We start from the raw sequence: 121896 nt of genomic DNA on the forward strand, positions 1-121896 counted from the left end.
GATCAATTCCTACTCCCACGCACTCAACTATCCGTTGCATCCTTTTCCTCCTTTAACTGTCCCTCTCTCCATCCCTCCCTCTCTCCCTCTCTCCCTCTCCATCTGGCTGTGTGTGTATCGCTCCTGGGCTCCCTAGACCAACAGCAGTTAATCACCTCTGGAGAAGAACGTTCCCACGAGAGACAATGCTCCAAAAGTCTTTACTTTACCACCACTCCTCCCAGTTATTCCTCAAGCCATCCCTCCTCCTCCATCTCTCCTCCTCCTCCTCCTCCTCCTCCTCCTCCCCTTTTTACATACCGATTAACATCCTGCAGTAAAGCGAGAGAGAACATCAACCAAGTGTTTAAAGCCAGCCTCGAATTTGTAATTTGTGTTTTCAGAGCCACAAGTAACATGGTGATGGCTTGCTAAGTAGGCAGAGTAGAAGACTGGGTCACTACAGTTCTTCTGTTTTAATGAGCTAATCAAATCACATTTTATTTGTCACATACATGGGTTTAGCAGATGTTATTGCGGGTGTAGCAAAATGCTTGTGTTCTTAGCTCCAACAGTGCAGTAATATCTAACAAGTACTAACTAACAATTTTACAACAATACACGCAATACACACAAATCTAAAGTAAAGGAATGGAATTAAGAATATATAAATATTTTGATTCTCAATGTCAGAGCGGCATAGACTAAGAGGATAGAATTCAGTATATACATACGAGCTGTGTAATGCAAAAGATGTAAACATTATTAAAGTGACTAGTGTTCCATTATTAAAGTGGCCAGTGATTTCAGGTCTATGTACTGTACATAGGGCAGTAGTCTCTAATGTGCTAGTGATGGCTATTTAACAGTCTGATGGCCTTGAGATAGAAGCAGTTTTTCAGTCTCTCGGTCCCAGCTTTGATGCACCTGAACTGACCTCTCCTTCTGGATGATAGTGGGCTGAACAGGCAGTGGCTCAGGTGGTTGTTGTCCTTGATGATCTTTTTGGCCTTCCTGTGACATCGGGCACTGTAGGTGTCCTGGAGGGTAGGTAGTTTGCCCCTGGTGATGCGTTGGGCAGACCGCACCACCCTCCGTAGAGCCCTGCTTTTGCGGGCGGTGCAGTTGCCGTACCAGGCGGTGATACAGCCTGACAGGATGCTCTCAATTCTGTAAACGTTTGTGAGGTTTTTAGGTGCCAAGCCAAATTTCTTCAGCCTCCTGAGGTTGAAGAGGCGCTGTTGCACCTTCTTCACCACACTGTCTGTGTAGGTGGACCATTTCAGTTTGTCAGTGATGTGTACACCGAGAAACTTGAAGCTTTCCACCTTCTCCACTGCGGTCCCGTTGATGTGGATAGGGGGTTGCTCCCTCTGCTGAGGACGTGGCTAGGAATGCCGTCTGGGCTGGCAGCCTTGCGAGGGTTAACACGCTTACTCACGTCGGCCACAGAGAAGGAGAGCCCACAGTCCGTGGTAGTGGGCCACGTCAGAGGCACTATGTTATCCTCAAAGCGGGCGAAGAAGGTGTTTAGCTTGGCTGGGTGCAAGACGTCGGTGTCTGCGACGTGGCTGGTTTTCCCTTTGTAGTCCGTAATTGTCTCTGCCACATACATCTCGTGTCTGAGCCGTTGAATTGCAACTCCACTTTGTCTCTATACTGACGTTTTGCCTGTTTGATTGCCTTATGGAGGGCATAACTACACTTTTTGTATTCGGCCATATTCCCAGTCACCTTGACATGGTTAAATGCGATGGACTGTCTGTTTGAATGAATGACTGAATCATTGGTTTTAAGTGGTTGGTGGTGTGTGGAATTGGAGAAGTGGTTGGTTATGGATCTATGTTATAAGAGTGGGTGTCTGGGTGAGAGAGACTTGTCAATAAGTCATATTTAACAAAGTCCAAATCAAGTCTCAGTAGGATGTGTCTCAAGTGAGTTTCAGTCAAGTCATCGGTGTGTCAGGTCTCGCTCTCCTCCCTTAGCTCATTCTGGTGCAGAGCCAGAGCTGCATGTCATGTTGCCATGACAATGCAGCTTGATGTGAAAGGACTAAACTACCCCGGAATGGCAGATTTAACTCTTCAAAAAATGAGTCATTCATAACGGAAACATTCTCGTTTCGGCAATGACTTCTTTCAGAACATTTTATGCCATCATGCACCAGTACAGTGGAGTTCATGTCCCAGTTGTTGATGCAATTCTACGTTTCTGGGTTGAAGGACTATGAAATTGGCAATATGTCCTATGTTTAGCCTGGTAGAATTTGTAGTACAGTATGTGCTATATGTAAGCTTGTGTGTTAGAGAGATGTTGTAGAATGCCAGAGAGTAGAAACAGTGGACCGTGAGAGTGGTGTGAATTGCAAATAGACACAAATAAACAGACAATCCCTCATGCAGAAAATCAGTAGACGGCCTGCACGCATGTACGCACGCACGCACACACGCACACACACACACCCACACAGAACAAAGTGCGATGTGAGGTATTCATGATTCACTACCCTAGACATCATCTCAGTTCCTCTCATCTTTCATTACCAACAGTCCTCATCTTCACAGACTACTCTCAGCGTGGGAAATGAGGGTCCTAGATCATGTGTTTATGCGTGTGTGTGTGTGGGGGGGGGGTGCGCGTGTGTGTGTGTGTGTGTGATTAACATCTACAGCAGGACGTACTGGTATGTTCATGTCTGTGTATTAGTGCCTAACAACAGTGACTGCAGACAGTGTGCAGTATAAAACACTTTTTATTTACTGAGGAAGAGGTATAAATTGTCATTTTTTTCCCACTACACAGATAGTCTCATAAGTGATGTAGACACGTCCATTAAAATCTATAAAGCAAGCATTCCTATGGTACGGCTCTGTAATAAATGTATTATTCTCCTGTCACTACCCTGGCTAAGTAGAGAAAGGTACAATTCTGTGAGAGTGGCCGAGAGGGAGAATCCCAATATCACCCACTCACTGAAGCTGCATCACTGCAAATGGACGTAGAGATCTGATCAATAGTGAGAAAATGGATCTCTCTCGCCTCGCTGCCATGTTTCCTCAATGGTCTGGTTTCTCCTCTTGGCCAGATGGTAAATGCTGCCATTGTACTTATCAGTTCACTTCATAAACAATAAAAATGGAAGCCTGCTCGCCAAAAAGTATTAGGTATTTTTCTTACCTTTGTTTGAATGCCGTTATCTTTTTTGGTAAACTTGTATCAGCAATGAGAGTCTTGTTTTGCGATAATAACCACATCTATTATCTGTGTGGCATGATGGATGGCAGAGAGGAGGAAAGCAACGCATGCAGCATTATGAATTAAAGGGCTTTTGGCTGCAGAGCAAGATTCACTTTCTGGCACTGACTCTCTCTCTCTCTCTCTTTCTTTCTCTTGCTCTCTCTCACCCCCATCACCTCTCTGAAAAGCAAACTGCTATTCTGCACAGTTAGAAAAACGATCATGCAGAGATACATTCACACATCCTAATAGTTATTGGCTTTGAGCAGTGTGTGCAGTCCGTGGCTGATAGCAATAACACTGTGAATAATACCCCTGTCACTAAAACAGGTTGTGGGAAATTGTCGTTTTAATTATCAACAACTATTCTCACACTGGTGCCTTTAATCCCAGGCAGCCCTGAGGCTAACTGAGGAGTGTGTGTTCAAACTTCATGTTTAAACCTGCAGCAAAACGTTTAATCCATAGGTTTGAAATGAAAAGTGCACAAGTGAGCATATGGTATGCTAAAATCTATAGCAGGTCGGGTAACATAATATAACCCACTAAAACAATCATGTTTGTGTTATTATATAGCTTCTATGAGAAGCTGAAAGGCCAACAGCACAGCAGGCGTCCGAGCATTCATTAGCTGTGATAACAGTAAGAGGGTCGGTGACCCAGTCTGTTCTGAGATCAGGGCCATGACCACAACACAGCAGATAAACATCTGAGAAATCAGCATATGCCCCGAAACAACACACACGGTGAGGGGTCAATACACACCCAGAGAGAGAAAGAGAGAGAGGGGGGAGAAACAGAGAGAGAACAAAATATCAGAAGATAGGGACTTTTTTATCCCAGCTGGATGTCCCCGCAGCTTCAGTTTGTCATCCTCTCTACCTGAGATGAAAGCCTGCTCCAAGCATATATCCTCCTCTCCTCTCTGCTCCTCTTACCCCCGCTGTGTCCCTGTTTGACACCCCTAAAGCCTCTTCTAGCTCTGCACCCTTCTTTTCCTCTCTGAAAACAGCCCCACTGACTTCTACCCATCTTGATGTTCTGTGTTGCCTCCCTACTCTTTTCAGCAGAGAAAAGAGAACTTTGTGATACCATTCACGTCCTCTCTGGCCTGTTCCACTGCCCATCTTCTGACCTTCACTACCGTGTTAGGCTATATGACAGTTACTCATTATTTCTTATTATCATTCGGGCTAACCCTTTGTCCTGTTAGTCAGGAGAGGGAGTCAGGGAGTGCAATAGTTCATCCTCCATTCCTCCTCCCCTGCCTCTCTCGCTCATCTCTTCTGTGGGGTGAGAAATGATGTTCTGATTGACAAGCAGAGTCAGTGACATATGGAAGTCTGGTCGTGAGCAGCAGGAGCGTGTGTCTGTGTGTGTGTGTGTGTGTGTGTGTGTGTGTGTGTGTGTGTGTGTGTGTGTGTGTGTGTGTGTGTGTGTGTTCAAATGGCAGTGCCCCAGGCACAGGGGAAGTGATTAATCTGAATCAGGAGTAGCTATTTTGGCCTTCCCAAACATCAGTCTGCTATCTGGGCTGGCTAACAGGTCCCACAGGGTCCAGAACGCCGGAACACAAACCCAGCGCTGAGGCCACGGCAACAGTCATCAGGGGCGACCGCAGACTGACAGCGACATCATTACAGCTTGTACTGATGTCGCTGTATCTATTAGTACTTTTATTATTACGTGTATTATTACATTTTACTTTCCTATAAATTCTCTCTGCATTGTGGGAAAGGGCCCGAATGTCAGCATTTCACTGTGCGCACACACACACACACACACACACACACACACACACACACACACACACACACAAAGTACTACACTGACACAAACACACAGCAGTGTGTGAACGGACCTTCTCTCAACAAAGAAAAATTAAAACAGATGCCAAGCTCAGAAACACAGAGGCCACAGAGGACAGAAACAATACGGTGAATGTTCTCTGTGATGTTCAGCTTGCCTCAGGCTGGTTTGGGTGTACAGTATGTAAGCAGATTACTCTCTGAAATCCTCTCGGTTGACATGAAGATTTATAGGAAGGAAGGGAGATCATGAAATCCCAAAATGTTTTGGCAAGTGGTGCGTTGCAATTTTTAAACTCCCTGTCACATGCCATTCTACTATATGACTCAACTGGCCACTGCCTCCTTATTCACTCCTGGCTTTCAACGCCTGCACCCAGCCACTGCTTGTAAACATTCAGATTCTGCAAGTCATATGAGATGTCAACTATCCCTCCTATCCTCCTCAACCATGGAATAAAAATGGAATCCAAGTGTGCTTCATCTCTGCGTCCCAGAAACGGTCTGAAGTGGGATTGGTTTCCTCGTTTTGGATTAGAGGGAGTTTTAGCATGAAGGAGGCATTGAATATTTCATGGGCTCAACTCTGCAGCGGTCATGCTATTCTCTTCTCACTACTAATGATCACTCTGAGCTGGGCTGGCTGGGGGGGGAGGGCATGGCAGGGAGGGAGAGAGAGAGGAGGAGGGAGAATAAGACAGAGAATACCGGTGTGAGAGAGAAAGAGTGACATATTGCGAGAGTTAACTCCAGCACTTGTTGAAGGCAAGATGATACAGACCTTTTTCTTTGACATATATTGTCTGTTCGTATTAGTCACAGGAAGAGAGGTATTAACAAATATATATTAGTAATATGTACCATTTAGCAGACACTTTCATCCAAAGCGACTTACAGACATGTCTGCATTCATTTTTCGTATTAGTTGGCCCCAGCGGGAATCAAACCCACGTTACTTGGCATTGTAAAGTCCAAGCACTACCAACTGAAAAGTACACAGGACCACAAGCATCACATTAGCAGTGACAGAACAAGTTGGTCCTCCTTTGAGATGCTATAGTACCAGAGTGTGTATTTGAGTCTGTATGAATCTTTAACCAGGAGAAACATCAAATCCTCTCCCAGCGCTGGAACAAACACCTTGATCGATACATCACGTTTCATATTGCAGAAGCGTTCCGTTTATCATAGGGAGAGAAAAATAAGGAAGCGAAATGAGATTTCAGTGCACTGCTCAGAGGCACACTGAATTCATGCAACAGTGGTGGTCTGGCAGTGTTGTTGTTGTTGTTGTTGTTGTGATTTGAGAAGACACATCAGAGAAACAACAGATAACGGACAGACCAGACTGAGGGATCACAAATGTCCAGGCTCTGGGCAGGCAAGGACCATGGCTGGAAAGCCTGACACCACAGAGAAATCACAGAGGAGGACAGGAGGGAGAAGAAGGAAAGGCAGAAAGAGGAAAAGAAAACAGACAAGAGAAGTGAAATAGGGAGGGAGAGAAAGAGAGAGGGGGTTTGAGAATAATCAGGGGTGAACGCTATCGTAGAATACCCAGGGACCTGCCACCGAAGACAAGGCAATCTCCCACAAACGTGTGTGTGTGTGTGTGTGTGTGTGTGTGTGTGTGTGTGTGTGTGTGTGTGTGTGTGTGTGTGTGTGTGTGTGTGTGTACTACTGCCTACACACACACACACACTGACTGACAGGGAGAAAAGGTAAACCATCCACAGCAGCAACAGCCATGTGAAATCCCAAAAGAAATTCACTGGGCCCACTACATCTATCTCTCTCAATCTCCTAGTGCATGTATGGAATTGGTGGTAGGCATCAGAATTAAGGAAAGATCATTGCCTACGCTAACAAAGTCATGGACAAATGGACAACGGCTGTGTGTGGGAGAGAGAAAAAGAGGAGAGAGAGAGAGAGGAATAAAAAAGGAGAGAAGTGGGAGGCTGCAGTAGTATTGAACCTAAGAGTCCGTTTAAATGGACAAAATAGGAAAGTTTGCCTTTTTCTGTGTGCAGGAGATTTGTTTTAGCTCATTAGCACGTTTGTGACCACTTTCTTCCCTTCCATAATCCGCTGGAGGAAGTTTCCTTGGTTAAATGGAAAAAATACAGCCTGGCAGTGTGTGCGGGTGAGTGAGGGCCCGGGGGACATAGGCACAGGCTTAAATGGAAGTGTCACACGCCTCCCTGCTCCGCCGTGACATGGAACGAATATCAATAAACTCCCCAACCTTCCTGACAGCAAATATGTAAGCATTTCCCACAGGAAGTCTTCAGAGACATGAAAGTGCCGTCTAACGGTAGCCAGAGGTGTAATACCTGTTCTACTGTCAACAACGTCAACTCAATCTTTAATATTACATTCTCCATTACGTTCCTGCGGTCTTTGCCTTTCCTGCAAGTCTGTATTTGTCTTTACTTTCCCAGCGTATAACTGCTTTGAGGCTTTCACTCACCGTCCACTCACCTCCTCCAGTCTGTCAGCACAGTGCCAGCAAGTAAGCGGCCTCAAAGCGCACTTAAAATGCAGTTTTATCTCTGACGCGGTGCTGTGGTAATGTTTTTATTTCCATAACAAATGGTGCGTTTGACGTACCGCTTGGCAGCCCGATCGCAGCCAGGGCTAATGGACTAGTTGGGGATCTGGAACTCTCTGCTCTGTCCACTCAACCATTAGCAGTACAGCCAACACTGCAGGCTAGAGCTACCCACTTCAATGGACAACTCCACTACCTTCTGTTTAGACATTATACCCCGTCTGTGTCTGTCTTCTGTCTGTCTGTCTGTCTGTCTGTCTGTCTGTCTGTCTGTCTGTCTGTCTGTCTGTCTGTCTGTCTGTCTGTCTTTCTTTTTTTTTTTGTGATTCTCTGCTCTCAGTCCAATGCTTAGATTTTTGAGAAATCTCCTCGCCTGTAAACCTTTTGGCCTTTCAGAAGACGAGAGACGTATATTTAATCATTCATTGATTTTTTTCCGAGAGCGGTGTTGAGGGCCGTGAGAACGCTGACAGCCCTGATTCATGACCTGAGAACCTCCCCTAAAACCCAGCCGGCCAAACATTTCATCCTACTCCTACCACCAACTTCAGCCCGGCTATGTGGACTCTATGTTTTGGCTGGAAAAAGGGGTGATGAAAGTGGGAGATACTGTACATTTATGTACTGTATATCTCTCAGTGTATTGTCAGACTGATGTTAGATGTCTCTGAACTCATGTCGCTGAACTGTTTCTGTGTGTCAATGCTACTGTGCTGTTGGATCCTCCATGCATGTAGAATCTGCACCAGCAAGCACACCACTAAGACACTACATAGCCCACTCCTTGAGTCCTTGAATCAACACTACTTGGCATGGTACTCAGTATCTAGAGATGGGGTAGGGCCCTCATATGCCCGTTGGTGCTACGTGTTATGTTCGTCACAAATTTTGGACACATTTTGCAGAGAGTTGTTACTTATGCTAGTTTGCAACATTGCAGAAAATGTAAGAAAACCTGGAGGAAAAACTGAATTCTGTTTTGCCAGAAGTGTGCCGTATACACAAAATCAATACACAGTACCAATCAAAAGTTGGGACACACCTACTCATATGGAATCATGTAGCAACCAAAAAAGTGTTAAACAAAACAAAATATATTTTAGATTCTTCAATGTAGCCACCATTTGCCTTGCTGACAGCTGTCATGACTGTCCTGTGAGGATCCAAATAGGTCAGATCAGGTTTGCAATGAATAACTTCAACCAGACCCCCTCTCACCCGCAGGGGGAACTGGTGGTGGTTAGCAACTTACACCCTGTTGTAAATCAAGGAGACAATATTCAGGTCTCCCTCTCCAACGTTCACCAGAGGAATGAGCCTTTGTTTCACAGACCTTTCCAGCCGAAACTCTAACACGTTCTAAAGCGAACTACTGGAACAACATTTCTCACATAGAACGTGGGGAACGGTCAGAGGTGATCTAAAGAACACTAATGACGTTTTGTTTGTTATTTTGTGATTAAATGTTATAAAGGAAATACTGTAACTTGGAAAGTATACCCACTACATGTGTGGAGAGTCCATACTATGCGTTGTGCATGAAATATGAAAAATGATGAAAGTGTTTTTGTTAGGAGAGGGATGTGATTTGAGAAACTATAAGAGAAAATTGTTTCTATAACTGTTCAAAGTAAGTAGTTACCGACCCCTTGAGTGAGGTCAGAGAGCGTGTCAGCCTGATGGAACAGCACCTTAATAAGAAACTGTAGAGAGACGTAAGAGCTGCAGCTCACATTTAAAGTGGTTTGAACTCTGAATCTCAACACAAGGTAGAGACATTAAACTCACCTCCAGAACAATCACTGGTATGGCTGATTCAAGTAAAGTATCTAGAAAAGCGAATTTAAGTGGGACCATTCTACTACTCTTTTCTAACGATCGTTTTATGCTACTCTCATCACCCCACTGGGAACCATCGACACGGCCGGCTAGTCTATCTTCCAAGAAACATCTTTCAGGAGCGAATGGAAGGAAAATCAACTGTAGTTCTGTTCAGGATTACACGACAAGTCACCGGATACCGGACAACTACAAAGAAGGACAACAGTATGAGACTTGTCGGAACCATTTTGGCAAATCAGAGCCTTACAAAGCGTGCCGCAAAAAGACCCAACTCCCTTTCTAAGGCAGCCCGGTTACGAGAGAGAAATATGGCCTTTCACGTAAATACATTCATGATTTCTTGCTCCAAGCAGGTGGCGGTTCGTGTGCAAATTATTGGAATACCATAACTGAGAATAGTTTCTAAATGTAACAATGTTAAGTGTCTCTGTCCCTCTCTCTATGTCTTTTGTAACAAGCAGCCATATTTTTGTCAGTCTGCTAGGGACCTGTTTTTAACATATTAAGTGTACATGTTTATCCTGTGTTACCATTTAGTTAGCTAGTAAATAAATAATTAAACCAATTTGTGTAGTACTGAATCATAAGTAAGGCTCGGGTTTTGTAGATACAAGGATGTTACGACTGTTCAGAATGATGATATTATACAAGGTTAAGATTAACAAGTTGACTGTTTATAGATGTAGTAGGTAAAGGATTCGGGAGATGGTAACTCTCTCAAACCGCTCTTGTGGTGCCCCAGATCCTAATGAGTTAATTGTTACATGATTAAATCGGGTAACAATTAAACATAGTTAGTTGATTAGATAACCTCTCTAGGGTAGGGGGCAGTATTTACACGGCCGGATAAAAAACGTACCCGATTTAATCTGGTTATTACTACTGCCCGGAAACTAGAATATGCATATAATTATTGGCTTTGGATAGAAAACACCCTAAAGTTTCTAAAACTGTTTGAATGGTGTCTGTGAGTATAACAGAACTCATATGGCAGGCAAAAACCTGAGAAGATTCCTTACAGGAAGTGCCCTCTCTGACCATTTCTTGGGCTTCTACACTCTCTTTATTGAAAACTGAGGATCTCTGCTGTAACGTGACACTTCCTACGGCTCCCATAGGCTCTCAGAAGGCGGCAAACCGGTGAATGAAACGCGTCGGGCGCGTCACCCTTCGTCACCCTTCGGATAGTGTCTTGAACGCACGAACAAAACAGAGGATATTTGAACATAACTATGGATTATTTTGAACCACACCAACATTTGTTATTGAAGTAGAAGTCCTGGGAGTGCATTCTGACGAAGAACAGCAAAGGTAATCACATTTTTCTAATAGTAAATCGGAGTTTGGTGAGGGCCAAACTTGGTGGGTGTCAAATTAGCTAGCCGTGATGGCTGGGCTATCTACTCAGAATATTGCAAAATGTGCTTTTGCCGAAAAGCTATTTTAAAATCGGACATAGCGATTGCATAAAGGAGTTCTGTATCTATAATTCTTAAAATAATTGTTATGTATTTTGTGAACGTTTATCATGAGTAATTTAGTAAATTCACCGGAAGTTTGCTAGTTCTGCTATGCTAGTTCTGAACGTCACATGCTAATGTAAAAAGCTGGTTTTTGAAATAAATATGAACTTGATTGAACAAAACATGCATGTATTGTATAACATAATGTCCTCGGATTGTCATCTGATGAAGATCATCAAAGGTTAGTGCTGCATTTAGCTGTGGTTTGGGTTTATGTGACATTATATGCTAGCTTGAAAAATGGGTGTCTGATTATTTCTGGCTGGGTACTCTGCTGGCATAATCTAATGTTTTGCTTTCGTTGTAAAGCCTTTTTGAAATCGGACAGTGTGGTTAGATTAACGAGAGTCTTGTCTTTAAAATGGTGTAAAATAGTAATATGTTTGAGAAATTGAAGTAATAGCATTTCTAAGGTATTTGAATAACGCGCCACGGGATTCCACTGGCTGTTGAGTAGGTGGGACGATTTCGTCCCACATACCCTAGAGAGGATAAATAACAGTCTTCAGATTCATGTTAAAAGTCAAGTGACAACACAGCTTTGCATACTCTTGGCATTCTCTCAACCAGCTTCACCTGGAATGCTTTTCCAACAGTCTAGAAGGAGTTCCCACATATGCTGAGCACTTGTTGGCTGCTTTTCCTTCACTCTACATTCCATCCCAAACAATCTCAATTGGGTTGAGGTCGGGTGATTGTGGAGGCCAGGTCATCTGATGCAGCACTACATCACTCTCCTTCTTGGTCAAATAGCCCTTACACAGCCTGGAGGTGTGTTGGGTCATTGTCCTGTTGAAAAACAAATGATAGTCCCACAAAGCGCAAACTAGATGGGATGGTGTATCGCTGCAGAATGCTGTGGTAGCCATGCTGGTTAAGTGTTCCTTAAATGTGAAATATATCACCTACAGTGTCAACAGCAAAGCACCCCCAACCATCACACCTCCTCCTCCATGCTTCACAGTGGGAACCACACATGCAGAGATCATCCGTTCTACTACTCTGCGTCTCACAAAGACATGGTGGTTGGAACCAAAAATCTAAAATTTGGACTCATCAGACCAAAGGACAGAATTGCACCGGTCTAATGTCCATTGCTTGTGTTTCTTGGCCCAAGCAAGTCTCTTCTTCTTATTGGTATCCTTTAGTAGTGGTTTCTTTGTAGCAATTCAACCATGAAGGCCTGATTTACACTGTCTCCTCTGAACAGTTGATGTTGAGATGTGTCTGTTACTTGAACTCTGTGAAGCATTTATTTGGGCTGCAATTTCTGAGGCTGGTAAATCTAATGAACTTATCCTCTTGCAGCAGAGGTAACTCTGGGTCTTCCTTTGCTGTGGTGGTCCTCATGAGAGCTAGTTTCATCTTAGCACTTGATGGTTTTTGCGACAACACGTTCAAAGTTCTTTAAATTTTCCGTACTGACTGACCTTCATATCTTAAAGTAATGATGGACTGTCGTTTCTCTTTGCTTTTTTGAGCTGTTCTTGCTATAATATGGACTTGGTCTTTTACCAAATAGGGCTATCTTCTGTACACCACCCCTACCTTGTCACAACACAACTGATTGGCTCAAACACATTAAAAAGGAAAGAAATTCCACAAATGTATTTTTACGAAGGCACACCTTTTAATTGAAATGCATTCCAGGTGACTACCTCATGAAGCTGGTTGAGAGAATGCCAAGAGTGTGCAAAGCTGTCATCAAGGTAAAGGGTTGCTACTTTGAAGAATCTCAAATATAAAATATATTTTTTGGTTAGTACATGATTCCATATGTGTTATTTCATAGTTTTGATGTCTTCACTATCATTCTACAATGTGGAAAATAGTAAAAAATTAAGAAAAACCCTTGAATGAGTAGGTGTGTCCAAACTTTTGACTGGTACTGTACATCAAGATATTTTGAAGGGGTTTTAATCAGCGATTTCCCGGACATCCTCACCCACTGTTGCACCTACGACACTAACACGTAATCCAAACCGGCTGCGCTCGTGCGCCATCGTGCGCCATCGTGCATACATTTATTTTGTCCCCCTACACCAAACGCTATCATGACACGTAGGTTAAAATATCAAAACAAACTCAACCAATTACATTAATTTGGGGACAGGTCGAAAAGCATTAAACATGCATGGGGAAGGATGTTCATTAGCTAGCTAGCTAATTTGTCCTATTTAGCTAGCTTGCTGTTGCTAGCTAATTTGTCCTGGGATATAAACACTGAGTTATTATTTTACCTGAAATGCACAAGGTCCTCTACTCCGACAATTAATCCACACATAAAACGGTCAACCGAATTGTTTCTAGTCATCTCTCCTCCATCCAGGCTTTTCATCTTTGAACTTATATGGTGATTGGCATCTAAACTTTCATAGTATTACCACGACGACCGGCAAAATAGTTCAATCTTTCAATCACCCACGTGGGTATAACCAATGAGGAGATGGCACGTGGGTACCTGCTTCTATAAACCAATGAGGAGATGGAAGAGGCAGGACTTGCAGTGCGATCTGCGTCAGAAATAGGAATGACTTCTATTTTAGCCCTTGGCAATGCAGACTCTCGTTGGCGCGCGCGAGCAGTGTGGGTGCAATAATTGAATAACATGGATTTCAAAATGTATTTTGCAACGCTCGCGCACGCGACGTGTCCGGTCCGGTCAGCATGTTAGGCGGAAGGTGGAGTTTAAGGACAGGAGCTAAGGAAGTAGACACCCAGGACCCTTTTTCCTGCCATTAGTGATCTGTCTGTATGGACTAATATTGAGTTGCACCCTCTTTTCCCCTCAGAACAGCCTCAATTCATCGGGGCATTGACTCTACAAGGTGTCGAAAGTGTTCCGAAGAGATGTTGGCCCATGTTGACTCCAATGCTTCCCACAGTTGTGTCAAGTTGGCTGGACGTCCTTTGGATGGTGGACCATTCAAGGAAACCGTTGAGCATGGAAAAACCCAGCAGTGTTGCAGTTCTTGACACTCAAACCGGTGCGCCTGGCACATACTACCAAAGCCTGTTTAAAGGCACTTAAATATTTTGTCATGCCCATTCACCCTCTGAATGGCACACATAGAAAAATCCATGTCTCATTTGTCTCAAGGCTTAAAAATCCTTCTTTAACCTGTCCACCCCCCTTTCATCTACACTGATTGAAGTGGATTTAACAGATGACATCAATAAGGGATCATAGCTTTCACTTGGATTCACTTGGTCAGTGTATCATGGAAAGAGCAGGTGCTCCTAATGTTTTGTACACTCAGTGTATTTTAACGTTTACACAGAAAGAGGAGTTCAGTCACTCCATCTGTCATTTCAGAGTTTTCTGCTAAATCACAATTATAATTGTACCTTAGCCTTATGATCAAGTGCCATGTATACAAACCAGATCCAATTTGCCTTAAGCCAGAGAGGCCTTGAAGTGTACAGTAAAGCATGCTTGGACAGTATGTGTGTGTGTCTTTCAACCCAACAGGACCTTGAGTCTCCTGCCTCCCTGTCCTTGGAACCTGACATCAAGGCTTAGAGTTGAATTCCTCCATGGATGAGCACTGAGATCTCTTATATATTTATGCATTTAGAGTTGAAGTCGGAAGTTTACATACACTTAGGTTGGAGTCATTAAAACTCGTTTTTCAACCACTCCACAAATTTCTTGTTAACAAACTATAGTTTTGGCAAGTCGGTTAGGACATCTATTTTGTGCATGACACAAGTCATTTTTCCAACAATTGTTTACAGACAGATTATTTCACTTATAATTCACTGTATCACACTTCCAGTGGGTCAGAAGTTTACATACACTAAGTTGACTGTGCCTTTAAACAGCTTGGAAAATTCCAGAAAATGACGCCATGGCTTTAGAAGCTTCTGATTGGCTAATTGACATCATATGAGTCAATTGGAGGTTTACCTGTGGATGTATTTCAAGGCATACCTTCAAACTCACTGCCTCTTTGCTTGACATCATGGGAAAATGAAAATAAATCAGCCAAGACCTCAGAAAAAAAATGTAGACCACCACAAGTCGGGCTTGGAGAGAGAGGGGAAGGGAGGAAAGAGTAAAATAAGCAGGGGTCGGAATAAATCTAAGTAGGAGAAAACAGTCTTTTATTTCCTAAAAAATTGTTGTATGTTATTATGCAGCAGGCTATCCTGCTGGGCTGAGGGTGGGGTGCTGGGACTAGGAAAGTGGACACAGTGTGGGGGAGCCTAGGCCTGGGGCTGGAGGCTGGGGAGCTAGTGGCTGGGAGTGTGATGGAGATATAATGAGGAGAGAGAAAAGAGTGAGGTTCGGTGTTACCATGCAGACATAGATTGTGTAGGGAGAATAGGTCGTATGGCTTATATGAACCCTAGGTCCACACCCACACTGTTCCCGTAGACCCACTTCTGAAATATTGAGTGACGTTGTGGCCTGCTGAGTCCTCTGGACCCTGAGCTTTTTGGAGGCCCTGAGAAATAATTGGCTCGATTTTTCAGATGAGCGTCCTTCCCCTTTCTTTTTCCCTCCATCCATCCTTCCATCCGTCCCTCTCTTACTGACTGTTATCTCCTTGCCTTTGCCTTGCTAACTGTGGCCTTGCTCTGTCTACAGTTGCCTTTTTAGAATCTCCCCAGTCACATTAAACAATATTTACCTTGAACACAGGGGTTCCCAAACTGTTTTACTTCGTGACCCAGCAATTGAGGTGTTTTTTGAGTCGCGACCCACCATAAGGTTTGAGCGGTAATAAAACGAACACAGACCAAAGAATAAGACCAGGCACGACTCCAACACCATCATCAAGTTTGCCGATGACACAACAGTGGTAGGCCTGATCACCGACAACGATGAGACAGCCTATAGGGAGGAGGTCAGAGACCTGGCTGAATGGTGCCAGGACAACAACCTCTCCCTCAACGTGATCAAGACAAAGGGGATGATTGTGGACTACAGGAAAAGGAGGACCAAGCAGGCCCCCATTCTCATCAACGGGGCTGTAGTGGAACAAGTTGAGAGCTTCAAGTTCCTTGGTGTCCACATCACCAACAAACTATCATGGTCCAAACACACTAAGACAGTCGTGAAGAGGGCACGACAAAGCCTATTCCCCCTATTCCCCCAGGAGACTGAAAAAATGTGGCATGGGTCCTCAGAGCAAGTCTCTCTTCCTTTAGTAGTGGTTTCTTTGCAGCAATTCAACCATGAAGGTCTGCTTCACGCAGTCTCCTCTGAACAGTTGACGTTGTGTCTGTTACTTGAACTCTGTGAAGCATTTATTTGGGCTGCAATCTGAGGTGCAGTTAAATCTAATGAACTTGGGCCTTCCTTTCATGTGGCGGTCCTCATGAGAGCCAGTTTCATCATATCGCTTGATGGTTTTTGCGACTGCACTTGAAGAAACTTTCAAAGTTCTTGAAATTTTCCAGATTGACTGACCTTCATGTCCTAAAGTAATGATGGACTGTCGTTTCTCTTTGCTTATTTGAGCTGTTCTTGCCATAATATGGATTTGGTCTTTTACCAAATAGGGCTATCATCTGTATACCACCCCTACCTTGTCACAACACAACTGATTGGCTCAAATGCAAATTAACTTTTAACAAGGCACAGCTATTAATTGAAATGCATTCCAGGTGACTACCTCATGAAGCTGGTTGAGAGAATGCCAAGAGTGTGCAAAGCTGTCATCAAGGCAAAGGGCGGCTACTTTGAAGAATCTGTTTGTTTAACATTTGTTCGTTACTACATGATTCCATATGTGTTATTTCATAGTTTTGATGTCTTCACTATTATTCTACAATGTAGAAAATAGTAAAAATAAAGAAAAACCCTGGAATGAGTAGGTGTGTCCAAACGTTTGATTGGTACTGTACATTTTTACACAAAGAAAATGTAATCCAGCGACCCACCTGAACCCCTGCCAAGATCCACAAGTGGTTCCCGACCCATCGTTTGGGAATCATTGCCCTAAGAGACAGGCTTACTCATTGGAGTGGAGTCTGCAGATCAGTTTCAGAAACAGAAAAATACTCCAGAACTGATTATGTTAACTGCTTGTCATACCTGTAAACAAAGAGCATGCATGTACGTGTGTGCGCATGCACGGGCGTGCACACAAACATCCACGTACACGGTTAACTACCAAAACAAGCAAGTGAGGTAGTGAACAGGGAAATTAGTATCATAATGCAAAATGTATTAATTTATAATGACATAAAACAGACGGAAATCACCCCTGCTGTGAAATAAACTCTTGCGGTGGAGAGACAGACAGAATGGCACGGCTTCATTAGCATGGAGCTCCCATTCGGCAGGCCATTAAATGTGCAAATTAAGAGTAAGCACAGAAACAAATGCTATTTTACATACATCAGGGGCAATAAAAGTGAAGTTATTCAAATCCGAACTGTGTATTTCACATAACAGATGGCAAAACAGCATAATTTCTTCAAGCTCGGATGGAGAATATACTTGTGCATTCCAGCTCAAAGACGTCTCCTGTTAAGCACTCCTATAAGACACATTCTCATCCTTTGTTTTATGCAGAATTTGGCTCTCTCAAATACAATCCTGGACCTCTTCCACAGCATCTCTAACATTTTATATCATCTCATAGCAACTAATATTTCCCAGTTGAGAGATAACAAACGCATCTGTCACTGTTTTGGCACACATCACCTGCCATTCCACAAAGTCAGAAGCATAGCATCAGTAACATCACCAAAGCAATGGGTTCCTGCACATTCAATATTTTACCTTGAACATACCCTCGAGTCAACAAGACGAGATTTGGAAGGATAACTCAGCACATTTCAATTGAGATAACCCATGGACCAATTCAGGTCTTGGATTGATACACACTGTGAGAGTCTGCTTTTGTCTGTTATGACTCTCCACTTCCAGGAAAGGTAAGAAACCCCTCTCCTGTAGATAAGAGCCCATCATAAAGAATATTTCCTTGACAAACATGGAGACCACTCCACTTACCTGCTCTACTGAAGAGAACTGATTGGTCTTTTGAGCAAGTGCAAGTGTTTCAGAGCTTGATCAAGACTACAGGAAGGATAATTGGTATAGACCAAGAATCACAAAACTCATCCTCCAAAAATGTGACTCGTTTCAGGAACCTCTGATTATGTCGGGCGTCACTACTTCACAGGAGTGCCATTTGAACTGAAACTTAAAAAATTAAAAAAGAATGCGTTTTTGGGCAGAAATGCCTTTTGGAACATGTGAACTTTCATGTGCCTTAATAACACACTTGTATGCCATCTGTAAATACGAATACAATTGTTAAATTACGAGCCTAGTTGGTTTAGTCATGGAAAAAGTCAGCAACCTTCCCACTACTCATGATTGGCTGAGATAATGAGTGGGCTGGACATGCCGAGAGATGAGTTCAGATTGGTCTGCCATGTAGCTCGCTTCTGTCTATAATATGAGCTGGTCAGTATGTGTAGGTAATCCTTTCTAACACAGGTTTTTTGAATGATATCACGTAGTAGAACTGCATAAGTGTTGCTCTCCACTTTCTGGAGGACGTGTTTTGAAATCAGTGGAATTAGGGTATTATAGCTAAGGAGATGGAGAAAATTCTGGCGTTTGATTGCAAATATGCAGACTAACATCTTACACATCTCTAATTGTCAGAAAGTTGTTTTCATTGCAAGTTAAAGTGTACTGTTAGCTAGCTAGCTAAAGTTAGCAGGCTGGCTAGCTAGCTAATGTTATGTGTATGATCTTTGTAGTAATATTATTCATATCTCAGAGCCATTTGCATTGGTAGTTATAGCCTAATGTTAGCTAGCTAAGAATGAACCTGGTTGGTTAGCTAGCTAGCTAAAGTTAGCAGGCTGGCTAGCTAGCTAATGTTATGTGTATGATCTTTGTAGTAATATTATTCATATCTCAGAGCCATTTGCATTGGTAGTTATAGCCTAATATTAGCTAGCTAACAATGAACCTGGTTGGTTAGCTATCTGCAGATTCATGCAGGGTAGTAACGTTATGAGTTGGGATTATGGTTCATTGTTTAGCTAGCTAGTTACATGTCGAAACAAAAGACTCCACTCGATAGACGTAGCTGGTATTCGCTCTGGCTATCTACTCAGATTTCAGAGCACTCTTGTCTGAGTGTATGAGAGCGCAGAATAACTGACGAATTTACGAAGGCTCAACACCCATTGAATAGTATGATAAAAAATAAAACATATTTAACCTTTATTTAACTAGGCAAGTCAGTTAAGAACAAATTCTTATTTACAATGACGGCCTAGGAACAGGGGTTTAACTGCCTTGTTCAGGGGCAGAATGTCACGTCCTGACCAGTAATAGGGGTTATTTGTTATTATAGTTTGGTCAGGACGTGGCAGAGGGTATTTGTTTTATGTGGTTTGGGCTATGTATTTAGGTAGAGGGGTGTTTGGTTTATGTGGTCCGGGGTTTGTTAGTCTATGTTCTATGTTAGTATATTTTCTATGTTCTATCTAGTCTTTTGTATTTCTATGTGTAGTTAATTGGGGTTGGACCTTCAATTGGAGGCAGCTGGCTATTGTTGCCTCTGATTGAGGGTCCTATAATTAGGAGTTTGTTTTCATGGGTTTTTTGTGGGAGATTGTGCTTGTTTAGCTGTGTGCCTGACAAGACTGTCCAGTTCGTTTGTGTCTTGTATACATTTATTGTGTTTTTCCTTCTTCACCAAATAAAAAGAAGATGAGTATACATTTTCACGCTGCGTCTTGGTCTTTACCCTACGACACCCGTGACACAGAATGACAGATTTTTACCTTGTCAGCTCGGGGATTCAATCTAGCAACCTTTCAGTTACTGGCCCAACGCTCTAACCACTAGGCTACTTGCTGCCCAAAATATGGCCGGTGTCAGTAAACATTTGCAAAAAAAAGCGTAATTAAATTGTTGCCAGCAGCATTGTTGCAGTTACTAACGCTCTAGATAACATAAAAACAGCCTAACCAGCTATGCTAGGGTGAGTAAAATGGTCAGAATGAGCTGTTCTCTCATTTGTGTCTGGAAGTAGCTAGCAAGTTAGCCAACGTTAGCCAGTTAGCTTTGGTCCTTGACTGCTGTTGTTAGGTCAGAAAGCTTGGATCAACCCTACTTTTCGGCCAGAGCGTCCAGTGTGCGCTCTGAATTTACCAGCGGCCAATCTGACAACACTCTGAGTTTACGAGCGCCCACCCAAAGCACACTCTGACACTCCAGATTAAATTCACGAACACACCCGTAGTATAAACCAAAAATCTTTGGTTGTTTAGTACATAGACTCATGTGAATCCTTAAAGAGATGGGTGGGGCTAAAGCTTAAAAGGGTGTGAACGATGTTGAATGGGTGAAGACAAGGAAGAGCTCTCCAGTAGGTACCAAAACATTCAAGGGCCATTTTCTCAAAACTGAGGTTACAAGTTAATCAACTTTCAAAGCAGAATTACTTTCCCATTGTTCCTAAACTTTAGTGGATGCTGTACAATTTTCTAGCTCTGAGTCTCTACTTTTATCCAATGTAAAAAACACAATTTCAAATTTTGCTACATACAGTGGTTCCTCCTTTAAAAGTTGCAAACTTACACCGCGGGACTTAGAGGTACCCAGCGTCACGGCTTCATTGCTCCAGACCACCACAAGGGGGAGTTAGAGCACACACTATGCATTTTGGGTCCCAAGGTTTGTATATGACCAATCATATCGAGTGTTTCCAATGACAAATTTCACTCGAGCCACCCGTCCCTGGTGACTTTCTTCAGCAAAGATGGCTGACAAAACATTACGGGGAAGCAAATGTAAGTAGTTATTATGGCATAATGAGTCACGCAAAAAAATGTACAATTGAGAGAAATATGTTAGTTAGACAAACGATTGTGCATATTTGTTGTCATAAAGTTAATATACGAAAATCGCTATTTAGCATGTTTTTTTCAGTCATATCCAATACCCGGTGTATCAAACTCCATTCTTTGAATGATGCTGTGTCTGCATGTATATATTACAATTATACACTTCAACAGTGTTTACCAATCTTGGTCCTGGGACATCAATGGTTACACATTGTAACTATGCAATAGACCAGAAACATGATTTAAGTAAAGGCTGATTTGTAATTCATATATACAGAATAAAAAACAGTACATCCTGCCATCACGCCCACATGCGTGCTGAATGACGCATGGAAGAGAGAGAGGAACGAGATGGGAGTAACAATCCAGGCTATTTGCTCTGAGACCGGCATAATAATGTAATGAAACAAGCAGGGAGCAGGTTTCAAAACCTCAACATTCTAGCCCGAATTCCGGCACGCTATTGACTGTGCCCAAATGTATTAACTGAGGTTGGGGCCGATTGTGGCTAAAAACACTTTATCAATTGGAATGTTTAACATGTGGAAAAGGGAAAAAGGTTGTTTTTTCCCCAGAACATTAACCGTGTGTAGGTAGATATGTGTGTTGGTAGATGTGGAAAGATACAATTTATTTGTTGCAAGTTGGGGGGGGGGTTACACCTAGCTCAAGTTGGGGAGGGTGTGGTTCACACCTAGATCGGCTATTAGAGAATATATATATATATATATATATATATATATATATATATATATATATATATATTGGTCATGGATCCCAAGTGGCAGAGCGGTCTAAGGCACTGCATCTCGGTGCAAGAGGCTTTATTACAGTCCCTGGTTTGAATTCAGGCTCTATCACATCCGACCGTGATTGGGAGTGCCATAGGGCGGCGCACAATTGGCCCAGCATTGGCCGGGGTAGACCTTGATTGTAAATAAGAATTTGTTCTTACCTGACTTGCCTAGTTAATAAAGGTTCAATTTAAAAAACAACTGGAGGCAACCGCAGCGCAATCAGTAGCAGTAAATAGTGGCTAGTGCTGAAAATATAGCTAACTTGTTAAGCAAGTGTTTCACACCAACAGATGGAGAAAACCTACACCAGTCGAGCAATTCATTTCAACAATAATCTTCATTTTAATTTGACTTTACAAACAACAAGAGGGATTAATTGGAGTCTACTTCTTCGGAGCCTAGACCTATATAAAATAACTTAACTGGCTGAGGTAGGCTATCAGGCTTTTATTAGGCCTACTTACAATTGCAAATGGTCAAAAATGTAGCATCCTACATAAAACAATAATTTAAAGAAAAAAAGTCTGCACATTCGAACTAAAACAATGTAACTAATAATTAAAAGCGCACATTTCTAAATGCCAAACTCTAAAAGTAATTGGAAAGGTAGACACAAATTATGTGTGACATTGTGGTTACAATAACGAATGTAGCCCATCATGCATATTAGCAGGACAATATACTTTTTATAGCCTGGCTACTGTTGTGAAAATCCCTCAAACTTGCAATGTATTTGATGCTTAAGTACTCTAAAGTGTTACATTTCTAACTCAAACCTGTGAGCTCTGGAACTCTGACAGGCAGAGTCAACATACTGTACGTCACAGGTTTGTCAGGTCTTCGGTTCACCCTGGCATTTCCATTCCTCTTCTGACAACAGAAATTGACCAACTGCTCACCAGGCACGGCAAGGGCCGCCCGGACCGTTATGCTGTTCTGCTATTCCAAGGATGTGTAACCGAAGAGAGATACCACGAGTGGGCACAGAATACATAACCTTCCCGCTGTGGGCATCTATTTCAGCAACGTTTCGTGCTGCTCTGAGATAAGCATGGCGAAATCAAAATGTTAAAATATTCCATGATATTCTTAAGATATGTGTTGACTGAATATAAGCAAGTGATGTCTGCTAAATAATCAAGTTAGGTTTCTCCAGAAATAAATAATTCTAAATAACAAACTGGCTTTATTTACAAATTAGTGAGAATGGCTAACCCCATGTCCAAGAATAGGCCTTTTTCTCGCTCACTCTAGGTTAAATGAAAACGAAATCTCCAAAATATTGTACATTTTTAAACAAAGCGATTATTATTATTATTAATTTAGAATTATATAAAAGCCCCTTAGGATATGTGAGAATCTAAATGTAATTATTGTTGGAGAGTCACGTCATTGAAAACATTTTTTTCCAATATACTGTAGGCCTACCATAGGTGAAATGAGTCTCACCAGTGTTGAGTAATGTGCTGTTAAAAATGGTGTAGGTCTTATTCATTTAAAGAGCATATAAAAGCCTACAATTATTTTAGCACTGTTTTGTGCTGCTCTGAGGCAAGCATGGGGACTGGTCTTCATAAATCAATGAGATTTTATTTTCACTTAATCTCCATTTGTGTATTGGTTAGACAAGAATTAGAAAATTAGGGTGCAGAAATGTTATGCTCTTAGTGTAACCTTTATTTGACTAGGCCAGTCAGTTAAGAACAAATTCTTATTTACAAGGACAGCTGACTCCTTCCTCGTGCCCTGCGGGGATTCTTTAGCTAAATAGCCCAGTACTGTACTGCCCACCGTCACATTGTACAGCGCCATATTTTCCTTTCCATCCCAATGGAAACCCAGAGGATTTTTTGTTTTTCTTGGAATAGAAAAAACATAATATTAATCAAATGAATTAAGTAAGTACCAGTCAAAAGTTTGGACGCACCTACTCATTCCAGGATTTTTCTTTATTTTTACTATTTTTGACATTGTAGAATAATAGTGAAGACATCACAACTATGAAATAACACCGGTCTCCCGTGTGCCCTGCATTCTGTAGTACAGACATGGCCTGCTCTCCCTTAAGTAAGGAATTAGGCACTTTCCCATGTTTACTACAGTATGTATTGTAGACTGCACAGTAGCCTAATAAACAAATAAACATATTTCGTTAATAAAATAATGATGAAAAATACTCTTTCAAAATGCAGATGTTGATTTAGTTATGGATCCATAACGAATTAATATGGGAATAAATATCACTGATTGACAGAAATATTGGAACAAGGTTGTCTAATGAAGGAAAACAACTTAGAATCCTCCAATCCTGTAGCCTACTCCTGACCGTCACGTTGCACAGCGTCATATTTCCCATTCCATCCAAACAGAAACTCTGAGGGTTTCGTTTTTCATTTTTCTCTGAATAGAAACACCATAATATTAATGAAATTAATTAAGCCAAATTTCTTAAAATCAATCCCATATACTATGTTATTACAAAAAAGGTTTTAAATTCTCTGGTAATGCTAATACGGAATACTATCAAATGCTTCTCAAAGATGCCCTCTGGTGGTCAAACTAGCAATAACTTGCAGTAACAGAAAAAATGGCTGACAATTAAATGACGTGCCACAGAATGCTGCAGCAGCACTCAAGGTGTGCCGCAGTATGACGCAACTTCTTAGGGATCAAATCCCTTTAGTGGGATCGATTTGACAACATCCGGTGAAATGGCAGAGCGCCAAATTCAAATTAAATTACTATAAATATGAAACTTTCATGAAATCACACATGCAATACACCAAATTAAAGCTACACTTGTTGTTAATCCAGGCAATGTGTCAGATTTCAAAAAGGCTTTACAGCGAAAGCAAACCATGTGATTATCTGAGGATAGCACCCCACCAAACAAACACAGACAATCATAATTCAACCCGCCATGCGCGACACGAAACTCAGAAATAAAGATATAATTCATGCCTTACCTTTGACGAGCTTCTTCTGTTGGCACTCCAATATGTCCCATAAACATCACAAATGGTCCTTTTGTTCGATTAATTCCGTCGGTATATATCCAAAATGTCCATTTATTTCGCGCGTTTGATCCAGAAAAACACCGGTTCCAACTCGCGCAACATGACTACAAATTATCTCATAAGTTGCCTGTAATCTTTGTCCAAACATATCAAACAACTTTCCTAATACAACATTAGGTATTTTTTTACGTAAATAATCAATCAAATTTAAGACGGGATAAACTGTGTTCAATACTGGAGGAAAACAAAGTGGAGCCTGCTTTCAGGTCATGCGCCTCAACCACAACAATACACTTCACTCGACCCTCGTTCTGAACAGGGCTACTTCTTCATTACACAAAGGAAAAACATCAACCAATTTCTAAAGACTGTTGACATCCAGTGGAAGCGATAGGAACTGCAAGCAACTGCCTTAGAATTCTAGATTCCCATTGAAAACCCATTGAAAAGAGAGTGATCTCAAATGTTTTATTTCCTGGATGGTTTGTCCTCGAGGTTTCGCCTGCCAAATAAGTTCTGTTATACTCACAGACATCATTCAAACAGTTTTAGAAACTTCAGAGTGTTTTTTATCCAAATCTACTAATAATATGCATATCCTAGCTTCTGGCCCTGAGCAGCAGGCCTTTTACTTTGGGCACGCTTTTCATCCGGACGTGAAAATACCGCCCCCTAGCCTAGAGAGGTTAAAGGAGGAACCACTGTAAGACCGAATTGAGCTGGTCAGTCACAAATATGAAAGCATTTTACAGGACAGTACCCGTCCCCTTCATTCAAAACTTAGTCATAGCAGCAGCCGGACAAGGGGAAAGAGACATCTTCAAAAGAATATCAGAACGGGGACGGGGACTCTTTTATTCCAACGGCCATTGGGCTGTACAATGGATAGTCTATTGGTCAGCATATTGCACTTTATTGCACTTTCACTGTGAATATGTAGGCTATTGCACTTTCAAATTAATTTTTACTGTGTATTATTCTGTGTTTTTATGTTTTGTGTACTGTATTTTTAAGCACATGACCAAATTAACTTCCTTCTGGTGGGATAATAAAGTTGATCTGTACTGAAGTGCTCAACACAACACTTGGTCACGCTATTATTTGAGTGTGTGCACACAACTTGTCATTGTGTGCTCCCTCTCCGGCCTCTAGGTCACCAGGCTCCTGATAATTGCTCACCATCGTCACGCGCACCTGGACCCCATCACCTCCTTGATTACCTTCCCTATATCTGTCACTCCCCTTGGTTCTTTCCTCAGGTGTAATTGACTCTGTTTCATGTGAGTGCGTTGTTTGTGTTTGTTGTTTTATGCACCGTTTATTTATTAAACACTCATTCCCTGTTCTTGCTTCCCAACTCTCAGTGTACATCATTACAGAAAAACACCTCACCTAAGGGAAGCATCAGGGAGTGTATTTGTTTTTGTGTATGAGTTGGAAGGTATGTCAGGTCCGGGTGTCATTTACAGGAGCTACCAGGGAGGCCTCAGCCCGCTTGTCAGGCTCTCACGCCTCAGCTGGCTCGTCGGGCTCTCAAACCTCAGCCGTCTCGTCGGGCTCCTACGCCTCAGCTGGCTCGTCGGGCTCTCAAACCTCAGCCGTCTCGTTGGGCTCCTACGCCTCAGCTGTCTCGTCCGGCTGTCACGCCTCAGCCGTCTCGTCGGGCTCCTACGCCTCAGCCATCTCGTCGGGCTCCTACGCCTCAGCCGTCTCGTCCGGCTGTCACGCCTCAGTCGTCTCGTCGGGCTCCTACGCCTCAGCCGTCTCGTCGGGCTCCTACGCCTCAGCCGTCTCGTCGGGCTCCTACTCCTCAGCCGTCTCGTCGGGCTCCTACGCCTCAGCCGTCTCGTCAGGCTCTCACGCCTCAGCCATCTCGTCGGGCTCTCACTCCTCAGCCGTCTCGTCGGGCTCCTACTCCTCAGCCGTCTCGTCGGGCTCCTACGCCACAGCCATCTCGCCGGGCTCTCACGCCTCAGCCGTCTCGCCGGGCTCTCACGCCACAGCCGTCTCGCCGGGCTCCTACACCTAGGCCGGTTCGTCGGACTCTCACACGTCACCTCCTTGATTATCTTCCCTATATCTGTCACTCCCCTTGGTTCTTTCCTCAGGTGTTATTGACTCTGTTTCATGTCAGTGCGTTGTTTGTGTTTCTTGTTTTATGTACCGTTTATTTATTAAACCCTCAAACCCTGGAGGAATAAGAGGATGAGGGTCTGTAGAGTAGACATGAGACAAGAACAGTCAGCTCCTAACATCATGAAACAAACACCAGTACCCAACAATTGGTGGAGCTTGGACTGTATGTGTCTATCACTGAACTCCAACAGAGCATGCCGTCTGAACCTTACCTGCTCTCTTGGTGTGGAGGAAAAAGAACATCAGGCCGCAGTACACCCAGACAGTCTGGACACAGCAACCTGTTTATAAGCCACTTAGACAGTGAGACACAATAAGTAATCTAACATGAACCTTGACAGGCCCTTCAACAGCCCTCAGTTTCACAGCGGAGGTTGTGACCGACCGCAATACACTGTACACTGTACCTTTGTTCATTGGAAACTGAACTCACATCAACTCCATTACCACACGCTGCTTCTGAACTCTCAATAGGAGGAGAGGAGGGTGGAGGGGATGAGGAGGGGTGAGGAGGGGGGTGTTGGGTGTACACTATGACAGCCTGTGTTGTCTCTGCTCTGTGTCTGTGAGCACAGCGACATGGGGAGTAATAGACGGGTAGAACGGAGTCAGGTGACAGGACCTGTAATTACTGTCACTGAGACCAGGCACTCTGTCTTCTTCTCCTCTCTCAGGGAGAACAAAAAGCAGCTGAGCGCTCTCCTCTCACATGCTCTGTGTCGTCACATGACTCACGGAAGTGTAGCCAGTCTGCCCGCTATTGTTCCAGGGGAGAGGAGAGCCAGAGGGGCAGGTGGGCAGCAGGGAGAAATGCTTTGTGCCCCTTAATCCTCCTAACACAGCTCTAGGTGTGGCCAAACTGGGTCACTATAAAAAAGGATTTTAGTATTGCGAGTATTTTCAAGTATTGTTTCAAGTACACTCTTGGTCCCCATAGGATAACACTTTTTGGCTCCAGGTAGAACCCTTTGGTGGTGAAAAAGGTTATCCGTAGAACCTTTTTGTGGTGAAAGGGTTCCACATAGAACATTGTATGAGTAAAAGGGTTACTACTTGGAACCAAAAATAGTTATTTTCAGAGGGTTCTCCAAGGGTGACAATTGAAGAACCCTTTATGGTTTTATGTAGCACCTCTTTTTCTAAGAGTGTAGTGGAAGTCTGCAAATCTTAATCAGGTAACTGTAGCCACCCTAAGTGCTATAAACCAATGAGACAGACCTAAGATAGTCTCACAAAGCCCGTATCCACAAAGCATCTCAGAGTTGGAGTGCGAATCTAGCATTCAGTTTTGACTTTGAGATCATAATGAATAGGATTGTATGGACAGATCCTAGATCAGCACTCGTACTCTGAGACGCTTTGTGGATATGGGCCCAGGACTCACTGTGCACTGGATACAGGAGACTCAGCTTCTACTCTTTCTGTTTAACAGAGAAAACTGTAGACCAGAATGTCTGTTTTTAAAAAAACACAAATAGCCCCTTGTTGACAGAAATACTATGTGACACAGCGCAAGCACAACTGATTTGTGTCTCTTACCCAGAGGTAAGGAACGCAGTGACAGTCGGTCTAAAGGCAGGTTGAGCCCTGAAAATATACAGAAGTGGAAGTGTACATAGTTTCCTGTCAACCATAATGTATCAGCACCACACATGTATCAAATGACAGTTGATAAGGTAAAATCGTTGATACCACTACTACTAGTATTAGTAAAGTGCCAAGTACTCAGTACTTCAGCAGAAAATAGAGCTATTAATTTTCAAGAGTGTTTTGGGATATGTAGTACATGGCATGAGGGCCATGTGACACAGCGTATCTGAGAGAAAACAAAAAGACGTGGAGAAATGAAATCTGCTCTGTGAGAAATCCCAGATGGAATGTCTTTCTGTTGGATATGTCTGTGCTGAGACAGAGCTTTGCGACGCTTGGAAGGGAAGCCAAGAACATGACGAGAAAAACGCGGCGGGACTTTGATGTACGACAAGCACATTAGAGGCAAAGTAACATTTCTTTATGAAAGGAAAAGGGATGGAGTCTATTGTTGCCAGTGAGGCAATAGTGTCTATTTTTCCTTTATTTCCTGTCTGTTACATTCTGGAATCCAGTACACTCTTTTTTCACTCTGACAGCAAAGTGAGGACTTTTTTTATTCTCATTTTCTTGTTCCTTTCTTTAGAAATCCCAACTGATTGTCCCGTCACCATTTCCTAGCTGCCTCCTCACTCTGTGGGGACAGATCCCTCACAAAATGGAATAAGAAATGACATATCTAAACTCACTAGATTGCCCCAGTTTTATTAGAAGATTAGAATTTAAAGCTATCAAATGAAATTTGGGATAAAGAAGCTCCATTTATGTTTTCTCCATGCCTTTGCACTTACTGTAGTAGCCTTGTGATGATAACACATTACGAACTGCATCATCACAGCTTTGAAGTATTGATAGAATCCTGTTCAAAATGATCACCTCAACCAATCCTTATACTGTTTTACCCCTCTTTGACCCTTAACTAGCTCCCTGTTCTCAACAGTTCTCAACAGTATGTGAGATGTCCAGTATATTCTCGCACAGATGGACGGCCAGTGTCAAATTCTCTAATTTTACAACATCCGCCATAATCCATCAGCCAGTAAAGACAATATTTTTAAGAGGCCTGAACTCTGGATTAGCTCCATCTCCTTCGCACAGCCAAATTGCCATTTGTGCCTCTAGCAAGTGGGGTAATAGATTAAAGAAGACACATTAAAAAAGTCAAACCTCTCAGTTTCATTATTCATTCATGAAATCCAGGAGAAACAACTGCCCTGTTGACAATGTCTAAATTACAAATTACCTTTCAATCACGTCCAAGTTATGAAATGAACTTCTGGCCACCAGCCAACTCCAACAACGTGTGTTGAGGATACAGTATGTTGATCTCACCTGTCAGTCTCACAGTCTCAATGGCAAGTACCAGCCCTACAAGAGTCAAAATACTGGATCGTGTGTGTGTGTGTGTGTGTGTGTGTGTGTGTGTGTGTGTGTGTGTGTGTGTGTGTGTGTGTGTGTGTGTGTGTGTGTGTGTGTGTGTGTGTGTGTGTGTGTGCCCCTAACAGTGGGCATCTGGATGTCACCTGGAGAAATGTAGCTCCAGCTGTAAAATCATCACCCCATCAGAACACGGCTGACACACATGTAACAGCCTGTTAAAAACATAATGAAACAATGAAATAGAACAGGAAGGAAACGAACATGTAGAAGAGAAAATGAGGGCACGTGTAGGCCAGTTGCTAGTTGCGCAGCAAAAGTGAATGACACAGGCTATTTAAACATTGAAAGTCAAAAATCCTCACATCACAACGGAAAATAAAAACTATAAAATGTGAATGTTTGTGCACATGGCTTGGAGCAGAATAACTAAAATATACATGCACATACTATACTGTACATAATGTCCTTCACACACACACACACACACACACACACACACACACACACACACACACACACACACACACACACACACACACACACACACACACACACACAGGCATGTGCTCTCACACGTCCGGAGATGAAAGTGAATATCTGCTAGTCCCCAAGCATAATTATGCTCAGATCAATTTAATCTGCTCCTTTCCTGCCTCAAACCCATTAGCTTCATAATGAGAAAGGCTGAGAGATTACACAATGGACTAAATGAACATAATGAACTATGGTCTGGACTACAAACACTGACAGCTCCACAACGCAACACAGCACAGGTCTGTAGGGGGGGGGGACCCAATGTGCAGAATACACAGGCCTATTGTGAAATACCAAGACAAATCAAATCAAATTTTATTGGTCACATACACATGGTTAGCAGATGTTAATGCGAGTGTAGCGAAATTCTTGTGCTTCTAGTTCCGACAGTGCAGTCATATCTAACAAGTAATCTGACATTTCCACTACAACTACCTAATACACATAAATAGGAATATGTACAGTACATATACATGGAATAGAAATGTACATATAAATATATGGATGAGCGATGGCCAAGCGACATAGGCAAAATGCAATAGATGGTATAAAATACAGTATATACATATGAGATGAGTAATGTAAGATATGTAAACATTATTAAAGTGGCATTTAAAGTGACTAGTGATCCATGTATTAAAGTGGCCAATGACTTGAGTCTGTATGTAGGCAGCAGCCTCACTGTATTAGTGATGGCTGTTTAACAGTCTGATGGCCTTGAGATAGAAGCTGTTTTTCAGTCTCTCGGTCCCAGCTTTGATGCACCTGTACTGACCTCGCCATCTGGATGGTAGCGGGGTGAACAGGCAGTGGCTCGGGTGGTTGTTGTCCTTGATGATCTCTTTGGCCTTCCTGTGACATCGGTTGCTGTATGTGTCCTGGAGGGCAGGTAGTTTGCCCCCGGTGATGCGTTGTGCAGACCGCACCACCCTCTGGAGAGCCTTGCGGTTGAGGGCGGTGCAGTTGCCGTACCAGGCGGTGATACAGCCCGACAGGATGCTCTCAATTGTCCATCTGTAGAAGTTGTGAAGGTTTTAGGTGACAAGCCAAATTTCTTCAGCCTCCTGAGGTTGAAGAGGCGCTGTTGCGCCTTCTTCACCACACTGTCTGTGTGGGTGGACCATTTCAGTTTGTCTGTGATGTGTACGCCGAGGAACTTAAAACTTTCCACCTTCTCCACTGCTGTCCCGTCGATGTGGATAGGGGGGTGCTCCCTCTGCTGTTTCCTGAAGTCCACGATCATCTCTTTTGTTTTGTTGACGTTGAGTAAGAGGTTGCACTTCATGATGACAAAAGTGAGTGCTATGGGGCAATAGTCATTTAGTTCAGTTATCTTTGCCTTCTTGGGTACAGGAACAATGGTGGCCATCTTGAAGCATGAGGGGACAGCAGACTAGGATAGGGAGTGATTGAATATGTCAGTAAGCACACCAGCCAGCTGGTCTGCGCATACTCTTGAGGACGCGGATAGGGATGCCGTCTGGGCCGGCATCCTTGCAAGGGTTAACACGTTTAAATGTCTTATTCACGTCGGCCACGGAGAAGGAGAGGCCCACATTCCTTGGTAGCGAGCCGCGTCAGTGGCACTGTATTATCCTGAAAGCGGGCAAAGAAGGTGTTTAGTTCGTCTGGAAGCAAGACGTCGGTGTCCGTGACGTGGCTGTTTTTCTTTTTGTACTCCGTAATTGCCTGTAGAAAATATGGAGAGTGATACTCAGTAATGTGTTGCATTGGATTTGCCCTAAACATAACACTTTGTATTCAGGACAAAAAGTTAATTGCTTTGCCACATTTTTTGCAGTATTACTTTAGTGCCTTGTTGCAAACAGGATGCATGTTTTTGAATATTTGTATTCTGTAAAGGTTTCCTTCTTTTCACTTGGTCAATTAGGTTAGTAATGATATTGATCCATCCTCAGTTTTCTCCAATCACAGCCATTAAACTCTGTAAATGTTTTAAAGTCCCCATTGGCCTCATGGTGAAATCCCTGAACGGTTACCTTCCTCTCCTGAAAATGTGTTAGGAAGGACACCTGTAGCTTTGTAGTGACTGGGTGTATTGATACACCATCTAAAGTGTAACTAATAACTTCACCATGCTCAAAGAGATATTCAATGTCAGCTTTTTTTTTTACCCATCTACCAATAGGTGCCTTTCTTTGCGAGTAATTTGAAAACTTCCCTGGTCTTTGTGGTTGCATCTGTGTTTCACATTCACTGCTTAACTGAGGGACTTTACACATAATAAATAGTATGTGTGGGGTACAGAGATGAGATAATCATTCAAAAATCATGTTAAACACTATTATTGCACACAGAGTGTCCATGCAACTTATTATGTGACTTGTTAAACAAATGTTTACTCCTGAACTTATTTAGGCTTGCCATACCAAAGGGTTTGAATACTTATTAACTCAACCTTTCATTTTTTCATTTGTAATACAACTTCTTTTTTTTCTTTTTTTTTAAACAAAATTCCAGTTTGACGTTATGGGGTATTATGTGCAGGCCGGTGACAATAAAATCTACATTTGACACATTTTCAATTCAGGCCGTAACATAACAAAATGTGGAAAAACTCACAGTTCAGTGTTACATGGTTGTAGCATCCATGCTCACCCCACACAGTTATTACTTTCCTCTTCCACTGACAAACACCCATGGGAGCGAGCTGAGAGCGCACATTTCATTACCTGTTGTTAGCAGATTGTGTGCGTGGGTGTGTTGTATGTGAAACTATGTGGATATGCCTATCTGTCAATAAACCATTCCATAGTTATGTTACGTGTGTATAATGTACACTGAGCAAACCAAACATTAGGAACACTTTCCTAATATTGAGTTGCACCACCTCCCTCAGAACAGCCTCAATTCGTCAGGGCATGGACTCTACAAGGTGTGGAAAGCGGCCCATGTTGACTCCAATGCTTCCCACAGTTGTGTCAAGTTGGCTGGATGGTGGACCATTTGGACCATTCAGGTAGTGGAACCTTTTTTGATAAACAAGGGAAACTGTTGAGCGTGGAAAACCCAGCAACGTTGCAGTTCATGACACAAATTTGTGCGCCTGGCACCTACTACCATACCCTGTTCAAAGGTAATTACTGTAAATGTTTTGTCGTGCCCATTCACCCTCTGAATGCCACACATACACAATCCATGTCTCGATTGCCTCAAGGCTTAAACATCCTTCTTTAACCTGTCTCCTCCCCTTCATCCACACTGATTGAAGTGGATTTAACAAGTGACATCAATAAGGGATCATAGCTTTCACCTGGTCAGGCCATGTGATGGAAAGGTGTTCCTAATGTGTTGCATACTCAGTGTGTATTGGACTGAGGTGGGAATAGACACGAGGAAGAAGAGATTCCATAGTGTTTTTCAACACAATATTCAATCCCATTTTAGTGCAACCAACTGAAGTGAACAGCACGTCAATAGGAGCAAGACAGCGGTGTACTCATACATTAGGGAGTGATGTTTTGCCGTTGGAAGCAGACCAGGGACTGGTGTGGGAGCAGAAGGGTTCATCTATAACCAGATGGGCATCAGTAGCATGCAGCAGTGGGTAGGTAGGAGGAGAAACACTAGGTTGGACACATTGGTTGGGTGGTCAGACTGAGAATCAGAGATCGACTTGAAGTTACGAAGAACATTCCCTCTATAAACACTCTCTAGTCGTACAACCTGGTATCAGTTTAGATTTGCAATGTCATCATACTGAAGAACATTCAAATACAGTCAGGGCACAGTGCCACGTCAGTCTATCCCACTGCACTGTACTTCCACAATTCTACCATCCATTTTGTACTTTTTCTCCTGTGGCGGTGGTGTTGAGGGTGTCTGCTGAACAAGGACAGTGTGGGAGAAGAGAGAAGGGAGAGTAGAGTGAGTCCCAGAGACAGATGCAGTCAGAGCGGCCCACAATGGTGTGGTACCATGCCAGTCCTCCCAGTTGAGGGAACATCGTGGCTGTTCTCCAAACAACAGCGCAGCATATTAACAGATACATTCTGTACAGTTTCCAGTTTAAATAAACACGCACGTGCACACACACACACACACACACACACACAAATACATTCACTCACTCTCTTTCATTCTTCATACACACCGGCTCACCCTTGCTACACACATGCACACATAGGGACTAACGCAACAAATAGCATTCCAAGCTCCATCAAAAGGAGGAAATAGTATTTGAGGCTGATCTGTGATTTAGTCCTTCAACCTACATGGAACTTAATCAGAGTAGTATAACATATTAATTAAGCTTTCCTGTCTGAGGGGGTTCATATCACACACTATAATTACTGTCATGTCTGCCAGAGGAGAGCCAAAGCACACCATAGCCTAGTATTGTTGGCTCTGAGCTAAAAGATAGGCAGTTACCATTGGTCTGTCTCAATCTCATTAAAGTTCACCCAAGCGTGAGTGAGTGTGTAGGAGAGAGAGCGAGAGAGAGAGAGATACAGAGAGTGCACATGTATTGTACAAGCATAGATTCCTATAGAATTCATATTGGGATTACAATAACATGGATTTGGGCCTACATTATTTCTTACAGTATTTTTACAGTACAAGCCATACAGTAATGTGGAAAACTATTAGTGTGTGCCGGTAAAGCCTCTGAAAAAGTACGTGCAGGTCCTGCTTCAGTTGAAGAGGACAGACAAAACCCAGCGTCAGCTTTGGTAACACTCAAGTAGGCATGGTGCAGCGAGAGCAGAGACAGAGAGGAGACTTCAACAAAGACAGAGGAACAGAGGAGGAGGAAAGATAAGTGTTGTTTCTCTCTCTGCGGTGTAATCTGGGTCCTCTTCCTGCTGTCGTTCATGCTAATGGTCTCTGACTGGGAGGGAAGCCACACAGCAGAGCAGAGCAGAGAATAGCAGAGCTGGGACTCTGACTGACGCAGGGACTGAGTGACTGGGGCCTCCTCAGTAATGACCCAGCAACCAATGGGCCTGAACAGAACCTGATGCAGCATGAATCTCACACAGCCCCAGACACACTGTGTGCTTAGAGATAGAACACAACACACAGACTCAGACCCATACAATTGCACTCGCATGAATGTGACCACACAAACGTATACAACATAGCCTGGGCATAGAATTAGGCAGAAGCAAAAAAAAAAGTATGTTCTGCTCACTAACTGACACCAAAGCCCAACCTGCAAATGGTTGGTATTGATAAACAGTCTATAGCTTGGAATTTTCCCAGCCTAATTCCAATGGTCTGATCAAAGCTGTTAGACAGAACTCTCCCCTTCTCATCCTTTTCAGTCTGTTTGCTTCTATCTCTCCCTCTGTCCTTATGCACTGGGCTTAATGAGCTGTAATGAATTGTCTTCGGTACACTGGACATCAGAGAGCCATCCCAGAGCCCTGGTCACATGAGAGAGGACAGAGCTAAGGCAGAGAGGAGAAGACCGAGAGGAGAAGAGAGAGAAGAGAGGTCAGAGAGGAGAGGGCAGAGAGGAGAGGGCGGAGAAAAGAGGCCAGAGAGGATAGGCCAGAGAGATGAGGGCAGAGAGAAGAAGACAGAGAGGAGAGGAGAGAGAAGAGAGGACAGAGAAGAGAGGGCGGAGAAAAGAGGAAAGAGAGAAGAGGGCAGAGAAGAGAGGACAGAAAGGAGAGGACAGAAAGGAGAGAACAGAGTGAAAAGGTCAAAGCGGAGAGAAGCAGAGGTCTGCACTGTCAGAGATATCCAGCCATATCTGCACTCAACCTCATGACCAATACCTCAGTGTCAGCCATCAAAACATGAACAACCATATAGGTTTGAGGAAGAGGTGATTGTACAAAACATTAGGAACACCTTCCTAATTTTGAGTTGCATTCTCTTTTGCTCTCAGAACAGCCTCAATTTGTTGGGGTATGGCCTCTACAAGGTGTCAAAAGCATTCCACAGGGATGCTGAACCTTGTTGACTCCAATGCTTCCCACAGTTGTGTCAAGTTAGCTGGAAGTTCTTCGGCTAGTGGACCATTCTTGATGCACACAGAAAAGGGTTGAGTGTGGAAAACCCAGCAGCGTTGCAGTTCTTGACACACTCAAACAGGTGTGCCTGGCACCTACTACCATACCCCGTTCAAAGGCACTTCAATCTTTTGTCTTGCCCATTCACCTTCTGAATGGCACACATCCACAATCCATGTCTCAATTGTCTCAAGGCTTAAAAATCCTTCTTTAACTTGTCTCCTCCCCTTCATCTACACTGATTGAAGTGGATTTAACAAGTGACATCAAAAAGGGATCATAGCTTTCACCTGGATTCACCTGGTCAGTCTATGTCATGGAAAGAGCAGGTGTTCCTAATGGTTTGTACACTCAGTGTACAATCCTATCATATGACTCATTACAGAGTTAGGTGAATGTCACTTTATGTTACAGTACAACAGCCAAAGGATGTTCAAGTCAATGCACTGGCACAAATATAACAATGACAACAAATGCGTCCCATGTTACTCTGTCCTACGTTGTCTGTGTGTGGTGGAGTAGAGTTGACCGTGTAAAGCAGATGAGAGAGTCTAACCCTCCTGAAGCACTGGTGGCTTGTTTTGGTCTCTGAAGAGGGGGATTACATTACCAATGCCTGGCAAACCTCCCACTGTGACTGTACTGCATCATTATTCATCACCTAGAGGCAGAGGGAAGGAGGGAGATAAAACCAGGCTTTAAAGTTTAATGTGGGAGAACACAAGAGTCCTGAGGAGGACGACAAGACCATGGGAGGAACAGCTCCTGTTTGGGAAGCTTCCTGTGTGATACCATCCTGCTGACAGAGGGCTGGGAGAGGAGAGCCGTAAGACCCAGACCTCTAACAGACTAGACGTCGTAAGACTGATGGGCAATACCTTGTCTGTTGAGCAGTTTCCCAAATCATTAACACAAGGACCTAAACAACATCAATGGCGTTTCTCTTCTACCCCGAGCCGTGAATGTCACGTCCTGACCAGCAGAGGGCGTAATTGTGTTAGTTTTGGTCAGGATGTGGCAGGGGGTTTGTGTGTGTTTAATGTTGTGTGTGTGATTGGACTCCCAATTGAAGGCAGGTGTGTTGAGTTGCCTTTGATTGGGAGTCCTATATAGTAGTGTGTGTTTTTCTTTGGGGTTGTGGGTAGTTGTTTTTGCACTGCGTGTTGTGTGCCTGCAAAACTGTTCCTGTCTTCGTGAGTACCGTTTATTGTTTTCCCTGTGGATGCTTTACTTGTGTTTGGAATTAAACTATGAGTATCCACATTCCCGCTGCGCCTTGGTCCATTTTTGACGACGATTGCTACAGAACTACCCACCACAAAAAGACCAAGCAGCGGAAGAGGAGGAAGCCACAGGAGAACAGCGTGGATGGATGGACTTGGCAGGATGAGCGAAGATTCTGGGAGGACAAGTTAAGGGAGCTAAGGGAACCCGAGAGGCAGCCCCAATAATTTATTTGGGGGGCACAAAGGCTGTTTGGCGGGGCGAGATGGGAGCCCCAGGCCAGCTCCCCGTACCCTTGTAGGGCAGAGACAGACTGGACAGGTCCCGTGCTTTGGGGTTTGGGCTGTGGTGAGGCCTGGGATTTTCAGGCCGGTAGGCACAGTACCAGCACCCCGCATGTGCCAGGGCGAGGTGAGCATCGAGCCGGAAGGGGTGATGCCAACCCTGCGCTCAAGACCGCCAATGCGCCTCTACGGTCCGGTGTTTCCCGCTATACGCACTAGCATGGAGGTGCGTGTCTCCAGGCTGGCACGTCCAGTACCAGCCCCACGCATCAGGCGTCTAGTGCGTCAGCCCAGCCTCGCCAGTCAAGAGTCGCCAGAGCTGCCCACCAGTCAAGAGTCGCCAGAGCTGCCCGCCAGTCAAGAGTCGCCAGAGCTGCCCGCCAGTCAAGAGTCGCCAGAGCTGCCCGCCAGTCTAGAGTCGCCAGAGCTGCCCGCCAGTCTAGAGTCGCCAGAGCTGCCCGCCAGTCTAGAGTCGCCAGAGCTGCCCGCCAGTCTAGAGTCGCCAGAGCTGCCCGCCAGTCAAGAGTCGCCAGAGCCGCCCGAGCGGCCCGACTGCCCGGAGCCGCCAGAGCGGCCCGACTGCCCGGAGCCGCCAGAGCGGCCCGACTGCCCGGAGCCGCCAGAGCGGCCCGACTGCCCGGAGCCGCCAGAGCGGCCCGCCTGCCCGGATCCGCCAGGGTGCCCCGCCTGTCCTCCGGCCCAGCCCGAGTGGCCCTCCTGTCCTCCGGCCCAGCCCGAGTGGCCCTCCTGTCCTCCGGCCCAGCCCGAGTGGCCCGCCTGTCCTCCGGCCCAGCCCGAGTGGCCCGCCTGTCCTCCGGCCCAGCCCGAGTGGCCCGCCTGTCCTCCGGTCCAGCCCGAGTGGCCCGCCTGTCCTCCGGCCCAGCCCGAGTGGCCCGCCTGTCCTCCGGCCCAGCCCGAGTGGCCCGCATGTCTTCCGGCCCAGCCAGAGTGGTCCGTCTGCCAGGATCAGCCCGAGTGGCCCGTCTGCCCGGCGCAGCTATCGGCGCCACCGAAGTGGGCGACGCCGAAGGTGGAGCGAGGTCCACATCCTGCACCTGAGCCACCTCCAGGATAGGTGGGTTGGGGAGGGAGGGTGTAGCACAGTGCCGTCGGTGACGGCAGCCACCCTCCCTTCCCTCCCTTATTGTTTAGGGGGATATTTTTTGTTGTTTGGGGGTTTGTTTTCTTTTAGGTGCATTCCGGGGTCTGCACCTTGAGGGGGGGGGGTACTGTCACGTCCTGACCAGCAGAGGGCGTAATTGTGTTAGTTTTGGTCAGGATGTGGCAGGGGGTTTGTGTGTTTAATGTTGTGTGGGTGATTGGACTCCCAATTGAAGGCAGGTGTGTTGAGTTGCCTTTGATTGGGAGTCCTATATAGTAGTGTGTGTTTTTCTTTGGGGTTGTGGGTAGTTGTTTTTGCACTGCGTGTTGTGTGCCTGCAAAACTGTTCCTGTCTTCGTGAGTACCGTTTACTGTTTTCCCTGTGGATGCTTTACTTGTGTTTGGAATTAAACTATGAGTATCCACATTCCCGCTGCGCCTTGGTCCATTTTTGAAGACAGTTGTTACAGTGAAGATATCACATCCCGAAATAGACGTGTCTTGTTTTTGAGGGAAACACATCAGGCTGTCTTTCACTTCATGATTCACCTCCACCTTGGACCGTAGGTAATACTGGGCTTCTTTCATGGCACAATAGGCTTTCAAACGCTGACCCCCCCTCATGAAAAGACACAAACAAAGCAAGGTTTACATGTACACTTATAACATTTATAGAGCTAGATACAAAAAAACACTGTGGTTTACAGATCAATTATCAAAAACAACAACATAAATAATTGGCATGACCATGACAAATAACTTGGTCCCTGTAGTAGCAGATGAGTAAGCGGGAGTGATAGCCGATGTCTTATTGCTTTCAGAATGAACAGAACAGAAAGGCCTGCGCACTGAATACGCTCCCAATTACCACATCATTGGCAACGTTTCCATCCACGAGGATCTCGGCCTGACGAAGACCCTTCCGGATCAAAACCGTGCAGTGTGCAGGCCCTTTCTGTGCTTCTCTAGGACACACTTAATCAGCCCAGGCACCTACGTTTTCTTTAAGGATGTGTGTATTGACCACCAACGTTTCTTTCAGAATGAACAACCCGCTATGTCGAGAAGGTAATACTGTAGGTCTAACGAACCCATCCTCTACATAAGCACCTTGTCCCTTAGTGGTTATGGTGAGGGGACATAGCGGTGGAGGGCCCTTATTGTCCCTTCATATCCAGTCCCAGTCTCTCCCAAGAATACTACCTGTCCCTCATACTGGGAGAATTTCGCTGTCTTGAGGCTGAGCCCAAAACACTGATGAACTAATGATGACCCCAGGTGCCAGGCGCCGAGCACACACCCATAGCACAGTGACCTGAGGGCTAAACACATTCACTGTACTGAACTGTGTGTACAGCTAACGATACGAATCCAAACGCATTACGTAACATTACCAGAACACTGCTGGAACATCACAGCTAGGTCACATCACATCCCTTTCTTGAGTGTTTTGATACATCGTGAAGGATACTGTACAACATTCACTGGGTGAAGGAACTCAGGACGCAAAGAGAAAGAGAAGGAAGGGTGAAAGAGGAGGTATGAGTTTCAGACTGAGGATTGGGTAGCAGTGTGATTGCGAGAGTGTTTCACCACTGAGGGTGTTGTAGATATTGGAGTGATGGTAATGATGGTTGGGATCTAGAGGGCTGTAGGCTCAGGCTGTAGTGGCTTGTAACTGTAGTGCACTGTGGGTGTGGTAGTGTGGTAGTGTAGTGTATTGTCAGTTGTCGTGTAGTGAGGGCTCTCTCTGGACCCCTGCTGGTAGCTCTGTAGTTCACCGGTACAGGTGGCGACGGGTTCCATGGCAACCTTGCCCATGACAACCATGTGCCAGTGTTTGTCTCTAACAGGATGAGCCAGGTCAATGGAGATCACAGCTGTCTAACTATGAGTCTGTCTGTCTATGGGACACACACGGTGTGAAATGAAGAGCCCTAAGTCAGAGTCCGTGTGTCCTTCCTTTGTTCATGGGATCTGGATCTGTAGCTCCTCCTCCTCTTCGTCTGGGTCGCTGGGCGGTCCGTCTGGGTTCTCCGGGCTGAACCGAGCTGACATCATCTTCCCAAACAGGCCCGGGCTCTTCTGCCGCCGCAGTCTAGAACAGAGGAACACAGAGGAGAGGAAGAGTGAGTGGACTTGAGTGAGAAGGCTACTTCAGGTTTTAATCTCCATTTTTCACAACTGGCACTTATTTTTTAAATATTTTTATTTCACATTTATTTAACCAGGTAGGCAAGTTTAGAACAAGTTCTCATTTACAATTGCGACCTGGCCAAGATAAAGCAAAGCAGTTCGACAACATACAACAACACAGAGTTACACATGGAGTAAAACAAACATACAGTCAATAATATAGTAGAAAAATAAGTCTATATACAAAGTGAGCAAAAGAGGTGAGATAAGGGAGGTAAAGGCAAAAAAGGCCATGGTGGCGAAGTAAATACAATATAGCAAGTAAAACACTGGAATAGTAGATTTGCAGTGGAGGAAAGTGCAAAGTAGAAATAGAAATAACGGGGTGCAAAGGAGCAAAATAAATAAATAAATACAGTAGGGGAAGAGGTAGTTGTTTGGGCTAAATTATAGATGGGGTATGTACAGGTGCAGTAATCTGTGAGCTGCTCTGACAGCTGGTGCTTAAAGCTATTGAGGGAGATAAATGTTTCCAGTTTCAGAGATTTTTGTAGTTCGTTTCAGTCATTGGCAGCAGAGAACTGGAAGGCGGCCGAAGGAGGAATTGGCTTTGGGGGTGACCAGAGAGATATACCTGCTGGAGTGCGTGCTACAGGTGGGTGCTGCTATGGTGACCAGCGAGCTGAGATAAGGGGGAACTTTACCTAGCAGGGTCTTGTAGATGACCTGGAGCCAGTGTGTTTGGCGACGAGTATGAAGCGAGGGGCAGCCAACGAGAGCATACAGGTCGCAGTGGTGGGTAGTATATGGGGCTTTGGTGACTAAACGGATTGCACTGTGATAGACTGCATCCAATTTATTGAGTAGGGTATTGGAGGCTATTTTGTAAATGACATCGCCGAAGTCGTCGATCGGTAGGATGGTTTTACGAGGGTATGTTTGGCAGTATGAGTGAAAGCTGCTTTGTTGCGAAATAGGAAGCCAATTCTAGATTTAACTTTGGATTGGAGATGTTTGATGTGAGTCTGGAAGGAGAGTTTACAGTCTAACCAGACACCTAGGTATTTGTAGTTGTCCACATATTCTAAGTCAGAACCGTACAGAGTAGTGATGCTGGACGGGCGGGCAGGTGCAGGCAGCGATCGGTTGAAGAGCATGCATTTAGTTTTACTTGTATTTAAGAGCAGTTGGAGGCCACGGAAGGAGAGTTGTATGGCATTGAAGCTCGTCTGGAGGGTTGTTAACACAGTGTCCAAAGAAGGGCCAGAAGTATACAGAATGCTGCCGTCTGCGTAGAGGTGGATCAGAGAATCACCAGCAGCAAGAGCGACATCATTGATGTATACAGAGAAAAGAGTCGGCCCGAGAATTGAACCCTGTGGCACCCCCATAGAGACTTCCAGAGGCCCGGACAACAGGCCCTCCGATTTGACACACTGAACTCTATCAGAGAAGTAGTTGGTGAACCAGGCGAGGCAATCATTTGAGAAACCAAGGCTATTGAGTCTGCCGATGAGGATGTGGTGATTGACAGAGTCGAAAGCCTTGGCCAGGTCAATGAAAACGGCTGCACAGTATTGTTTCTTGTCGATGGCGGTTAAGATATCGTTTAGGACCTCGAGCGTGGCTGAGGTGCACCCATGACCAGCTCTGAAACCAGATTGCATAGCGGAGAAAGTGCGGTGGGATTCGAAATGCCCAGTGTTGTCAAAATTCTGTTTCTCCTGTAAAAGTCTGATTATTCCCCCAACAACTAAGGTAAAGTTCTTCCAGAAAATCACTGTGGAGATCTCAACAGTGAGCGAGTAAACAAAGGCATATTTCAGGACTCTGCGTCAGATAAACAAACAATGCCTAATTCACCATCGCCTAAAAGCCCAGCACAATGGAGCTGCTTCCGTTGCCAGGTAACACTCAGTTAGCCAGAAATGACCAGTTACTGAGCCAAGGCTGCTATATTGGTGGTCATACCACATGGACAACAGTGAAATACTAACATTATCTCTACAGAGGTAGAGCGGGGGGACAGGAAGAGAGAGGGAGAGAGGAATAGAGAGAGAGAAAGAGAGAGAAGGCTGAGGTCTGCGCTTTACAACCCAGGTACATTTTTTGAAATTCAGCAGAAGGTTCCCATCAGGCCTAGCTGTAATGAATCCCTCTGAGGCTCAGAGAAAAGCTTAAATTATTTATCAACAAGCCGTTTGCCGAATTGATCTTAATTTTGAGATGATTCATCACCTTGACTTGGGCCCAAAATCCTACCTGCGTGTTTGCAGTCGGCTCGGTCTGCGCCATAATGACAAAGACAAACAGGTACAAAAGAAAAGCAGACGCAGTTAATTCCTTAAACCAACACGCTCTCTCTTTCCTGTCTGTTTCGCTGTCTCTTTACCTTCTCGAGCTCCCTCCTACTCTCTCTTCTACTTTCTCCAACTCCTTTCTTCCTCTGTGTCGTAGCAAGTTCAGTGTATCTGTTGTCACGCTTTATTAGGACACAACAGCTTAACCGTCAGGAAACTTGTTTTGAAGACAATGCCTGGCGTCTGAGGCTGGTCTGGGTAAATGGTCCGGCTATCCAGGTAAATAGAGGATTCATTAGAGAGGAGGAGCCCAGCCAAGCCCCCAGACCAGCCCAGCTCCCAGTTACACAGCTGATCAACTAGTCTAGACAGTAGCCCTCATGAACCTACGATAGCTAACAACACTAGGCCAGCCACCACTGCCTGCCTGGGACTGACTGGCGACTGACTGACTCACTGACTCACTGACTGACTAAAGGACTTACTGACTGACTGACTCACTGACTGACTGACTCACTGATTGACTGGCTGAAGGACTCACTGACTGACTGAAGGACTCACTGACTGACTGACTCACTGACTGAAGGACTCACTGCCTGACGGACTGACTGAAGGACTCACTGACTGACTGACTGACGGACTGACTGAAGGACTCACTGACTGACTCACTGACTGAAGGACTCACTGACTGACTGACTGACTCACTGACTGAAGGACTCACTGACTGACTGACTGACTCACTCACTGAAGGACTCACTGACTGACTGACTCATACTGGAGAGCAGGGAATATGAGGGTGAGTGAGCTGGCTGGAAATGCACAGATAGTGAGATTTACATTATGAGCTGTCCAAGTTCATGAGTAATCAATGTGAGCTGGTGGCGCTAATCAGTCAGTAATGATACTGTGGGACCCATAGTAATATTAGGCATAAGAGATAGCCACCCTCCTTTTTAATATCATTATTATGGGTAATATCTTTAGACAATCAAATGGTACTGTAAAGCAGACTAGTATTTTAGGATATAAGATGGTTATTGTGGTTATTACTGACTAATGCTCAATATCAGCCACAGTTAGGCCAGCTAAGAGATCTCAGAGGTCTTAGGGCTCTTAGATTACTGACCATCAGTAGAACGAGACCTAGTGATGATAGAGGCAGCATGTCTGATGTGCCGTGTACACAAACGTTTGGGGTCACTTAGAAATGTCCTTGTTTTTGAAAGAAAAGCACATTTTCTGTCCATTAAAATAACATAAAATTGATCAGAAATACAGTGTTGACATTGTTAATGTTGTAGATGACTATTGTAGCTGGAAACGGCAGATTTTTTAAGGAATATCTACATAGGCGTAGAGGCCCATTATCAGCAACCATCACTCCTGTGTTCCAATGGCACGTTGTGTTAGCTAATCCAAGTTTATCATTTTAAAAGGCTAAATGATCATTAGAAACCCTTTTGCATTTATGTTAGCACAAATGAAAATTGTTGTTCTGATTAAAGAAGCAATAAAACTGGCCTTCTTTAGACTAGTTGAGTATCTGGAACATCAGCATGTGTGGGTTCGATTACAGGCTCAAAATGGCCAGAAACAAAACACTTTCTTCTGAAACTCGTCAGTCTATTCTTGTTCTGAGAAATGTAGGCTATTCCATGCGAGAAATTGCCAAGAAACTGAAGAACGCTGTGTACTACTCCCTTCACAGAACAGCGCAAACTGGCTCTAACCAGAATAGAAAGAGGAGTGGGAGGCACCAGTGCACAACTGAGCAAGAGGACAAGTACATTAGTGTCTTGTTTTAAAGTTCTCCAGATACAGAGAAATACACCTACTGTGTTGTATACTAACCGAGTGTCTAGCTAGCCAACTGGCAAGGTGGTGAGTCACAGTGAGATATGACATATTCTGTAACCTCGAATATGAGTGGAAATGTGAATGTGCCCATAGTATCACTTCTTCACTGTTTTATAATGTAAAGGTGTTCAGTACAAGTTTATATCCTTTTTAAGAGAATGATAATTGACATATTTGTGATACAGAGACTAATGATCATAGTCAGAAGGAGACCTAGTGATGATATAGGCAGCATGTCTGATGTGCCCTGTCTGTCTTGTGATTTAAAAAAAAAAGAAAAGTAAACATTCGAAACTTCTACACACTTGAAAGTCGGTGACATTATTCAAGTGGGCAACAATACCAGCAATAGAGGAGTGAGTGTGTTCAGTGTGTGTTTAGTGAGTGTTCAGTGTGAGTGTTCAGTGTGTGTTTAATGAAAGTTCAGTGTGTGTTCAGTGTGTGTTCAGTGTGTGTTTAGTGAACATTCAGTGTGTGTTCAGTGTGAGTGCTCATTGTGTGTTCAGTGATTGTTCAGTGTGAGTGTTCAGTGTTTGTTCAGGGTGTTCAGTATGAGTGTTCAGTGTGTGTTTAGTGAACATTCAGTGTGTGTTCAGTGTGAGTGCTCATTGTGTGTTCAGCGTGAGTGTTCAGTGTTTGTTCAGTGTGTTCAGTATGAGTGTTCAGTGTGTGTTCAGTAATTGTTCAGTGTGAGTGTTGAGCTGTGTGTTCAGTGATTGTTCAGTGTGAGTGTTCAGTGTGAGTTCAGTGATTGTTCAGTGTGAGTGCTCATTGTGTGTTCAGTGTGAGTGTTCAGTGTTCAGTATGAGTGTTCAGTGTGTGTTCAGTGATTGTTCAGTGTGAGTGTTGAGCTGTGTGTTCAGTGATTGTTCAGTGTGAGTGTTCAGTGTTTGTTCAGTGTGCTCACTATGAGTGTTCAGTGTGTGAGTGTTCAGTGTGTGTTTAGTGTTCACTGTTTTTATTTGTTTAGTGAGTGTGTGTTCAGTGTGTGTGTTCAGTGTGTGGTCAGTATGAGTGTTCAGTGTGTGTTCAATGATTGTTCAGTGTGAGTGTTGAGCTGTGTGTTCAGTGATTGTTCAGTGTGAGTGTTCAGTGATTGTTCAGTGTGAGTGTTCAGTGTGAGTTCAGTGATTGTTCAGTGTGTGTTCAGTGATTGTTCAGTGTGAGTGTTGAGCTGTGTGTTCAGTGATTGTTCAGTGTGAGTGTTCAGTGATTGTTCAGTGTGAGTGTTCAGTGTGAGTTCAGTGATTGTTCAGTGTGTGTTCAGTGATTGTTCAGTGTGAGTGTTGAGCTGTGTGTTCAGTGATTGTTCAGTGTGAGTGTTCAGTGTGTGTTCAGTGTGAGTGTTCAGTGATTGTTCAGTGCGAGTGTTCAGTGTGTGTTCAGTGTGAGTTCAGTGATTGTTCAGTGATTGTTCAGTGTGTGTTCAGTGTGAGTGTTCAGTGATTGTTCAGTGAGTGTTCAGTGATTGTTCAGTGAGTGTTCAGTGATTGTTCAGTGATTGTTCAGTGATTGTTCCGTGTGAGTGTTCAGTGATTGTTCCGTGTGAGTGTTCAGTGATTGTTCAGTGAGTGTTCAGTGTGTGTTCAGTGATTGTTCAGTGTGAGTGTTGAGCTGTGTGTTCAGTGATTGTTCAGTGTGAGTGTTCAGTGATTGTTCAGTGTGTGTACAGTGTGAGTGTTCAGTGATTGTTCCGTGTGAGTGTTCAGTGATTGTTCAGTGCGAGTGTTGAGCTGTGCCCCATGCAGCATCCCTTTGGGAGACAAAGCGACACTAATGTGACACGGTGGCTCTGTGGGGCCATCTCACCCGCAGGCTTCAGCACCTCACTCTGCACATCAAAGACCCAACACAGCTTCACATAATGAATCCACTCCCTCCTCAATTATAGATGACCCTGGTCTGAGCTGCAGCTCAACCAGCAAAGGAAACACAATCCTTATTAAAACTACACAACCACTCATGTTATTATGATGTGAGAGTTGAACTATTTCTAGAAATGTGCAGGATAGATTGGCGTGCCAGTTCGCAGTGGACCTGCAGTAGTGTGCGCGGCTGTGTGTGTTGTGATGACGCACGGCTAGAATGGCTCCAGGGTGAACTGAGCCTCAGTTTAGAAAGAGAAAGAACACAGCCTCCCACACAGCCTGGGATCACTCTGCGTCAAATTAGATTATTCAACCAGGTAGAGAGAATCAGCCTCTACGATATGTCCGCTATAGGGAAAACTAAACCCTGGCAAGTACAGAATATACTATGTTAACTATTTCCAAGAAGCAGTATCTGAGCTGCCACCCCATTTACTGCTCTCTGTTCTCATCCTCTGTGGTGTAATGCTAGCCTGGTTCCAGGTCTGTTTGTGCTGTCCTGTCAATGTCTGTGGTCATTGACTATATACAGGAGTTAGAAAGACAATACCAACAGATGTGGAATCAGGCTAGTATGATGGTGCCAGAGGCCTGGATTGACCCTCTCTGTTTCCCAGGCCATGTTAGTCTACTGGGGGGACTCACTGACAGGAACAGAGATCCTTTTAATGGCGCTAAATTACACATAATAGTGTTTTGACCACAGTCACCCACTAAACGACTAAAAGCTTTTCCATTGCCCAAACACTTAGCAAGGCCATTTTAAGGTGTCAGAGAGTACATCTGAAGGACAAGAGGGGGAGAGAGAGAGAGAGAGAGAGAGAGAGAGAGAGAGAGAGAGAGAAAGATAGAGTGAGAGAGGGAGAGAGAGAGAAAGAGAGAGGGTGAGAGAGAGCGAGGGTGAGAGAGAGAGAGGGCGAGAGAGAGAGAGACAGAGAGAGAGAGAAAGAGGGGGGTGGGGTGGGGGGAGATATAGAAATGATACCCACTGGGCAAAAACTGGTTGAATCAACATTGTTTCCATGTCATTAAAAAACATAAATGTGATTTGTTAAAAAGTCATCAACGTAGGGGAATTTCCCATTTTTCCCACACAACTTTAAACTTAAATCCAATGACATGAAATGGTTTGTTGATTTCACGTTGAATTCACGTTAGTTGACAACTCAACAGAAATGAAATCAAAACTAAACAATTAAAATGCGTCTGTGCCCAGTGGGTAGTCTATATTTTCATGCTGCTACTATAATTAATTTATCAAACTCATGCCCAATTGCTTCCACAACATCTTCCACAACAAAGCCTCCGCTACAAATGCATGAACGCAAATCAATCTAATCTATAAAGCCAACAGCCTTGCTAAACTGCTAATGTGTTATTTCTGTCTGTTCACAGCTGGTACAATATCAAATAGCAATGTGGCACACACTGTGGGAATATACAGTACGAAGGCTATATGTTAGATTGAAAGGAGAGAGAAATCAAGGTTGGAAAGATCTCAAATACCAATACAATTCTAAGCCCTTCATCTTAAATCTATAGACGAAGCCAACGTTATTTTTTTCCCCTCGCTTTCCCTCTCTTTTCTAATCCTCCTCTCCTACTCCCTCTCTTCTGTTATATAACTACCTCTCAGATCACGTTAAACCCACTAACGGCGGCTCCTCGGAAAACATACAAGCCAAGAGGAGAACTTCAAATGGCAGCGCACACAACCTGCTGTCAACATCCACTGCTCTAAATGGAAGCTGTGCGTGTTAAAGCCTCTCACTGTTCAGCCAGAGAGTTTTGCTACTGTCGTTGGTGCTCCACAACCTGCGTCACATTTTGAAGTCTGAATTGGCCCCCTGATTGCGCTAAACAGACAAGCCTGCTACAGTGAAGGGAAATCAAAAGAAAAGAAGAAGCTTCATTTGATCCACTTTCTAATTGCCTTCAGAGTGCCGAGTATTTAGAGAGATCTGAACGTCCTGCCGGTCCACCAGAAATGACACAACACACAGAAAGAAAAACATCCTTTCTTACCACACGCACATGCATTTCCCATCACATGCACACATTATCCTGAAAAGTTCTTGTGGACCATTAAGCTGTCAGTCTTCAGACCAGAGGGGACACTACAAAGCAGGATCAATGAGTTAGCCAGCTAACTTTGATAAACAACCATGAATAACTATTGATTTTATGGTTCATTAAGGAAGTTAAACTTAGATATGTTGTTTTGGATGTTGAATCAATTAGACCATGCCCATTTCAAGCTTATTTTTCAAAGAAATTAAAAGTCATTTCAGAATGCAAGTTAGCTGGCTAAATCATTGATTCTGCTTTGTAGAATAGGCCTACACCTCAGCCATAGAAGTGGCTAGTTGTTTATGTCCAGTGTGACAGATTGGAGCGGCACAGTATCACAAAACGTAAAGGCCAGATCCTGGTGTAAAGATGCCTCACATGACATCACCACCCCTCCGGATCAGGACCGTTCTGTTTTAACAACGTTTTGACAGTGTCATGGCGACACGCCCCCCCATTGTTAGAGACCTTTCTCATGGTGGCTAGCTTTGTCTGTCTGTCTGTCTGTTTGTTTGTATGTCTCTCTGTTGTGTTCATCTCTTATCTCCCTCTCCATTTCTCCCAGGCCATTATATCCACACGCTTCAGCGCCGTCTGCAATTATCTTACCACTGACCCTAGGCCTGTTAACAAACCCGGGGGCCAAAGGTCATGTGTGTATGGCCTATGTGGAGTGTGTGTGTGTGTGTGTGTGTGTGTGTGTGTGTGTGTGTGCGCGCGCGTGTGGCATTGAGCGTGTGTGCACAGGATTAGACGATCCACAGAGGATTGATTGATAAATCGATGTGAAGGATGGACTTTTAACAAGCTACAGTAAAATAAGCATTTGGTAGGCTGGGCCACTAACCACCCCTTCCCCACCACACACACACACACACACACACACACACACACACACACACACACACACACACACACACACACACACACACACACACACACACACACACACACACACAGTACTGGCTGTCCCAGAATGCAACAGAGGTTTTCCCGGATCACCTGGCCTGGTCTGAGGTATTGATTTAGACATTAGCTTTATGATCATAGACTGGGCTGGAGCTGGGAGACCACTAGACTATTTATATCTCAGACAGACAGGCTGGGATGTGGTGGGAACTATTCCCCTGGTTAAAGGGATAGTGAGACATTTTGGCAATTACTTTTTTCTACTTTCCCAGGGTCAGATGAACTCATCAGATGAACTCAGATGAACTCATTATGTCTCTGCGTGCAGTTTGAAGGAAGGTGTAGGTCGTTTCTGGAGCCATTGCTAACTAGCGCTTGCGAAATCACTGAAAGTCTACAGGAACAGCTAGTATGCTAGTTCATCTGACTCTGGGTGAGTAGAAAAAAGGGATTTATTGTCATAATGTCACATTATCCCTTTAAAGAGCCAGAGGAGAGAGATCAAAGAAAGCATTACATATGGCTGGAAAAGATGGGAGAGAAAGAAATGACAGACAGAGAGAGGAGTGATAGGATAGTTTAATACCCATAGGAGAGGTAGTGGACAACCACTAAATCTCAAAATCCTTCTTCCATTAATATTTCATTTTTTAGAAGCATTAATATTCCCACTTCTATCCAGCTACATCCCGTGCATCAGGGTTAATGTGGTTTGAGCGAGTTCATCCACATACAGTACCGTGTCCTACTAGGTACCTGATGGGGCCTGACTCCCTCACTGTTCCAGGTCAGGGCTCCATGAGGCGTTGTGTGTGTGTGTGTGTGTGTGTGTGTGTGTGTGCGTGTGTGTGTGCGTGTGCGTGTGTGTGTGTGTGTGTGTGTTCTTAAAGATGTTTCCATGCCAACACGCCTGTCACCCCTCTGCTAAGCTACAGGGGGCCAGCATCGCTGTGCTGCATGCAGGCTCTGTGTTACTACGGTAAACTATGACTGGGCGGCCCGCGATTGGCTGTCGGAGGGGATGAGCTGGGACACGGGTGGAATGATAAGGGAGAGAGAGAGAGAGAGAGAGAGAGAGAGAGAGCTGGGGGACAGGACGGCTAGCAGACAGACTGGCCTAGTGTAAGCAGGGCTGCCTGACTGACAAACTAAGACACAAGCCTCAGTGGGCTAATATCCTCCAGCTAAGATACCTGGGAGAACTAGAGTTTAGAACACAAGCATGGCAGCCATACCCTGTCTGATTAAACATATTACACTACCAAAGACCGCTGAGAAGGGTATGACATTGGACGTGTGAATGTGTGCTTTTCCTGCATGTAGATAAACATAGGTAGAGCGTATGTGTGAGAGCATATATGAGAGGTGTGTGTGTGTGTGTGAAGAGAGAGAGAGAGAGAGAGAGAGAGAGAGAGAGAGCATATGATAAGTGTGTGTGCGCATCCGTGTGTGTGTGTGTGTCAGAATCAGTCGTACCGGGACTGCAGATGTTCCAGTTGGACCTGGAGGTTCTCCGACTGCTCCACCTGCTCATCCAGAGACCGCTGTAGCTTCCTGGTCTGATTATGGGCCTCATCCAGCTGGGATGGAGGGAGGGAGGGAGGAGGGAGGAGGGAGGGAGGGAGGGAGGGAGGGAGGGAGGGAGAAATCGGTCATTGCAAATCATAGTTACACCAGACTACAAATCCCTGAATCTGTATTCTGATTTGAATACTTTGGATCAAAATCCTAAATACCCAACACAAGCACTTACTGACAGTATGTACAGTACGTGTACAGTATCTACTGTATCTACACTGCCCTCTGTAATTGTTGGGACAGTGAAGCGTTTCTTGTTCTTTTGGCTCTATACTCCAAAAGTTTGGATTTAAAATCAAACAATGACTATGAGGTTAAGGTGCAGATGGTCATATTTAATTTGAGGGTATTTCCATCCATATCGGGTGAACTGCTTAGAAATGACAGCACTTTTTGTACCTATTCCCCCCATTTAAGGGGAGCAAAAGTATTGGGACAAATTCACTTATATTTGTATTAAAGTAGCAAAAAGTGTAGTATTTGGTCCCATATTCATAGCACGCAATGACTACATCAAGCTTGTGACTCTACAAACTCTGTTTGTTTTGGTTGTGTTTCAGATTATTTTGTGCCCAAAAGAAATGAATGGTAAATAATGTATTGTGTCATTTTGGAATCACTTTGATTGTCAATAAGAATAGAAAGTTTCTGAACACCTCTACATGAATGTGGATGCTACCATGAATACAGATAATCCTGAATTAATCTCGAATAACGACGGAGTGAGAAAGTTACAGACGCATAAATATCCCACCCCCAAGAAATGCTAACCATTCACCATTATAGTAACAGGGGAGGTTGTGTGGGTCTATAACCTTCTCACTCATCATTACTCATGATTCATTCAGGATTATCTGTCATCATGGTAGCATCCACGTTCATGTAGAAGTGTAGAAGTGCTATACATATGGGATCAAATACTTCACTTTTTACTACTTGAATACACATAAGTGAATTGATCCCAGTACATTTTCTCCCCTAAAATGGGGGGACTATGTACAAAAGGTGCTGTAATTTCCAAACAGTTCAACGGATATGGATGAAAATACCTTCAAATTAAAGCCGACAGTCTGAACTTTAACCTCAACTTAACCAAATGCTTAATTGTCCCAATAATTACGGAGGGAACTGTATATGTATCCATGTATAAGTGAATGTGGTGTGTGTTGGTGCTCACCTCGTCCTCCGCCTGACCCAGTTCTTTCTTCAGCTCCTCCACCCTCAGCCTCAGCTTCTTCACCTCTGTCTCGTGCTGCTCCACCCGCCGGTTGGCGTGGGCCAGCTCGGCCATCTTGTCCTGGTACTGCTTCTTCACCTTGGAGTGGATGTGGCGCATGTCTGCCAACTCCTGAGGAGCAGAGGGGTCAGGGTCAGTCAGCTAGTCTGTTAGAGTGGATTTAAATCGGGCCTCGGGCCAGTTAAGTACCGTCGCTTATATGTGAATTTCAGTTTCAAGCATGTCAGATGGGTGTCGGATGCCGTTGGGTTCTGCTAGTCATCACTGCTACTGTTCGTTAGAGAATTGAGGACCTGATCAATAAGCAGGAGCACTTCTAACACATTCACGCAATAGAGAAGTACGGACTCCCACTGAAAATAAACATAATGTACCAGGAAAAGCTTGTGCCAAGCTGAACGCTTACAAACCATTACCCATACAGCGAGAATAAAGAACACGAAGAAAACATAAAGGAAACCTTGAAACACTTGAACTGGACTGACCCCCTGGACAGACCCCCTGGACTGACCCCCTGGACTGACCCCCTGGACTGGCCCCCTGGACTGACCCCTGGACAGACCCCCTGGACTGACCCCCTGGACTGACCCCTGGACTGGCCCCCTGGACTGACCCCTGGACTGGCCCCCTGGACTGGCCCCTGGACTGACCCCCTGGACTGGCCCCCTGGACTGACCCCTGACAGACCCCTGACGACCCCCTGGACTGACCCCCTGGACTGACCCCCCTGGACTGGCCCCTGGACTGACCCCTGGACTGGCCCCTGGACTGACCCCCTGGACTGGCCCCCTGGACTGACCCCCTGGACAGACCCCTGGACTGACCCCCTGGACTGGCCCCCTGGACTGACCCCCTGGACTGGCCCCCTGGACTGACCCCTGGACTGGCCCCCTGGACTGGCCCCCTGGACTGACCCCCTGGACTGGCCCCTGGACTGACCCCCTGGACAGACCCCTGACAGACCCCCTGGACTGACCCCTGGACTGACCCCCTGGACTGGCCCCTGGACTGACCCCTGGACTGGCCCCCTGGACTGGCCCCCTGGACTGACCCCTGGACTGGCCCCCTGGACTGGCCCCCTGGACTGACCCCTGGACAGACCCCTGGACTGACCCCCTGGACTGGCCCCTGGACTGACCCCTGGACTGACCCCCTGGACTGGCCCCCTGGACTGACCCCTGGACTGACCCCCTGGACTGGCCCCCTGGACTGACCCCTGGACTGGCCCCCTGGACTGGCCCCTGGACTGACCCCTGGACTGACCCCTGGACAGACCCCTGGACTGGCCCCCTGGACTGGCCCCCTGGACTGACCCCCTGGACAGACCCCCTGGACCCACACATACATTTATGCTACACACACATCACTACTGCTGCTACCAGTCTCTTATTATGATTGCTAAATACTGGACAGTTTAAACACTTGCCCCCCAATCCTCCCCTTCCTCAAAACACGTGTAAATATTGTATTATCCTGTATTATCCTGCCTTCCTGTATTATATTTACCGGTACGCTAAAATGTTTATTCTATTCTACTGAGCCATTTACTTTATGTTCGTATTCTTATCTTTTATTATTTCTTATGGTTGTTGTCAAAAACTAGAAACTTGAAAAGGAAAAGACAACCACAAAGAGAACCATGCTCACAGATCTCTGATGAGTTGAGCGTGTTTCTCATTTCTCTGCTTTGCATTGAACAGTCAGAGTGCAGTCTTGGCTTAACCCTCACATCAGTTGAGTTCTCTTGAGGATTCTCCTGTACGATCAGGGCAGAACAGCATGACCTACTGTTTAATAAGGCCAGAGAAATCAAACAGGAGTGAGGGAGGGAGACAAGAACGGGAAGAAGAGAGTGAGAGAGTGGAGAGAGAGAGAGAGAGAGAGAGTGGAAAGAAAGAGGTGGAGAGAGAGAGGTGGAGAGAGAGAGAGAGAGAGAGAGAGAGAGAGAGAGAGAGAGGTGGAGAGAGAGAGAGAGAGAGAGAGAGAGAGAGAGAGAGAGAGAGAGAGAGAGAGAGAGAGAGAGACAGAGAGAGAGAGAGAGAGAGAGAGAGTGAGAGGAGGAGGGAGGGCATTGGTATTCCCTAGCTGCATAGCCAAGCACTCAAGCAGCCCTGGCTAGATGAGCGGTCCTATTGAAACAGACGGGCCATGGTATTGATTCAGTGCTCTAGCCCTCCACTTAACAGGAAGGGAAAAAATACAACATAAAAAAAAAAACACAACAACAAAGGAAGGAAGTTGAAGTTTGCAGTTGAGGTGATAAACTGTGTAAACAATGCCTCAGTCCGCCACTGGCAGTGTGATATGCCTACTACGTACGCCCAATCGATGTGGGGCCAAGTCAGAAAATAACTTCCCCAAAGTATTCTTTTCTACATCTAAGAATCATTGACACCTTTAAATCAACATGGCAATCCACCACCGACACCTTCATAAACACAAGCCATCACTATCATATTCAAAACCTCACTAATACGGCTGTCCCAATCAACAACAAAAAATAGATTGGTCAAAATTTCAAAACGTGTCTTTTTTCCATATATAGACACATTCTACAGAATGTGTTTTGTTTAAATCAACTATATGCACTGAGCTTGTCTGGTGCTTTAAGAGCACTGTTTGATGAAATAATTAAGACCGCAATTGATTTGATTGTACCGGGCCTGGCTCAGACCTGCTGTGCTGTGTTAAAAAAAAAAGACAGCGAGTGACTTTGTGACTAGCACACGTTGTCTCTCTCTCCTCCCTGCTGCAGCGACCACCACAGAGCATCAACAGTCTTTACATTCCCTATTCCCTCAACCCTTGCTCTCTATATGTGACACATGTATGCATTGCATGCATGTGACCAATAGGGCCTGACCTATAGCATAGCATAATAATCACATTAATCATTTGGTTATATCAAACTCTGAACACCGTAACACGTGACAGCAAAACGGATGCAGATGACGTGACAAATAAACTCGAAACGGGGGGAAGTTTGGTTGCTCAGGAGGTAAAAGGGGAAGTCAGATGTGTGGAATAAATTTGATTAGTTGTGGAAAAATCAGACGTGTCTTTTTTTGCTACTGATCGACTAAAGAAATCTTGGTCAACCAACAGTCTATCGACTAAACAATCGACCAGTCAACGAAATGGGGTCAGCCCTACTCTCTAACCATACCGTCACAGACATATCATATAGATAGAACCAGAGAAGTGGAAGATTGGAATAGTCAGGGAGACCATGGACGAACAACAGGGGAAATACATCCACTGCCACCCCATTGGTCTCAGCGGGCCGATTGAGTCCTTGATTAAAGGTGAATTATTGATGTGTTTCTGTGGCTTTCATGTGTTCTGTCAGGCTGGATATGGCTCCCACAGTGACTGCCACCTGGTCTGTACACTAGCTCACACACAGAGACACTTTCAATAACACACAGACAGGTTAGAGTGACAACAGAGAGAGGCTGTGTTGTGTAAAGGAGAAGAGAGCGAAAGAGAGAGAGAGACAGCGAGAGAGAGAGAGCAAGAGAGAGAGGGAGATATTAGAGGGAGCACATGGTTCATGAATAATTCAATATGATAATCAAGTGTCCACTGTGTGAAAACACATGCATGATGTGGCTTCCACAACTCCCAGTACTGCCAAGACTGGATGAGGGGATACACACACACACACACACACACACACACACACACACACACACACACACACACACACACACACACACACACACACACACACACACACACACACACACACACACACACACAAGCACGTGAACACACACACCTTGAACCCCCAGACCACCTGGAGAGAAATGTTCCTTGATGCTTGACTCTTTGTTTCTAAGTCACATGGTCTACTTCAACAGGCCCGTCTGGGAGTCCCAGTAGAAGATACAGTTAACCCGGGAGCATGACTACCATTGCATGACTCGAGGATGACTCGCTACTGTATGTGTATTTACTTTTTTTACTGATTGTCGTTGCGTTGACAATCTTGATCATTTTTTTTAACGACGTTAATATTGTTAATGAATCATTCCATTTCCAAAGTACGTTTTGGCAATATGTACATTCTTGTCTCATGCTAATTAAGCAAATTGAAATGAAAATGGATTACTATTGTACAGCATGTAGAACAGTCCTATCTGGCCCGGGGACCGTGTGTGTGGTGATAGTGGAGGAGATGATTTACGATACAATATCAAGGTTTTCAAAAATGAACAAAACCACAAACCCTGATCCACAAAACTGCATTTGGTGTACTGTAGCCTAAATAATAATAAAACAATCATTGTATCTCTTATCAAACTAAAAGGATCAGCCTTGTTTGTAGCAGCGGTGGTACAGTGGTAACATTAGCAGTAGATGATGTGCTTTGAGCAGGAAATCCCCGGTTATATATGACCTCATTAAGCAGATAATTGTTTGGTTGATTGATGGTGAGATGTGATAGGGGTTAAGTGGAAGGGGGTCGTAAGGTCTGGATTGATACTATATACATAGAGACACACAACGACAGACAGGGAGAATGCCCTCATCAAGTGCCTAGTTTAGACAAAGGAAGAGAGGGAGGGAAACACAGGGATTTCATCTTTATTTAACCAGGTAGGTCAGTTAAGAACAAGTTCTCATTTACAACTGCGACGTGGCCAAGAAAAAGCAAAACAGTGCGACACAAACAACAACAGAGTTACATATGGAATAAACAAACGTACAGTCAATAACACAATAGAAAAAAGACAGTATACAGTGTGTACAAATGGCGTGAGGAGGTACGGCAATAAACAGGCCATAGTAGCGAAGTAATTACAATTTAGCAAATTAACACTGGAGTGATAGATGTGCCAACGATGATGTGCAAGTAGAAATACTGGTGTGCAAAAGAGCAAAAAAGTAAATAAAAACAATATTGGGATGAGGTGGGTAGATTGGATGGGCTATTTACAGATGGGCTGTGTACATCTGCAGCGATCGGTTAGCTGCTCAGATAGCTGATGTTTAAAGTTAGTGAGGGAGATATAAGTCTCCAACTTCAGCGATTTTTGCAATTCGTTCCAGTCATTCGCAGCAGAGAACTGGAAGGAAAGGCGGCCAAAGCAGGTGTTGGCTTTGGGGATGACCAGTGAGATATACATGCTGGAGCGCGTGCTACGGGTGGGTGTTGTTATCGTGATTAATGAGCTGAGATAAGGCGGAGATTTACCTAGCAAAGACTTATAGATGACCTGGAGCCAGTGGGTCTGGCGACGAATATGTAGCGAGGGCCAGCCGACGAGAGTGTACAGGTTGCAGTGGTGGGTGGTATATGGGGCTTTGGTGACAAAACGGATGGCACTGTGATAGAATGCATCCAGTTTGCTGCGTAGAGTGTTGGAGGCTATTTTGTAAATTACATCGCCGAAGTCGAGGATCGGTAGGACAGTCAGTTTTACAAGGGTACGTTTGGCGGCGTGAGTGAAGGAGGCTTTGTTGCTATACTAGATTTAATTTTGGATTGGAGATGTTTAATATGGGGGTGCCACAGGGTTCAATTCTTGGGCTGACTCTCTTCTCTGTATACATCAATGATGTTGCTCTTGCTGCTGGTGAGTCTCTAATCCACCTCTACGCAGGCGACACCATTCTGTATACTTCTGGCCCTTCTTTGGACACTGTGTTAACAACCCTCCAGACGAATTTCAATGCCATACAACTCTCCTTCCGTGGCCTCCAACTGCTCTTAAATACAAATAAAACTAAATGCATGCTCTTCAACCAATCGCTGCCTGCACCTGCCCGCCTGTCCAGCATCACTACTCTGGATGGTTCTGACTTAGAATATGTGGACAACTACAAATACCTAGGTGTCTGGTTAGACTGTAAACTCTCCTTCCAGACTTAAATCTAGAATTGGCTTCCTATTTCGCAACAAAGCATCCTTCACTCATGCTGCCATACATACCCTCGTAAAACTGACCATCCTATCGATCCTCGACTTCGGCGATGTAATTTACAAAATAGCCTCCAATACCCTACTCAATAAATTGGATGCAGTCTATCACAGTGCTATCCGTTTTGTCACCAAAACCCCATATACTACCCACCACTGCGACCTGTACGCTCTCGTTGGCTGGCCCTCGCTTCATACTCGTCACCAAATCCACTGGCTCCAGGTCATCTACAAGACCCTGCTAGGTAAAGTCCCCCCTTATCTCAGCTCGCTGGTCACCATAGCAGCACCCACCTGTAGCACACGCTCCAGCAGGTATATCTCACTGGTCACCCCAAAGCCAATTCCTCCTTCGGCCGCCTCTCCTTCCAGTTCTCTGCTGCCAATGACTGGAACGAACTACAAAAATCTCTAAAACTGGAAACACTTATCTCCCTCACTAGCTGTAAGCACCAGCTGTCAGAGCAGCACACAGATTACTGCACCTGTACATAGCCCATCTATAATTTAGCCCAAACAACTCCCTCTTCCCCTACTGTATTTATTTATTTTGCTCCTTTTACTTGCTATATTGTATGTACTTCGCCACCATGGCCTTTTTTTGCTTTTACCTCCCTTATCTCACCTCATTTGCTCCCATTGTATATAGACTTATTTTTCTACTGTATTATTGAGTGTAGGTTTGTTTTACTCCATGTGTAACTGTGTTGTTGTATGTGTCAAACTGCTTTGCTTTATCTTGGCCAGGTCGCAATTGTAAATGAGGACTTGTTCTCAACTTGCCTACCTGGTTAAATAAAGGTGAAATAAAAATACAAATACATGAGTCTGGAAGGAGAGTTTGAAGGAGAGTCCATCCATACCCAAATGATGGGTATGGATGGAGAGATGGAAAAAAGAGGGAGGAAAGTGGCACGGGAGGGGTTGCGAGCATGAATAAACAAGACAGAGGTGAGGACTAAGAACAAAGGGGATTTTCCGAAGGAAAAAGCGGCATGAAAAAGAGAAAGAACTGGAAGAAGGAAAAGATGACAGCGTGATATCCAAGAGAAGAAAAAGAGAACGCACTGAGAAATGCATGACGGCACTGCATCACATTATCTGACAAAGAACCACTTTAGAGTTTGGAACTTTGAAGTCAGTGAGATAAAGCGGAATCAGAAAGCATTCTCTACTTTCGGATCGAAAGTTTCACTCAGCTGTAATGTGGGTCTGAGTGTCCTCTGTGAAGGGACTGCTTCGATATAGAGAGGAGGGAGAGTCGCCGGGCTAAGAGCTGAGTCTACATAAAACATGAGGGAGAGACTGATGAATGATCTATGATGATGAAGATACTCACTGGAGGTGAGGTGAGAGATGGAGATTACGCACTCAAACTGATTCACAGACACACTGCTGGGAGTGTGTGTGAATGTCTGCACGCACGCACGCACGCCCACGCACACACACACTGGAAGAATTCTGTCCAGAAAGCACATCAAATGTAACACACAGATGAAGAGCCACGCAATGACACACGCAGGAAACACCCTTACAGCTACATTTTTCACACCAGGCTTGACAGAAACACACACGAGACACCCAGCCAATCAGTAAATAAATAAAGAGAGATTGGAGGGAGCTAGATAAAGAGGGGCGTCACGCAAGACTAGCCGTTTAAATGTTTCTCCGTGACTGGCTCCAAGACCCTGAAATGTGTCATAACATCCGCTTCACTGCACTGAAACAAAGACACACACTACACAAAATACACTACACAAAATACACTACTCACTCTAGTCAAAGTGACCACACACGCTGACATTAACATCTAAGACACGACGCACAAAATGACCCAACACGTAGCGAACAGCCAAGACGGAGAAAGACTAAAAAGCTATATGCACACAGACATTCTTCGCACATGATCTCTTCCACCCACACTCCCGTTTCCCCTCCTACTCTGCCATATTTTCATACACGTATTGACACCCCCACACATACTGTGGTCATGCATACAGCACATGCACACACACAGATGCATAGCCAAGACAGAGATAGACAACGCATAGGCCTACACACACACACGCACGCACGCACGCACACACACAAGAAATCTCGCTTACACACTCCATTTTCCCCTAATAGTTTTAGCAAATGTAATATACTATTCATTTAGACGCACATACTGCACACCCACCCAATCCACACACACAGACACACACAGACACACACAGACACACACAGACACACACCACACACTGGATAGTAGAATTGGGTTGATTATGAGGCTGCCTGAGGGAACGGAGCCTATTGCTATGCCCCAGCACGATTGGTCAGGATTAGATCAAATCTATGGAGATGGGAGAGGGGGAGGGAGGGAGAAGATAGTGACAGAGTGATTCATCAATGGGAAACTGGGGGCACTGGGGTGGCGATGGTTCCACAGTCAGCTAAGGGCTCCATAAGCCTCTCTCTACTGAGAGCCAGTGAGCCAGGTGTGTGGTTCACTGTGGCCCCCTAGAGGAACCAGAGAGCTGCCAGAGGGAACACCTACCCTCCAGTCTCCACCTCCGCCAGACAGCCTGCTCACACAGTTCCCTGGGGTGTGTTCAGCAAGACACAACATTTTGGAGCCGTCAACAATGTTTGGCGACTGAACGTGTCCTTGGGTACTGTCTATACCTGCCATTGTACAGACGGATCCAACTGGGCTGGTTGAATACGGTCTTAAAGGCTAGACAGCTTAAACCAGTCTGCCCTGGACCATACCTAGCACAGTTTAAAATTCAGTTTGCAGGCTGCAATATCCATAATTAAATATCTGTAATATTTTCAAAGCAAACACTTAGTCATAATATAGCTAATGTTCTCCCTCTGCCTAGGATGTAGAGACTCCCTATAGGCGATAATAAACACACACACAGCTCCAAGTAGACCTGGCCCCGACCTGGGTTGCCCCCGTGTAGGATAGAAAAGCCCAACTGCAGTAATTGAGGGAGCAGGTGCATGGCCTTGGGGTCACCACCTGTAACTGCTGGAGTTCATCTCCCCACGCACCCGGCAACGGAGCAAACTCATTACCCTGGCCACGCCCTGCGACACCTGCCCCAGCCGCCCGCTCCTTGGCCTATCCTCACCTTTCTCTCCTGCTTCTCTCTTCCATACCGGTGCTCCTCCTCCCCATCCTCAAAGCTAGTGTTTAACTTCTCTACAATACCACTGCTCTGCTCTGTTCTCTACCACATCCATACCACTATGATTGCCCCCTTCCATATAAACACATTACGTTTCTCTCTAACCTTCATTTCACCTCTCCTTTCCCTCTTGTCCTGTTCCCCTCCTCCCTTTCTCATAAAGATATTTTGCTGACCCTCGCCCTGTAATGTACTTCTCTCACCCTCCTCCTCCTCCTCTCCTCCTCCTCTCCTCCCCTTCTCTCCTCATAGCTGAGAATAAATTTGAGGTTAAAAAAACAGCTCCTCGACGAGGGGAATGAAGGTAGGTCTGTCCTGTCAGAGCACACATCAGGGCCGATTTTCCCCTTTCTCTCTCTTTTGCTCTCTCCCTCTCTCTCTCTCTGTCACACACACACACACACAGACACGTTTTTCTCAGTCCTCCAGCCTGAAAACCATGTTCCCCCAAATGACCTCCGTTTCTGCATGGTATCAGTAAAATCCCTTCCTCTCTGATTCCCTCTCTGATTCCCCTGCTCACATATAGTATAGCAGTTCGTTTTGCCCTTCACACACACAGGAACACATAACACACACACAGACAAACACCCCCCTCTACAATCTCCTGTACCTGTTCTGTGTCCCTTGTCGGACTCAGTGCCACTCCAGCTCTCTCTCTCAGTCTTAATTACATCTCTGGGCTGCCTGGGAACTGCTGCATTACTTACCAGGCTCATAAATAAGCCATTCAGGCAAGCAGTAATGGAGTCATTTACACAGAGCACAGGCCACATGGCCTACCTGCAACTAACAGGCATGTTTAGGCTGAATGGACTTCAGGGGAGAGCTGCATCACACTGACTGATGTCCACTGGTTCTGCTCTGACACACTGGACACACACACAAAAGGTCACGCCCTGTGCACTGTAGCATGTTCTTCCTCTCCGTCACATGCTGTGCAACAGCATGTTCACATTCAGACGCACCTGTCATGCAAGGTTGGGCATGCTACGGGTTAACAATACGCATTCATGGAGTATTAGAGGGAGGAGGAGAGAGAGGAAGGGGAGGATGAGGCGGTGAGAGCGACGGGGATATGAAATAGAAGACTCCCTCACGGAAAGCACAGCAGGTCCAAATGGAAAAGTACTGAGACAGGAGCCCTCAATCTGAGGAACAAGACAAATCATTTCACACTAATTAATCCCAGATGTTATAACCACACACCAGGAGAGCTCATTTACATGCACACGCACATGCACGCACGGAACGACAACAAAACAATGAACGTGGGTACAGGTACACACACACACACGCAAACACTGCAACAAACACACGCATATTAAGCGTATCCGCCACAATGAAACACACACATTGCAAACCCACACAACAGACGCTGTGATGATAATGTAGCTAGCTAACTAATGTAACCTGTTAACCGGCACCAACAGTTTGAGAGAGTCAGTCCCTTATAAAAGCAGAGCAGATCAGTAGTGTGGATGGGCTCATTAATCATGTGCGATTGGTGAGCGCTCAGGTTTTATTCCTGGAGATGGGAGGGGCCTGGGGGGGTGACATCGGCAGGGTAGAGTAGGGGCAGCTGTTTCAGCGGGGGGGGGGGGGGGGTGTATTGGCCCTATAGGCTGCAGCTGCATTGAATGGAGGGAGGGTAGAGAGGTTTGGTTGAGTTTACTTGTGTTTCAGAAAGATAAAGAGAGAAAGACAGAGGCATTGGATCAATGGAATGGAGTCAAACACGTTGTTTCCATGTGTTCGGTACCCTTCCATTGATTCCATTCCAGCCATGACAATGAGCCTGTCCTCCTATAGCTCCTCCCACCAGCCTCCTCTGGTTGACCTGGTGATCTCCTTCTCTCTCTCTCTCTCTCTCTGCCTGTTCTGTCGCCCACACTGCCGCTTCGCACGGTACTAGGAACTGTGCTCCCACATTCATCTTTAACCTAAGATTTGTTCATGCACAGATGTCTGGATCAGTGTATGAAGCTGAAGTAGAATCCTGCTGCGCTCCATATTAAATCTAATTTCTGTACTGGGCATCTGAACATGTGTCACATCGTTTACTAGGGCTTCATAATGTGGAAGAGAGTAGTGCTGGCAGAGAAATGAGAGAAATGTGTGAGTAAGTGTAAGTCTTTGTGTGTGAGAGAGAGAGATCGAGGTTAAACTGTACATGTCTGGTTTGTATGTAAAGTGAATGCAAGGTGAGTTCATACTGTGTGTGCGTGTGTGTGTGTGTGTGTGTGTGTGTGTGTGTGTGTGTGCGTGTGTGTGTGCGTGCGTGTGTGTCACTGAGGGCAGGGGCTTGTCTCTACACATAGGGAGATTCATCTTATTCATCGAGCATCAAAGATGAATCCCGGTGTATAATATTATAACATATAGCCGAGCAGTTCTCCTTGTCACCTTCAGCATATGTCTTGACTGAGTGATGTGGTGGATCATCTACAGAGGCTTCGTGATTAACTACCTGCAACGCAGACACACACACACACACGCACGCAGGCGCACGCACACAGACACACATGCGTAAGCACGCACGCACACACACTCACACATGCACAGATGGTGAGACGGTAGGGTAAGCCAGATCTCAGCAGGGATGCTGGCGATGGTAAAGGGTGTGTGCTTCTTGGCTGGGCCAGAGTTGGCTAGAGGGGCGGCTCATTGTTACAGACTGGCACTAGGAAGAAGGGATTCACCTCCTAAAAAACAGCGTGGATCAAAGTCAACGACAACCAACAAACAGTCAACAACCACTTCTTCAACAAAGTCAACCTACAGTACCGGGACAATTCCAGTTTAAAGGATACTGTGGAGTTACTACTGCTGATAGGCTCACACACACACACACACACACATATTGATACCAAACTGCATTCACACAGACAGACAGACAGACAGACAGACAGACAGACAGACAGACAGACAGACAGACAGACAGACAGACAGACAGACAGACAGACAGACAGACAGACAGACAGACAGAGCGCTATCTCACATAGGGAGAGATCCCCCTGAGTCTTGGCCTTGTACAAGGCCTCTGGGAGGAGAAAGAGAAGAGATGTAGGGAGCACAGGGGTAGTGTGTGTCAGACAGCTTAGACAGCACACTGATAAACCTCTGGCCTGTTCTACAGGATGTGACCGGCACTGTGGCTCTCAGCTCAGCCTCTGATTAAATACATTTATCAAACCTCTCTTTACCCCTCTCTCTGCACTTTACTTTCTTCATTAATAGGCTGCAGTTGAACTTGTCTTCAATGTGACCAATGGAACCAATACACGCACGCACGCACGCACACACACACAGGGGGAACAAACCCACAGTAGCCTACACACCAAGATGGATGACAACACACAGGCACAAACACAGTCCCATTCCCCCTCTCTCTCCTCAGGCCATCTGAATTGTATCGCGACGGAGGACATCAATCTCCTAGCTGGCCGTGAGTTGCTCAGAAAGTCTGGGCTGAGGATGGACATGATTTTGGTATCAATCACACTTTGTTCTTTGTCGGTGAAGCCACAGTGTCTTAATCGCTCTGCGTGTTTCTCTCCCCCTGTCTCGATCGATACCCTGCCTCAACAACACACAGAGTAGGACATCCATCCAGCCACACAGTCTCAGTGTCTCCAGCCTGGCCTATTTGTATACTAGAGACACACACACACACACACACACACACACACACACACACACACACACACACACACACACACACACACACACACACACACACACACACACACACACACACACACACACACACACATCCTATTCCTTATCTGGGTTGATTTACTTGGTGCTTGGCCTCTTCTTTTCAGGTCCTCTACTCTCCACACTCTCACTTACTCCCCGTTGCCCTCTTTCTTTCTCTACCATCCTTCATCCATCCATCTTTTTCCTCCTCCTCCCTCTCGCCACCCCACCCTGGCTGACAGAGAGTGTGTGAGAATGACTGGATGAGAGAGAGAGAGAGAGAGAGAGAGAGAGAAAGAGAATGAATGAGTGAGTGGGTGGGTGGGTGAGAGAGAGAGAGAATGAATGAGTGAGTGGGTGGGTGGGTGGGTGGGTGGGTGGGTGGGTGGGTGGGTGGGTGGGTGGGTGGGTGGGTGGGTGGGTGAGAGAATGAATGAGTGAGTGGGTGGGTGGGTGAGAGAATGAATGAGTGAGTGGGTGGGTGGGTGAGAGAATGAATGAGTGAGTGGGTGAGAGAGCGAGAGCGAGAATGAGTGAGTGAGTGAGTGAGTGAGTGAGTGAGTGAGTGAGTGAGTGAGTGAGTGAGTGAGTGAGTGAGTGAGTGAGTGAGTGAGAGAGCAAGAGAGAGAGAGCGAGAGAGAGAATGAATGAGTGAGTGAGTGAGTGGGTGAGAGAGCGAGAGAGAGAATGAATGAGTGAGTGGGTGAGAGAGCGAGAGAGAGAGAGAATGAATGAGTGAGTGGGTGGGTGAGAGAGTGAGTAAATAAGTTACTAAAGGAGAGTGAGTGTTGAGTGAGAGTGTGGGAGAGAGATAGAGTGAATGAGTGATGGCTGTGGTGCGTATGCAGGGTGCTTAAAAACTTATTATGGCTGGGTGGCAGTATTGAGTAGCTTGGATGAAGAAGGTGCCCAGAGTAAACTGCCTGCTACTCAGGCCCAGAAGCTAAGATAAGCATATTATTAGTAGATTTGAAAACACTCTGAAGTTTCTAAAACTTTTTGAATGATGTCTGTGAGTATAACAGAACTCATATGGCAGGCAAAAACCTGAGAAAAAATCCAACTAGAAAGTGGGAAATCTGAGGTTTGTAGTTTTTCAAGTCTTGGCCTATCCAATATACAGTGTCTGTGGGGTCATATTGCACTTCCTAAGGCTAGATGTCCACAGTCTTTAGAACCTTGTTTGAGGCTTCTACTGTGAAGTGGAGGGGAATAAGAGCTGATTGTATCTGGTGTCTGCCAGATGGGCATGAGCTTCAGCCATGCGCGCGCCCGTGAGAGGTAGCTGAGTTCCATTGCATTTCTAAAGACAAATGGAATTCTCCGGTTGAAATCTTATTGAAGATTTATGATAAAAACATCCTAAAGATTTATTCTATACATCGTTTGACATGTTTCTACCAACTGTAATGGCCTGCGCGTCGTGAATTTGGATTTGTGAACTGAAGGCGCGAACAAAAAGGAGGTATTTGGACATAAAGGATGGACTTTATCGAACAAAACAAACATTTGTGGTGGAACTGGGATTCCTGGGAGTGCATTCTGATATAGATCATCAAAGGTAAGTGAATATTTATAATGCTATTTCTGATTTCTGTTGACTCCAACATGGCGGATATATTTTTGGCTTGTTTTTGTGTCTGAGCGCCGTACTCAGATTATTGCATGGTGTGCTTTTTCGGTAAAGCTTTTTTGAAATCTAACACAGCGGTTGCATTAAGGAGAAGTTTATCAAAAGTTCCATGCATAACACTTGTATTTTCATCAACATTTATGATGAGTATTTCTGTAAATTGATGTGGCTCTCTGCAAAATCACCGGAGGTTTTGGAGGGAAAACATTACTGAACATAACGTGCCAATGTAAACTGAGATTTTTGGATATAAATATGAACTTTATCGAACAAAACATACATGTATTGTGTAACATGAAGTCCTATGAGTGCCATCTGATGAAGATCATCAAAGGTTAGTGATTCATTTTATCTCTATTTCTGCTTTTTTGAAATCAGACACTGTGGTTGGTTTTAAAGTTTATCTTTAAAATGGTGTAAAATACTTGTATGGTTGAGGAATTTTAATTATGAGATTTCTGTTGTTTGAATTTGGCGCTCTGCACTTTCACTGGCTGTTGTCTTATCGATCCCGTTAACGGGATTTCAGCCGTAAGAAGTCTAGGCCCAGTCTATAAATCTGACGGATGGTGCTCATAACGCGCCTACACCGAGTGTTTTTATTCCTCCATAGATTCCTCAAACAGGGCACAGCTGGACCTAGAGATTACACCCAGACAGAGATAGATCGAGAGGGAAGAATGGCGGGAGGGAGGGACAGACGGAGGGAGAGCAACATATCCTCTATTCTCCTCTATTCTCTCCCAGGGGTGACCTGATGTGTTACCCGTGATCAGTTGCCACAGAGTGCGACGCTCTCATTCCACAGCAGCCAGCTAGAGACCATGTCGGATGAACACATGCGTCGTACGTGTCTGATGAAAGGCATATTTCCTACGTGTCCAACAACCAGGCAGAGACCTAACGACTAGAGATTATTCACAGCCGTACAGTGTGTAATGTAATGTGTTAGCACTGGCGGGAGATTGTATGCCATACAGTGCACTGAGCCCTATCCAGCCTAATGCATTCATGTCATCTAGTGCACAAGGACACTACCCAGTCGGAACAGGCCACCTGCTCTTGATGGATAAGGGTGCATAATCTCTGTGACATGGGCAGAATTTATGGACAGCACAGGATAATTGTGTCCTGTGGCAGTGTAGCACTGTGCATGAGGGGGACAGATTTGAACGGAAGATGTCAAGGTCCTTCCATCTCCATTTGTCTGTCTGTGTGCTCCACATTCACTTTCCTTCCCACTCCTCCCTCTGTCTCCCAGTTCATGTGAGACTATTTGGAAATAAGTATCCCTCAGGGCGGAAGGCCTGATGTGTGTTAATCCTAGAGCCTAGAGGGGTAAGCGCGGTGAGCCAGTAACCGAAAGGTCTCTGGTTCGAATCCCCGAGCCGACTAAATGAAAAATCTGTTGATATGCCGTTGCTCCTGTAATTCATTTGGGATAAGAATGTCTGCTAAATGACTCCAATGCAAATGTCCTTGTTACAGGGAGGGCTGGGAATTGCCAGGGATCACATGATATTTTATCACGATGCGGAGGTGATTTGATGTTCTGAACATACAGTATTACTCACTGAGTGCACAAAACATTAGGAACACCTGCTCTTTCCATGACATAGACTGATCCAGGTGAAAGGTATGATCCCTTATTGATGTCACTTGTTAAATCCACTTTAATCAGTGTAGATGAAGGGGAATAGACAGGTTAAAGAAGGATGTTTAAGCCTTGAGACAATTGAGACATGGATTGTGTATGTGTGCCATTCAGAGGGTGAATGGGCTGATAGTATGGTAGTAGGTGCCAGGCGCACCAGTTTGAGTGTCAAGAACCGCAACACTGCTGGGTTTTTCACACTCAACAGTTTTCCGTGTGCATCAAGAATGGTCCACCACCCAAAGGACATCCATCCAACTTGACACAACTGTGGGAAGCATTGGAGTCAACATGGGCCAGCATCACTGCTGAATGCTTCTGACACCTTGTAGTCCATGCCCTGACGAATTGAGGCTCTTCTGAGGGCAAAAGGGGGTGCAATTCAATATTAGGAAGGTGTTCCTAAAGTTTTGTACACAGTGTATGTCTGCTGCAGAGAGACAAGAGGGTGTCGGCTCACTTTTCCTTTTAAAAGGTGGAGAACAAACTATAGGATGAAAATTACCAGAGGTTTGGCGCAGCTACAGCCGACTAGCGTTAGCTAATACTACCTTGAGTTGCTCATTTTTATATATTTACAAATTGATCAAATACAATATTGTCCCAAAATATACTGAACAAAATTATAAATGCAACATGTAAAGTGTTGGTATGAACCTAGGACTAGTCCTAGAGGCATGGAGAGGCAGCCTTTAGTTATTATGCCCCCAGCCTCTGGAATAGCCTGCCAGAGAACCTGAGGGGGACAAAACTGTGGACATATTTAAAAGGGATCTTAAAACACACCTTTTTAACTTTGCTTTTCCTTAGGGTGCTTTTAGTCGTTCAGTTTTTATTGTTATTCTTTCGTTTTTAATCCTTTTATGTTTTTTGTGTAGTTTTTTTCCCCTTTGTTTGTTTTCTTTGAAGCACATTGCATTGCATTCCATGTCTGAAATCTGCTGTATAAATAAAGCTTGATTTGATATGATTTGATGAGCTGAAATCAAAGATCCCAGAAATGTTCCATATCCACAAAAGGCTTTTCTCTTAAAGTTTGTGCACAAATTTGTTTACATCCCTGTTTGTGAGCATTTCTCCTTTGCCAAGATAATTCATCCACCTGACAGGTGTGGCATATCAAGAAGCTGATTAAACAGCATGATCATTACACAGATGCCCATACCCTGATGAAGACAGCTTGCCTGTCGAAAAGTTGGACATTATATTTTTGCATCTGAGCTCTTAGAGTGTGCGGCTCTCCTTTATTTCAAGTTTTCCACTCCGCTAGCCAACACCTCGCCTAAATAAGTGTGCGTTTCTTTTTCCTCTATATTACACAGGTGCACCTTGTGCTGAGGACTATAAAAGGCCACTCTAAAATGTGCAGTTTTGTCACACAACACAATGCCACAGATATCTCAAGTTTTAATGGAGCAAGCATTTTGCATGCTGACTGCAGGAATGTCCACCAGAGCTGTTGCCAGAGAATTGAATTTTCATTTCTCTACCATAAGCTGCCTCCAACATCGTTATAGAGAATTTGGCAGTACATCCAACCGGCCTCATAACCGCAGACCACGAGTAACCACGCCAGCCCAGGACCTCCACGTCCGGCTTCTTCATCTGTGGGATTGTCTGAGTGGGGAGGGGGGTGCTGAGGAGTATTTCTATCTGAAATATAGCCATTTTGTGGGGAAAAACTTATTCTGATTGGCTGGGCCTGGCTCCCCAGGGGGTGGCTGCGCCCTTGCCCAGTCATATGAAATCCATAGACTAGGGACCAATGAATTTATTTAAACTGACTGATTTCCTTACATGTAACTCAGAAAAAAATGTGGCATGTTGCGTTTATATTTATACGTAACTATACATCCCCCCCGTCACAAGTTACAGGGTCCTCAGGTGGAAAAGCCTCAGATGCATGACCCCAGAAGTGTATACTGCAGTAAAGGAAACCCAAGGGCACAGGTATTACACAGGTATTAATGTAACATAGCACATCAAATGCAGCTGACTCAACTCCGCTCCACGGTGAAGGAGGTTTCTGATGAACAACACCAACGGACTGAAGCTGAGACCAGGCGTTGTGGTATTCAGCTCCGGCTACATCGACTCGCCCGACGTCTATAATAATTATATGACGCTTATCTTGTACCGATGTTTGTCCTCTGTAGTTGAGTGCCTTTCTTTGATTGCTGAAATCCGTATTTTTTCAATACATGTTAATCAAATACAATCAGACTGTTTGCTCATTGCTGTTTCTGTAAGATGGCAACTCAGTGCAAATGCACATGCCAATTGAATCTCAACAAGGAAACAGCCTGTGGTTGTATTTGATTCACGTGTATTGAAAGTATGAATTTCAGCAAACAAAGAAAAGGCACGCAACTAGAGGGCAAACATAGGTACAAGGTTAGCGTTTCACCATTTACATTTTATTGACATTGGGCAAATGGATGTAGCTGAATTCCACAAAGCCTGGTCTCTACTCCACTCCCTTGGAGTTCATCAGAAACTCCATTCACCATGAAGTGGAGTTTAGTCAGCTACATAAAATGGTACTTGGGTAAAAGCCTGGGGGTGTATGAAACCACTCCTGGGTAGACCACACTAGTGAACCTCCCATATGTGCCTTAGTCAGAGGTGCACGGAGGGGGGAGTCAGAGGTGCACGGAGGGGGGAGTCAGAGGTGCACGGAGGGGGAGTCAGAGGTGCACGGAGGGGGGAGTCAGAGGTGCACGGAGGGGGGGTTCCTGCTCTCTGCCCTCACCTTATTCCTCTCAAACAACTCAGTCTGAATGGTCTTGAGGTCAGTGTCCAGGGCACTGGCCGCCTGCCGCCGTTTACGGGCCAGCTGTTCCTCCAGGTCCTCCGTCTGCGCCCGCAGCTTCTTGTTGTCTCTCTCAAGCGCCAGCTTCTCGGTCTCCAGACGCTCCCGCCGGCCCCACTCGGCAGCGTTCTCCACCTGCAGCCGCTCCATCTGAGGAGGAGTGGGGGAGGACAGGAGGGAAAACCATGTCAAATCAGAGGGAGAGGACGAGGTCAGAGGGTAAGTTGAATCAACCAATCACTGTACCAGAGAGGAATATTGAGACGCCTCCCTGCAGTCAGTCAGTCAGAGCACCAGTGTCCAGGTCGTGGCAGTAAAGCCCTTTGTAAATGCTCTACAAGTGAAGGGATGCTACATTAGCACTTTATCATACTCTCCTTTCTTTCAGCCTGCCAGCCACCACAGCAAAGCCATTAAACATTCACAGGGTGTATTCCCATGGCTGATACCTGAGCAGCGCAGAGCGGTGAGGATGTTGCTGCTGGGGCAATGAGGAAGAATAGAGGAGGGAGAGAAAAGAGAAGAGAGAGGAGAGGTGTGAGGCACGTGAGGCTGACAGTGGGCTGGTGTCCGGCCCCCGGGGGCCGCTGGGACAACGTGACACGTTCCTCTGAGAAGGGACAGGCGATGGGAGGAGGGCTCTCTAATGAACACCTCAAAGGAGAGGACTCGTTCCACTCCACCATGAGCCACAGGCATGAAATATACTCTCCAAAAATTACAACTTAGTATGTCAGTGACACACTGCCCACCCACCCAGCTCCCACTGCCACCATGTCAACTAGTTCGTCACATGGAGTCAGAGACAAGTGTGCACTTGAGTTCAATTGCTGTTAAATGGGCTGAATCACCCCCATTAAATGTAAAGGGGTTTGAGATCTATAAAACTATAGAAGTGTGTTTCAGCCTCACCTCTGCTCGTAGCTCGGCCAGTTTCTTGTCCATACTGGTGCGTGCTCCCAGCTCATCCTCCAGGTCCTCCGACATACGACCCAACTCATCCTGGTGTACCTCCTTCAACATGTTCAGCTGAGAGAGAGAGAGAGAGAGAGAGAGAGAGAGAGAGAGAGAGAGAGAGAGAGAGAATGAATACAGCCAGACAGCAGGAACTACTACAGGTGTTAAGCTCCTTGGTAAGAATGTGGGCATCCGTTGTCTTAGCATTATTTCTAGCTCCTCCTATAAACTGAGCCACCTTCAAGGATGATACACTCCCATACAACATGACGTTCTCACTCAGCTGTGCAGGCTACAGCGGTTTCTCCCTTCAACCTCGGAGATCCCACCGTGGTCCAGGCACATATTACACACATGCCACATCTCCACCTTCACCTCTCCTTCTCTGCACTCACTGTTCTCATCCCTCTTATCGCTCCTCTCTATCTTCTCCTCTCTCCTCCACCACCTCTTCTCCTCTCCTCTCTGCCCTTCATGATATCCGGAGAGATTTTTCAGTCTTCACTGACTACCCTGCCAGTCCATTCACGGTTTTCCAATGACATCGACGGGCACACACACACACACACACACACACACACACACACACACACACACACACACACACACACACACACACACACACACACACACAGAGCTTGTCTGCTTTGAGCACAGAGTGCCTCCCAGTGGCTGTCTCCTGTAAACACACACCCTCTCTCTGGCTCTTTGAAGCTGCTGTCTCAGCAGGTGTGTCTGTGTGAGGTGGATGTGTGCCAGTCTGCCAGGCTGTATTGACGTAGGTACGGACCATATTCCCAAGGCCAATATGATGACAACCCTTCTAAGACCACCAGGGTGAAAGGGCTGACGTTTGATGCCTTTACCCCGTTTGATGCATGGCCTCTGAGGGCACGTATTCGTCCCCTGGATGGTTGTTGGGGGATTAGAAGGTAAAGGTGACCCTAGAATCTCACCTGTTTCATGGCTTCCTGCTTGGTCTTGTTCTGCTCCTCGTATTTGAGTTTCCATTGGTTGAGCTCTGTTTCCAGCTTTTCTATGCTCTTACTGAGTGCATGCTTATCCCTGGGGAGAGAAGAGAGTTGGTTAAATACTACTCTAGCAACATAGGTAATGACTATTCAACAGAGATAGATAACAAACCTTCAGAGAACAATCTAAAACATGCACAATATTAGTCCTGAATATTTAATACAGGAAAATAGCTGTGCCTATTCAATATGTTTTTGAAGGAAGAGACTTGACAGAACCTGTGTCCCCAAAATACTATGTTACCATGATGCCATCAAAACAGAGTTGGATAGATGTTATGATTTAACTAAAAGTGACAGCTGACTTCAATATTCTGGTTGAATATAAATGTCTTCTCCTGAGGTCAGCAGGGTGCCTATGGCACTGACAGAATGAATGTTCCAGAATAGCCCAACAGAAACCAGTCTTACAGACAGACGGGCTCTGCCAGATTGTTGGACCTGAAGATGCAGACCAATCACCAGCGGAAATCAGCAGCCTCCAGAGAGCTCATAAAACAGTTATGATTCTAATGGAAAAGATAATGGGGCTGATGGTAGTGTTGGCGAGAGTGGGAAGCTGCAGCGGTGCCAGAGCTGAGCTCAGGCCAAAACAGGAGGCTCTGCTTGTAAATTATGAGACTGGCATCTCAGCCAACGATGGAACAGAGAAGAGACAGAGCAATTACTAGTCTACACTTTCTATACACTCAACATTAATGCTAATTTCCATACGAGCCATAATATATCTGAGGAAAGCACCTTCACATAATTGAACAGTCCTCAACCTCTCTAAATATTGCCCTCCTTCAGTCTCCTTTCCTCCTCCCTCGATCCCCTCTCCTTACTCGCGTTCCTTGAGCAGGACCTTCTGTGATTCGTCGAGGCGGAGCTGGAGGGCGTTGATCTTGCCGGGGTCCTCCTCCATGGCAGCGATGTCATCCCAGAGCAGCCGGCTGCGGTCCTGACGACTCAGGGCAGAACGCAGGCTGCTGGCACTACGGGCGTCCCACGAGTCTGGACCTTCCGCCTTGGACCTCAGCACTGACTCCAACAGCTCCAGCTCCTAGGAGAAGGGAGGGATAGAAAGAAAGAAACAAACAATGACAGAGGATCGAGAAAGTGGAAGGGAGGGAGGGAAAGACAGAGGGTGTAGGTAAAAGGGAGAATCCGGAAGAATGACCAGAAAGAAGAGAGGAATGAGGAAGAGGGTTATATGCAATTTCATTCACTGTTAGTCTACACCTGTTGTTTACGAAGCATATGACAAATCAAATTTGATTTGATGAACCATGCAGTGGAGTCCCCCCACTCTGAAACCCTGACGTCAGCCATCACAGCTCCACTCCAAGAGAGAAGGCTGGAGAGCGAAGCAGACTCCGAGACTCAAATATTTACTTTTCTTAATTAAACCCCACCAGGGAGACAGGTTTTTTCCTAACTCAACAGCGCCGGTACAGCAGCTATCATATTACCCCCTATCCCAATTTCCTGTCTGTAAAAATTAAATTCCCAGGACGTTTGAACTTTTTCAACCACATATTCTTTCTTCTCTTCCTTCTCTTCCTGTCTCTGGGAACCACACAGGGCTCCGGACCCTCTGCCAACCTCCTGTTACTGAGAAAGCTGAGCACAAGAGCACAACCATCAGATTGAAGGAAAAACACAGGCTGTTACCAGCGGTGGCCAGCAGGGGGACCTAGAGGTTCATGAATAAGGTGGAGGTGAGCGGGTAGCCGCTGCTCCTCTCACTCAGCCCGCCACATGTGGAAGCACTCAGCGTGTCGGTGTAAGACTGAGGGAGAGAACAATGGAGGGGCAGGAAATGGGATTGTATGTGAGCATCCCCACAATGCCCAGCTCATTTTCATGCTGCTGTTTATCCAACAGTAATTTATTATACATGGCCAGCTGCTTGCCTAGGGAGAGCTCAGTGTATGTGTTGGCCTATGGTGAGCCAATGAGAAAGAATCTGACTGGACATTCTCCTCCAGGTTTGTGTTGTACGTCTTCTCATTATTCACTTATCGTCTGTTTCCCCTTTGGCTCCAGACTGGTAAACGGAGAATGGTTATCGCCATTACCTTTCATGCCTGAAGTGGACCTCCTGTTCTGTATGAGTGTGAAAGTGTGTGTCTGTCAAGAGTGTTTCCATGAAAACAGCAGCCCACCCATGTGTGAGTTGGCTCAAGGTCAAGTCAGATTGCTAATGGCATTGATCTGTATTCACTGCTGCTTGAGCTGCATACAGCTGAACACTCCTTGCCAATATACACATTTCCTAAAAACAGAAACCTCATCTTGTCCAACTCTCAACAACGAGTTATAAATAGGACCTGAATACACATTATGATCCCAGGTAGAATGCTACCCTACTGTAAACCTGATGAGCCAGCTCAGGGAGTCTATTGTGACCTGTGTCTAATTGACAAAGGACATCTGAGGACACCAACAGCTACAATGCCTTCCAATCATGCAAGATGACAGGCTTTTCTGTGACAGGAAGCTTGTTTAATTTCGTGGGTCTAACAGGGAATTTCCCATCCCTCCAAAATGTCTGAGAATATGAGGCTCACAGAGAGGGGACTGGGCTCCAATGATTCAGTACCCAAGCTGTGCCCCCTGGGTAGAAGATAAGGTGGTGCAGGGGGGATTCTATTTTAACAACAAAAGCTACACTTCAGCAGAGCTCCCACTGAGGCACAATGCTGGAGGTTAAGCTCTGAGACATATCTGCTGCTGGCTTTTCATTAACAAGATGAAACGCTGGCCCAAATAAGTGACTGGTGCTCTATCTTCTACCAAGAACTCCGATCAACCTTTCCCCTGGCTCAGATCTGTGCTGGGTTATAGAGTACTGTAGTGTGTCTCTGACATTGTTTGGTTCTAAAGTGTGTGACCATTCTCCCACCTTTTGTCTGTCAGGTTTCTCTGTGTCCACATCTCTCACTGGTTCCTGTTCTGGTGACCCGGGCCCCTCGCCCACCCTGTCCTGCTTGCTGTCCACAAGGGGCTGTGAGGAGGAGGAGGGTGGGGTGGAGGGTGGTGCTGAGGGGGCGTGGGAGGGTGAGGCCTGGTCAGCACGGAGACGCAGTGCTTCCTGTCTGAGTGTCTCGTTCTCGGAGGCCAGTTCCTGGCGCTCCCGACGTGCGCCCATCAGCTCCTTGGTCAGGGTGTCCAGCCTCTGGCGGAGCTGCCGCACCTCGTCCCGTGCCCGGTTCCTCTCGGAGCGCACCTTGCTCCACTTCTCCCTCCAGTTGGCCGTGCAGTCCGACCACCAGCGCATGGTCTTCTCCATCTGGGCAGCTCGCGCCCTGGCCTCCTCCAGCTCCCTCAGACGTAGCTCCTCACGGCTCTCCCAGTCCCCAGACTCGCCCAGGCCAGGGGAGAGCAGCAGGGGAGGGCTGGAGCTGGGGGTGCCTCCCGTGGGGCTGGGCGTGTGGGTCAGGCTATCAGGAGAGCGGACCCTGTCCGGCCCCAGGCCCAGGCCACAGAGCAGGCCCGCCCCGGACTTAGCGGCCTCGGCCATGTGGGGGCTAGGGGTGTGGTTCATCACAGAGCCGATGATGATCCAGGAAAAAGCAGGAAACGAGCGATGCTGTGCACTCAGGAGTGCATGGTCATCTTTACTCAGTTGGCTACCTGCAGATTCAAACACAAAACGGAGACACTGGTTAGCTGAACAGTATTAGGGCTGTTGCAGTGACCATATTACCACCACACCTGCGGTCACAAGTCATGAAGGCAGTCAAATTCCACATGACCGGTTAGTCACGGTAATTAGGCTTCTCCAAGCTCTGATGCTGCTGGTCATTAGTAGCCTACAAAACGTGCTAACTGCCTGGTACTCAGCAGTCCATTGTCCCTCTAATCACTCTGACATCAATGCAAATGTTTTCAAAAATCTAATCAAACACTTCATGGGAGCCCATGAGCTCATGTTGCGCAACATTTCTATAAACTATGCAATTGTGTGAGAAAACAGAGTGATGGCCTCTATTAAAAAGAAGAGGATCCCATCAGCTTTCTATAGGCTAGGCCAACTATATTTATTTCTCAACTTTCCTAATATTAAGCACATTGCTTATATTTACAACAGGACTACAGCCTACCTGGTTGGCATGAAAATAAACCACGAGGAAAAGTGTCCTCCATTCGCTATTTAAGTGCATAGATGACAAGCATTTTTTCCCGCTGCCCGTTTCAATACAGGTGCATGATAATGGTCCGTTCTAAAGCAAAACAAATGTCACACATATATTATTTAGAATATGTGAAAACAAGATTAAATCAAGAATAGTCTGATGGGTGACAATATTAGCCTATCACTTGTGAATTATATATCATCACTTGTGAATGACGCCCAGCATAAGAAACAACGCCTTTTTTCTTCTTTACTTGTTCGAATCATAGTCGCACACCTCATGTAGCCTAGCCCACAGGCCTATATATTTTAATGAGGCTTGTATCACAACTAAAGTGGGAAAATAATAAAAGCATTACATGCATAATTGCATTTGCGGTCACTTTTGATAATGGTGTTTTCTGCTAATGGAACATTCACGCTTATATTCTACAACCTTGTGCGCATTGCTGCGCTCATAATGTGAAGAAATGGCCTAATAGTTTATCAACATTTTAAGTGAAATGTTCTGATCTGTTGCATCAGCCACATTGCATAAAAGGGTTTGTATTAATTTGGGATCTATCGCATCCCACAACTGTCCCAAACTATGATTGGAATATTTATTTATCGCACAGAATAGAATACTTCAACTTTTGTACTATGGGGGATAGTAGATTGACATAGGCTAGTGCGTTTGCTGTTCGTTAGGCCTACTCATCTTGTTGGCTGATGAAAAAATATCTTCAATATGCACCTCGAAATTGGATAAGGAAGTGCGGAGTTGCGTCTCCGATGTGTCTGTATTAACTTGTAGCCTGTGAGAAAGACCTGATCATGTGACCGAGGGCCGTGTGAGGGAGTGACACTACGAGTTGCACATCACACACAGGGAGAAGGGCACAACGCAGCACTGCGGGCCGCAAAAGGCATGAATTTATTTAGGGTGCATTACGGCCACAAAGGGGATGCCGCCTTAAAATTTGTGGCATTATTAAGTGCTTGTCAAATTGTGAATGAGAGACTATTGGAGTGTGTACAGCCTGCGCAAAAAACACTAAAGCAGAGCTCATGCCTTTCAAGCTACTTTTTTCCCCAAATCATCATAAGAGTCTCATCATGCAGCCTTACCATGTACCACATCCAAACATACAGCCCAACGTTTGTAGAACAACTAAATGAAGCGTATAGGAGTACCTAATTCTTTGTTAACCGCTCAACACAGAATAGTTGCATGTGTGCACTCCCCCAAATCGTTTGGAGAAAATATTTATATTTTATTCAGCTTTGTTCAATTGTATTTTATATACTATAAAATAATGCCACGGAATTATAAGCAAATCTTGTCTGCTAAATGAACTAGTGCAGCCCACAGCCATTTGGCATAGCCAACTCAGAGTATGCTATTCTTTTCTGAAATAGACTACATTTTCTACAACATGCTTCTTTAGACCTGTCTAAAATAAATAGTGGATTAATTGTGAAGGTGTAGGCTATATTACATGGATTTATTAGACTTTTTCAAATGGTTTGTAGGCTAAGTGTGGAAGCCAGGAGATGCTAAATGTGTTTATGTTCGTTAACTTGAGGCTGACAGTTATTTGCTTGACAATCACCGACAATCACACGCTCTAGTCTACTCCTATTCTATGATCATTAACCACAACTGCCACAGCAAAACATTCTGGTCGATAAATGAGTAACATAAAGTTCAGTGTCCCTGTGGAGTTCAGAAATACGTTCTCCTGCTAGGTGTGATCTGGGGCCAGTCTGAGTAGGTGAGATACAATGGGCCATCCTCTTCATACTGTTCTGGTGCCAGTTACAGGAGGTGATGAATGGTCACACGTTTGAGATTGCCTAGAGCCAGTACAGCTTGAAGAAAATTGCAAAGGTAATTTGCAAACAGCCCAGGATGAGAAATGAAGCTTCAACTAGCACCATGGCAACCCAGTAAACCCATTGACCTCACGCATGTCCAGACTCAGACTTCGGCTTAACACCATGGCAACTTGCAGTCCCTAGACACCGATGAATCGGTTACCAGAAAGGAATTTATGCAGAAAGATAGAATGAAAATACTCTACAGACAGGTCATCACTAGAGTACCACACACCCAACAGTCCCCGGAAGGCAGATTTGAACAGGTCATAAGACATGGCAAAAATGTTTACAATTATAGGAAATTAGCTGTAAAACTACAAAATTGTCTCTCAGCCTCATTGCAAAATGTGTAGAATAGCATGTAATTAGCTATAAAACTGCACATTTTCTCTCTGCCCTGTGGCAATATGTGTAGAATTGCAAGAAATTTGCTATAAAACGACACATTTTTGCAGGGTCATGGCCCTTGCCAACAACATCAAGAATACATGTGCATTTGCTGACAGTGAGGGATGGGTAGACTTGATGATGAGACCGTTTTAGCTGGTTTCTTGTAAGGGCAGAAACCGAAACTCTGATCATTAATTTCCAATCCCCAGAGGCAGCGACAGCATGGTTTATCTATGTATGAGAATGAGGCGAGTGAAGAGTCTGAGAGGACTTTGGTGTAAAAGGATATGAATTCTCAAATCAACACCCCCAAAACCAACTCTCTGGGGTGTAAAACATGAGATGAGCCGGGAGTCTAGTGCAGAATCCCTCGCCTGATCACCATCAGAGCCTGTATCTGACATGTTTACTGCAACTTAATCACACCAGACCTGTAGCACTGTGTGTGTGAGGGAGACTCATGTAATGGATCAATTGCATGGCTGAGCCATAATTATTTGCTCTGGCTTAAGGGAAGCTGTTTATATGCTGATGAGAGAGACTAAATATAAAAATACACCCACCGTAGGCTACTAGCGTGGCACACCAAACGTACAAAGATGCAAATTGTGGAATAAACATAGCAAGGATTCTGCAGTAACAGACCAACACATTAGTCCTAAACACTGAGCAGCAAACTCACCAGTTCCCTGTGAGTAACAAATGTATGAAGGACGCTCATTCACCATGCGTTCTCTCAAAGATCTTGTCTAAAATACCATCTCTGTCTCTGACTGTTCTCTGCCCGGTCTCTGTACTAGTGGATATCTTGAGGAATCTCAAACACAAAGGAGATTGTGAGCAGTGCCGTCAGAGATGTATTATGTACCTACGTAACGCCTTCACTGCCTGCAGTCTCCTTGTGATCCATATTCTCCATTTCATGTTCATTAAGATTTCAGTGGGGGACGATCTATAACATCTCATTATGCCATGCCATTTTAATGTCCCCTCCATATAAACTCTCTGCCTAAGCCCCCTAGTAGGCACCCACCTCTCTCACTAGCTTACTCTGTCACTCCGCACCAGGGCTCACGCTACAGCTCAGAGATGGTGGTTGGAGTCAGCTGAGGGAGTCCAGTAGAGGAAGGAGATAACCTCCCGCTTCTTTTCACCTACACTGAGCACTATCCTCTGAGGGTCTTGTCTCGTGCTCTCTAAAAGGGAGGCAGCGACAGAGACAGAGAGGGAGATGGTTTGGGCCCTGTCGCCTTTGTACGACATATCCGTCAGGGATAGCAACATACACAGAAACACACACACAATGGCTCTGTCTGGACCACAAACCATTTCTGTTGTCCCCTCGCATGGAAAGGGATAGTTTTTATGGAGAGAAAAAGTGAACATATATAAGTATGTGGAAGAAGAGGAGAACAGGTGAAGAGGCTGCTACAGAAAATAAGAAGATAAAGTGGAAAACGAGACAACTCTTCTTCTATCAGCTAACTGTGGATGTAATCTGAACTGAATCAAGTGAAGACACAGGAACTGGGTCTAGTAATACAAAAGGGAGACAGAGAAAGCCTCATCAGACGCAGACAGGAAGGTAGAACGAGAGCAGGAACGAGAGAAGAATGAGAAGGTAAGAGAAAGTATGAAACAGAGGGACAGAAGAAGAGTGCAGAAACCCAAAGACAATGACTGGAAGAGATTGCATTTGGGTATAGAGGAGATAGGCTATAAGAAGGGAAATGTTTGGTCTGTGTCTGGCTGGCAGACAGAGGGTTTTGAAGGCTGCAGCTGGTGTTTTCGCTGTACATACACAGTGGTTTTCACCTAGGCCTACATGGAGGGGACAGTACTGTATGGCTTCAATTAATCAATCAAGCACTAAGTTGCTCTTCAGGATCAGGATTGCAAAGAAAATGATCTCGAACTCCTGCGTAGGAATGGTCTATTTTGTAACTGTCTACTTAGAGCGTAAAAGGAGGTTGAACAGTCTGGTAAAATACGTTTTTTCAAACAGACAGACAGGCAGACATTGCACTTAAATGTGGTTACACAAAGGAAACATGCATACATTTCTATGGAGCGCAGTTGAGCAGCCTCTACCACAGCAGCCTCTTCCTGTCACTTCATTTCAGAGGTCAGGGGTGAAGGGGGTTTGTGTCTGTTTCTGGAATATCACAGAGTGTGTACGGGTGCTGAGATCATGGGCTAAGCTGTTGCGTCTCTCTACATAATGATCAAAGACCCATCTCAACAATATCAAAGCCTACTGACAGACTAACATTTGTCAACATGCCAATCAAAAGTTCAAGTTGTTCTTCAGACCCATCCATTTACCTTTTTACATTTTAGTCATTTAGCAGACACTCTTATCCAGAGTGACTTACAGTAGTGAATGCATAATTATTATTTTTTTCCTGTGCTGGCCCCCCGTGGGAATCGAACCCACGACCCTGACGTTGCAAACACCATGCTCTACCAACTGAGCTACAGGGAAGGTCAGCTGCTGTTCTATGAATTATGTCATTGGTTTGAATGGACTACTTGTTGTCTCCCTCTTATGCCTCCATGGGGTATTTGTTCACCTTCACCGATCCGAATCTTGTAGGGAAACATCAAAGAGGTGAACAAGGTATTGAACTGGGAAGTGATCCTAATACTGAGTGACTACTGCAGACAGATACAATAAGCACAAACAAAAGTCTAGTCAACAAACTCCAAGAGAAAAAAGTGGAGCAAATCAACATGGCTCTACAACGGGTGAGTGAAAGAATGAGTGCAAAAGGGAGCGAGTTTCAAAAAGACTCCAGATGGAGAGAAGAGATGGACAGAGACTGAAAACTAGAAAAGAAAGAACAAAGTAAAAGCTGGAGCTGAGTTTCTGCATTTCAATACAATCTGTTCCAAGACAGTGGTATCATGGGTCAGCGATCCCAAAATGAAATGCCTCTATAAATAAGCCAATTTCTCTGGGGAACTTCCATTGGAAACTGGTTCCAGCTGGAGGATCCAAGCTCATGTGGGATATGTGGAATCCAGCCGATAGCTGCAGGATATTGAGAAATGAAACGCAGAAAGAGAGAGTAGAGTAGCCTTCACTGGAACCTACCACACAGACGCACCACCACTCAAAGTAACATAAACTAATATGAATAGATATGTCTAACTATAAAGTGTTTTGCGATTTTAAATGCACTTTAAATCAAGTTTGATTCCATTTATACTGTAAGACAACCATGACATGTATATGCTAATTCTATTCCATCAAGACTTGTACCTACAGTGGGGAGAACAAGTATTTGATACACTGCCGATTTTGCAGGTTTTCCTACTTACAAAGCATGTAGAGGTCTGTAATTTTTATGATAGGTACACTTCAACTGTGAGAGACGGAATCTAAAACAAAAATCCAGAAAATCACATTGTATGATTAAGTAATTAATTAGCATTTTATTGCATGACATAAGTATTTGATACATCAGAAAAGCAGAACTTCATATTTGGTACAGAAACCTTTGTTTGCAATTACAGAGATCATACGTTTCCTGTAGTTCTTGACCAGGTTTGCACACACTGCAGCAGGGATTTTGGCCCACTCCTCCATACAGACTTTCTCCAGATCCTTCAGGTTTTGGGGCTGTCGCAGGGCAATACGGACTTTCAGCTCCCTCCAAAGATTTTCTATTGCGTTCAGGTCTGGAGACTGGCTAGGCCACTCCAGGACCTTGAGATGCTTCTTACGGAGCCACTCCTTAGTTGCCCTGGCTGTGTTTTTCGGGACGTTGTCATGCTGGAAGACCCAGCCACAACCCATCTTCAATACTCTTACTGAGGGAAGGAGGTTGTTGGCCAAGATCTCGCGATACATGGCCCCATCCATCCTCCCCTCAATACGGTGCAGTCGTCCTGTCCCTTTTGCAGAAAATCATCCCCAAAGAATGATGTTTCCACCTCCATGCTTCACGGTTGGGATGGTGTTCTTGGGGTTGTACTCATCCTTCTTCTTCATCCAAACACGGCGAGTGGAGTTTAGACCAAAAAGCTCTATTTTTGTCTCATCAGACCACATGACCTTCTCCCATTCCTCCTCTGGATCATCCAGATGGTCACTGCTTGAGCAGGGGGACCTTACGTTCCCTGCAGGATTTTAATCCATGACGGCGTAGTGTGTTACTAATGGTTCTCTTTGAGACTGTGGTCCCAGCTCTCTTCAGGTCATTGACCAGGTCCTGCCGTGTAGTTCTGGGCTGATCCCTCACCTTCCTCATGATCATTGATGCCCCACGAGGTGAGATCTTGCATGGAGCCCCAGACCGAGGGTGATTGACCGTCATCTTGAACTTCTTCCATTTTCTAATAATTGCGCCAACAGTTGTTGCCTTCTCACCAAGCTGCTTGCCTATTGTCCTGTAGCCCATCCCAGCCTTGTGCAGGTCTACAATTATATCCCTGATGTCCTTACACAGCTCTCTGGTCTTGGCCATTGTGGAGAGGTTGGAGTCTGTTTGATTGCGTGTGTGGACAGGTGTCTTTTATACAGGTAATGAGTTCAAACAGGTGCAGTTAATACAGGTAATGAGAGGAGAACAGGAGGGCTTCTTAAAGAAAAACTAACAGGTCTGTGAGAGCCAGAATTCTTATTGGTTGGTAGGTGATCAAATACTTATGTCATGCAATAAAATGCAAATGAATTACTTAAAAATCATACAATGTGATTTTCTGGATTTTTGTTTTAGATTCCATCTCTCACAGTTGAAGTGTACCTATGATAAAAATTACAGACCTCTACATGCTTTGTAAGTAGGAAAACCTGCAAAATCGGCAGTGTATCAAATACTTGTTCTCCCTACTGTATGTGGGGTATAATGGTTAGGGAATACAAGAACACAGTGCTGTCACTACACACAGCCTAGTGTTGCTGTGAGAAAACAGTGTTCTGCCATCAGAAATAGAGGAGAGACAGAGTGACAGAAATTGAACATTTTGAGGATGCAGGCAGAAAATTCTACAACTGTATTCAAGTGAAAGATAGAAAGGAACAATATAATTCCCTGCTGCTGGTGCTACATTGCCAATGCACTTTCCTAATTTTAACAAGACACACAAACAGTATCTTTATACAAAAGGCACAACTGCTTTAGTTGTTACAGGCTGTATCGTGCGTTCCAGTTGCCTACACGACAGCACCTTGCGGTTTTACACCTGAAACTACCAAAGGAAGCCAAACAGGCTGTGCAGCCTGGGTCTACAACCGCAGACTGAGAAAGTGTTGTTTTTATATCTTTCTTCCATCTTGGTGAAGCGGAAAGCATTTTTTTGGGGGTCACCGCTTTATTCGTTCTTATCTGAAAACACACAACACAAACATGTGCCTATTAACCCGAGTGCTTGTCTCTGCATCTTTTTACGTAGAAGTGCAGAAAGCTACAGGACCAGATCTGAGATGGTAGTGGTGCTATCACTTTCTCTAAGATCTTTGAGATGTTGTGATATTGGTGCTACTGTAGGTAAGACAAGACTATCTGGGGCAGACACTTCAGCATAGGAGAAAACAGTTCACTTCACTATAGTACATCAAGTGACTTAAAAAGTACCGCGCAATAGCCTCACCAAATATATGAAGGAGTGATGAAGTGAGAGCTTCTGGTTCATTTTAATCTAGCTCATGTTATTCAACGGAGAAAATCATTGTACCGTGACTTTGGGCTCACTAACGTTAAATCCAACACCATCAGGAAAATGGGTCATGATTTGGTCATCTTGCTATTAAATCTTCAACAGACAGCAACAGCAGAGGGAAGCGTTTTGCAAAACATAAGTACTAGAGACTTAAAAACATATGAACAGTCTCTGATTAATATTTTTTCAGTGATGCTTGTCCAAATACAACAAACAAAGTGTCATTGCTCATTAAAATCTCTTAGCCTGTAGTGCCTAACTGATTTGGCAAGCAAAAAAATCTCCCAATTCTAGACTCCAGTAAAATAACAACAATCCATGGATTTTAGGGCTTCTTGTTTCCTGTTGAGGCCCTGGATAATGGAGAGGGGGGACAGGAATCAGGATCGGAATATCACACAGCTGGCATAGCAGTCTCCATCTTCTACATATCAATGATCCGAACAACCTGCCCTGGCTGTGACTGTGCTCTTAATAGGGTCTCCACCCAGCAGGATGAGGGGGGACAATGAGAGGGCCAGGGGACAGCTGACCAGCAGAGAGAGTGGAGTCTGCATCTCAGAGTCAGGGTCCAATGGTAACAGCCAGGGTGAGAGAGGGGCCTTCTGCACTGCAGAAACTGACTGGTACTGCTGCACATATCAGCAAATTAAAGCTTGCTTTCACTGAGGACAAAAAGGTCAACACTAATGTGTGACATTTTATTAGTCCTCACAAGGTCAACTGCTATATCTAGGGTAGAGGTTGACCGATTAATCGGAATGGCCGATTAATTAGAGCCGATTTCACGTTTTCATAACAATCGGTAATCGGCATTTTTGGACACCGATCATGGCCGATTACATTGCACTCCACGAGGAGACTGCGTGGCAGGCTGACTACCTGTTATGCGAGTGCAGCAAGGAGCCAAGGTAAGGTTCTAGCTAGCATTAAACGTATCTCATAAAAAACAATCAATCTTAACATAATCACTAGTTAACTACACATGGTTGATGATATTACTAGTTTATCTAGCTTGTTCTGCGTTGCATATAATCGATGCGGTGCCTGTTAATTTATCATTGAATCATAGCCTACTTCGACAAACGGGTGATTTAACAAGTGCATTCGCGAAAAAAGCACTGTCGTTGCACCAATGTGTACCTAACCATAAACATCAACGCCTTTCTTAAAATCAATACACAAGTATATATTTAAAAACCTGCATATTTAGTTAACCTGTTATGGATAGGGGGCAGTATTTTCACGGCCGGATAAAAAACGTACCCGATTTAATCTGTTTATTACTCCTGCCCAGAAACTAGAATATGCATATAATTGTTTGATTTGGATAGAAAACACCCTAAAGTTTCTGAAACTGTTTGAATGGTGTCTGTGAGTATAAGAGAACTCATATGGCAGGCCAAAACCTGAGAAGATTCCAAACAGGAAGTGCCCTCTCTGACCATGGAACGTCTAGATGTAAGAGGTTAAAGGAGAGTCTTGTCTTTAACCTCTTACATCTAGACGTTCCGCTAGCGGAACACCTGCTCCAATATCCAATGATAGCCGTGGCGCGAATTACAAATTCCTCAAAAATCCCAAAACTTCCATTTTTCAAACATATGACTATTTTACACCATTTTAAAGACAAGACTCTCCTTTATCTAACCACACTGTCCGATTTCAAAAAGGCTTTACAGCGAAAGCAAAACATTAGATTATGTCAGCAGAGTACCAAGCCAGAAATAATCAGACACCCATTTTTCAAGCTAGCATATAATGTCACAAAAAACAAAACCACAGCTAAATGCAGCACTAACCTTTGATGATCTTCATCAGATGACAACCCTAGGACATTATGTTATACAATACATGCATGTTTTGTTCAATCAAGTTCATATTTATATAAAAAAAACAGCTTTTTACATTAGCATGTGACGTTCAGAACTAGCATTCCCACCATTCCCATTTTCGAGGAGTTTGTATTTCGCGCCACGCCCTATCATTGGATATTGGAGCGGTGTTTCGCTAGCGGAACATCTAGATGTAAGAGGTTAATATTGCCTTCTAACATGAATTTCTTTTAACTAGGGAAATTGTGTCACTTCTCTTGCGTTCTGAGCAGCAGAGTCAGGGTATATGCAGCAGTTTGGGCCGCCTGGCTCATTGCGAACTGTGTGAAGACTATTTCTTCCTAACAAAGACAGCCAACTTCGCCAAATGGGGGATGATTTAACAAAAGCGCATTTGCGAAAAAAGCACAATCGTTGCACGAATGTACCTAACCATAAACATCAATGCCTTTCTTAAAATCAATACCCAGAAGTATATTTTTTTAAAGAAATCCAGGTTAGCAGGCAATATTAAACTAGGGAAATTGTGTCACTTCTCTTGCGTTCATTGCATGCGGAGTCAAGGTATATGTAACAGTTTGGGCCGCCTGGCTCGTTGCGAACTAATTTGCCAGAATTTTACGTAATTATGACATAACATTGAAGGTTGTGCAATGTAACAGGAATATTTAGACTTATGGATGCCACCCGTTAGATAAAATACGGAACGGTTCCGTATTTCACTGAAAGTTTAAATGTTTTGTTTTCTAAATGATAGTTTCCGGATTTGACCATATTAATGATCTAAGGCTCGTATTTCTGTGTGTTATTATATTAGAATTAAGTCTATGATTTGATAGAGCAGTCTGACTTGAGCGGTGGTAGGCAGCAGCAGGCTTGTAAGCATTCATTCAAAGAGCACTTTCCTGCGTTTGCCAGCAGCTCTTCACAATGCTTCAAGCATTGCGCTGTTCATGACTTCAAGCCTATCAACTCCCGAGATTAGGCTGGCAATACTAAAGTACCTATTTGAACATCCAATAGTCAAAGGTATATGAAATACAAATGGTATAGAGAGAAATAGTCCTATAATAACTACAACCTAAAACTTCTTACCTGAGAATATTGAAGACTCATGTTCTCATGTTCTGAGCAAGGAACATAAACGTTAGCTTTTTTACATGGCACATCGTGCACTTTTACTTTCTTGTCCAACACTTTGTTTTTGCATTATTTAAACCAAATTGAACATGTTTCATTATTTATGTGAGACTAAATTGATTTTATTGATGTATTATATTAAGTTAAAATAAAAGTGTTCATTGTTCATTCAGTATCATAATCGGTCGATCTCTAATCTAGGGGGTTTAGGGTTAAGGTTAGACTTAGTGTTATAGTTAAAATTAGGTTCAGGGTTAGGAGCTAGGGTTAGTTTTAGGGTTAGGGTTAAGGTTAGTTTGTGGTTAGGGAAAATAGGACTTTGAATGAATTGTGTGTCCCCACAAGGTTAGTTATACAAGACTGTGTGTGTGTGCGTGTGTGTGCGTGTGTGCGTGTGTGCATGTGCGTGTGTGTGCGTGTGTGTGTGTGCGTGGGGGATGCCGGTGACTGCGGGGGAAAGTGACTGAATAGAATCTGACGGAGGTATGAGGATGACTGAAGAAGCTGGCTGTTTTAATCCTGTTAGCTGGCGTCAGGGCACAAGAGGGACACGACACAGAGGGGATGTTTCAACACTAATCATCCATCAAATAAAGAACCATGACTTTCAGGGGCCCAAGGGAACATACATGTACACTACTGTTCAAAAGTGTGGGGTCACTTAGAAATGTCCATGTTTGTGAAAGAAAAGCACATTTTTTGTCAATTTAAATAACATCAAATTGATCAGAAATACAGTGTAGACATTGTTAATGTTGTAAATGACTAGTAGCTGGAAACGGCAGATTTTTTTATGGAATATCAACATAGGCGTACAGAGGCCCATTATCAGCAACCATCACTCCTGTGTTCCAATGGCACATTGTGTTAGCTAATCCATGTTTATAATTTTAAAAGGCTAATTGATCATTAGAAAGCCCTTTTGCAATTATGTTAGCACAGCTGAAAACTGTCCTGATTAAAGAAGCAATAAAACTGTCCTTCTTTAGACTAGTTGAGTATCAGGAGCATCAGCATTTGTGGGTTCGATTACAGGCTCAAAATGGCCAGAAACAAATAACTTTCTTCTGAAACTTGTCAGTCTATTCTTGTTCATGCGAGAAATTGCCAAGAAACTGAAGATCTCGTACAACGCTGTGTACTGGCTCTAACCAGAATAGAAAGAGGAGTAGGAGCCCCCGGTGCACAACTGAGCAAGAGGACAAGTACATTAGAGTGTCTAGTTTGAGAAACAGACGCCTCACAAGTCCTCAACTGACAGCTTCATTAAACAGTCCCCGCAAAACACCAGTCTCAACGTCAACAGTGAAGAGGCGACTCCGGGATGCTGGCCCTCTAGGCAAAGTTGCAAAGAAAAAGCCATATCTCAGACTGGCCAATAGAAATAAAATATTAAGATGGGCAAAAGAACACAGACACTGGACAGAGGTACTCTTCCTAGAAGGCCAGCATTCCGGAGTCGCCTCTTTACTGTTGACGTTGAGACTGGTGTTTATAGTCAATTTCTCACTTTCTTACTTGTCAATTTCTTACTTGCCAGCCAAAGGTAAACCCAGAGAGAGAACCTTAACTTCATTAGGGTAGGGGGCACTATTTTCACCTCCGGATGAAAAGCGTTCCCAAAGTAAACTGCCTGTTACTCAGGCCCAGAAGCTAGGAAATGCATATAATTAGATTTGGATAGAAAACACTCTAAAGTTTCTAAAACTGTTAAAATAATGTCTGTGAGTATAACAGAACTGATATGGCAGGTGAAAACCTGAGAAAAATCTATCCAGGAAGTGGGATTTTTTTATGTTTGTAGTTTTCCATAGACTGCCTATACAGATTCCATTGTCTTAGGACTCAAATTGCACTTCCTATGGCTTCCACTAGCTGTCAACAGTCTTTAGAAATTGTTTCAGGCTTGTATTCTGAAAAATGAGGGAGTAAGACCACTCTGAATGAGTGGACACTGCAGTGTCCCAGACTAAGCTTTTGTCCAGTTGAAATATTATTGATTATTATGACTAAAAACAACCTGAGGATTGATTATAAACATCGTTTGACATGTTTCTACGAACTTTACTGATACTTTTAGGATTTTTCATCTGCCTGTTGTGACTGCCTTTGAGCCTGTGGATTACTGAACAAAATGTGCAAACAAAACAGAGGTTTTTGGATATAAAGAGGGACTTTATCGAACAAAACAAACATTTATTGAGTAAATGGGAGTCTTGTGAGTGCAACCATATGAAGATCATCAAAGGTAAGTGATTCATTTTATCGCTATTTCTGACTTGTGTAACTCCTCTACTTGGCTAGTAACTGTTTGTAATGATTTGTCTGCTGGGCGCTGTTCTCAGATAATCGCATGGTATGCTTTCGCCGTAAAGCCTTTTTGAAATCTGACACCGTGGTTGGATTAACAAGAAGTTAATCTTTAAACCGATGTATAACACTTGTATGTTTTATGAATTTTTATAATGAGTATTTCTGTTTTTGAATTTGGCGCTCTGCTATTTCACTGGATGTTGGCCAGGTGGGACGCTACCGTCCCACACCCCCTAGAGCAGGGGTGTCAAACTCATTTTAGCTCAGGGGCCACATGGAGTAAAATCTATTCCCAAGTGGGCCGGACCGGTAAAATCATGGTATATATAACTTAAAAAGAACAACTTCAGATTGTTTTCTTTGTTTTAATACGATCAACATAAAACATAAAGCTGGAGCCTGAGGACAGTGTGTCCACAATAGTACAAGCACAACATCACTATTAATCATAAAACACCTCAAGTTTATTTGAAAATTCTAAAGAAAAAGAACACACAAACACACAATGCCTCAGTGATTCACAGAAGTATATCACAGATCACAGAACTATATCAGGGTGTCTCATGCAGCACTTTAACCTGTTAGGGCTAGGGGGCAGTATTTGCACGGCTGGATAAAAAAATGTACCCGATTTAATCTGGTTACTAATCCTACCCAGTAACTAGAATATGCATATACTTATTATATATGGATAGAAAACACCCTAAAGTTTCTAAAACTGTTTGAATGTTGTCTGTGAGTATAACAGAACTCATTTGGCAGGCAAAACCCTGAGACATTTTCTGACAGGAAGTGGATACCTGATGTGTTGTATTACCTTTAAACCTATGCCATTGAAAAACACAGGGGCTGAGGAATATTTTGGCACTTCCTATTGCTTCCACTAGATGTCACCAGCCTTTACAAAGTGTTTTGAGTCTTCTGGAGGGAGATCTGACCGAACAAGAGCCATGGAACGATGATGGCCCATTAGACACCTGGCGCGCGAGTTCATGTTGGGTACCCTCGTTCCAATACGTTATAAAAGAGAATGCATTCGTCCACCTTGAATATTATTCATGTTCTGGTTAAAAAGGCCCTAATGATTTATGCTATACAACGTTTGACATGTTTGAACGAACGTAAATATATTTTTTCCCCTCGTTCATGAAGTGAAGTCCGGCGGGCTTAGATCATGTGCTAACAAGACGGAGATTTTTGGACATAAATGATGAGCTTTTTTGAACAAAACTACATTCGTTATGGACCTGTGATACCTGGAAGTGACATCTGATGAAGAGAATCAAAGGTAATGGATTATTTACATAGTATTTTCGATTTTAGATCTCCCCAACATGACGGCTAGTCTGTATCCCAACGCGTATTTTTCTGGGCGCAGTGCTCAGATTATTGCAAAGTGTGATTTCCCAGTAAGGTTATTTTTAAATCTGGCAAGTTGATTGCGTTCAAGAGATGTAAATCTATAATTCTTTAAATGACAATATAATATTTTACCAATGTTTTCTAATTTTAATTATTTAATTTGTGGTGCTGACTTGACTGCCGGTTATTGGAGGGAAACGATTTCCTCAACATCAATGCCATAGTAAAACGCTGTTTTTGGATATAAATATGAACTTGATAGAACTAAAAATGCATGCATTGTCTAACATAATGTCCTAGGAGTGTCATCTGATGGAGATTGTAAAAGGTTAGTGCATCATTTTAGCTGGTTTTATGGTTTTGGTGACCCTGTCTTTGAATTGACAAAACATTACACACAACTCTTGTAAATGTACTGTCCTAACATACTCTAAATGTATGCTTTCGCCGTAAAACCTTTTTGAAATCGTAAAACGTGGTTAGATTAAGGAGATGTTTATCTTTCAAAGGGTGTAAAATAGTTGTATGTTTGAAAAATTTGAATTTTGACATTTATTTGGATTCAAATTTGCCGCTCTTGAAATGCACCTGCTGTTGATGGAGTGCACCACGGGTGGGACGCTTGCATCCCACCTAGCCCATAGAGGTTAAGTGGGGTCAAATAGTTTATTTGACTCCTGATACCTGGCATCTTTTAGCTTTCACCAACGCATCAATATCAGGCGTCACATCCTGAGTGGCAGCCAACTTCAGGATGTGATTCAAGTGCTTGTGCGTGAGCCTTGAGCGCAGCTTTGTTTTTTTTATGCTCATTACAGAGAAAACTTACTCACAAAGATATGTGGTTCCAAACATGCACAACAGTTTTGCAGCGAGGGCTGTCAAGTTGGGGTAACCTGGCAAGAGATTCTGATAAAATGTGTCCAAGCCAGCTGCGGCAAATTTGCCCTTCATATCCGAGTCACACTGCAAGTCTATTATTTCAAGTTGGATGCTGACGGGCAGATCAGAGGGATTCACGGTGAATGGCGAGCAAAAAACATTGAAGTCTTTCTCCAGTTCACCAAAAATCTGAAAGCGTTGCTCAAACTCCCGTAACAGTGCCGTTATTTTATCTTTGAACCGCTTCATGTCTGCCACATGTTGGGTCGCGCACACATTTTTCAGACAGGGGAAGTGAGCTGCATCACCACCGGCGAGTTGTGTCTCCCACAATGACAGCTTCAACTTGAAAGAACGTATGCTGTCATAATACTGCGTGACGACTTTGTTGCGCCCTTGCAGCTGTTTGTTCAAGTTATTCAGGTGATCTGTAACATCCACCATAAATGCAAGGTCCTGCATTCATTCTGCGGAATGAAATTCTAACACTGGTTTGCCCTTTTCTTCCATGAACTGTTCAATTTCTTCTCGTAAATCAAAGAAACGCCTAAGCACAGCACCTCGGCTTAACCATTTTACCTCAGTGTGGTATGGCAGGCCATAGATGTGGTCTTTCTCTCTGAGAAGGCTGTCAAACTGACGGTGATTCAGGCTTCTGGATCGGATGAAATTAACAGTTTGGATGACAACCTTCATGACGTTATCCATCTTTAATGACTTGCAACACAAAGCCTCCTGGTGCAATATACAGTGAAAAGTCCAAAAATCACGTCCTCCATTTGCAGATTGCACTTTCTCTCTGAACTTTGTCACAACGCCTGCTTTTTTCCCGATCATTGAGGGCGCACCATCTGTAGCCGGGCTGACAGCGCAGGACCAGTCCACTCCGACCCTGTCCAGCGCGCCGACGAGTGCGGTGAAAATATCAGCTGCTGTCGTTGTATCTGTCATCGGCACCAACTCCACGAACTCCTCGGTGACGGTCAATGTGTCATCAACTCCGCGGATGAAAATGGCCAGTTGTGCAACATCTGTAATGTCCGTGCTTTCATCAATTGCAACTGAAAACCCAATAAATGACTTGCTTCAACTGGCTGTCCAAATCCACTGAAAGATCGGAAATCCTGTCTGCAACTGTGTTTCTTGTCAGGCTGATATTTGCAAAAGCCTGGCGCTTTTCAGGGCACACAATCTCCGCTGCCTTCATCATGCATGTTTTTACAAATTCACCCTCACTAAATGGTTTTGAAGCCACTGCAATTTCATTAGCAATGAGGTAGCTAGCTTTCACTGCAGCGTCACTGATGTCTCGGCTGTGAGTAAACACAGACTGCTGTTTCTTCAGACCCGCCAACAGTTCATTCACCTTCTCTCTTCTCCACTGTCCTTGAAAGTTGTCATATTTGTCGGCATGAAGACTCACATAGTGGCGACGAAGGTTATACTCTTTCAGCACTGCAACATGCTGTGAACACACCAAACATACAGCTTTCCCATTCAATTCCGTGAATAAATAGGAGGATGACCATTTTTCTTGGAACACTCTGCACTCTGCGTCCACTTTTCTCTTTTTTGACAGAGACATATTGGGGCAATGAGGGTGCCAAAGCACATAATGTTAAAAGTAGAAGCCGTAATAAATATCGCGGGCAAAACAAAGTAGCTCATCCGGACTGGCTGCACTTGCTTGACCTACTTGCTCTGCTCCGGTATAAACAGTTTGCTTGCTTAACCTCTTATGGCTAGGGGGCAGTATTTTCACGGCTGGATAAAAAACGTACCCGATTTAATCTGGTTACTAATCCTACCCAGTAACTAGAATATGCATATACTTATTATATATGGATAGTAAACACCCTAAAGTTTCTAAAACTGTTTGAATGGTGTCTGTGAGTATAACAGAACTCAAATGGCAGGTCAAAACCTGAGAGATTCCTTTACAGGAAGTGGCCTGTCTGACCATTTCTGGAACTTCTTTGCCATCTCTATCTTTTACTAAGGATCTCTGCTCTAACGTGACACTTCCTACGTCGTCCATAGGCGCTCAGAGCCCGGGAAAAACCTGAATGTCGTCATCCCAGCCCCAGGCTGAAACACATTATCGCCTTTCTCAAGTGGCCGATCAAGGGACTGTGGGCTTAGGCGCGTGACCTGACCGCCCCCGTCTTTGTGATTTTTTCCTCTGTTTGCCGAAAAGGAGATTCCCGGTCGGAATATTATCGCTTTTCTACGAGAAAAATTGCATAAAAATGGATTTTAAACAGCGGTTGACATGCTTCGAAGTACGGTGATGGAATATTTAGAATTTTTTTGTCACGAATTGCGCCATGCGCACGACCCTTCTTTACCATTTCGGATAGTGTCTGGAACGCACGAACAAAACGCCGCTATTCGGATATAATGATGGATTATTTTGGACCAAACCAACATTTGTTATTGAAGTAGCAGTCCTGGGAGTGCATTCTGACGAAGACAACAAAGGTAATGAAACTTTTGTAATAGTAAATCGGAGTTTGATCAGGGCTAAACTTGGTCGGTGTCTAAATGGCTAGCCGTGATGGCTGGGCTATCTACTGAAAATATAGCAAAATGTGCTTTCACCGAAAAGCTATTTTAAAATCGGACATATCGAGTGCATAGAGGAGTTCTGTATCTATAATTCTTAAAATAATTGTAATGTTTTTTGTGAACGTTTATCGTGAGTAATTTAGTAAATTCACCGGATGTTTGCGGGGGGTATGCTAGTTCCGAACATCACATGCTAATGTAAAAAGCTGGTTTTTGATATAAATATGAACTTGATTGAACAAAACATGCATGCATTGTATAACATAATGTCCTAGGGTTGTCATCTGATGAAGATCATCAAAGGTTAGTGCTGCATTTAGCTGTGGTTTTGTTTTTTGTGACATTATATGCTAGCTTGAAAAATGGGTGTCTGATTATTTCTGGCTGGGTACTCTGCTGACATAATCTAATGTTTTGCTTTCGCTTGTAAAGCCTTTTTGAAATCGGACAGTGTGGTTAGATAAAGGAGAGTCTTGTCTTTAAAATGCTGTGAAATAGTCATATGTTTGAAAAATTGAAGTTTTTGTATTTTTGAGGAATTTGTAATTCGCGCCACGCCTATCATTGGATATTGGAGCAGGTGTTCCGCTAGCGGAACGTCTAGATGTAAGAGGTTAACACAATTGCTATTGCGCCATCCAGTGGACGCAATTGGAACAGCAGTTTCTTTTATTGAAAAATTGCAGATCATTTTTATACTTTACAAAATCATCTCGCGGGCCGGATTAAACCCCTTTGCGGGCCTGTTCCGGCCCGCGGGCCGGACGTTTGACACCCCTGCCCTAGAGAGGTTAATCTGCAGGAAAACGGCTGTGTCTTGGAAGTTTCACTAGGGGGCGATAGGAGGTGATGTGCAGTGCCTCCCTGCAGGCAGTCTGAATACATGAATGACTAAGCAGCAGCAGCCAGCTAATTAACACTGGGGCAGATCCTGTTAATGACCACAGCACCTGGCCACAGGGCTCTGCTCTACTGCCTACAGGGATAACATCACAATGTCTCTGTTGCTAACAATAACCAAGGATCTGAGGGCGAGAAGCTAGCTACCTTCAGGCTACATTGATCTTGCAGTGTTGTCATCCATCCAGCACGTCTGACAGTCTGAGCAGTAACTAATGAAGAGAAGCAGAGCTGTCTTTAACTCAATATACAGTATGTTAACCGTAATCTCTCCCATCCCTTTCAATCATTTACTTACACGTGTATTTCTCTCCTCCCTATGACCAGGGCTGTCTTCCTGAAGGGCGGAGTTATTCTGAGCTCGAGTTTGTGGTCAGGTGGTCATTTCCCTCTCTTGAATCTTCCTCACTACACTTTATCATCCTGTCACTGTACAGGACATAGCGCCTGTGGACACCTGGCATCACCGCTTTAACAGAGTTACTGCAGCTATCCAACAGTCACATCTGGCACCATTACAAGGACACACTGGACTGCAAGATAGAGGTTTGAGGAAAAAGACAGGTGGAAAACAGTGAGGAAATGTTAAAGCAATAAAAGACTGGGAAGATTAAAGAAAAACTTGGACTGAAGGACAAAATAATGTGTGTGATGGGTCATTGCAAAATTCCCATTCTGAACCCTATGTGCTTGATTAAATGGCTTCTATGGATTGTATGACGACACATGGATCATTGTTAACTTGCTATATTAAATATGTTGTGCAGTATGAATCATTGGCACTGCATAACGGGACACGTGTGATGGATAATATATGACGTGAGTAACGATGTGAATTGTATTGCCTTAACTCCCTCCAGCTATGTAATGGAATTTTGCAAAGACACAAAGACAGAGAACTGGAGACAAGTAGAATTGTCAGTATTCACATTCACAAACCGTGAAGCCCTGCATATCGAGACTTGTGAAGGAAATGGACAGCTTCAGTGTCTGGATAGACCATGTGGTTACTGAGATCCGTAGGATGGAAAAGTGACAGCATTGATAAGGAATAGGGAATGATGTGGTGAGCGACAGACATTTCGTTCAGACAACGACAGAAGGAGCAGAACAGACCATGTGAGGCAGTAGCTGAGGGAGAGGCGGAGGAGACAGGGAGGGAGGAGGCCTTTGACAGGGCAGCCGACTCAACCGTAGATGAGGGGAGTGTAACAGGCCTTTGAGAGGGCAGCAGATGGGAGAGTAGAGGCCACTATTGATGGGGTTTCCCCTCTGGATATAAAAACATACAGGTTATTTAAAGCCCAGATTCAGCCTGCCCTGCCGCCATCCACCCCGCAGGCATAGACACACCCATTTGATTTATTACCGGCCCCACTACCCAGAGAGAGGAGAGAGGCAGATGAGAGATGGGAGGTTATAGGTGAAAGGAGAGCAGGGGAATGAATAGGAGATGTCACGGCTGTGTAAGTATGAGGGTGTACCATGGAAGAATGTGTGAATGAGTGTGTGACTCATCGTGCGAGCGCTTGTGGTAACATGTGTGTTGGGTTGGAGTGCAGAGACAAAATTCTCTTCCTTTCACCACCCGTTCTGACACTATGGGCCCTTATGAAAATCCTTTTGTGTGTACAAAATGTGGGTGTAAGGCGTATGTTTGCGTGTGTGTAGTTGAATGACCCGACACTTTCTCTCTTTTGCGGAAACTAAATGAAGCTTGTTTGGCATCCCAATAAACACGCTGTAAAAGTTCTCCACCAAAGGGCCACGGCTCTGTGGCTCTTTTGTTCTGAGGGAAGTTTGGGAAGCAGCAGAGGGGAAATAGACACAACCATGTGACCCATAAAGGAGACGCAGAAGCTATGGAGCAAAACAGACAGGGTTGGCTTCGATTATTGAAAACATGTTAACTACATTTGGTCTCCAATGTTCATTGAAAACATAAATAAAGTTGCAGAATGAGCACTTCTTATCTCTCAAATACATTGTTACAGTTGTTTGTTAGCTAGCTAGTGGATTTTTGCCATATTAGCTTAGACGTGACATCAGTCAAACTACCTCATAACAAGACATGGTATCAAGAACAAGCTGAAACGAGCCACTTACGATTCCCCACATGGCAGCTTCTTGTCATTGTTGCTAGTTATCTGACCATCCAGAATCACAACAACACACTGCCTTCTGCCCCATTGAAGCGTGTGCATCGTTTTCGTGACGTTCTCAGCTAACCCGTCTATACAATAAATACTTGCATCCCTGTTTGTTCTCATAATGTCTGAGCAAGAACAGACATGCTTGACAGAAGACCCAGTTCTATATGTAGCAGTCAACCGCTCTCCATCTACACTGCAAGGTAAGGCATGCTGGAGGGAGAACTCCAATATGAGGTAAACCCACACACCCTTCACTCGCAAACACACACTCTTAGAAAAAAAGTTGCTATCTAGAACCTAAAAGGGTTCTTCAGCTGTCCCCATAGGAGCACCCTTTTTGGTTCCACGTAGAAGCGTTTTGGGTTCCATGTAAAACCCTTTCCACAGAGGAACCCGAAAGAGTTCTACTTGGAACCAAAAAGGGTTCTCCTATGGGGATAACCGAAGAACCCTTTTTGGACCCTTTTCCGTAAGAGTGTAAAGACAAGGAGAGAGATGAGAATGAGAGGAGTGAAGCACTGCCAGATCTGCAGGAATGGTACTCAAAGTCATTGTACAGGAATCGATGCTGTGGCAAAGCCAGAACAAGCAGCAGCCACTCTTACTTCAAACCGTCTGTTCTATGATCCTCTTCCTTCCTGTCTCTATAGCTGAGATTCCTGAGATTTGATGTCCTCATGCAACAGATGGCTCAAAACAAAAACATTTCTACATCCACTCTATTAACAGGTCTCTCTGTCCAACAGGTGCTCCTTCCTCATACTCTTTCTGATTCTTCTCTTCCCCACACTCTTCTCTATTCTTGCTGTTTTTACTCTCTCCAAGTCTTTCTTCTCCTGACCTCTCCCACTGTACTATATCCCCATCTGGGTCTCTCCCACTCTCTCTTTCTCTGTCCCCGACCGTAGGACCATAAATCAGCACCAGTCTTTGACAGGGACATGTTCTCTGACCCAGAGAGATGCGCTGAGCTGTGGCTCAAACACCCCCAAATGACTCAAGTACAACCCACACCAATATCAACACCAAAGCTAGCAGAATGACAAACACATGTTAGAATACATTGGAAAGAATGTCAAAATACTGTATCTTGCCTCTTTGATTCCCACCACTCTCTTCCCCCTTCTCTTTAACTGTGTACATACAGCCCCCCACCCTTCTTGTAGCCGTGTTGTAGCCGTGTGACGACTCCCACTCCCAGTCCAGCCAACAGCCTCTTTATCACTGCAAACTGGGCCATAAACATTTCCGCCCCATAAACACACTTTACAATCCCTCCACAAAGTGAGGGGTTCTTATCTATTAGAGATTAATACAAGTTAAGGGGCTGGTTTTGCGTCAAGGCTAAGTTTTTAAAAATACCATAACTGGAGGACATTTATATCAGGTCTGGAATAGTGAGAGGCGTTTTATGTTAAAAGCAGGGGTTTGTGGGAATGTGGTCAGAGTGGATTTAATCAGAAGAGTTTCAGAGGATTCCCTCACTTCCACAGAGTTGGAGTATACATTTTAAAAACTGTGCTGGAGCAAACATAGCTCTGTGATTTTGGTTTGACCACAACCCTTTCTCTGAGACCCTATATAGGGCTGGGCCTGTAAACAGTTCCCTTGACCGCATGAGTCAGAGGGGAGGGAATGTGTGTCTCGCTGTGACCGTTCACTCTGGTTTTGGGACTCTGGTTGATCTGGGAGCCCTTCATTAGCAGTTTGCTTAGCCAGAGCACCTGGTCTATAGCACTATAAACCAACAGACATTTGTGTAAAAAAATAATTTGAAACTGACCACTCAGAAGCAAACATGTGGGAGGAGAGAGACCTATTTAGTTAACTATGGATCCAATTTAAAGCTTTGTACCCAAGCCAGCGTGAGATGTTCCAAACTTCAAACGGTCTGAGAAAAGAAATGCTCATATGAAGTAGAGCACTTCACAAAAAAAGATTTGTAACTCGATACCTGCACTCAATATATTTTCCTCAAACAAAACTCACCAGAATTAGGACGTCCCCCTTATGACTCGTCAAAGGAATGTCCATTGAGGATGTTCAACTGCCTGTGCAGCGGAAGCGGAACGGTGGGATGGGTTTTGCTGATTCATAACTCGTTACATTTCAGTTATCATCCTCAGAAGGAAGGGAGCCTCACAGCTGTGATAAAGACCAGACAGGGGTTAGAGGTCAGCAGCGAGTTATAACAGGACAGCCTGCTCTACCTGCCAGGCAGCAAGGAACAGCAAACATGGGTAGGCTCAGAGGCTCTCCAACTCAAACTACCAAAGTTGAAAGGCTCAATTCAATTAGATCTGTTTAAGTCAATGTCCGTATACCGGTTGTTCTGACGGTGTCGGAAGTCGAACTGTGTTAGAGCTGTCAAATCCACAAGTGCCTCCCGGCATTTATACCTAAAGCAGACATTGCCATTGACTACACAGTGAGACATTAACATACATCCCATGCAGCCTTGTTTACGAGTTCGAACACTGGAATGTGAGATGTAATCCACACCTCCATTATGACGATAAAAATCCTCATTATTTTGTTCAATGATTTTTCAATTTGAGCGTCATTATTTCTATATAGCCTACCCTTTCTCTTTCTGCATTTTTAAAGTAGGGGTTCGCAAACTTTTTTGGCCCACTACCTCATTTTGACATCTGAAAATTCTCACGAGCCCAACCATGTGAAAAAAATGATGTAATTAACAGCCAATGGTAACTTCTTTACTTGGGGCTATGGCAGTCAATTAGAAAACATTCTAACAGTATTTCTGATTGTCTTCTCAACTCACCATTACATATCTTTCATGGGGGGCTATGACAGTCAACTGCAAATTAGACTGACAAAATGTATCTTCTCTCATCACCACTAATGAAATGGGTGTGCTTAATGCATATCACGTCGGCGCTTCTCAAAATCAGGAGGCGTGGTTGACACTGCGCACCTCATCTCTGCTGTCACATCCAACTTGGATCGATATTTGGTTTTAATGCAGACGAGAGCACTGAATACATCTTCACACAGATACACTACATTACTAAAAGTATGTGGGCACCAACTCGTCAAACATGTTGTAACATTGCTGTGGGGACTTGCTTCCATTCAGTCACAAGAGCATTAGTGAGGTCAGGCACTGATGTAGGGTGATTAGGCCTGGCTCACAGTCGGCGTTCCAATTCCTCCCAAAGGTGTTCAATGGTGTTGAGGTCAGGGCTCTGTGTAGGCCAGTCAAGTTCTTCCACACCGATCTCGACAAACCATTTCTGTAGTGACCTGTAGTGACCTCGTCGCCTAGCCCGAACCATGAAAAACAGCCCCAGACCATTATTCCTCCTCGCCGACGCTTGGCATTGCGCATGGTGATCTTAGGCCATGGAAACCAATTCCATGAAGCTCCCGACAAACAGTTATTGTGCTGACGTTGCTTCCTGAGGCAGTTTAGAACTCGGTAGTGAGTGTTGCAACCGAGGACAGACGATTCTTACGATTTTTACGCGTTACGCGCTTCAGCACTCGGCGGTCCCGTTCTGTGAGATTGTGTGGCTACCACTTTGCGGCGTTGTTGCTCCTAGAGGTTTCCACTTCACAATAACAGCACTAACAGTTAACCAGGGCAGCTCTAGCAGGGCAGAAATTTGATGAACTGACTTGTTGGAAAGGTGGCTTCCTATGGCGGTGCCACGTTGAAAGTCACTGAGCTCTTCAGTAAGGCCATTCTACTGTCAATGTTTGTCTATGGAGATTGCATGGCTGCGTGCTCGATTTATACACCTGTCAGCAATGGATGTGGCTGAAATAGCCGAATCCACTCATTTGAAAAGGTGTCCACATACTTTGTATATATAGTGTATGAGCTGGCTTAGGGTACACATTGTTTTCACCATATCAACTGTGGCCTGTAATTTCAAAGTCTGATTGAATCTAGGCTAAAGACATCTTAGACTAGCTAACCATTCCCTATTTATAGTGCTAGCTGTGGTGTTGCCATGGCAACTGATGAACAATGGATGATAGACATAGCAATTGAGAATCTGTCATTTACATCCAGACACAAAAATTGGTTAGTACACTCTGAGCCCTGGTCTAAGTCTATCGCCAATGGAAACCCTAGTCACAAAGAGTAAAAAACTGTCTGTCTTCTTTACCTCAAAATAACATTTCTGAAGCTTGTTTCTATGGTTACACCTCTAACTCAATGTGTGTCTCGTCATCTATGGCATGGGGCCTAACTCATCTGAACCCACACAGTTCATTCTAGTTTCCCTCTGTCTGACACTGCACAACAATAGGAAGAGTCGTGTTCCATGTGGACCTACACTCTTAGAAAAAAAGGTGCCATCTAGAACCTAAAATGGTTCTTCGGTTGTCCCCATAGGAGAATCCTTTGAAGAACCCTTTTTGGTTCCAGGTAGAACCCTTTCCACAGATAGTTCTACATGGAACCCAAAAGGGTTCTACCTGGAACCCAAAAGGGTTATCCGATGGGGAAAGTCGAAGAACCCTTTTGGAACCTTTTTTACTAAAGAGTGTAGGTTTCGTGGCTGCAGTGGGATCTGGGTCTACCATGTATAATACACTGCATTCCTGAACCATGACTCACTAACATCCTGTCCTCATGCACAGAAACTTAGACCCACACATTTGCTTGTAAAAATACATGTCATGCATCACACACACCAGACACCTACGCACATGCACGCACGCACACACAAGTGCGCACATAAACCACACCCTATTACTGCAGAAGATGACATGAGATTTGGTCATCGATGTTGACATTCTAACCCCATCGCTAAACTGTTGGGGTGGGAAGTGTGAAATTTTCATTTCACATTTTCCCTCAAACCTCACAAAGATGCTTTAGTCACACCACATTCAGGGACAAGATCAGAGAGAAGATGACTTGAAGGAGAGGAAATGGACACTGGACAGCCATACAAAATGAATAAAAGCAGAATCACTAAGCTCCATGAAATTCCAAAGCACAAACATTAGTGGATGGAGGTCATTTGGAAGATTTTTTTTTTTTTAAAACAAACACTCATCCCACATGCAAACACATGAACCCACAAATAAACAAATACCAAAGAATGACTCACAGACCGAGGTCGCAGGCCCCTGTAACTACAGGGACCTGCGAGTCCCTATGACAGTCGTCCACATTAAAAGTCTCATTGATGTGATCAAAGAGCAAAAGGCAGTAGAGCTGAACTGGAGCAGAATCCCAGCTAAATTCACAGGGAGCAGGATATAAACTAGATCTAATTAAAACAGTACAACTGCAGTCAGAGGAATGTGTGGGGGATTTTTTCCAGACTTGGAAGTGGGATGAGGATGAGGTGAGAGTAATTACATTGCAATGGGCTTTGGACACCTTAAAAGTGCTACTGTACATGACTACAATCCCTTATAATCAATTCATATTGTCTACTCGTTTAGAGGATTGGTTACCACACACCTATACATGTCTGCATAAACAAATGCACACATACAATGTACACAACACGACACACATATTGAACATATTTTGAAGGCTTCACTGATATGTAATAATCATTTGAGGTACATATATGTGTCCTATTTCACACATGTACAAGAATGTATTACACAGGTGTGAATTGGAAATGTGTATTTTGCGTATCCCAACTCCCCACGAGACACTCTTGGAGAGTGGGGTCACAACCAGCCAGACCCTGAAGCAATTAGGGCTATGTGCCTTTCTCCAGGGCACAGCGACAGATTTTATACCTTGTCAGCTCGGGGATTCAAAGTAGCGACCTTTTGGTTACTGGCCCAATGCTCTAACCGCTAGGTTACCTGTCGCCTGTGTTGTTGCGATAATGTGTTGTGTTCAGCATAGTGGCCTTGCTCTGTCTCAGAGTTGTCTCTGTATTGCTGACTGAGTGTCCAGAGTCTAGAGCGGCTCTGCACTATTAAATAGCCATCATTTATTCAGCAGCCAGCCCAGAGCCCAGGCAGGCCAGGACGTGATGGAGGACTGGAGAGATACTATTTGACAGCCTGTTTCACTGCCTGCTCTCTGCAGCTTGGTGAGAGTATATATCTTTCAACCCTGTGTTACAGCTCCTAAGCTAAGAGTAGATCACATCTGACTGCAGGGTATGAGCTTCAAAGCGTGAAGCAAATGAATTCATTTTGATGGGCAATTTCTGCATACTCTTTACAGTTACGGTTAAGGTTAGGTATTAACTCCGAATGGTTACGGTAAGGGTTAAGGTTTGGGATAGACTCAAATCTCAAAAACAACTTTCTACCGCTGGATTCAAACTTGAAACCTTTTGAATCGGAGGCAATCTGCCTCTGATTCTGCAATCTGCCTCTGATTCCAAAGGTTACAAATTCGAATCCAGCGATAGAAAGTTGTTTCTAGTTGTATGCCTTATCCAAATGCCCTATCAAAACCGAAACCTACTTGAAGGTAACAGAACTCACTGTTGCCCCTAGAGGCCAGTTTCCACGTCCTGACGACCTCAGACAGGGATGGATGTCGAATACTGACCTGGCAGGTTAATGCCGCAGTACAAACCCCAATTTATCTCTCCCCATTAGGGGGGTCAAACTGTCTGGGATTAGGGGCTAGAGAGGGAGGAGCATATCACCCATATAAACTCCAACAGAAACACACATAAAGTTGGTCGTAAAGGCCATCTGGTCTGTTGTTAGGTTGCTTCCTTGTTGGAGCAGAGTGACACAAGGCTCAGATCTGTCCTGTGGGCTGGGGGATGAGACGACTTAACCCCCCTTACAGGCATCTCCTACAAGCACTAAAATGACCCAGCAGGATTAGGACGTTTTTTTTTTAACGAAGCTGGGGGTGTAGGGAGAAGACACCAGTCACAGTAGGTTCAAAGATCTTCTGTCAGGAGATGTAAAAGAAACACCCCAATATATCCACTATCCCCCTTTAGTCATTTTCTCCTCTCTTCTACCATCACCTCAATCCCTCTCCTTGTCCACTCGTACCTCTCCTCTATTCTTCCCACTATCTTCCCCATCCTCCTCCTCCCTCTCTGCTGTCACTACTGGGGCTACAGTGGTTAGAGCAGATTCTGAGTGGCAGAGTGAATCCTGCTTCTCCTCTCCTCCTCAGTGAAGCTGCTCCTCTCTGCAGAGCCTGTCAGCTCAGTGAGGAGTCCTGCTGTTTCAATCAGAGGAAAACACCAATCAGTCCACCACACCCTCCCATCTGTCCCCCTGCCTCTCAGCTCCCCTTACCTTAATCATTCCTGTCCCCAAAACAGCTTTTCTTTTCCCATTATTTTCCAACAGTATCGATAAGCATGCCAGCACAATAAGGAATCATGTGCTATATACCAATTTCAGCTTGCACGGTTTCATTTAAATTGGAAATGTATGCTGTTAGGAACGATTCAATAAAAACCCCAACTCACTCCATGGAGCAGAAAATATTATTAGTCATGGGACGACTTTACCTCCCAGGATGGGTCTCGGTGTTTCTTCACTCTCAGTGTGAAGTGTGCTCATGAACACATCAGCCAAGTGGATGAGTGTACAAGCTGTCCATTATTTACACACAACTTAAAGGTTAACTCAATAAATTGCCTAGGCAGATAGGGTGTTAAGGAGAACAAGAGAGAGCGAGAGAGATAAAGAGAGATAGAGACTCTCAGTTAGTTTGCTTAACTAGAGGCAAGTCCAGCGGGACGGTAAATACTGTGGCTGGAACATCAAGCTGGCTACGTTTTTTCCGCTAAGTGCAATAAGCCCAACCCCTCACCACAGGATTGAGTCCACACTAGTGCTATAACACAGTGGGGTGGGGTAAAAGACAATCACTAACGCTGGGGTGGGGACAGACCCTCAGTCCAGTTAGTAGTAGGAGTTAAGTTGCAGTAAAAGGATACAGGCTGTGGTGTAGAGTATGGATTAAGGCACCGTCCCTCTATTGATCTGACTGTACTTTATTTAGGCATGAATCACAGCTTTCTGCCAGACAAAGGGATAGGTAGAGATGGCTGGCGCAGTGCAGAGCAACTGTGCAGAGCTTGTGTTACTTGTTCTTACTTTCATCAAATAGAGGGTCCTATTTCTGACAGGGGGCCCCTATTAGCCGGGCATCATGGGTAAGTGGTGGCGGCTGTAAGGCAGAAGTAACTGAGCATTAAAGCTCTCTAAATCTGTCTGCACATAGGCGGACGGAGAGAAACTACAGGATCAGACGTTATGATAGGCTCTCCCAGAAGGAAAGGTTTTACTGTGACACCAACTGCCAAAAGAGGGAAACAGAATACCTCCAGGAAGCTCAACAGAGGCTGACCAACGTTATTGTCTAAGACTTTAAATGATAACTCACATGTTGTCCCAGTTGGTGGCGGGATGTGTTGGCAGTCCCCCACATCACAACAAAGCCCATTCAGTCAGTGCGGTCAGACTACCTGTGGGTATTTCTGTGTAACTGGCTTTGAGATCAACTAGTCCTGCACAGCAATCTGAGGAGGCTTCAGAGACCTTCATGTGATTGCACCTACAGGAACATAGTCCTCCCTCATATCACTATGAAAGGCAGAACTGACACCAGACCAAAATAAATCCTTCTCATGGTCTTCTCATCAACACATACAGAGGAAACAGGACGACAATAAAATAAGGCATACCAGCATTTATGAGCTCATATTATAGCAACCGTTTTTGGCTACGTCGACGGCAAATTTTGTCTGGTCAAGGCTGATGGCAGTCTTGGCCTCCACCAATGAAAAGTTAAGGAAAGGAAATACAATTTCAATACATTATCCAGAAACACATATCGCCTAAGACTTGTTTACTTCAGTGCTTTTATTAACCTATTACAGTCATGTACCTACATTTGGTTTGCATGACACACTTGTGTCTTTAATAGACACCAAACACACTCATAAATACACAGCGCCCAATGGAATCTGGGCTGCATTACATCAGGGAGAGCAGAGCTAGGTTCTTCAATGTAGCCGAGGCCTGGTCCTCCTCACCATTCGTTCCACTGACGGACCAAACCAGGGCTGATGTCTGCGCTCTGTGGACGTAAATAGGGGCCTCTTCCTCTAATAATGAAGCACATAGCATGCCCCAGTCCCTCTCAACCTAAAGCCACTAGCAGCTGCTTCTGGTGCATCTGGCAGTGCTTAGAGAGGCACAGACTGTCCAATGATGTCAGTGTGTTTGTCTCACCCAAAAGGCTACAGGGTGACTTACAGCCACTCCCTGGAGAGAGGGCAGCCAAACTTGTTTCCAGGTTGGAAGGAGAGGGAAGGGAATAGGGGGTTTGTCAGTGGTGGTCAGTCAATTTCCCAACTCTGCTGTCTGCTCCACCCACATCTCCATCCTGTGGTCTCCGGACAACAACATAACAATCTCTGAAAACAACGTTAAAGTCACTCTCTCACAACACACACTCGGGTTAAAGAAGCTAGAGTTAAACAGAAGGTTGCTTTAACGGCAGCAACCACAGCAAGATTGCCCGATAGTGATGCCCCATTGACAGACCAGACCAAAGGCATTCCATGCCTTGCTCAAATGTAACATTACTGCCAAACAGTAATAACAATGTCTTATATAAAGCTAAAGTTAGGCATTTTGTCAGATTCACATGGAAAGACTTGCAGGCAGTACGGAGTTCACATCAACAGCCAATGAATCAGAGCTTTTTCTAAACTGTTGTGATGCTCTATTCTTTTTAATGCTTAAACTCAGAAAGGAGCAATATTTCAACAATCCACTACTCTTTGTAACAGCTGATGTTATGTCATCAAAACATTCCCAGGAGCCATGTACCCCTGAGGCCATATTCATGGCAAGCAAGGTCCTTCTTCCACTTTGTTCCAGTGAAAAATGCAGTCTCCGAGGGTGTCTTGGAGGATTTGATATGCAAAAAAACATATTCCAATTCACACATGCGTATAATACACACTAGAGGTCGACCGATTAATCGGAATGGCCGATTAATTAGGGCCGATTTCAAGTTTTCATAACAATCGGTAATCGGTATTTTTGGACACCGATTTGCCAAATTGTTTTATTTTATTTTGTATTTATTTATACACCTTTATTTAACTAGGCAAGTCAGTTAAGAACACGTTCTTATTTTCAATGACGGCCTAGGAACAGAAGGTTAACTGCCTTGTTCAGGGGCAGAACGACAGATTTTTACCTTGTCAGCTCGGGGATTTGTTTTTGTAACCTTCCGGTTACTAGTCCAACGCTCTAACCACCTGCCTTACATTGCACTCCACGAAGAGCCTGCGTGGCAGGCTGACTACCTGTTACGCGAGGGCAGCAAGAAGCCAAGGTAAGTTGCTAGCTAGCATTAAACTTATCTTATAAAAAACAATCAATCGTAACATAATCACTAGTTAACTACACATGGTTGATGATATTACTAGTTTATCTAGCGTGTCCTGCGTTGCATATAATCGATGCGGTGCCTGTTCATTTCTCATTGAATCACAGCCTACTTCAACAAACGGGTGATGATTTAATAAGCGCATTTGCGAAAAAAGCACTGTCGTTGCACCAATGTACCTAACCATAAACATCAATGCCTGTCTTTAAAATCAATACACAAGTATATATTTTTAAACCTGCATATTTAGTTAATATTGCCTGCTAACATGAATTTCTTATAACTAGGGAAATTGTGTCACTTCTCTTGCGTTCCGTGCAAGCAGTCAGGGTATATGCAGCAGTTTGGGCCGCCTGGCTTATTGCGAACTGTGTGAAATCCATTTATTCCTAACAAAGGCTGTAATTAATTATGACATAACATTGAAGGTTGTACAATGTAACAGCAATATTTAGACTTAGGGATGCCATCCGTTAGATAAAATACGGAACGGTTCCATATTTCACGGAAAGAATCAACGTTTTGTTTTCGAAATGATAGTTTCCGGATTCAACCATTTTAATGACCAAAGGCTCGTATTTCTGTGTGTTATTATATTATAATTAAGTCTATGATTTGATAGAGCAGTCTGACTGAGCGATGGTAGGCACCAGCATGCTTGTAAGCATTCATTCAAACAGCACTTTCGTGCATTTGCCAGCAGCTCTTCGCAATGCTTCAACTCCCGAGATTAGGCTGGTGTAACCGATGTGAAATGGCTAGCTAGTTAGCAGGGTGCGCGCTAATAGCGTTTCAAACGTCACTCTCTCTGAGACTTGGAGTAGTTGTTCCCCTTGCTCTGCATGGGTAACGCTGCTTCGAGAGTGGCTGTTGTCGATGTGTTCCTGGTTCAAGCCCAGGTAGGAGCGAGGAGAGGGACGGAAGCTATACTGTTACACTGGCAATACTAAAGTGCCTATAAGAACATCCAATAGTCAAAGGTATATGAAATACAAATCATATAGAGAGAAATAGTCCTATAATTCCTATAATAACTACAACCTAAAACTTCTTACCTGGGAATATTGAAGACTCATGTTAAAAGGAACCCCCAGCTTTCATATGTTCTCATGTTCTGAGCAAGGAACTTAAATGTTAGCTTTTTTACATGGCACATATTGCACTTTTAATTTCTTCTCCAACACTTTGTTTTTGCATTATTTAAACCAAATTGAACATGTTTCATTATTTATTTGAGGCTAAATTGATTTTATTGATGTATTATATTAAGTTAAAATAAGTGTTCATTCAGTATTGTTGTAATTGTCATTATTACAAATAAAGAAAAAGAAATTGGCCGATTAATCGGTAACGTTAATCGGCGTTGAAAAAGCATAATCGGTCGACCTCTAATACACACGTGTACATGTGAAATAAAACAAATATATTACTATGCAAAGCCCAGCAAATTCCTCCTAGATCCTCTCATCATTGATAAAAAAGTATTTTCTTCTCTCCATTCCCCCAGGTTTGGCCCCTAGCAGGTTCTGGCCATAGCTACAGAGAGAGAGAGAGAGAGAGAGAGAGAGAGAGAGAGAGAAACAGAGAGACAGAAAAAGGAAGAGAAAGACAAAGAGAGAGCGACAGAGAAGTAAAGACAGACAGAGAGAAAGACAGCGAGAGGAAGACGGAGAGAGACGCTAACACTAAGTGCTTTCATAGACACAGTCCTATTGTGAGATATCATCGACATCTGTCTTATCACAGCTCCTCATCAGAGCCACAAGTCTCAATCTGACACCAAGGTTAAACAGCTCACCAACCTAGCTGCTCAGAGCATGGACAGACTGGACAGACTGGACAGCCAAAAACAAATGACACAAACCAACCCTAACTGTCTCAAGATCTCAAGTAAAATAGTGATGTATGCTGGTTATTGATACATGATCCTCTACATACAAGATAAGATCTAAACCTGTGTGATAGTGCCATACTGAACACTATGCAGACCTCTGGGTGTCAGCCATATCATCCGTTATCACAGTGCTGTGTCACGAGTGAGCTCTGCAGAAGGCTGATAATTCAATTGAGAAATTAGGACACCAACAAGCAATCAAGAACTGTCTCTTATCTCTTAACCTTTTCAAGTGTGAGTTCCAAATATCTCTCCCCAGCGTGAGTTTCTTTATGCGTGAGATGTCAGAATGCACTCACTGTTCCAAAATGTGATTGTTACGCAACAGGAAAGCCCGTGCTGCCCTCAAACAAAGGCCTGCTAATTATCTATAGGCTATGTTTCAACTTGGTAATTTTTTATTACCGTAAATTCCGGACTATAAGCCGCAACTTTTTTCCCAGGCTTTGAACCTCGCGGCTTAAACAATGACGCGGCTAATATATGGATTTTTTCCCGCTTTCAATTTAAAAAAAGAAGAAAAAAAACACATTCTGTGACGTGCTCAGTTTTTTGCCGGCATGAAGCTTTCATTAGAGCAATGAAATTGCCGAACGGGTTAAGGTCAAACAACTTTTTTGTTTACTGTTTAGATTAAATCGAGCGCTCTCAAACTTCCCATCATTCTGATTACGGTAGTCATTTTGTCACCCTCATCATGGCAAAGACACGGAGAAATGCATATGATGCAGCTTTCAAGTTGAAGGCGATTGATCTGGCTGTTGGAAAAGGAAATAAAGCTGCTGCACGGGAGCTTGGTCTTAATGAGTCGATGATAAGACGTTGGAAACAGCAGCGTGAGGAATTGGCTCAGTGCAAAAAGACAACTAAAGCTTACTGCAAATTTTTTATTTTTTGTTACAAGCCGTGTTTCGTTAAAGCCTATTTATTTTTGTTACAAGCCGTGTTTTGTTAAAGCCTATTTATTTTTGTTACAAGCCGTGTTTCGTTAAAGCCTGTGTAAAGTTCATTTGTTTCAATGTACCGGTAGGCACCTGCGGCTTATAGACATGTGCGGCTTATTTATGTTCAAAATAATATATATTTTGTTAATTCAGTGGGTGCGGCTTATATTCAGGTGCGCTTAATAGTCCGGAAATTACGGTATTATGTTTTGTTTTCTAACAACAGTTTGAATTGAGGTGTGTTCCACCTCCTCATGAATTCACATAGAAGTAGCCCATTTCACTGTTAGACTGTAGGCTTTAATGAGCAGGACAAACTTCTCTCTTCCAAGAGAGCCCAAGCACTTCCCCAGTGTTTCCCCAAATTAAGTACGCAGACATTTTCGCAGTCTTGCACAAATTTCCCCCCCCCAGCACATTTTCTGGCTGGTGCGTTGTCTTTATTGTTGTTTTCCTTACAAATAATAACTTTGGACATGTGTGAGTTCCTATCAAAGTAAGTGCCTTATTTTCTGAATATCATGTTGTAATTTCTACTGTAGCATACCGTATGTATGGAGCATAATATATTTACTGTTTTATTCATGTTTTCAAGGACTGGTGACAAATCCTGCATTTCGATTCTTGCATAGATTGTAATGAACACATATGATGTGTGTAAAATACTTTTTTGAACGTTGTATGGGTTAAGAACAGCTAATGTTAAGCTATTTGCCTGCTGTCAGACCAAAGATGTTATAACAAAATGAGGTGAAGGGATAGTTTGCTCATCTTTCGAGTAAACTTCCAGAAGTGAATGAAGGGAAGTGAATGATGGGGGGTGACACACTCCCTTCAACATGCATACTAGAGGTCGACCGATTATGATTTTTCAACACCGATACCGATTATTGGAGGACCAACAAAGCCGATACTGATTAATCGGCCGATTTCTTTTATTTATTTGTAAAAATGACAATTACAACAATACTGAATGAACACTTATTTTAACTTAATATAATACATAAATACTATCAATTTAGCCTCAAATAAATAATGAAACATGTTCAATTTGGTTAAAATAATGCAAAAACAAAGTGTTGGAGAAGAAAGTAAAAGTGCAATATGTGCCATGTAAAAAAGCTAACGTTTAAGTTCCTTGCTCAGAACATGAGAACATATGAAAGCTGGTGGTTCCTTTTAACATGAGTCTTCAATATTCCCTGGTAAGAAGTTTTAGGTTGTAGTTATTATAGGAATTATAGGACTATTTCTCTCTATACGATTTGTATTTCATATACCTTTGACTATTGGATGTTCTTATAGGCACTTTAGTATTGCCAGTGTAACAGTATAGCTTCCGTCCCTCTCCTCGCTCCTACCTGGGCTCGAACCAGGAACACATCGACAACAGCCACCCTCGAAGCAGCGTTACCCATGCAGAGCAAGGGGAACAACTACTCCAAGTCTCAGAGCGAGTGACGTTTGAAACGCTATTAGCGCGCACCCGCTAAGTAGCTAGCCATTTCACATCGGTTACACTAGCCTAATCTTGGGAGTTGATAGGCTTGAAGTCATAAACAGCGCAATGCTTGAAGCACAGCAAAGAGCTGCTGGCAAAACGCACGAAAGTGCTGTTTGAATGAATGCTTACGAGCCTGTTGCTGCCTACCACCGCTCAGTCAGACTGCTCTATCAAATCGTAGACTTAATTATAACATAATAACACACAGAAATACGAGCCATTGGTCATTAATATGGTTGAATCCAGAAACTATCATCTCGAAAACAAAACGTTTATTCTTTCAGTGAAATACGGAACCGTTCCATATTTTATCTAACGGGTGGCATCCCTAAGTCTAGATATACCTGTTACATTGCACAACCTTCAATGTTATGTCATAATTACGTACAATTCTGGCAAATTAGTTCGCAACGAGCCAGGCGGCCCAAACTGTTGCATATACCCTGACTCTGCGTGCAATGAACGCAAGAGAAATGACACAATTTCACCTGGTTAATATTGCCTGCTAACCTGGATTTCTTTTAGCTAAATACGCAGGTTTAAAAATATATACTTCTGTGTATTGATTTTAAGAAAGGCATTGATGTTTATGGTTAAGGTACAGTCGTGCAACGATTGTGCTTTTTTCGCAAGTGCGCTTTTGTTAAATCATCCCCCGTTTGGCGAAGTCGGCTGTCTTTGTTCGGAAGAAATAGTCTTCACAGTTCGCAATGAGCCAGGCAGCCCAAACTGCTGCATATACCCTGACTCTGTTGCAAGAGAAGTGACACATTTTCCCTAGTTAAAAGAAATTCATGTTAGCAGGCAATATTAACTAAATATGCAGGTTTAAAAATATATACTTGTGTATTGATTTTAAGAAAGGCATTGATGTTTATGGTTGGAGCAACGTGTACCTAAGCGATTATATGCAACGCAGGACAGGCTAGATAAACTAGTAATATCATCAACCATGTGTAGTTAACTAGTGATTATGATTGATTGATTGTTTTTTATAAGATAAGTTTAATGCTAGGTAGCAACTTACCTTGGCTTCTTGCTGCATTCGCGTAACAGGCAGTCTCCTCGTGGAGTGCAATGTAAAGCAGGTGGTTAGAGCGTTGGACTAGTTAACTGTAATGTTGCAAGATTGAATCCCCGAGCTGACAAGGTAAAAATCTGTCGTTCTGCCCCTGAACAAGGCAGTTAACCCACCGTTCCTAGGACGTCATTGAAAATAAGAATGTGTTCTTAACTGACTTGCCTAGTTAAATAAAGGTAAAAAAAATGTAATTTTCTTTTTAAAAATCGGCCAAATCGGTGTCCAAAAATACCGATTTCCAATTGTTATGAAAACTTGAAATCGGCCCTAATTAATCGACCATTCCAATTAATCGGTCGACCTCTAATGCATACCGCAAACAGACCAAACTCATCTTGTCTCCTCTTCCTATCTTTGGTTGGGGCGAAAAAACAAATATGGCGGCGCGCACAAACTACTCATCATCGGATTACTTGAACGTTTTTTTACTCAATTATTTCGATCAATAGTGACCTCACCTGTGATGTGATGAATTGTAAATAGTAATTGCTATTAGCTCATTCATATTATGGCTTCTGTCAGCCGAGCCACAGCGCTAGGACTAATGTAGCCTACATTTTCCGGTTTGGATGATTGTGTTACGCTGTCGATACTTCTGTGAATGTCTGAACATTGCATCCAAAAATAAACTGGTCACATTCAGGACATAACGTTGTAAGGACTGTGTTTATGCAAAATGTTTCTGTTAAAAAACAGTGTTGCCAGCTCAAACGCTGACTGTTGCGTCAATCGAAACTGGACGTTCTAAATAACTGTTCTAATTGGTTTGAGCGTACGCTGCAGGGACCACTGTAGAATGATCACACCCGTGTGTTGGTACGTGTCAAAGCGTTAATGAGCTTCTGGATCAGTCATTAAGCCAAGCCTCAGACTGTATACCCATCCTAAGACTGATGATATGAAGACAATAAGCATGGTCATGGGGCTGGCTGAGATAGCACTGCAATCGGAGCTTCTAGACATCAATCTGTCATAGGGTCTCTGTCCCTGACCATGAATTTACCAGCGCAGAGCTGATAGAGGAAATGGCTCCTTAAACATGTATTAACAGTCATTACTTATTGCACCCAGTGCCACAGAGATCTACTGCCGTCAGCTCTGATTGGTCACTTGTTTTTCTTCTGGACACGTCTTCCAGTCGGGAATAAATAACAATAGTTATAGATCTCCTGTTGACAGCAACTTGACTTCAAAGCCCAAAGACATGTCAGTCAAATAACTGGATTAGAGAGAGAGAGAGGTTAGGGGGGGAGAGAGAGAGCGAGAGATAGAGAGCGAAGGGGGCTTGAGGGGAGAGCAAACACCACGAGAGGGTAAAGAGCTGGGTGTGGAGGAATGGAATGCATTTAGCGAGGATGATTGTAGGTACACTGTCAATTTGGCATGCAGGCTACATACCAATTGCTCTTGATTTCACCGAAATAAACAGAGTATAGCCTCCAGTATTTATCCTGGACATTCACTAAGAGTAGCCATGCTAGACTTAACCACCATTACTCTATGAGCCATTGTTATAGTCGGACATTGTTTATGTAAGTGTTGAGATGGGTGGAGAGGTATTGGAGGATGTTGATATTCCACACAGGAAATAAGACCAAGGAGAGGTATTTTCAAAGCCAAAGGCATAGTCTACTCTACATATAGCGTAGAGTCTTTGGGTTTTCAGAAAAGCGGTACATCAATCCTGTGTAGTTATTGTTACTACTCACACACACACGCACACACAGACAGATTCAGAATATCAGTTCACAGACTCACAGTCTGATGCATGTGGCATGCAAGCAGATGGGTCTCTGCTATCCTAAAAATGGGGTGTTGTCATGACAACCACACATGGTGGAGCTGTCCATCTGCATGTGTGTGTGTGTGTGTGTGTGTGCGTGCGTGTGTGTGTGAGAGAAGAAACCCACTAGAGATGTGAATTATCTCAGTATTTGGGTCTGTCTGGTTAGCTGACCCATGCATCAGGTAGCCTTTAAGTAGCTTACTAAAGCAAGCCCAGTTAGAGTTAGGACATTCATTCAGGGGGTTATGTGCCTGAATGTTGGGAGTAAGGTTGTAAAGAAAAGATCAGCTGGTCTCATCCCCATCATCCTCATTCTTGTCATCTTCATCAACAGTCATCCAGTAGGTAGGCAGACTATAGTAGGCTAAACAGGGACATCACTGGGGTGGACAACAACCAGAGTGGCAAGGGTTTCAGTGAGCATGTCTCACTCAGCCCCAAGCCTGGTTAGTCAAGACAGGAGCAATGAGAAAATAAGCGGAATAAAGGGGAGAAAGAGAGAAATCATGACATCTGTGGGCGACAAGAGGCCTCAAGATTATTTTGAAAAGAGGTGGAGGTGGACAAAGGGGAACATGGTGAGAGTTATTGGGCCGGCTGTACTATAAATCCATTTTCACTTTTCCGCAAGATTTTATTTAAATGCTCTCTACTTGAACTATTTTTAAAACGGAAACCAATATGCAAAGATGACAAACTACCATTATAATTTAGAATGATGGGATTTATCGTGGAAGAATATTTTCTGTGGCCTTGGAGTTGCTATTACAAGTGTGGAAAATGTGAGAGTGACCTGGGCTTAATAAAACTTGTCTGGCCTCACGTTAACACTGTTTTGAAGTGGAAAACCAAGGGTGTGTTTTTTAAGATGGGTGTAAAGGCAGATGGCCTAGACCCAGACCCAGCCTGGAGGAAAAAACATGTTTTTAAAAACCTGAAGGCTATGTCTATTCAATCAAAACCGCTTGGTATATTTGGGAAGGGGAAAAGAGATGAATGAGAGATGAAGAGAGATACATGGAGATAGAAAGAGGAATGGAGTTCACTTGAAAACAAACCATAATAAACATGTCCCATTGATTCAATGTGACTTTCACAGTATTATGGAAAATATAACAACAAAAAACATGTAACGCAGTACCCTAAAATATGATTCTACAGAATAGTAGGCTACAGAGCTGGCATCATCTTCTGGGAAACACCCATTCATTACAAACAAACAAAATTAAAAAGAAGGGAAAAGTTGCATGCAAGCCATGTAACAATGGAATTTCCAACAAAGTAGGCCTAGACAAAAATGTCTATTTAGAAAAAGATCATGCAGAAATTTCCAGTCCTGTAGAACTAACTTCCATGCTGATTTTAACACAGTTAACACAGTTAACATCATTTTAACATCATTTAACACATTGACAACAATGATGGCACAAAACTTTCAGCAGATGGATTCCCCAAGAACGATACCTCTGAATGTAAAAAACGTGTCACTCCACAAACCTGTTATTCTGTGTCATTCAACGGTATCATTCAACAGTCCTCTAAAATTCTCGTGGCAAATACTGTAGTGTAGCATGATTGTTTCTTCAATAAGAGATACAGTATCAATCAAACCTCTGAACTTGTCACTTTGTTGTGAGATTGTAACACACGCGCCTCGTTATAAACGAGTTATACGTGCGTCATTGCAGTTCATAAGCAAAGCCATTTCACAGGGGAAATATCGGTCAACTCAAACAGAGAAGAATTTACCCCCTGACAGCTACAATACTACTAGCGAGCTAGGTGGAGTGACGAAAAATATCATTCCATTATATCAACTTCATGATGTGGTCATTCTGTAGTAAAAGCGAGCAACGTTGGGTTTGTAACAATGTATCAACATTGTCAAGTTAGTCAACACACAGACACACGTATTATATTAATTCATGAATGTTGAATAATATCCATGCACACACAAGGACAGAAAGGGATCAGACTAGGCTTTCCTGCATGGAATTCTGCCGTGTTGTCTGTCATTTGACACCCCAGTGTTGAAAGCAAGCTGTGGCTTTTTAAGTGAAACTAGCTGTCCACTGCAGAATAAAACACATATATGCACATACCTTTTATAATGGCACAGTTTATTCTAAATGCCACTTGAAGCGATATTTGTTGGATAGAAGTCGCTATTCTCTCCTCGCTAGTCTTACCGTCATTCTTCCGACAGGAATTTTTCCTTGGGAATTGGAGGTATGGCTGACCGAGTGGGGAAGCGAAAATGGGTGGGAACTGGAGATGAGGGCGGCGGCAAAGACGACGCTTTGAAACCGTCCATCTAGCCCACTGACAGTTTGAGAATTTCCTTAAATATGGAACGCCGTTTGGGTCTTTGCTGTCCCCCTCAAAAATATACACGTCAAATAACACTATCTGACGTGTCGAGTAAGCTTGTCGACCAATCAGGACCCGAATATGACTGCAGGTCACATAATAATTGAACACGTTCATTCGTTGTCGACGTAATTATTGCACATTGATTACACTGTCACTAGTATTTCATATGTCACAACGATGCACGGATACGTATGCTATGACGCTGGTCAAGTTTTGTCTGGCGCCGGTGCCGGTGCCGCACGAGCGTAGACACACTTCCCCAAACTCTGGACAGTGCTGGTCGTTAAAAAGCTAGCTGATGGACGCAAACAATGTTCTTCACCAAAAACATAGCAAACGACATAATCTGTTTCAGTAGCTATAGTTAGCTATCGATCTAGCTAAGTGTCATCATGTAAAATAGCCCTAATTTATAAGACTGTTCTTATTTGATTAATGGTGGTCGGACCCACCTATGTGAAGCTAGCCACAATAGGGGAATTTGTGGTTTGCCTTTAAAATAAAAGTGTCTCACTGATAGTCATGCAAATAATACAAATAGTGGAATCATGCCATAATGGAATAGATCATGCTAAACGAGTTTGGAATGTTCTTATATAAAATCAACAAAAGGCAATAATTTGTTAATTTGACAAAAATCTGTTGAAATCACACTGGACGTATTAGACTAGAATTGCATTGAGGGCATACTTATTTCTCTTTACAGCCTTCGCTATGGATTGTGGATCATTGACAGTCTACTCAGTGACACCCACAGAACATTAGCGTCGTAGCTCTTATTGCGGGACTCTGAAACCACTGTGAATTGAGCCACATTTATTGTACCAGTCAACCTACTATGTTGTATTGAACACTATTCCAGAGGAAAAACAATATGACCTGGATGTTTTGGAGCCTGATAACTCCTGAGGAGGACTTTGGGGGGAAAAAAGCACTTGGGTAATGAGTAGGCTGATACCCCATTTCATTGATCCCCAATCGTTATGTAAGGCTGTACAGTGCAATAAGACTGTCAATACACACAATAGGCTGACTGGCGAGGTGATTTCCCACAGTCAAAGTCCTGCAATAAGAGCTACGACGCTAATATTTCCGTAAACTCTTCACAGTTGTGTTCTCTGGGTGTCACCGAGTAGACTGATACCCCATTTCATTGCTCCACATTCCAACACTCCAACCATGTTTAACATTATCAATTCTAAATATGGCATGATTTCACCAGTTGTAACCTTTTCCATCACTTTCCAAGAGGGATTTTTATATTAAAGGCGAACCGCAAATAATTATTGTGGCTAGCTTCACAACACATAACCCGGTCCGGTCAAGCCATAGTATTGTAACGACCCTGGGTTTATAAACGAGGATATCGACTCTGCCGCTCGAGCATGCTTTTGGGGCACAGTCGATATCAAATTAAATCAAATTTTATTTGTCACATACACAAGGTTAGCAGATGTTAATGCGAGTGTAGCGAAATGCTTGTGCTTCTAGTTCAGATAGTGCGGTAGTATCTAACACGTCCCCAACAACTACCTAATACACACAAATCTAAAGGGGTGTGTCACACCCTGACCTGAAGAGAGAGGGTTTGTTTCTCTATGTGGTTAGGTCAGGGTGTGGGGTGGGCATTCTATGTTTTGTATTTCTTTGTTTTGGGCCGAGTATGGTTCCTAATCAGAGGCAGCTGTCTATCGTTGTCTCTGATTAGGAATCATACTTAGGCAGCCTTTTCCCACCTGTGTTTGTGGGTAGTTGTTTTCTGTTTAGTTTTCTGTACATGACAGAACTGTTGGCTTGTTTTTGTTTGGTTATTTTTGTTCAAGTGTTTCATAGTGAATAGTATTTGTTTTATATGGTTCGGGGTGGTTGTGTATGTAGAGGGGTATTTGATTTATGTATTCCGGGGTTTTTGGGTTATCGTTCTATGTTAGTTTATTTTTATGTTCTGTCTAGGCGTTTGTATTTCTATGTTTTGGTAATGGGGATTGGGGCCTTCAATTGGAGGCAGCTGTCTATCGTTGCCTCTGATTGAAGGTCCTATATTTAGGAGTGTGTTTGTTTTGGGAATTGTGGGAGATTGTTTGTTTCTTGTTTTGCTGTGTGCCTGACGAGACTGTCTAGTTCGTTTGTTTTTTTTATACGTTGTTTGTGTTTTCCTTCTTCACTAAATAAAAAGAAGATGAGTATACATTTTCCCGCTGCGTTTTGGTCTACACCCTATGACACCTGTGACATATGCATATGATATGAGTAATGTAAGACACAGTTGAAGTCGGAAGTTTACATACACCTTAGCCAAATACATTTAAACTCAGTTTTTCACAATTCCTGACATTTAATCCTAGTAAAAATTCAGTTTTAGGTCAGTTAGGATCACCAATTTATTTTAAGAATGTGAAATGTCAGAATAATAGTAGAGAGTGATTTATTTCAGCTTTTATTTCTTTCATCACATTCCCAGTGGGTTAGAAGTTTACATACACTCAACTAGTATTTGGTAGTGTAACCGATGTGAAATGGCTAGCTAGTTAGCGGTGGTGCGCACTAATGGCGTTTCAATCGGTGATGTCACTCACTCTGAGGCCTGAAGTGGTTGTTCCCCCGCAGCTTTTTGTGGCGCGATGGGTAACGATGTTTCGTGGGTGTCAGTTGTTGATGTGTGCAGAGGGTCCCTGGTTCAAGCCCAGGTTGGGGCGAGGAGAGGGACGGAAGCTATACTGTTACAGTAGCATTGCATTTAAATTGTTTAACTTGGGTCAAACGTTTCGGGTAGCCTTCCACAACCTTCCCACAATAAGTTGGGTGAATTTTGACCCATTCCTCCTGACAGAGCTGGTGTAACTGAGTCAGGTTTCTAGGCCTCCTTGCTCGCACACGCTTTTTCAGTTCTGCCCACAAATTTGCTATAGGATTGAGGTCAGGGCTTTGTGATGGCCACTCCAATACCTTGACTTTGTTGTCCTTAAGCCATTTTGCCACAACCTTGGAAGTACGCTTGGGGTCATTGTCCATTTGGAAGACACATTTGCGACCAAGCTTTAACTTCCTGCCTGATGTCTTGAGATGTTGCTTCAATATATCCACATAATTGTTTTTCCTC

The 121896-nt window shown here is 44.1% G+C and overlaps 1 protein-coding gene across 3 annotated transcripts; it reads right to left on the reverse strand.

Annotated features, from left to right (window-relative positions):
• Nucleotides 1–39468: 39468 nt before the first annotated feature.
• On the reverse strand, nt 39469–118952 carry LOC106562045 (coiled-coil domain-containing protein 102A). Of its 3 annotated transcripts, none has more exons than XM_014126581.2 (9): nt 118613–118952; nt 76558–77288; nt 74495–74712; nt 73593–73701; nt 72592–72708; nt 71620–71829; nt 52717–52887; nt 51438–51541; nt 39469–40919 (listed from the first exon to the last, which is right to left on the reverse strand). In XM_014126581.2, exons 1-9 carry the CDS (start codon nt 118908–118910, stop codon nt 40790–40792), a joined length of 2088 nt encoding a protein of 695 aa, XP_013982056.1. In that variant the 5' UTR covers nt 118911–118952; the 3' UTR covers nt 39469–40789. The 3 variants fall into 3 exon arrangements, with proteins under 3 accessions (XP_013982056.1, XP_013982055.1, XP_013982057.1); XM_014126580.2 differs by having other exon boundaries at nt 118526–118943; XM_014126582.2 differs by lacking the exon at nt 118613–118952 and adding an exon at nt 100853–101014.
• Between the last annotated feature and the right edge of the window lie 2944 nt (nt 118953–121896).

The sequence above is a fragment of the Salmo salar genome, chromosome ssa11 (genome assembly GCF_905237065.1).
Source record: "Salmo salar chromosome ssa11, Ssal_v3.1, whole genome shotgun sequence".
Classification (NCBI taxonomy): domain Eukaryota; kingdom Metazoa; phylum Chordata; class Actinopteri; order Salmoniformes; family Salmonidae; genus Salmo; species Salmo salar.

Excerpts from the sequence above, each read along its gene's own strand:
- LOC106562045 (XM_014126580.2), bottom strand. The coding sequence starts at position 118,910 with ATGAACGTGTTCAATTATTATGTGACCTGCAGTCATATTCGGGTCCTG. Across the intron at positions 52,888-71,619 it reads AGTTGTTTGAGAGGAATAAG|GAGTTGGCAGACATGCGCCA; the intron begins GTGAGGGCAGAG and ends TCTGCTCCTCAG. Across the intron at positions 40,920-51,437 it reads CTGGAACATCTGCAGTCCCG|ACTGCGGCGGCAGAAGAGCC; the intron begins GTACGACTGATT and ends CCTCTGTTCTAG.